The sequence below is a fragment of the Cucurbita pepo genome, chromosome 2, assembly GCF_057944985.1.
Source record: "Cucurbita pepo subsp. pepo isolate OVF chromosome 2, ASM5794498v1, whole genome shotgun sequence".
Taxonomy (NCBI): Eukaryota; Viridiplantae; Streptophyta; class Magnoliopsida; order Cucurbitales; family Cucurbitaceae; genus Cucurbita; species Cucurbita pepo.
The window spans coordinates 12,732,243-12,868,657 of NC_141799.1; the positions used below are offsets into that span (position 1 = coordinate 12,732,243).

General features: G+C 35.2%; 20 protein-coding genes and 4 long non-coding RNA genes across 38 annotated transcripts in view; 13 read left to right on the top strand and 11 right to left on the bottom strand.

The window, feature by feature from the left end:
* The first annotated feature begins 6,095 nt into the window (after window positions 1-6,095).
* On the top strand, window positions 6,096-6,862 carry LOC111789123 (uncharacterized). 2 transcript variants are annotated; one of them, XM_023669770.2, is made up of 2 exons: window positions 6,096-6,196; window positions 6,312-6,862. In XM_023669770.2, exons 1-2 carry the CDS (start codon window positions 6,115-6,117, stop codon window positions 6,695-6,697), a joined length of 468 nt encoding a protein of 155 aa, XP_023525538.2. In that variant the 5' UTR covers window positions 6,096-6,114; the 3' UTR covers window positions 6,698-6,862. The 2 variants fall into 2 exon arrangements, with proteins under 2 accessions (XP_023525538.2, XP_023525539.2); XM_023669771.2 differs by having other exon boundaries at window positions 6,318-6,862.
* A 13,090-nt stretch (window positions 6,863-19,952) lies between these two features.
* On the top strand, window positions 19,953-22,219 carry LOC111787876 (omega-3 fatty acid desaturase, endoplasmic reticulum). Its single transcript, XM_087121140.1, has 8 exons — window positions 19,953-20,312; window positions 20,400-20,489; window positions 20,626-20,692; window positions 20,794-20,886; window positions 20,966-21,151; window positions 21,404-21,484; window positions 21,566-21,703; window positions 21,879-22,219. Exons 1-8 carry the CDS (start codon window positions 20,005-20,007, stop codon window positions 22,050-22,052), a joined length of 1,137 nt encoding a protein of 378 aa, XP_086977266.1. The 5' UTR covers window positions 19,953-20,004; the 3' UTR covers window positions 22,053-22,219.
* Window positions 22,220-25,975: 3,756 nt separating this feature from the next.
* On the bottom strand, window positions 25,976-27,476 carry LOC147793718 (uncharacterized). The gene is made up of 2 exons (XR_015419779.1): window positions 26,531-27,476; window positions 25,976-26,310 (listed from the first exon to the last, which is right to left on the bottom strand). It is a non-coding gene; the product is annotated as an uncharacterized LOC147793718 (long non-coding RNA).
* A 417-nt stretch (window positions 27,477-27,893) lies between these two features.
* LOC111787877 (uncharacterized) lies at window positions 27,894-29,308 on the top strand. Its single transcript, XM_023667967.2, has 2 exons — window positions 27,894-28,747; window positions 28,829-29,308. Exons 1-2 carry the CDS (start codon window positions 27,907-27,909, stop codon window positions 29,143-29,145), a joined length of 1,158 nt encoding a protein of 385 aa, XP_023523735.2. The 5' UTR covers window positions 27,894-27,906; the 3' UTR covers window positions 29,146-29,308.
* On the bottom strand, window positions 29,270-34,456 carry LOC111787875 (protein SMAX1-LIKE 6-like). The gene is made up of 3 exons (XM_023667963.2): window positions 32,972-34,456; window positions 31,270-31,510; window positions 29,270-31,176 (listed from the first exon to the last, which is right to left on the bottom strand). The coding sequence occupies exons 1-3, from the start codon at window positions 34,147-34,149 to the stop codon at window positions 29,401-29,403; spliced, it is 3,195 nt and encodes a 1,064-aa protein (XP_023523731.2). The 5' UTR covers window positions 34,150-34,456; the 3' UTR covers window positions 29,270-29,400.
* Window positions 34,457-38,988: 4,532 nt separating this feature from the next.
* Window positions 38,989-41,571, bottom strand: LOC147793719 (uncharacterized). 2 transcript variants are annotated; one of them, XR_015419782.1, is made up of 3 exons: window positions 41,453-41,571; window positions 41,253-41,352; window positions 38,989-39,312 (listed from the first exon to the last, which is right to left on the bottom strand). It is a non-coding gene; the product is annotated as an uncharacterized LOC147793719 (long non-coding RNA). The 2 variants fall into 2 exon arrangements; XR_015419781.1 differs by lacking the exon at window positions 38,989-39,312 and having other exon boundaries at window positions 40,759-41,352.
* A 2,385-nt stretch (window positions 41,572-43,956) lies between these two features.
* Window positions 43,957-46,584, top strand: LOC111787536 (putative serine/threonine-protein kinase-like protein CCR3). The gene has a single exon (XM_023667529.2). The coding sequence runs from the start codon at window positions 44,243-44,245 to the stop codon at window positions 46,484-46,486; it is 2,244 nt and encodes a 747-aa protein (XP_023523297.2). The 5' UTR covers window positions 43,957-44,242; the 3' UTR covers window positions 46,487-46,584.
* Window positions 46,585-47,030: 446 nt separating this feature from the next.
* On the bottom strand, window positions 47,031-51,131 carry LOC111787515 (phosphoinositide phospholipase C 2-like). Of its 2 annotated transcripts, none has more exons than XM_087121440.1 (9): window positions 50,829-51,131; window positions 49,888-50,084; window positions 49,509-49,644; window positions 48,928-49,092; window positions 48,471-48,691; window positions 48,045-48,162; window positions 47,593-47,745; window positions 47,433-47,519; window positions 47,031-47,328 (listed from the first exon to the last, which is right to left on the bottom strand). In XM_087121440.1, the coding sequence occupies exons 1-9, from the start codon at window positions 51,129-51,131 to the stop codon at window positions 47,035-47,037; spliced, it is 1,674 nt and encodes a 557-aa protein (XP_086977566.1). In that variant the 3' UTR covers window positions 47,031-47,034. The 2 variants fall into 2 exon arrangements, with proteins under 2 accessions (XP_086977566.1, XP_086977565.1); XM_087121439.1 differs by having other exon boundaries at window positions 48,471-48,667; window positions 48,868-49,092.
* On the top strand, window positions 47,049-50,930 carry LOC111787518 (uncharacterized). The gene is made up of 4 exons (XR_002814000.2): window positions 47,049-47,176; window positions 47,259-47,337; window positions 48,662-48,774; window positions 50,792-50,930. It is a non-coding gene; the product is annotated as an uncharacterized LOC111787518 (long non-coding RNA).
* Window positions 51,132-51,546: 415 nt separating the features above from the next.
* Window positions 51,547-54,375, bottom strand: LOC111787514 (phosphoinositide phospholipase C 4). Its single transcript, XM_023667499.2, has 9 exons — window positions 54,055-54,375; window positions 53,737-53,933; window positions 53,502-53,637; window positions 53,210-53,407; window positions 52,892-53,106; window positions 52,667-52,784; window positions 52,434-52,586; window positions 52,269-52,355; window positions 51,547-52,167 (listed from the first exon to the last, which is right to left on the bottom strand). Exons 1-9 carry the CDS (start codon window positions 54,373-54,375, stop codon window positions 51,874-51,876), a joined length of 1,719 nt encoding a protein of 572 aa, XP_023523267.1. The 3' UTR covers window positions 51,547-51,873.
* Window positions 54,376-54,939, top strand: LOC111787520 (uncharacterized). Its single transcript, XR_002814001.2, has 2 exons — window positions 54,376-54,511; window positions 54,621-54,939. It is a non-coding gene; the product is annotated as an uncharacterized LOC111787520 (long non-coding RNA).
* A 2,306-nt stretch (window positions 54,940-57,245) lies between these two features.
* Window positions 57,246-61,525, bottom strand: LOC111787516 (inositol 3-kinase). 2 transcript variants are annotated; one of them, XM_023667500.2, is made up of 2 exons: window positions 59,122-61,517; window positions 57,246-57,628 (listed from the first exon to the last, which is right to left on the bottom strand). In XM_023667500.2, exons 1-2 carry the CDS (start codon window positions 59,983-59,985, stop codon window positions 57,434-57,436), a joined length of 1,059 nt encoding a protein of 352 aa, XP_023523268.2. In that variant the 5' UTR covers window positions 59,986-61,517; the 3' UTR covers window positions 57,246-57,433. The 2 variants fall into 2 exon arrangements, with proteins under 2 accessions (XP_023523268.2, XP_086977234.1); XM_087121108.1 differs by lacking the exon at window positions 57,246-57,628 and adding an exon at window positions 57,638-58,079 and having other exon boundaries at window positions 59,122-61,525.
* Window positions 61,526-62,016: 491 nt separating this feature from the next.
* Window positions 62,017-64,307, bottom strand: LOC111787517 (uncharacterized). Of its 2 annotated transcripts, none has more exons than XM_023667503.2 (5): window positions 64,142-64,307; window positions 63,874-64,022; window positions 63,726-63,774; window positions 63,402-63,544; window positions 62,017-62,375 (listed from the first exon to the last, which is right to left on the bottom strand). In XM_023667503.2, exons 1-5 carry the CDS (start codon window positions 64,188-64,190, stop codon window positions 62,289-62,291), a joined length of 477 nt encoding a protein of 158 aa, XP_023523271.2. In that variant the 5' UTR covers window positions 64,191-64,307; the 3' UTR covers window positions 62,017-62,288. The 2 variants fall into 2 exon arrangements, with proteins under 2 accessions (XP_023523271.2, XP_023523270.2); XM_023667502.2 differs by having other exon boundaries at window positions 62,017-62,386.
* A 989-nt stretch (window positions 64,308-65,296) lies between these two features.
* LOC111789125 (vacuolar cation/proton exchanger 3) lies at window positions 65,297-69,635 on the top strand. Of its 2 annotated transcripts, none has more exons than XM_023669774.2 (10): window positions 65,297-65,541; window positions 65,840-65,907; window positions 66,092-66,120; window positions 67,062-67,258; window positions 67,358-67,573; window positions 67,645-67,761; window positions 67,831-67,947; window positions 68,995-69,048; window positions 69,127-69,243; window positions 69,324-69,635. In XM_023669774.2, exons 1-10 carry the CDS (start codon window positions 65,464-65,466, stop codon window positions 69,408-69,410), a joined length of 1,080 nt encoding a protein of 359 aa, XP_023525542.2. In that variant the 5' UTR covers window positions 65,297-65,463; the 3' UTR covers window positions 69,411-69,635. The 2 variants fall into 2 exon arrangements, with proteins under 2 accessions (XP_023525542.2, XP_086977233.1); XM_087121107.1 differs by having other exon boundaries at window positions 65,298-65,667.
* An 827-nt stretch (window positions 69,636-70,462) lies between these two features.
* On the top strand, window positions 70,463-71,772 carry LOC111789437 ((S)-8-oxocitronellyl enol synthase CYC2-like). Its single transcript, XM_023670212.2, has 2 exons — window positions 70,463-71,265; window positions 71,358-71,772. The coding sequence occupies exons 1-2, from the start codon at window positions 70,479-70,481 to the stop codon at window positions 71,753-71,755; spliced, it is 1,185 nt and encodes a 394-aa protein (XP_023525980.2). The 5' UTR covers window positions 70,463-70,478; the 3' UTR covers window positions 71,756-71,772.
* Window positions 71,773-73,196: 1,424 nt separating this feature from the next.
* LOC111788903 (E3 ubiquitin-protein ligase AIRP2) lies at window positions 73,197-75,520 on the top strand. The gene is made up of 5 exons (XM_087121110.1): window positions 73,197-73,486; window positions 74,076-74,226; window positions 74,422-74,488; window positions 74,625-74,862; window positions 75,089-75,520. Exons 1-5 carry the CDS (start codon window positions 73,419-73,421, stop codon window positions 75,294-75,296), a joined length of 732 nt encoding a protein of 243 aa, XP_086977236.1. The 5' UTR covers window positions 73,197-73,418; the 3' UTR covers window positions 75,297-75,520.
* An 8,439-nt stretch (window positions 75,521-83,959) lies between these two features.
* LOC111789063 (uncharacterized) lies at window positions 83,960-87,030 on the top strand. The gene is made up of 3 exons (XM_023669702.2): window positions 83,960-84,111; window positions 84,403-86,041; window positions 86,518-87,030. The coding sequence occupies exons 2-3, from the start codon at window positions 84,633-84,635 to the stop codon at window positions 86,753-86,755; spliced, it is 1,647 nt and encodes a 548-aa protein (XP_023525470.2). The 5' UTR covers window positions 83,960-84,111; window positions 84,403-84,632; the 3' UTR covers window positions 86,756-87,030.
* Window positions 87,031-91,916: 4,886 nt separating this feature from the next.
* LOC111786182 (sodium-dependent phosphate transport protein 1, chloroplastic) lies at window positions 91,917-97,373 on the top strand. The gene is made up of 10 exons (XM_023666533.2): window positions 91,917-92,392; window positions 93,306-93,413; window positions 93,754-93,909; window positions 94,130-94,345; window positions 94,493-94,702; window positions 95,202-95,339; window positions 95,627-95,728; window positions 95,819-95,884; window positions 95,999-96,083; window positions 96,987-97,373. Exons 1-10 carry the CDS (start codon window positions 91,994-91,996, stop codon window positions 97,082-97,084), a joined length of 1,578 nt encoding a protein of 525 aa, XP_023522301.2. The 5' UTR covers window positions 91,917-91,993; the 3' UTR covers window positions 97,085-97,373.
* A 491-nt stretch (window positions 97,374-97,864) lies between these two features.
* LOC111789077 (cytochrome P450 86A1) lies at window positions 97,865-100,913 on the bottom strand. Its single transcript, XM_023669719.2, has 2 exons — window positions 99,795-100,913; window positions 97,865-99,114 (listed from the first exon to the last, which is right to left on the bottom strand). Exons 1-2 carry the CDS (start codon window positions 100,505-100,507, stop codon window positions 98,265-98,267), a joined length of 1,563 nt encoding a protein of 520 aa, XP_023525487.2. The 5' UTR covers window positions 100,508-100,913; the 3' UTR covers window positions 97,865-98,264.
* An 808-nt stretch (window positions 100,914-101,721) lies between these two features.
* Window positions 101,722-107,115, bottom strand: LOC111788907 (phosphomethylpyrimidine synthase, chloroplastic). Of its 6 annotated transcripts, none has more exons than XR_015419886.1 (7): window positions 106,957-107,115; window positions 105,551-105,865; window positions 105,296-105,423; window positions 103,967-104,793; window positions 102,965-103,641; window positions 102,346-102,448; window positions 101,722-102,141 (listed from the first exon to the last, which is right to left on the bottom strand). XR_015419886.1 is itself a non-coding variant. In XM_087121383.1 (7 exons), exons 3-7 carry the CDS (start codon window positions 105,856-105,858, stop codon window positions 102,421-102,423), a joined length of 1,968 nt encoding a protein of 655 aa, XP_086977509.1. In that variant the 5' UTR covers window positions 105,859-105,865; window positions 106,642-106,712; window positions 106,957-107,003; the 3' UTR covers window positions 102,233-102,420. The 6 variants fall into 6 exon arrangements, 4 of the variants coding, with proteins under 4 accessions (XP_086977509.1, XP_023525249.1, XP_086977510.1 ...); XR_015419887.1 differs by having other exon boundaries at window positions 102,959-103,641; XM_087121383.1 differs by lacking the exon at window positions 101,722-102,141 and adding an exon at window positions 106,642-106,712 and having other exon boundaries at window positions 102,233-102,448; window positions 106,957-107,003.
* A 3,064-nt stretch (window positions 107,116-110,179) lies between these two features.
* Window positions 110,180-116,944, bottom strand: LOC111788908 (ATP-dependent zinc metalloprotease FTSH 9, chloroplastic). Of its 3 annotated transcripts, none has more exons than XR_015419885.1 (14): window positions 115,906-116,944; window positions 115,412-115,477; window positions 115,196-115,330; window positions 114,995-115,060; window positions 113,756-113,941; window positions 113,589-113,675; window positions 113,385-113,498; window positions 113,152-113,276; window positions 112,931-113,039; window positions 112,414-112,539; window positions 111,434-111,757; window positions 111,230-111,353; window positions 110,710-111,011; window positions 110,180-110,431 (listed from the first exon to the last, which is right to left on the bottom strand). XR_015419885.1 is itself a non-coding variant. In XM_087121382.1 (13 exons), exons 1-13 carry the CDS (start codon window positions 116,785-116,787, stop codon window positions 110,872-110,874), a joined length of 2,484 nt encoding a protein of 827 aa, XP_086977508.1. In that variant the 5' UTR covers window positions 116,788-116,944; the 3' UTR covers window positions 110,481-110,871. The 3 variants fall into 3 exon arrangements, 1 of the variants encoding a protein (XP_086977508.1); XR_015419884.1 differs by having other exon boundaries at window positions 110,180-110,436; XM_087121382.1 differs by lacking the exon at window positions 110,180-110,431 and having other exon boundaries at window positions 110,481-111,011.
* A 2,019-nt stretch (window positions 116,945-118,963) lies between these two features.
* LOC111788906 (uncharacterized) lies at window positions 118,964-126,096 on the top strand. Of its 2 annotated transcripts, none has more exons than XM_023669477.2 (5): window positions 118,964-120,350; window positions 121,674-122,488; window positions 123,085-124,332; window positions 124,659-124,865; window positions 125,583-125,738. In XM_023669477.2, the coding sequence occupies exons 1-5, from the start codon at window positions 119,156-119,158 to the stop codon at window positions 125,592-125,594; spliced, it is 3,477 nt and encodes a 1,158-aa protein (XP_023525245.2). In that variant the 5' UTR covers window positions 118,964-119,155; the 3' UTR covers window positions 125,595-125,738. The 2 variants fall into 2 exon arrangements, with proteins under 2 accessions (XP_023525245.2, XP_023525244.2); XM_023669476.2 differs by having other exon boundaries at window positions 118,967-120,350; window positions 125,576-126,096.
* Window positions 126,097-127,251: 1,155 nt separating this feature from the next.
* Window positions 127,252-134,514, top strand: CJD1 (Chloroplast J-like domain 1). Its single transcript, XM_023667548.2, has 10 exons — window positions 127,252-127,424; window positions 129,177-129,273; window positions 129,404-129,508; window positions 130,292-130,369; window positions 130,946-131,001; window positions 131,697-131,754; window positions 132,212-132,337; window positions 132,493-132,588; window positions 133,653-133,724; window positions 134,254-134,514. The coding sequence occupies exons 1-10, from the start codon at window positions 127,318-127,320 to the stop codon at window positions 134,314-134,316; spliced, it is 858 nt and encodes a 285-aa protein (XP_023523316.2). The 5' UTR covers window positions 127,252-127,317; the 3' UTR covers window positions 134,317-134,514.
* Window positions 134,515-135,178: 664 nt separating this feature from the next.
* LOC111788453 (laccase-4-like) overlaps window positions 135,179-136,415 on the bottom strand; it is a 3,847-nt gene continuing 2,610 nt past the window's right edge. The window contains exons 5-6 of the mRNA XM_087121738.1: window positions 135,798-136,415; window positions 135,179-135,671 (exon numbers count right to left, since the gene is read on the bottom strand). The exon at window positions 135,798-136,415 is cut by the window's right edge and continues 303 nt beyond it. Of these exons, the coding sequence (XP_086977864.1) occupies window positions 135,541-135,671; window positions 135,798-136,415 (749 nt within the window). The 3' untranslated portion in view covers window positions 135,179-135,540. The remainder of the gene's footprint in view (window positions 135,672-135,797) is intronic.

Consider the following 136,415-nt stretch of genomic DNA (forward strand, 5'->3'; position numbering starts at 1 on the left):
TCTATACATCATTTTAGCTACAAAATTGAATTACTGCGTTTTATCGAAGAAGCCCGTACTTCTTTATTGAAGTAAGTATAAACATTCCAGTTCAAAATTTCTTAAGACTAATCGTAGTAAAGTCCGATACTTTGTATATCAAAACAAGAAAAGATCTGTCAAAATAGAGTCAGTTGTAGTGATCTTACAATAGTGAAAAAAATTCGTCGATGCACTGCTCTTAATCCAACCACAAAGATAGTTCGACTCGTTATGAAACACGAACGAGCAAAATCTTTTCCCATCAAGAACTTTATTTAAAACAGTAAACAAAAGAAAACCCATTTCTTTCCATACCCAAAACTCATAGTGGAGAGCCATTTTGAGGTCTCTCTCTCTATAAATATGGAGTCTTTTGGGTTTTCTTCTCCATATCATAAGGTGAGAGAACCAGGAAGAGACATAAAGATAAATTAATGGCTTCTCGATCTTCCCTTTACTTCTCTCTCCTCTTTTTCCTTCTCTCTACTGCCGCCATTGTTGCACCTTCTGAAGCTCGCAACATACCTGCAAATCCAATTGCAAGCACAGAAAGTAAGAACAAAACCCTCTTCTTCTTCATAACCATTTTTGTTCGTTATGAATTTTCTAAGTGTTTAAAAAATACTTTTGAATGTGATAGCGAAATTTAGATTTTCGATAGTTTGAATGAGTTTTATGATTGGAAATGTTACAGGACATGATGAGATGATTGGATTACGAGACTATGGTGATGCTCGTGCCAATCATCGACACGAACCCCACCATCCTCTTGGTGTCGAAGGTAAGATTATAGTACTCGTAAATTATTATTTGAGAGTTGGGACGATATTTAACTCGTAATTTACTCTATTGTATATGATAGTTAAAAACAAATAACCACATTAAATAATTTTCGATAATATATTATTAGGTGCTTCGTGTTTTTAGTTGGATTTATGTGTAGCTTAGAACATAAGTATAAGATTTTAGAATTTACTCTGATTATATATTTTATGTCAGTTGAATTATGTTTACGTTGATTTATCAAAGTGACTTATTTATTGATTAATAATGATTTTATTTAGTTTTGATAACTATAAATTTATCTTAATTCATAAATTTTTAATTATTTGAACTAAACTAACTCAGATAAATTTATAATTGAACTCAAATCAGTACAAGTTAGATTGGGTTGATCAAATTTTCGGGCTATTATGTGTGATCCCACATTGATTGGAGAGAGAAAAGAAACATTTCTTATCACGATGTAGAAACTTCTCCCTATTAGACGCATTTTAAAACTATAAGACAAACGACGATAGGTAATGAACCAAAGTGGACAATATCTACTAATGGTGGGTTTGAGCCGTTACAAATGATATCGATATCAGATCCAGACACCAAGTGGTGTGCCATTAATGATGTTGGGTCCCCAATGGGGTGAATTGTGAAATCCCACATAAATATGAAGACAATATCTACCAGCGTAGCGTGGGCTTTGACAATTACATTAGATCTTCCTATTCCAATAGTTTACTCGATTCAATTTGTATGAATGATTATGTTCGTAAGTACTCGTTGTTGTTCTTATTATTGTTTGTTAATTTTGGTAGGATATAAGGAGTTGGAAGATTAATGAGAAGCGAATGGCAAGCAAATCATTGGTAAAATGATTGTGGCAACTACTCGATGAGATTAGTACAACAATAAAAACATTATGATATCTCTTTGCATCCATGCCCTTTATCTATGTATCAAACTTAAAAGGACATTGTTACTATTAAGGTTTCTATTATACTCGTTATGTCCAAAACATATCGAGATCTAATCTAACTAGTTTACATTCAGACATATTTAGCGGCGTTTGAGGTAAGTATGACTATTGTTTGGTCACTTTTAACTTATTTTTTAACCAAAGTTATGTCATGGGTAAGAAGCAAATCGAGGAATAATTAGTAATTCTGGGCAACCAAGTGGCTTTACTATTGACTTGGTTCAATGACTTGTTTGCCGTATGAATGACGTGTGTTCTGTGGTGCCTAGACGAGAGTCTTGTGATTGGTTGACGGGTACTATATTATGTTATGCTACGGTATCTGTTATATACTATGATATGATATGGTATGAAATTATGTTGTGCTATCGATATTGTATGATGTATGAACTTCCATATGCTACGTCATGTAAACTATGTTAATTTATCTGCTCTATGTCTATGAGACATTAGAAAGACAGATATATTAATCGTGAAACATATGATACGTATTACATACGTATGTCTCATAGGAGCGCTATGTTAGGAAAAGAATAAGGTATGATTTGTATTATAATTATATGTCATGTTTTGATGCTCTAAGACCTCATGTATTTTGTATGTCAAGTGTATCGGGATACTTCCGTTATGATTAATACGGAGACGTACACTACAATATTATGTATACCGTGATATTATGCTTGCTTCTTTCCCTCGGTGGCTTCCAATAAGGTGACTATACGCTAGCCCGACAGTTAAACCCAGAGGGTATGGTGTCTGAACCTGCTTGGTGGGTCCATGTGTGCTTGCTGAGCCGTGTATAGAGAAGTACTACACATTCAATTATGTCCGAACTGGAAAGTAAAGACCAATGTCATGATGTTCGTAGGTCACATCATGATTGCATGTGTTTGCCTTTCCTAACCGAATAGGGGAGCTACTTACTAATTATTTTTAAATATTCAAGCAACGTGCTACTTTTTTTTTTCAAGTAAAAATGCAACCATGTTCGAATGAGGTATACATTCTTAATACCGACAATCTTCCGTATTCAATAAACATCGATCTAGCTCAAAATATCCATGTCAGAACATACTTCTACGAAGGACGAATACACACAATAGTTCATCGAAACATTGACGTAGGAGTCTATGTTCATCAAAAAAAATAACGGAAGCAAAAACCAAAAGGATCTATGTCAGCACGATACCTGACGTAGGAGTTTTTACATTCTTCGTGCCACTGCTACCTCCAGTTTAACCTTACTATATTTCATAATTTTGAGAGAATGTTAAGTAGCATAGGGCCGTAAACAAACACCCAATCCCATCGCCTATGATGTGAAGTCTGTCACCTATGATATGAAGACAAACCAGTAAAAGAAAAAGAATCTTTACAGTGTATTCTAAAAAATATGATTAACACGTAAAAACACTAAGGACTGAAAAGGTTTTTGCAGCCCATAATAAATTCAACAAGCAAACTTTATTTGTGGACGGGGTTGGAAGATGAGAATTTAAAAGAGTAATAATAACATAAAGAAAATCAAGCCAACAAAATAAGAAAACATATGATTTTGGTGGTCTTGTGTCATGACGGAATGTTGGAAGGACAATCACTTCAATGAGAGATAATGCACTTACACTTACAGTTGCACTACGGTTATAGGTTGCATCGATAAGCAAGATTCTTACTTCAACAAATAATACGACACAATGCATTCCTTCAAGCTCTTGACCACTTACATCAACTTAAGTAGGCGATGATGCATTTAAAATTTCAAATAATGTTATCACAATATAGGAAAATTTGGAGACATCTTCGTTAGCATATTTATGTAGCACATGCACATATTTAATTCAGAATGATGTAATTGTGCTAGTTTTATATAAAAAGCACGGTGGATTTTTTTAATAATCTCCAAGCGAGAATAGAGCCTTGTTGGTTTGAAGTGAGCTGGATGACTATATTTACGGGAGCAAACTCTAGGCCAATATGAAGCACGTCGATACAAATTATAACTTAGAATGAAAGATAATTATAATTAGCTTTGCCAACTATATGAGAACGGATTAGAAACAATGTGTTGATAAGAAAAGATGATTAGTGAAGCAATCTCGGATTGTGAGGATGACAACTTACTGATTCTTTCATATATACTTTGCTAACTCCCTTGAAATTGCATAAAATTGCCCCGTGGCATGACGAAAGTACTTGTTTCCTTCTCCACCAAATATCCAATGCTACTTTACTCTCGTGGCAAAGAAAAATCAAATATTACAGATTTCGACAATTAGCGGTAACTACAAACATGGAAGTAATTCTCACTTCTGTGAGAGGAAGTGTCCAGACTTCATGCAACCAATATAAACTCGAGGCTTTGTTCGATGTGCAGCTAAAGTTGATCCGAGAGTAGCTGCAATAAATCATAAAGCAACGCATAATCAAAGCTCCTAAAATAACCAGATGAAACCAAAGATTGAATCGATTTCTATAGAGAAAAAATAATTTTAACATATACCTAAGCTGACAATGACATCGCTGTTGACTCTAATATAAAAATCTCTATTGGTAAGCTCCAAAAGAAGTCTAAAATTATAGTGCCTAAAATCATCCGTGCCAGCAAATCGCGCCGCCTGACAACAGGAATTGAAGAAATTAGGGATGTACATTCAACCCGACAACCAGGACCAACTCAACCCGAGCCATAAGGGTTGGGTTGGGTTGGATTAGCATTTCGGGTAAGGTTGGATTCATTTTTCTAAACCTGAAGTGAATTGGTTAGGTTTCGGGTTCATGGGGTAAAACATTCAGATTAACCCGAGCCAGATAAAAATATATAAAATATATTAAGAATCTTTTTATATTAATTGGTTTGCCAGTGCCCTCACAGGCCTGACAAATTCGTGTTTCTTTTTAATTATTTTATTCAAATTATTTTATATTATTTTATTATTTTTAATTTGTGTGTAGACTATTAATACATTTTATTCTATTTTTAAATAAACACATCTTATATCTTTAAATATATTGTTTATGATATAAATAAACTAACAAACAATTATTTAATTTAAGTATATAGTTTAGGATAAGTTTATTAATTATAATTTATTACGTACATTTAAATTATTTTGAAACAAATGTTTATCGTATTCAATAATTCTAAAAATTCAAATGTTAGTGTTACCGATCCACAAAATTAGTTTAAATACATTTTGTTATAAGATAAATAATTCTAAATTCTAATGTATTTATTATATATTTATTGTAACATTTTTTATTACCATTCATATATTTTTTAATTTTATTTTTCTAATAGTTTAAGATTCTTTATCTAAGATCATTATAGGTAAACCTACTCAATTAAAATATTTTTATAGTATTTTTTATTTTTGTTATATACGATATCTTTAAACTAATCATTTTTATTGTTTATTTAATTTTATGATGTATCTTTATATTTTTTTTACTCTAACTAATTCTAAAAAAATATCGATATTTAGCTGTCTTTAATTTCATGACAATGTTTAACTATGTTAATACGTTACTATTTTGGCTGGTTGTTTTTTATTGAATTTTTTTTTTTTTAATTATATCTCTCCTATAGCGAGTTCTTGTAGTGTTTACAGCTCATGTCCAAGATAGGAATCAAGATTCAGAATCTGTATTCGACACTTGATGACCCCGACATTCTCCTACGACATAGTCACACTACCTACTTGTTGCATATTAAAAGTGATGACTATCTCCGCAGACTAACACGAGTCCTTTTAGTGTGTTTTATCCTCACCCACATGCACCAAGTATGAAAAATTCCTAAGAAGGAAGCACGTTTAACTATGAAGTTCTTACAATTGAGCTACCGAAAAAAAAAAAAGTATACCTTGTTGGGACAGGTAGTTTCTATTTTTTTTAAAGCATTTCTTAGTAATCATATCTTAAAGATCGCTCTTATTCAGATGTAGTCTCGGTTCATTCATATACCACTTTTTTACTCGAGTATGATATAAGAATTCTATCGTTAAACTATAGCAAAGGAAACCATCACAAATTTTATCTTTATCAAATAGGAAGCGTCGACAAATTTTATTTATATTCATAATTATCACGTGAAGGGTTAATATGCATTAAAAGTTAAAACATTCAAACAACCTCCTATAATTGCAAAAGGTATTAACTTGGCCAGATTTCAAGATGTTCTTTTTTTGCCTTTTTTGCCTTTAAAATCATCATTCCCTTCCATCTATTTTCGTTCGACCTTTCATTCCATTCACACGTTTAACCGAATAAAATTTCCATTTCTTATAAATAGATCTCGCTTCACATTTCATTATCAATTGTAAGAAACACAAAGAACCAACATGGAGTTCAAAGCTCGTCTCTGCCTCGTTTTCTTACTCTCGTTCGCTCTTGTCAGCTCAGCTCGAATCATGTCTGATTCAGGTACATAACCCGCTATCAACTTATATAGTCTAAATTATGTAGCTCATGCACTTCATCCCTTTTATATAGACACAATTTAATATGTGAATCAAACATTTGATTATAATCATTGAAGTTTCAGGAATACAAGGTAATAGGATTGTGATAAATGACTATCCTGATGCTGGTCCTAATCCTAGTCATAGTCCAATAATACCGTCGGCGCTGCTACCACCACCACAATTTGAACCTGTTGAAGTTTCAGGAATACAAGGTAATAGGATTGTGATAAACGACTATCCCGATGCCGGTCCTAATCCTAGTCATAGTCCAATAATACCGACGGCGTTGCTACCACCACCACAATTTGAACCTGTTGAAGTTTCAGGAATACAAGGTAATAGGATTGTGATAAACGACTATCCTGATGCCGGTCCTAATCCTAGTCATAGTCCAATAATACCGTCGGCGCTGCTACCACCACCACAATTTGAAGATTTTGACGTTGTCACGAAGCCCTAAACAAATCTGTTTGTTGAAATGGAACATGTTGCTAGCAACATCAGCAAGAAAGCTTAAATAAATAACTACTTTATGTGTCGAAGTACTATTGATACTAAAAACGTTATATTTTGTATACACATCACTTCATTTATGATGAAATAAAGATTGAAATTAGTATGGCAATATATGAAAATATCGAACACTGAAATCTCTCTATTTCGTACACTTTTCTTAATCATTTCTTTCTTTTGCCATACTTATATCGTCTGATTTGTAGATATGTTTCGTAACCTCAAATATTTCTTCCCATTAGACCTCGTATTGGTTAATTTTAATAAGGATCTGGACCTCGGAAATAGAAGTATTGTTCATACTCACGTAGTATTTGAAAATTTCTCATCTTAGGCTAATTAAGATGAGAAATTTGCCATTAATTCTTTGTCGTGTGCTTCGGCTGTTACACATTAGATTTGTATGAATGATTTCTGTTTGCATCAAAAGTTCGTAACTCTGAAAAAGAAATTTTCTATGAAAGTTTTTATAAAAATTATGGTTATACAAAAGAAATTGTGTACGAAATTTGAGTATTTTCCATATTCCTGAGAGAGAAGGTACCATAAACTCGAGAGCATTTCAAATCTCCTTTCCGGAAACTCGTAAGTGATCATTGAGTGGTGCATGGGGGTGGAAACAGCCCGTGGTTCCATGTAGACAAGACAAGGTGACGACCCGATAGTAGTACCCAATTGACCACTCGAGGACTAAGATAAGACAAGTACCATGATGCAATTAAGGAGGACGGTACATCATCTAACACACCACAAAGATGTGCATAAAAGCTAAGTCGAGGCAATCATATCGACATGAGTGTCAGAGATAGACTTGTTGAAGGAACGGGTAGAAAAATTAGAGTTTTGAAGGAAAATTGAACATGCAGTTCTCTAGAGTCAAGTTGAACCATAAAAGCTCCACAACATCACATCGTTCTTCAAGCATGATCCGTCCTAGCGATTTTGTCATTTCTTACTTTTTTTTTTACCCTCCTAGAGATTTTGTCATTTCCACAAACTAACACGAATTATTCAAGAATGCTTCGTCCTCACTCACATGCACCTAAGGATGAAAAATTTCTAAGAAGTCACTGAACATAAGATTACTTCAAGTAAAACACGCTTAACCATGAATCTTCAATGATTGAGCCACCGAAAAAGAAAGTATATGATATTGGTATAAATAGTAACTTTCAATTCTTTTAAACAATTTTTAGTAATCCTATCCCTAGCATTGCTCCCATTTGAATGTGGTATCAGTTCATTCATGTATCCCCTTATTCTTATTGCATACGAGGTATGATATCGATATCTTCCAAACGTGGACAGATCTTTTATATTCATAATAATCATTACAAATAAGCAATATATATAAACTAAATTAGGTAATAATTTTTTAATATTGGTTAAATGATTAAAATATAATACATATGCATTAAAAGTTGAACGTTCAAACAACCTCCTATACTTAGCAAAATGGTATATTAACTACGCCAGTTCAAAACGTTCTTTTTTGCCTTTAAATCATAGTTACTTTCCTTTCATTCCATTGGTCAGTTTCAACAGAATAAAATTTTCATTTCTATATATATATATATATAAACACACACTCACACTTCACATTTCATCAAGAAATACAAAGAAACACGATGGAGTTCAAAGGTTGTCTTTGTCTTGTCTTTTTGCTTTCGTTTGCTCTCGTTAGCTCAGCTCGAATTATGTCTGATTCAGGTACATAACACGTTATCTTCAAATAGTCTAAATGTGCATAGTTCATGCATTTCATCCTTTTCGTGGAAACTACATCTAATATTTGCGTTGAAGTTTCAGGAAAACAAGCCACTGAGATTGTGATAAACGAGTATTCTGATCCTGGTAAAAATCCAACTCTTAGTCCAGTGGTGCCGAAGCAATTTCCTCCACCACTACCAGATTTTAAAGCTTCTGTGATGAACGACTATTCTGATCCCGGTAAAAATCCTACTCTTAGTCCAGTGGTGCCGAAGCAATTTCCTCCACCACCACCGGATTTTAAAGCTTCTGTGATGAACGACTATTCTGATCCCGGTAAAAATCCTACTCTTAGTCCAGTGGTGCCAAAGCAATTTCCTCCTCCACCACCAGATTTTAAAGCTTCTGTGATGAACGACTATTCTGATCCCGGTAAAAATCCTACTCTTAGTCCAGTGGTGCCGAAGCAATTTCCTCCACCACCACCAGATTTTAAAGCTTCTGTGATGAACGACTATTCTGATCCCGGTAAAAATCCTACTCTTAGTCCAGTGGTGCCGAAGCAATTTCCTCCACCACCACCGGATTTTAAAGCTTCTGTGATGAACGACTATTCTGATCCCGGTAAAAATCCTACTCTTAGTCCAGTGGTGCCAAAGCAATTTCCTCCTCCACCACCAGATTTTAAAGCTTCTGTGATGAACGACTATTCTGATCCCGGTAAAAATCCTACTCTTAGTCCAGTGGTGCCGAAGCAATTTCCTCCACCACCACCAGATTTTAAAGCTTCTGTGATGAACGACTATTCTGATCCCGGTAAAAATCCTACTCTTAGTCCAGTGGTGCCGAAGCAATTTCCTCCACCACCACCGGATTTTAAAGCTTCTGTGATGAACGACTATTCTGATCCCGGTAAAAATCCTACTCTTAGTCCAGTGGTGCCCAAGCAATTTCCTCCACCACCACCTGATTTTAAAGCTTTCGTTGTTGCCAATAACCACATTAGCACGGAGCCCTAAACAAATCCGTTTGTCGAAGTGGAACATGTCAGCAAGAAAACTCGAATAAAGAACTACTTCTATGTCTGAAGTAATATTAGTACTAAAAACATTATATTGTTGGTATACATATTTCGTTTCAGTTGAGAATGACAATAATATTATCAAATTTATGAAATGAATATTGAAATTCATATGGTAATGTATGAAAATATCGAACACTAAAATCTCTCTTTATTTGGTACACTTTTCTTAATCATTTCTTTTCTTTTGCCGTAATTTCGTCGTTTGATTTGTAGATACGTTTCGGAACCTCAAATATTTCTTTCCATTGGACCTAGTATTGGTTAATTTTAATAAGGATGTTGTAATAGCTATAAAAATAATAATAATAATAATAATAATTATTATTATTATTATTATTATAAAAAAAATATAAGTAAAAATAATAATTCATAAATAAATAACTGAGATTACTTAAAATAAAATAAAATAAAATTTACTCACCCCTCCCCACTAACCTCTCGTTCCAACTCCATCCTCTCTCCTCAACGAGGACACAATATCATAATTAGTCCACAAATAAACAGAAAAATGTCAGATTTGTGAAAAATAAAATGGTTTTCAACTGAAGTAATATGATACCTATTTAAAAGAGATTTTGGTCTGTAAATCCTATCTCAGATTTTTTTTCTTTATATTTATAGTTATCAAAAATTAAGAATAGGTTAACAAAATTGGCCAATAATAAATGCAGAATGAAAATAAATGCAGAGGAAGAGTAATAATTACAGAGATGAGAAAGGAAGATTGAAAATCATTACAGAGATGAGAAAGGAAGATTGAAAATCATTACAGAGATGAGAAAGGAAGATTGAGAAAAGATTTTGTTAACATAATTTAAAAATAAAACTGTAAATATCAGAGGGCAAGAAACTCCATTAAATTATGTCTAGTAACAATATATTCACTAGAATAGAAAACAAGATATTTAGCGAAAATAGCATTATATATATACATACAACATTTCAATACTTTTAACAATTGACCAATATAAATTAAAAATAATAATTTTATAGAGTTCAAACTTGAAACTAATGTCATGGGCTCACACAGGTTGACTTGGATTTTAAATGACAAAATCAAACTTTCATTAAAAATATATTGGCGACACCAGCCTAAGCTAATCAGGTAAGTGGTCTTACTATCGACATGGTTATATTTGATGTTGAGACGTACCTCGTGGTTATGTACGTGTCATATATATTGATATGTGTGAATTGTTTATGAATCGATATGCTTATGATATGTTATGTATATGTTATAATATGTGAATTGTATGATAATAACTATAGTACGATGTGTTCAATGATATGTTTGAGATAGGATACGAGAAGGATGCATAAAATGAAATGTAACGATAGGAGTAAGATACGTTCATGAAAAGTTAAAGTTAGGTTACATACTGAAATACTATGGAGATGAGAGATTGATAAAAGAATACGGTTAGGTTAGGAGTAGAAAGAAATAGATTTGTGATAGATTGATAGAACGATAGCATTAGGATACGTTCCTGTGATGATATGACTAAAGTACGTTCATGCAACGATTTGACTGTGATAGGTATAAGAACGTTAAGGCTATGATAAGTTAGGGAACGACATGGCCACGAAGTGTTTACGACGTGATATGATTATGGTACGACATGTGAATGACGGATATATATATGCTGTCATATGATATGAAATATGTTATGGTACGAGATATGTGATAAGTTGACATGCTTATGATATGATACATTGTGATGTAATATGTTATGGTAGAATATGTATATGATGAAATGTTATGTTAAAAGCATAAAACGTTATGTTATGTCTCTTAAATTTGTGTATACAGCATGATATGAATGGCATGAAATATAACCCCGTTAGAATTATGTATGATATGAGAACTGAAAAATGAGAAACGATATGATAGATGAACGATATTTGAAACGATTTGAAAAACGTTATGATATGTACAGAATACTAACGGGGTTGTATTAAATGATAATGAAAACGAAAAAATGTTGGGACCTCATGCATTATGTATGCTCATGCACGGGGGATAGCCCTATTCCATCACGAGGGTACGGACGCGTACATCCATTAGGCAGGTGAAGTATCGTTATGTTTTACATAATGCTGCCGTGACGGTTACTAATTCTAATGGGTGTCCGGCCAAAGTTGAGCTACTAAAGAAGGCTCGCCCGACAAGAAAATGAGTCCAGCGATGTACGAAATGACTGGTGAGCTCATACTCGCATGTATAGGATGTGTGTAGAGTATATGTTACACATCCAATCTGCACAATTAGAATAGTGTCGTAGGAAAAATAGACGGATATGATAGGTCCGGTCATTGCATTCGCATGTTCTTGCATTTAACCTCCAATGGTGGAGTCACTTATTGAGTATTTCTTAAAATACTCAAGCTACATGCTACCTCTATTTCAGGTTAAGGCAAGACATTCTTGTACGGCTGACGACGATATCGCAACTCGAGACCATGGCACATGCATAGGGTAGTCGTATTATTTTCTTAGACTTAGACTAGAATAAGATGTTTTTTATTTAAACGTTTATTTATTTTATTAAGTCTTTTATTGTGTCATTTTTAAAAGTGTTTTCAAATGGGCAAGTCCATGGCAGTATTTTAAACTGAAGTATTATGTTTTATGAAGTTGTATTATTTGCAGGTTATGTTTTATGAAAGTTTAAATGAATTATTTCCGCATTCGATATTTATGATATGGAGACAGTAGCGACCTTAAATTAAGTAGAAAATTTCGGGTCGTTACGACATGGAAAATATAAGTATTGTTCATACTCCATATTTGAAAGTTTCTCATTTTAGGCTAATTAAGATGAGAACTTTACCTTTAATTTTCGGTGTGGGCTTGAGTGGTTACACATTAGATCTTTTGAACGCCCTTATTTTAATATATTTTTTTTTATAAATTGTGACCTTCACATGTAGATAAGACAAGGTGACAACAAGGTAGTTGCGCCCAACCGACCACGCGAGGACTAAGACAAGACGAGTGTCATGATGCGATTGAGGAGGATTGTACATCATCTAACACACCACAAAGATGTGCATGAAAGCTAAGCCGAGGCAACCATGTAGACATGAGTGTCAGAGATAGACTTGTTGAAGGGATGGGTAGGGCCATGGGCCTTAACCTCAAAAGCCAGAGTTTCAAAGGAAATTTGGGCATGCAGTTCTGGAGTCAAGTCTATCCATATGAAATATAAAAGCTCGCCAAATTTAATGTCAATTGGCAATCACATGAACGCTCCACGATACCCCGTAGGACTGTTTGCCAAAATAATGTCTACATTGTCAGATTGAATTAGAGGGAGACATGATGTCAACTTTCCACCCTTAGGCCTTCATGTCACAATGTGGGCAACGTTAGTGTTGGCCAACACAGGTATACCAACATTGCGCCCACGCCCATGTGTCGAAGGTTGGATCATGCACCCACTATCCCGTACAAAATCCATAAATGATATGACATGGACACAAGAGGGTCCAATTCCTCGATAGAACTTGAATGGATGGATGTTCGAGATATCCTGGTATTATGGTTGGGTCGTAGAAGATTGAACATGCTCATGCAGACAGTGTGTGTAGCCGAACAAGCTGTGCTCGATTGGCAAAGACAAACCTTACACGCGTCGGCTCCTTTTTTGCTCTGATTCAGTTTGGTATCTTCATAATTCATTCCACCTAAGTAATATATTAAAAAAAAAAAAAGTAATAATTTTTTATATTGCTTAAATGATTAAAACATTAAAAGTTAAACGTTGAAACAACCTCCCATAATTAGCAAATAATAATAATAATAATAATAATAAATAATAATAAAAATAAAGAACATTTTGAACTGGCGAAGTTAATGTACCATTTTGCCTTTAAATCATTAACTTCGCCACTTCAAAACGTTCTTTTTTTCCTTTAAATCATCGTTACTTTCCTTTCATTCCATTCGTAAGTTTCAACGTAATAAAATTTTCATTTCTATATATATATATACTCACATTTCATCGAGAAATACAAAGAAACGAGATGGAGTTCAAAGCTCGTCTTTGTCTTGTCTTCTTGCTCTCGTTTGCTTTCGTTAGCTCAGCTCGAATCATGTCCGATTCAGGTACATAACTCGCTATCAATTCAAATAGTTTAAATGTACATCGCTCATGCACTTCATCCCTTTTGTGCAAACTAAATCTAATATGTGCATTGAAGTTTCAGGAAAACAAGTAATTGAGATTGTGATAAACGACTATTCTGATCCCGGTAAAAATCCTACTCTTAGTCCAGTGGTGCCGAAGCAATTTCCTCCACCACCACCGGATTTTAAAGCTTCTGTGATGAACGACTATTCTGATCCCGGTAAAAATCCTACTCTTAGTCCAGTGGTGCCGAAGCAATTTCCTCCACCACCACCGGATTTTAAAGCTTCTGTGATGAACGACTATTCTGATCCCGGTAAAAATCCTACTCTTAGTCCAGTGGTGCCGAAGCAATTTCCTCCACCACCACCGGATTTTAAAGCTTTTGCGATAAACGACTATTCTGATGACGATAAAAATCCTACTCTTAGTCCAGTAGTGTCGAAGCAATTTCCTCCTCCACCAACAGATTTTAAAGCTTTTGCGATGAACGACTATTCTGATCCCGGTAAAAATCCTACTCTTAGTCCAGTGGTGCCAAAGCAATTTCCTCCTCCACCACCGGATTTTAAAGCTTTTGTGATAAACGACTACTCTGATCCCGGTAAAAATCCTACTCTTAGTCCAGTGGTGCCGAAGCAATTTCCTCCACCACCACCGGATTTTAAAGCTTTTGTGATAAACGACTACTCTGATCCCGGTAAAAATCCTACTCTTAGTCCAGTGGTGCCCAAACAATTTCCTCCACCACCACCTGATTTTAAAGCTTTCGTTGTTGCCAATAACCACATTAGCACGGAGCCCTAAACAAATCCGTTTGTCGAAGTGGAACATGTCAGTAAGAAAACTTGAATAAAGAACTACTTCTACGTCGAAGTAATATTAGTACTAAAAACATTATATTGTTGGTATACATATTTCATTTCGGTTGAGAATGGAAATAATATTATCAAATTTATGAAATGAAGATTGAAATTCATACGGTAATGTATGAAAATATTGAACACTGAAATCTTGAGGATTGTTGGGAGGAAGTCCCACGTTCGTTAATTTAGGGAATGTTCATGAGTTTATAAATAAAAAATACATCTCCACTGATACACGAGGCATTTTCGGAAGCCAAGAGAACAAAGTCACGAGAGTTTATACTCAAAGTGGACAAGAAATTGTTCCTCCAAGTTAATAATAAGGCTCGTTTCGTATATTTTAAAATTAACAATAAATTCGAGTTAATTCGGTTCAACTCAATCTAGTTTTAGAAACCCATCAAGTAACTCAATTAGAGATGTCCATTGAACCCGCAAAATCGGGGTCCTGTAAGGACCTACTTCACATCCCTGTCCAACCTCGTGGACATCTTAAAACTTAATTCAAACGTATTATCCGGAATAATTGGATTCTAAACTTAAAAAGCAACCCTATAATTGGACTCGGCTCGGTTAGTAGTGGTCGCCTCGTGTCCCAAATAATTGGATTTTAATTATATTTAATAACATGAGAACAGACAGAAAAATAATAATAATAATAATAAAAGCAGCCATGCTACCAAATAATTTCTCATGTTAAATATTTAATTAAAAAATCACGTGACTATATCTCGAGAAAGGCAGCCCCACGTGAAGAAGCAGTCAAACTTATACAATTAATTAATAATTTGGAGCAATTACCCAATAATATGCTTTCATAAAAGGAATAAAAAATTCAGATTAAAAAAAAAACTTTTATTATTATTAAAAAACTATATATATGAAAATTATAATTATATTTAATTTCAGTTGAATTCACAAAAATTAATAGACACGACACATCAATATTTTGCGTAAAAAATAATATAATTCTTATTTGATTACGTAAAGATAGTAATAAAATAAATTAATGAAAAAAATCTTTAATTATGAAGATAAATTATGACCTCTAATGGGCTCAGCCTCCTCGCTGGTACATCGCCGGTGTTTGGCTCTGATATCATTTGTAACGGTTCAAGCCCACCGCTAATAAATATTGTCTTCTTTAGGCTTTTCTTTTCGAGGAGTAGAAAGAAGTTTCCACAGATTTATAAAAAAATGTTTCGTTTTCCTCTGGAACCGAGGTGGGATCTCATAGTCAAGTAATTAAAGAGTGGTTGGAGACTATTCTATTGTCGAGGGACTCTACCAAGAAATTTTTTCTTTCACGTAACTATGCCTGCTATTAGTCTTATCAAATCGCCTCTTTCTCGGAAGGACCATTTTCATCCATGGTCCTTGCGAATGTGATCATGACTAAACTTTTGGGGTCGGCTATGGTCGGTGGGACCCTTCTAGATATATATATTTTTCTTTAAAAAAGATAGGCACATGATACACATTCGATAAGTCTTTACAATTATTTATAAAATAATGATTTCAAATCTATCATGATCCACTAATCCTGCCATCTAATTTAATTTATTCTTTATTTTAATCAAAGTTTTAGACCAAATTTATATATATTAACGCTCGTGTAGCACGTCAGCTTGTGTACCGTGTTTTTAATTTTAATTTAATGGGCTCACCACAAATAACCGTTCACTTAAAATAACTAATTGATTATGATTAGCTCCACAACGCTGCAACGATTATTACTGGCCTATAAAGTACCTTTATTTCTTCTAAGATCGTCTAGGTTTCTAGAGTGGTTTGACAGTCTTGACAAAGTTCTTCTCCAGTTTACACAATTCTGATATCTCGAGTTTGGATCAGTCAAGAGCATGGAGTCTCACCCTCTGACCGTTTCTTACGATTCCATAGCAGGCGATTTCTAGAGGCGTTTCACTCTAGGTCGTAGAGTAGCCATTCTAACTCACATGCTCTAATTTTAGATCTTTTCTACTGCTAATCCTCTACGGGGAGAATCACACCGTAGCTAATGTAGAATCATTCATGCAAGCCAGCGTATACATGCTCAACGGGGCGATGACTTCTATCAAGCACTCGGAGCGCAAATACATAAAATCTTATCCTCCAATCCTCCATAATAGTGTACAAGTAGTATAAAACGATACAAATAATCATGCAATCATCCAATATTCTTAGGTACAGGTCATAACGATCTGCATGCAAATCCAAGCGATCCCTACGAGCATTATTTCCTAGAAGTCCATGTGGTTGCTTGCTAGTATGTTACGTGTCTTCCTGAGTACGATTTCTAGCCAATGAGGTGTCCAAAAAATATGAATTTTCTCTGAAGAGACCTAATTCGCATTAAAATAAGGTTAGTATAGAAATCATGACGAAAAACTTACAAACGGACGTCGAATGGCCAAAAAATAGGGGCTTCAGACACCTCTAACATGCGCACAACCCCGAGCGGGTAAATAAATTCATAATATAAGGGAAAAAAAAAAACGAAAACTATCTACAAATTCATTTCTTGTTTGGATTACTTTTATTAGAAAACTAAAAATTATAGGAAAAATCAAAGAATGATCATATACTACTGGATATGATACATCTGCATGTTTGTATCTATGCATCGACACGTTACTAAATCGTGTACGCTTATATTTGATACGAAACGATTCATCAATAGACTCACGTCATGACCCATAATTTAGTGCTAAGAGAATAACGAAAACATTGTCTTTATCTCGATTTTTGTTTATCTCGATTTTATTTTAAAGGTGTGAATTGTTATTATTTGACATATCTTCATCAACTCAATTTCTATCCACGTGACAATTTGTAGCGTATCTTTAAAGTAGCTCAAGTTCATATACACCATATCCTTATCAACACGAATTCTTTGTTCATGACATTCTTTTACGTTCTTCATCGCTTCTCTTTGGCCTTTGACGTGATTTGTTAGTTCCATTCACAATATGGGATACACGTGTTTTAAGGATAAATGAGTCACCCGTTGAATGAAAAATTTTAACCGAGTAAAAAAAAAAAAAAATGTAAAATTTAGAGACAATGTTAAAAAATTAATACACCCATCTCAATTTTTTAAACTGAATATTCAAATTTATGATATTTTGATTGATGATATGCATTGAAACAACTCGAACTACCCAATTTAAACGGTAAGAGCCGGTTGCTTTAAAAAATTTTAGTTGAATTGAATTTTTAGAACCTAATATTCCGTTTAGTTAAAACAGGCCGATTGTTAAATTTTTTAATGAGTTTTATTTTTATTTTTTCGAAAAAAAATAATTTTAGTATCCCAAATGTAATGAGTATATTTTTCATTTGGTCCTACGTCTTAAAATGTTATATTTTTATATTAACTAATTTAAATATTACCTAATTTTTTTTAAATAATTGTAATAATGATTCAAAATTAGTGAGGATTAATAAATAGAAATTTAATATGAATGAACAAAAAGACAGGGATATTCATGTAATCTGAGAATCCGACCAATCGGAAACAACCCAACCCAACCCAATCCAACGGTTAGATTTTCTTTTGTTGGGTTGAATTTTTGGAAGATAAAAAATTATGTTCAGTTCATGGGTTGACATATTTTTTGTCAAGTCAACCGAACCAACCCGATCAACAAAAAAAAAATAGAGTTACAACTCAACCCTACCCTACTTTTAAAGCTCTTACGAACATTAAAAATTAAAGATATTATTTTATTTATTTTCAAAAGTCATAGTTGAACGTCAACTACGCCATATTCAGCTAGAAACAAATTTAATAATAATAATAATAATATTATTGGAACCTAAAAAAGGTGTTGAGTCATATCAATAATTTAATCTAACTTCTATAATATTTTCCTTTAATAATTATTTAAATTTGTATTTCAATTTAATAAATTAAATTCATAACGGATAACTTATCATATAACTTTATACTAATTTTTTTAAATAATAATCTCTAAATTTTTAATAGGGTAAATTTATTTTTATTTAAATATGTTTGATTGCGTCATATGTTTGCATGCATATTTTTAAGGTTTAGGGTTCTAATAAATAATAAAATTATTATTGCTTCCAATAATGTCTTTAATGCGTCAATAATAATATTAACGTTTAAAACTCGCTCCATCACATTTCTAACTCTCACGTTTTTATTATTTTAATTTCTTTTTTCTTATACCTTATCTTTTATTATAACAATTTTTAATCCATCGAAAAATATAATATTATTGATCGATTATATGTAAATTCATATTAATTTAAATATAACTCAATTCTAATTCACCATGAAAACGTAAGACTCAGACATTTTATTTAAATTTTTTTTTAATAATACTCTTAAACTTTAAAAAATAATCTAAAAAATTCAACATTTTAAAATTTTTAAAAAAATACCTATAAAATTTTAAAATTAACCATAACATATTTACCATTTTTTAAAAAATTCAAAAAAAAAATATTATCGACATATGTGGATAAAAATTATATACCGATATTTTATTGATTATCTACTAACGTTTTAATGTTACCTTAAAAAGTTCATGAATATTTTTGAAATTCGATACTAATTATGGTAATAAAGAAATTAAGGGTATCTTGAAATATTTTTTAAACATTTTTTAAAAAATAACCAGAAAAGTATTTTTTAATTATTTTTAGATTTTTTTAAAAGTTTAATTTTTTTTTTTTTTTTAAGTTTAATATATTTTTAAGGTAAATTGGAAAGTTCTTCCTTTAACCAACCTAAAATGAATTGATATGGGTCCGCACGTGTGGACCTTCCACAAAAAGAAAATGCCACGTCATTTTGTGTGCATTGAAATTTGTGAATTTAATATATATATATATATATATATTTTGAATAAAATGTGTGTAATTTTTATTGGTGAAAATTGACATGAACGTGTAAGCCTTAATCAAAATCAAAGCGTCAATTTTGATGTGCATTCACATTTTTTTTTTTTTAATTTTATAAAAAAATCTATTAATATGAATGGTCGGTGTTAATTTGAGGAGAACAACCATACAAAAATTTATCAGTTACTAAATTATAAATTCAAATATTCTTAATCTTCATAATAATTTTAAGATGTGACTTTATTATAGTCTGGATTCAGTAATCTAAATGGATCGAATTCTCGAATCATATACACACTGTGACCGTAATCTTTATGATTTAGGTTAAGTAGTGTGAGTTAGTTGAATTCTGGAGTCAAATTTAATTTAAAAATATATAATAAATAAATTAGATTGTGACGTTTAAAATTTAAACACACTAATCTAAACTAAACTAAGCATTTTTGTTGGGGCCCGTTTCCCCGATCTTCCGTGAGAGAGAAGAGACCAATTCCCATTCCTTTTTAATCACTTCCTTCCTTCAATCTTCATTTGCCCTTCTCTCCTTTCCTTTCCCTAACAACCCCTGTTTTTCTCCGGCAACCCCATTATGGCCATTCCCTTGCCGGCCTCCCGCCCCGGCAACGACACCGTTCACGCCAACGGCACGGCGGCGCCACCCCCTTTTGACCCTTCTGCTCCTCCCCCTTTTCGTATTTCCGAGATCCGTGCTGCCATTCCTCCTCATTGCTGGGTTAAGAACCCTTGGCGCTCTCTCCTTTATGTTCTTCGTGATTTCGTCATTATCTCTGCATTGGTTGCCGCTGCCGCCTACTTTGATTCCTGGCTCGTCTGGCCCATTTACTGGATCGCTCAGGGCACCATGTTTTGGGCCATTTTCGTCCTCGGCCATGACTGGTTTCTCTTCGATCTTGTCTTCTTCTACTGTTTTATTTTTGGGTTATTTTCTCTGTTTCTGATGTCTCTGGTTTTGTTGCTCCATAGCGGCCATGGGAGCTTCTCCAACAGTACTGCGCTTAATAGCTTCATGGGTCTTATTCTTCATTCCGCCATTTTGGTTCCTTATCATGGATGGTACTTTTCTTCCTCTCAAAATCCCCAGATCGTTCTTGCTCTGTTTTTCCGACATTCAAACCAGACAGTCTCTGTTTTTTTTTTTTGTGTTTTTTGTGGGTGTTTGAAACTAAATCGATTCGATTTCTTTACACAGGAGAATAAGCCACAGAACCCACCATCAAAACCATGGAAATGTCGAGAAAGACGAATCCTGGGTTCCAGTACGTTCCTCGGATTTGTCGAATCCTCTGTTTTCCCCTGTTCTTTCTTTCTGAAGCTTTCCCACCCATTTCAATGGCGTTTTTTCCTCTGTTTTTCTCAGTTAACGAAGAAGACATACAAGCAGCTGGAGAGAAGAACACGAATCCTCAGATTCAGTTTACCTTTCCCCATTTTCGCATACCCATTTTACCTGGTAATGCTCTCATATCCATTTTTCCATTCGATTCGATCTTCAAAACTGGATCGAAATGTTCATAATTTTTGTTTTTCAGATGTGGAGAAGCCCAGGAAAAGAGGGATCTCATTTCAATCCATACAGCGATATATTCGCTCCAAATGAACGAAAAGACATAGTGATTTCAACCTCATGTTGGACATTAATGGCTGTTCTTCTCGTCTATTTGTCCTTCGTTTTTGGTCCAACCCAAATCTTCAAACTCTATGGCGTCCCTTACTGGGTAATAACCTCTCATTTTCTTTCATCTTTTTTAGCAGAAATTAAGGAACACGCCTCCATTGAAATCGTTGGTCCATTTTCTCTGTTTTTTCACATTAAAAAATTCCATTTCTGTCGTTTCTCTCACATGGAACAACTCATTAAATCCATTAAATAACAAAAAAAGTTCAGAACTTTTTAATTTTTCCTTTATGGGTTTTTGTTTTTGGATCTGAATTTCAATTGGTATCATTATTTTTATTCCTTTTTGAAGATTTTCGTGATATGGCTAGACGTGGTGACGTACCTTCACCACCATGGCTATGAACAGAAGCTGCCATGGTACAGAGGAGAGGCAAGTAAAAAAAGGTGTCTTTTTTATTTCCTTATTTTCCTCGAGAATGGATATTTTATTAATTTAATTATCAACGGACAGGAATGGAGTTATTTACGTGGCGGATTGACAACCGTTGATCGAGATTACGGATTGATCAACAACATCCATCATGATATTGGAACTCATGTTATCCACCATTTGTTCCCTCAGATTCCTCATTATCACCTTGTTGAAGCGGTACGTCTTTATCTATCTTAACCGTTCAGCTATGTTTAACGTTACGTTTATGTCTACATCGGCACGATAAATATTGAACTCGATGCAACTTTAAATTGACGACATTTGCTCGATACTCAAAATGGCATGATTTGTAAATGATGTTGACGTAAAGAAACGTGTCGTGTTGTTGCAGACAAAGGCAGCTAAGGGAGTGCTTGGGAAGTACTATAGAGAGCCAAAGAAATCAGGGCCAATTCCGTTGCATTTGGTGAAGAATTTGGTGAACAGCTTTAGACAAGACCACTACGTGAGTGATGAGGGCAACGTTGTGTTTTACCAGACAGATCCTTATCTTTACAGTTACTAAACAAATTTTTTTTTTTTTTTTTTTTTTTTTTTTTTTTTTTTTTTTTGTCTTTTCAAAGCTTAGAATTGTTCTTCTTGTTGCCTTTAGTTTGCACTTGTATTATCCTTTTTGATTCCTTCAATTGAAAACAAAAAATAAAACAAGTTGAGTTCCGTTCTCTCGATTTATCCTTCTTTCTAGATATTGTGTTATGTGCTCGTTGTAATTGATGGACATTAAGCTCTGTATGCACGATATAGTATGTTAGCTCCATTGATTGTGGGTTCTCCCTATGAAACATGTTTATTTGCACAAATCTACACTAAAGTTAGACTAGAGAGTTTGAGTTAGGTTGGATAAAAACGATGACCTGTGTCAAGACGCTTCCAGTAGACTGCTTGTTGTAGACTGAGCATATTAGGATCATGGTCAGCGATCAGAGGGTCAACTCCACCTAATTGATTGTGGGTTCTCCTTATAGAACAACGATGACCTAGGACAAGATGCTTCTAGTAAACCGAGCATATTAGGATCATGGGCAACGATCAAGGTCAGCTCCACCTAATTGATTGTGGGTTCTCCCTATAGAACAACGATGACCTAGGACAAGATGCTTCCAGTAGACTGAGCATATTAGGATCCTGGGCAGCGATCAGGGTCAACTCCACCTAATTGATCGTGGGTTCTCCCTATAGAACATGTTTATTTGCACAAATCTACACTAGAGTGTTAGAGTTAGGTTGGTTAGAAACGATGACCTAGGACAAGATGCTTCCAGTAGACTGAGCATATTAAGATCATGGGCGATCAAAAGGGTCAACTCCACCTAATTGATTGTGGGTTTTCCCTATAGAACATGTTTATTTGCACAAATCTACACTAGAGTTAGCTCCACCTAATTGATTGTGGGTTCTCTCTATAGAACATGTTCTAGTAGACTGAGCATATTAGGATCATGTGCAGCGATTAAAGGGTCTAGATCTTAGTGCTTCCAGACTAAGAAAGACAGATCTTAGTGCTTCCAGACTAAGAAAGACTCGAGGAGTCAGATTAGAGTACCCTGAAGCCTAAAGTCCGTGTAAGTCACCTAGTTGCCCTTATCTTTTTAGCTTTGAACCATTTATTGGCTTGTAGAAGTGAGAAATAGAAGTATTTGGATTGGGTTGAATAATTATAGTAAGAAAACAAACTAAATATATTTATGAGGTTGATTCCAAAGAAGTAGGAGAGATTTTGTGGATTTCAAATGTTTTTTGGGATTTTGTAATGTAATGTAATGAAATGGTCTGATTTTGATGTGGTTGGGAGGGGACCATACTCCCATGGGAGAAAGGCTCTTTAATCAATCCCTTCTTTTGTAGGTCATGTGTCCCACAAAGATCGGGGAAGAGAATCTCGACCTTACTATTTGCTATCTTTTAAATGTTTTAATTTGTGGCCGTGGCTACATCTATGAGGTTGCATATCGGACGATGGTTCGGTTTCCAACGATGGTCTAGCACACGCTCACACTGCTGCTAAAAAATCAGCAGAATGAAAGGAGCATGTATCATATCATGGTGTACGCGTCCATACAAACACATATTGAGAAAGTATCCAATGCGTGACATTCAACATGCATAAAAACCCGTAATTTCAAATCATTGTACATGGTTTTGATGCACATATTTCCATTCGTTTCACGACATAAAGTTCTTACCAAACATGCATATATGTCCACATGGCAAATCTTTCATTATTATCATACATGACTCATCAATGTCTCATAGACGTAACATGAACATGATATCATAACAGACATTCTAGAAGTACATGCATCATATAATATTTATAAACATAACATAATATATAACATCAGAAAATCAGATATAGATGGATGAACCGAGTCGGAAGGTATTCCAACGGTAAGTCAACTTACTTTCTTGGTCAAAGTCGAGTCCCATAACATCATATCCAGAACATCATTATGAAAATTAATTCACCTAATCCTTTACATTGACCAAACATTAGCTATACTAACCTTAAATGCCCCAAATTACGTCAAAATGGCTCCAGAACAATCAGAATTTGAACCGAATAAGCCGTTCAAGCTAAGGAGGAGCCGTCGAGCCGAGCAGATTCAATGTTGGAGGGATGCACGTGGGTCACATTCTAGGTCGTGTCTCGGGTCTCGGGTCAGTGAGTTGAGAGATTTATGGGAGTGGGAAACAATAATTAAGAAAAAAAAAAACAAAATTTATAGCTTTAACCATTTTATTACAACCATTAAAAATGTATATTTCAATAATAGTAATAATTTGGTTTATTTGAACAGAATTATAAAAATAGTATATTGTGTAAAATAAGGAACAAGACATGATTAAAAAAAATTCATGAAAAACATTTGTTTTATTAAAATATAAAAGAAAATGGAATTTTTTTTAGAAAATAATTTAATTTATTCATTAATATTTAAAAATAATGTGATATTTATATAATTAAATTAAACATTAATAATAATAATAAAAAAAAATAGTACCACATAGTGTACTTAAAAGAGTTCATTTTATTAAAGGCAGCTGAGAGAGTAGTTGGAAGGTAGCATCCGACAAAAATATTAAATTATATAATTTTAAATATAGAAAAAAAATAATTTAAAATTTAAAATATATAATAAATATTTTAAAATAATCGATAAATGATTGGACGGTCAAGATGGATGGAGAACAAAATGAGTGGTTGATTAGTGGAGATGGGGACACATTGTGGGGTCCACTACTCACTAGTCCTTTCACTTTCTTGTTTTTTTTTTTTTTTTTTTTTTTTTTTTTTGAAAAACATAAAAATAAAAAACTCTTTTCATATATTATTATTGATCGAGTCATAGGTAAGTAACATATTCATACTACACGATTGGTATAAGTTGCACAAATCTTTTCATTTTTCAATCCGATCTGATCCATTTGTTTGTCAAGTTGTTTACCCAATCAAACATTTCTAGAACACTTGTAATAGAGGCAGATATAAATCGATAATTAGAGGTGTTAAGCTTTTTATCATCCTAGTGTTGAGATATTTTTTGACAGGACCTCCCCTATAGTATCATCACTGCAGTAGAGTTTAACCACCAAGTTCGGGATGGATTGGTGAGGTTCCTCTACGCCTAGGACACTAGAAGATCGAACCATGAACGAAGAAAGGCATGAGAGAAAAGCATATTGGCTATGATTGTGAGGGTCGTGGACCGACCATAAAACCCTGGAACGCATTAGCTGTACGCTATCCGGTTGGGCAATAAGGATCGGAGAAGGGCAATCACTCATTCTTAAGACCAAAGAGGTGGGCGGGAAAGGGGGGAAAGCTCTCCGTTCCTGGTTCTCCTGTAGCTGGATTCTCCGGAACCACAAGAATCCTTAGTTAGAATGGGATTCCAACCCAGTACTCGGAGAACATAAGTGGGTTTCATGGAATATTTTCAATTTGTGACGATTATATCCTTCACTTTCTTCCTCGTACTTTTAGTTAAGTTTTATTTAAATAAACTATAGATTTGAAATTTAGATCTCAAATTAAAACATATATTTTTTATTTGTGCGATTTTTATTACAATGAATCTGCAGACTAAAAGTTTACATTTTTAGTACAACCTAAATATTTAGGTAGCTTAGTCTATCGACGAAGTGAAGATGTCGATTTCAAGAACATTGCATACCGTACCATCATTATACAGAACTCGAATTGAATTTATAAACTTAATTTTTGCAAAAAAAACAACATTTGAGATACTTTTGCTTTGATCGAATCTAACAAAAGTACATAACACTAAAACCTAATCTTCTTTCCTCTTTATTTCTTTATCTTCAATGCCAAATGAGAGCCATCGAGTTCTATACAAAAAAGCCCAAAACACCAAATCTCGAGTCTAGCCCACCTACCACAATCAGCTCAGACAACACAACCGGACATTAAACTTTCAATTTTATGTCTAATAAATTCGTAAATTTAAAACATTATCGAATAAAACAAAAAATTTAAGAACTAATTGAACTCATTCTAAGCTAAGATTTTACGGATCGAAAAGACTACAACAGTCCTTTATATACATCAAAGTCCATACCCTTTACCCTAAAATTCAAATTTCTAAACAGAACATACAAACATGGAGAGAGCAGAACAGAGCAGAGCTGAACAGAACAAAAATCTTGTTCTTACCAGAACTGGTCGGTTTGGATTAACTGTATAATCTTCTGGTCCAACCTTGCCTGTGGAGTGGTTGCTGTTTGTTTGTCACCATTTTCAGCTGCCAAACACAAGAGAAACAGGAGAGAGAAAGAAAGAGAGAGAACTTTGAGTCAGAACACACACAGCCACATAACAAGTCAAGCTTTGCCTGTTCATATTCATTACTCCATTCCCAATCCCCAAAAAAAGAACTCAGATTTCAGCAATATAGAATGATGATATGTGTTAATGAGAACCCTTTGTTTACTTTAGGCTCTTATGGATGAATGATTACAAACCGAGTTGGAGGCCCTTTTGAGCTCTTCGAGATGGAAGGAGAGTTAAGAATATAGACGTTGTTGAGCTCTTCGAGATGTCTATATTCTTCTTCACTTCCATGGAAACATACAAACTTAAATGGGTCCTATCTGTTTAGGAAAAGCTAGCTATCATTGATTACACAATGAGTTTGATGCTCTTCTTACTCTAATGGGTCCCCTTAATCCCTTTTACATGCTTATGGTAGTTCAGTTCTTCGAGATGTCTGGACTCTTTTGTGAGATCCCACGTTGATTGGAGAGATGAACGAGTGTCACAGTGAGGACGCTGAAGCCCAAAGAGGGATGGACTGTAAGATCCTACATTGGCTGAGGAGGAGGAGAACGAAACATTCTTTATAAGTGTGTGGAAACCTCTCTCTAGCAAACATGTTTTGAAAACCTTGAGCGAAAGTCCGAAAGTGAAAACCCAAAGAAGATAATATCTGCTAGTGATATGCTTGGGCAGAGTCAGACACTGAGCGGTGTACCAGGGAGGACACTGGTCCTCAAAGGAAGGTGGATTGTGAGATCCCATATCAGTTGGAGAGAGGAACGAGTGCCAGCGAGGACGCTGGAGTCCAAAGAGGGGTGGATTGTGAGATCCCACATTGGTTGAGGAGGAGAACAAAGCATGCTTTATAAGGGTGTGGAAACTTCTCCATAGCAGATGCGTTTTAAAAACCTTGAGGGGAAGCACAAAGAGAACAATATCTGTTAGCGGTGGGCTTGGACTGTTACAAATGGTATCAAAGTCAGACACTAGACAGTATGCCAAGGAAGACGCTGGGTCTCGAAGGGGGGTGGATTATGAGATCCCACATCGATTCGAGAGAGGAACAGGTGTCAACGAGGACACTAGACCTCAAAAGGGAGGTGGGTTATAAGATCCTACATCAGTTGAGGAGGAGAACAAAACCTTAAGGAAAAGCCCGAAAAGAAAAGCTTAAAAGCTTAAAGAAAATAATATCTACTAGCAGTGGCTCATATTCAAAATCAACAGTGGTTGTAAGGCTAAATGCAATGAGGTATGGTTGTTTAAAGGTTTTGAAGTGAAGTGGGGAAGCAAGAAAACTGAAGGAATTGACCCCTCAAAAGTGGAAGCAGACATAATCCTGGCCCAGCCACCATAAATAAACTAGAACAGCCAACTTATTCAAACACAAACCCCGCCACTTTATCATTCTCTTTCTCACTTTCCATCATATGCATTCAAATTTTCTTCTTTGCTTTGTTTTCTGTGATAGCTTGCTTTACCACCAAAAAAAAAAAAAAGAAGAACACATACACATAACCCTTCTTACTTTTGAGTGTTTTTTTTAACTCAATTTCATATCATACTAACCTCAAAACTCAGCATGAAGTTGTTGTTGCCTTCTCCTTCTTGCTCTTCCACTTCTTCCTTCTCCACTTCCAACTTTGATCCTCATGTCTGCAACCCCAGAGCTGCAGCAGCTACCCCCAGCTGCCTTTCGGGAATTCTCCGCCGAATTCTCTGCTCCGGTAGCCTCCCGACGCACCCGTCCGATCAGACTACAGAAGAAACCAGCTCATTAAAGTCTGAGGACAATGTTAAGAACGTGGGTGTCATCAAAGACACAAATGGTGGGCTTGAGGCCAAGCCCACCGCTGGAATTGTGGCCAGGCTGATGGGTTTGGATACCATGCCAGATATGAAGCAGAATTGTAATTCAATAGCAAGAACTCAATCCATGAACTCTGTGGAGCATTTCTACAAACACCTTGAAGGCAAACATAAAGGGGTTAGATCAACACAGTCGTTTCGAGAGATACCCACCTTTCTCGAGCTTGAAAGTGAAGATTACTTCATCCTAAGCTTCGAAGGAGACAGCAAAAATGAAGAACTCAAAGCGAAAGCAAGAAGGCATGGAGAAGAAAAATGTAAAAACAGGGGAAGCAACAAAACAGAGCATTCTTACGTGCGAAAGACGAAGAAGAAGATATTCAATCCAGAAGAAGCCAATGAGTTCGTCCTAATCGATTTGAAACAAAAGAAGAAATCAAGAAAAAGAGTCTCAAGAAATAAACCAACCTCCAGAATTTCAACCAAGGATCGCCATGGCAGAAGATCAACAAGGAAGGTAGAATCAGAGCAGAGCTCCGACGAATTAAGCCCAGTATCAGTTCTTGATAGCAGTGAATTCCTCCAAGATTCTGAAGAAGCAGCCCCATTATCAGGTTTTATTTCGCTTTCTTCAACAAACCCTAATTCAGATTCTTCAATTTGTGTCCAAAATTCCTTAAATCGCACTCTTTCAGGAGACGCCGCTTCGAAATCCCCCGTAAACAGTCGAAGGAAATTATCACCGGAGCTCGAAATCTCTCAGCGACCGTCTCGCAACGACGATGATTTGATAATCAAAGAAGGAAACCCCGCGAAGACGAAGGCGATTGAAGAAGAGATTTGTAAAATAACAGAGATGGAATTGGGGAAATCGAATTGGAATTACAGGAAATTTTGTGAAGAACATGAAGAACTTGGAGTTGAGAGTATAATTGAAGGCTTTGATTCGTTCATTCTTGAAGGATTGATAGAGGAATTTGCAGAACAAATGTATGATTCGATCTTCATCTGAAGATCAACTACTAACATGTAAATTTTCGAATTATAGTTTACTAAGTTCACCAAAAATTGAACCGGAAAAACAAAATCCTGTTCTACATTCTGATTTCAAATTGTATTTACAATTTGAATTTGAATTCGCCGTACGAACAAAGAATCTTTCCTTTGAATTTTTAGTTCAAAAGTACACAAATTTCTGAAAGATTAAATGCTAAAACTCGGATTATACAAATATAATAATTTACATTACAAAAAAAAAAAATGTAGTTCAATTCAAATTGATCGTAGCAGGTAGAACAACACCAGCTGCTTGTTCTTCAACTACACCATCTTGTTTACAAACAAGTTTGATTACAGAACCAGACCCCATTTGGTACTTCTGTTCTGCTTCCACAAAGCTTCTATGAAGAACAAGCTCCACCCATTCTTCCATGGCTCCTTTCTTCTCTGATACCCACTTCGCTGCAAGAATTTGGACGACTATTTCGTACTCGATCTCCAATACGACCTTGTTTCCAAACACCCTTTCGAACTGCAACCGTATTTCCTTCACTAGCTTCTCCGCTGCTTCGTCGAAATCATATGGTTTGAACACGACCTTCTCGTCTACTTGTTCGAGGAATTCGTCTAGCCATGTCTCCGAGCCTTCTGATATCGAGTCGCTATCGCAATCACTGTAGTTGGGTTCTTCTTCTTCTTCCTCTTCCTCGACCTCTTCCACTGGGAGATTCAAGTCTAGGAAGGATTTCGACGAGGATGCCTTCTTCTGCATCTTTGAGTTCGTTTCCCGATTTGTGGGTTCATGTAATTTTCTCTTTTTCGAGAGGTTCGAGCCTCCATGGGCGGATGTAATTCTAACGTTTGTGTCGTTGTGTTCATTGACATCACTCGAAAAACCTCCTACTAGTAATTGCATTTGACAGTTCTTGGCTGTAAGTATTCTCTCCTCGGAAAATTCAGTCTGTACATCGAACGTTTTGTCGACGTTTTTGTTCCTCGATGTTGTCACGAAAATTGTGTTATTTATGGTAATTTGTCTCCCGTGTGAATCTGGAAACTTACCGGTCGTGATTGCCTGGGACAAGCAACTCTTGGCCCGAACGTCGGCCTTTTCGACATTCTCAAGGAGGACGACCGAAGAGGGTTTCTTCCTCAACTCCCCAGCAACATAATCAACAACGGTTTGTCCACGAAACCGCTCGTCGTAACCATCTAATCCTCCACAGTCAAAGAGTGAGTTCAGTCGGCGATCATGGTCCTGTGAACCGAAATCGACTGTGATAAGGTTTTCTCTTCTTCCGAACATCAACTCAGCAAGAGCTATCGAAATTTTGCGCTTTCCTATCATGTCGGGACCAAGGAATGTTAGCCAAATATCTTGCCTTGAACTCGAGCAACGCCGCCTTCCGCTACCACTCCGACAACGAAGAATGGTTTCGATAATAGAACTTATGGCCTTTCCTTGCCAGCTAACTTTTTCAATCAGCGCATTCCAGAGTGGCTTGAACTCTCTCATATCAACTGGTCGTCGTCCAGCATTCAGATCAGAGCAACCGGGCGATTGGCCCGGGTTATCGTTGCTTAGCCTACACTCTGTCCGACTCCCTAATTCTGAAACTTTTCCCTTGTTCTCACCAGCTGATGCATATAACGACCCGAGACCCAGATCAGTGGTAACCGAGAAGACGGGTGAGGGTAATAGTTTATCAGAGTGAAGACACCGTTCTGAAACAACAGTTCTCGGTTGGAAACTATCGGTGCGAGTGTCGGAGATCTCCGATATCTGCCTGCCTTGCTTGTTATGCAAGTCTCTAGATAACCTTGGATTTGTACTTACAGATCTTCCTCCGGTTACAGATGACGGTTCTTCACCACTTCTATCGTGATCTAAAGCAACTCGAGTCGACTCAAGAACCATCCCATGCCTAGTATGTGAAATGTCGAGTTTCGGGAACCGTTGCGTTTGATGAAGACGGCAGATATCGTTCCACTTCTTTTGCAGTCCAATTAGCTTATCACTCAATGTACTTGTGTCGTCACTGGTCTGCGCTGGATCAAGTTCATAAGAACGTAATTACTCGGGAGTGAATCGACGACACGAAAAGTTGAAGAAATTTACTACGAAAGAGTAACACACCTTACACACATCAAATTCCTTAGTTTTTGCATCCGGTTCAGTCGTTGGTATATGTAAGGAACTTTCAGTGTGTCGACCGGGGAGAGTAGTCGATCCTGGCTTCCATATAGCAGCAACTTCCTGCTCGTATTTTTCGGTGCATTGATGACAGCGAGTGAACTGATTCAAACTGCTTGACCGACTTGGGAAACTCGATTGCGAAGGGAAAAATCCACCGAATGGGACGAACGATCCCATTAAACTGCAAATTACAAGCATGAACGGTGAGATCTATCATATACATGATTCGACTCGAATATCAACTTGTAAAATGTTTGTCCCTAACATATAACTTAGTACACATCTCGAAGTTGTCATTAATGACTAAACTTATTGTTTTTCAAATCCTCAAGCACTAAAATGAACGTTTTAAAAGTTAAAAGACAAAAATGTTGTATGAGATCCCACGTCGGTTTGAGAGGGGAACAAAACATTCCTTATAAGGGTGTGGAAACCTCTCCCTAGTAGACACGTTTCAAAATCGTGAGGATGACGGCGATACGCAATATCTACTAGCAGTGGGCTTGAGCTGTTACAAATGGTATCAGAGTCAGGTTCCGGACGGTGTGTCAGTGAGGATGTTGAGACTTCAAGGGGAGTGGACTGTGAGATCCCACATCGGTTGGAAAGGGGAACGAAACATTCCTTATAAGGGTATGGAAACCTCTCCCTAGTAGACACATTTTAAAACCATAAGGTTGACGACGAGGAACAAAACATTCCTTATAAGGGTGTGGAAACCTCTCTCTAGTAGACACATTTTAAAACCATGAGGTTGACGGGAAACATTCCTTACAAGGGTGTGGAAACCTCTCCCTAGTAGATACATTTTAAAACAATGAGGTTGATGACGAGGAACAAAACATACCTTAAAAGAGTGTGGAAACCTCTCCCCAATAGACACATTTTAAAACCATGAGGTTAACGACGGGGAACGAAACATTCCTTACAAGGGTGTGGAAACCTCTCCCCAGTAGACACATTTTAAAACCATGAGGTTGACAGCGGGGAACGAAACATTCCTTATAAGGGTGTGGAAACCTCTCCCTAAAAGACACATTTTAAAACCATGAGATTGACAGCGGGGAACGAAACATTCCTTCTAAGGGTGTAGAAATCCCTCCCTAGTAGACACGTTTTAAAACCGTGAGGTTGACAGCAAACAATATTTGATAGCGGCAACAAGCCTATACCCGAAAGTTCAAGGACGAAATGGATATTTTGAAAGGTTAGGGAGAAAAATAGAACAAAAGGGTGAAAAAGTTGAGGAACCCAATAGAAAACTACACGTAATATAAAGTACAACTTTATTTTATAAACTTTAAAACATCCCTTCTTCAATAAAATAATACCTGCATGTTCTTCAAAAGAACAAGAAACAAAAAACAAAACATGAAGAAACCAGATCTAACAACATTATAATAACCCCTTCTAAGACTCAACATGTTCTTAATCATTGCAGTAATCAGCACAAAAACCTTATTTTCAGCTAAGAATGTTTCAGACCAAAAGATGAACAAACAACCAGGCTATCATCATCTTCTTCATTGATAGCAGATTATAAAAAGCTCAGATTTCAATGATATCCAAGCAGCTAAAGTAATATTAAAAAACAGCCCATTTGAGCTAAGAGTAGCAGCTATAAAAAGCTCAAGAAACTCACCTGGATTTACCTCCAAACACATCCACCATGGACTTAGAAGTTATGGGAAGAACATGAACATCCCAATCCTTTTCAATGGCTGGAAACCGAACCCGAAACTTCTCGTGCAGCTCGTAAGTTCCCACAGCTCCAATCAACCAAACTCTCCCATTGTGAAGTTTCAACAAAGATGTAAGTTGAGATACCACAAAACTCATGCCATTGCTATCATCATCTTCTTCTAAGCTACTCAATTCCCCATAATTCACTACCAAACCAGGCCCTGAACATTGCTGAACCATCTCAGAAACTTCCTCAAATTTCAATTTTACACTCTCTTTGCTTCCATTTCCACTCACAAATTCAGAAATCTCCTTCTCAATGCAAACTACCCTTAATCCAGAAAGTTCCCCTGGAAGAACATCAGATTTACAGCTATGAACACAATCAGTGAAGCTCCGGAGAGCTTCAACGGCGTAGACACCAATCAATAATGGATTCCTCTGTTTTTTCCTCACCAAAACCTCACCGATTCTTCTGGAATTGGCATCGTTATCACTATTTCCATGGCTGCTAGAGAAAGGGAAGGGGAAATTCCGGTGACCCACATCGGAATCCGGGAGATTACAGAGGAAAATCGGAGGGAAACGACCGGAACGGGAGAATCGGGAAGGATGATGGGAGAGAGGTGGATGCATTATCGCTAATTTAATGTCGCAGCTTCGAAACCCAGCTTCACCAAAAACCCTACTCACAATCGGATCATCAAGAATCGACAAAATAAAATACTTAAGTTCTACCTTTAAAATCGAAGGGGTTTGTTGCTGATTATGAATCTGATAGAGATGGAAGCTATCTGGGTGTCGCCGTTGATTAGCTTGGGATCGTTTGATGGCGGCCATGAGGGAATTCGAAATCGGTGGCTCATCGGAGGGTTTAGAGGAAGGAAGCCGATCGAGAGACACGCCGACGGACAAATCGAGTGCTCGGAACTGGAGGCGTGGAGGGTACGCGCAGCTATGGGAGCGAGAGCAGGCATCGCGAAGAGCAGAGGAAGGTAAAGACAACAAAGCGGAGACAGCATGAAGAGAGGTAGTTTGAGCGTGGCAGCGGCGGCGAGCAACGGAAACAGCATCATCTAAAGCCCTAGCCGCCTCCTCCGTCAAGCATTGCCTTGCAGCGCTCACCGGCGTCGGCATCGCCGGGCAGCATACGAAAAACCCCTTTAAAATAAACAGAGTAGAATTGAAAGTCCTGTACGGCGGCGGAAGAAAGAAACAGAGAGAGGAAAAACAGAGGTGGGAATCTGGTTATTGGGTGATTCAGGTCGATGGAGAAGCGCCGGACGGCAGCGGCGGCGGATGCGACGGTGAATGGGTGGACGGCGGAGAGAAGTGAGCATAGATTGTTGGGGTTGTAAGCAAGAAAAGATGGGATTTAGACACAAAATTTGAGAGATTTTTTGGTTTTTGTTTGTTGATAATAATAATTTAGAGATCTTTGGATTAGATGCCGTATCCACTTAACCAAATGGACCAACTATTCAACTGTGGTGCTTGGAAATTGAGGGCTCCCTTTTTTTTCTTTTTTTTCTTTTTTTTTTTTATTTATTATTTATTCAATTATGAAGTGAGAGAAAATTGCCTCTATTTCTTTTTTTTTTTTTTATAAAATATTTATTCAAATTTGTTAATAATAAATGGGTAGATGAATTATTATAGTTCGAATCAGTATATTTGTTATAATAGATTTCTTACGATTGAACCAGACGCTCTTTTTCTTAGCTTTTTTGTATTTGGTGATTACTGAATTTTGATTTTGGAGTTTCGTGGACTTTAGAAGCGACGTACAGGTTAGATGATTTGAGTTTGATTATCGAAAATTGCTCGGTTTATATTATATTTGAACTAACTCGATCAGGGTGAATGCTAAACAAGCCATAAACATATCGATTAAATTGTGTGGTGTACTATATCTAAAAAAGTCAACCTTTTGACTAGAGTACGATGTCAAAGAAGATGGGTCGTAGTCACATATAAAGTAAAATATTAAGTCGAACTAAGAGAATTTTGTATTAGTTGAAACAAAGTAAAATATTTTTTTGGTGAAAAATAACACTTATAAATGGTTGGGTTTTTTTAACGAAAAATTTATGAAACTATATAATTTAATTTTAATATTTAAACGGGTTCGGGATTAAATTTTTTATTTTTTTAAATAATATGAATAAATTTTATAGTTTACTATAAAATTATATATTAAAATAGTCGGATAGTCACCCGCAGACGATTAATTTTAATCAAATTGATAAAATTTAACTTCAAACGTTTAATTTTAAGGTTGGTTTAAAATTCAATTAGAGTTTTTTTTTTTTTTTTTTTTTTTTTTTTTTTTTTACAAACGTGCAAATATGCTTATTTGACCTGCAGAAATTCGTATTGAACACAACGTAAAATCTTCATTTAAACAAAAAATAAGGAAATGAGTAGAGAGAGATTTCTTTTTCTTATGAGCTAAACCGGGTCGGGGATAGGATTACATTTCCTGTCCTCGACTCCAACCTTGTTCCCGACATACCTTTCTATATATATATATAATATATTTATTTATTTATTTATTTATTTATTTGAAAGTTAAAATTTGAGGTAAGCAAAAAGATAAAAAAAAGAGAGTTAAAAATTTAAAAGTAAAATAAAAAAATAATAACAAAGCAAAGAGATACGCAATCTAGAAGTCACAATCAATCAAAGAAGCCCCCACGGAGATGCTGTGGCAGTGGCAGCCTCCAATTGGACAATCACATCACTCAGATATTTGATCACACGGTTCACATGCTGCCACGTAGCACGTAATACTACTAACAAATGTACCTGATTATACCCTTACAAAGTCGACAGAGACAAAAGCTAACCAAGCAAGTGGCAGCAGGCATCCCTAGCTCTAAATAAATCAATAATTAATTAATTAATTAAATTTTTTTTTATTTTAATTTTTTTTGGGTTTGGAAAATTAATAAGTAATGAGAGAGAAAAAGTGTTTGATTTGACATTGCTTTGGTGTATTTTGCAGCCTCCATTTATGAATTATATATTCTTTTTTAAATATTAAAAATAAAAAAAAAAAGCGCGTGTACGACACGATCCAACCAAGGCGCGTGGGAATACAGTGCTTTTAACTAACTATTTATAGAGAGAGAAAGAGAAAAAAATGGAAAGACCGTAAGACTTCACTTTCTAGAAAAAGGAAAACCCCAAAGTCTTTTTTTTTATTTTTAATTTTAATTTATTAAATAGAAAAAGTTAGGAATTGTTTGTTTACATTAAAATAATAATAATAATAAATAATTATTCAAACCCATCTAAAAATTCAATTATTGAAAAACAATAAATAAATATTACCTCAATTTTTTACCTTAGCTGTAACTGTCTGTCTTTTTTAACGGTTTTTTTTAAACTTATTTATTTCACTTCAACCCGGTACTCTCGAGCACTCTAGTATATTCTACTTGTTCATTTTGTGTTGATTTGGAGTTTGATCGGGTTAACGGAAGAATCGACCTCTTAAGTTAAAGTTTTTTCTTGAACGTTTCCATCATGATAACTATAATAACAGTTGCAACTATAAACATACTAGCAGTTATGACGAAGGGGACATGTACTCATTTGAGACGTTACACTAAACAAAAGACGGAGGCCCCTACTAGAAACTAATCATTAAAATGAAGAAAAACAGGTAGACTCGTGAGACTAAACGACGCATTCAAAACCTAGAGTTCATACTTAGAAAGTGGTTGGAAAAGTGCGAGTAGGTTCGTGGAGTTAGAACCCACCATGTGTTTTTTCCCTATTTAACAAACAAAAGTATTTATTTCTTACGCCACTAAATTACGACAACAGTTTCTCCTCTGGGTACCACAGATGATTTAAAAAACTTTAAAATATAAAAATTAAAAATTTAAATCGAAATATTTATTAAGATAAACCTTTCGAGAATTTAAAAACAAATAAATCAATAAATATAAAATTTAATTTTTCAAAATAAAACTTACGAAAAAAAAAGTTATTCCTCACTTTCGTTGAAAATTAAAAAGCGAGCGATTTAATTAATCAACGATACGACAGTAAACGACACTTTATATGTTATTTAATAATAATAAGAATAGACAAAATGTTATCAACAAAATATCGATAAGCATAATAAATAGAAGATTGAAAGTTGACGTCGCAACGTCGTGTGAATTCCTATTTCAAACATAGAAAATATTATTATTATTATTATTATTTTTTATTATTATTTTTTTTTTTTGTCTCTAAAAAGGGAATCTTTTAAGATATAAAAAAGATTTACCTTCTTTGTATATATAAAAAATAAAAATAAAAATAAAGAATATATTTCTTTTAAAAGGAATCCCTTCACACCTACACAAACTCCCATCAATGGCTAACCATTTTATTCTAAGGTGATATGCATATTTACTCATAATTTTGTCATTCCTACCGACCCCTAACCCTAAATCGGGAATTTTAGAGCCCGTTTTGAAAATTATGTCTATTTTCTCCTTATTTTTAATTTTCATCGTTCAAAAGAAAAGGTGATATCAAAAGAAGTAAGCTTATAAGTACAAAAACTAAATAGATACCGACCATAACGATTCTAAACATATAAACAAACGCATTAACATATATACTCTTAATCAAAAATATAAAAGTCTAAATTTGTTCGTTGAACTAAAAATTTTGATCGAAAAAATCATAATTAAAGAAGAAATTCAATCGTAAATAGTAAGAACATTATTATTATTATTATTTTTAAAAAATCCCACTTTTTATTTGAAAGCTTAGAACTTTATGGAGATAAGATTAGGGCTTTTGAATTGATGTGACACCATTTCAATGTGACACAAAATTAAATTAAATTAAAAAGACAAATTCATTTCATTGAAATTCCTTTGAAAAAAAGATGCTTAATGTACATATCCCTTTTTCTTTTTTTTATATTTTCTAAATTATAAAACCAAAAAAAAAAAAAAAAAAAAATTTGCTAAACGACAAACTACAAATAATGATTTATTTCCACCATTTTTCTCTAAAATATTTTATTCTATTAATTATATTAGTAAATAATAATAATAATCTTGATATATTATGATGAAGACTTAGTTACATTGATTATTTATTTAATATTTGTCTAATATATTTAATCGTGATAATAACTTCCAACCAATAATTTTAAAATGGTTCCTAATTAATATTTGATTTATTAAACTATATTTAAGTGGCCTTTGTATTTATTCAAAAGTCAAAACAAATTTTCACATATTTTATCTATTTATTAGATTTGACTTGGTCTTTTCTGGATTTTAATTTTTTTAATTTTAGTTTTAAAAAACTAAATTTATAAATACTACCTCTACTTTTTTATTATTTAACTAAAAAAATGTAATTTTTGTTTTTTTTTCTTTAAATATTGGGCTAATAATTTTTTTTAAAAAAAATAAGTAAATGAAACTATTTTTTTTAATAGATTGGGCTATTGGGCTTAGCCAGATTTAAAAGCCCAAATTAATAACTCTAATTGGGCTTAAAATGACAAAATGTGATAAGGATTTATAACCGATTTAAATTATCGACTAAAAGGTTCCAGGTTCGAATCTCCACCCACGTTAAACATTAATCTTGTATTTCAAAACAACCAAGACATCATCGGTTAAAACTGCAGAAATTTAGTGCAATGGATTCAAAAGGTCAAATTAGTCAAACCTCTCTTTACATCCTCTTCGTCATTTTTCTTCTTACTCGCTCGGAAACCTGTGTTCGAGAGGTTGATGTGTCGGTCCCTTGTGTTTCCCTGTATCACATTGCTCCTATATGAGAATAGTATTATTTAACAATCACAAGACTCACCTACCAGGTTTTGCACACAGAGAGGAAAGAGTCGAGTCGACCTCGAATAATGATTGCATCACGACTCTTGCCATAAAAATGGCTGCATGTGCGGCATTACCAACTATGAGAAATTCACCAATCGGGAAAGTCATGTGATCAAGTAGTTGTGAGACGTGTGTATAGAATTTGTGTATATAATAATGTATGTATGACAAGAAATGAGGAGAGCAAGAGGTTGATAGCTATTTGTCGTCAAGGCATCACATTCACATGGAGTGTTGCATCAAAGAAAGAGGTGAAATAGATTCTTTAAAACACTCTTCAATTTCATATAACTTCTTTAAGTTGTTAACTCTTGTCTCTTTTCTCCATCGGCCCTACAAATGTGAAGGAAAAAACAAACACAACAGAACAATTGGTATTCTTTTGCCTACCCGAAATCGAAACCAAGAGCTTCGTCACATGTTCGAACATTAGCTGAGTAAAAAATAGAACACAAGGGATTTTACTTAATCATCTCCAAATTATTATCTTGTTGATATGAACCGAGACATTAATCATACGATATAAACTTCAAAGAAGATGTGAAGAAAATATTGTTCATTATCACAATGTTAAAACTCATGCCACAATAAAGAAGAATCAAGCTACATTTATTATGGATGGTTACAAATTTTTGGTGGACGCATCTAGAGTTATGGTGTTTCTTTCATGTATTTTAAGACTTTTATTTACTTCAAAATTATATTTACAGGGTGGCTAATTATGATCATAAAATATGAAGGTTACAATTCTTGAAATGTCTCGTGGATGGTCGACTATTTTAATTTTGAGGCTATATAAAGTCATATATATTGTCTTTATAAATAGATTTGAAAAAGGCAGTAAAAAGAACATTTGTATCTTCTTTCAGCTTAGGCCTAAGTTTCTAACATTTGTATCTCTTTCAGCTTAGGCCTAAGTTTCTTTGCAATTCTACGCACTTTAGAATCATTCAAATTTGACATGATCAATTTTTTTTTTGTAGGGTGATTCGAATCTCAAACAAGTTTTTTTGTATTGGGATATTTGATTAATAAGGTAACCTGAATTTAACTTTTCTTTGGAGTGATTCATCTATCATTAGGGCTAAGTTTCTCTGTAATTCTGTGTAGTTTAGGTTGCATGTTCAGAACCATTTAAGAACCATTTAAGATCGATTTTGCTTGTGGAGTGATTCAAATCTCAAACAAGAGTTCTTGCCTTGAGATATTCGATCAACAAGGTAATCCAAATTTTACTGATTTCTTATCATTAGGGCTAAGTTTATTTGGAATTCTATACGTTTTTTTTATTAGTTTTTCCCATGCTCGGTCGAGCTGTCTAAGGTTGATGATGCATCCGGTAAAGCTCTTTCAGTATTCATCTCCAGAGCCTGGTCAGATGCTTCAATCCTTCGCAGTGGAAGAATCAGGGGAGACAGGGTCATGTAACGACGGTGAAATGAGGATCACTTCGAAACTTGTTGAGAATTGACGTTTTAAGGTCTAAAAGCTCTCCAACGTGTTGCGGGTACTTCGATCGTGAGAGGGTCATCTTTTGGCCACCGTGTGAAGCTTAGCTTACTTTAGCAGCCACGGGATCGATTGTTCTCACACTCCTCAAAAGAAAGTTTCGCCCCCTACGACGACATTCTTTTCTTTCATTATTTAGCTGCCCCATTTCGGCATCAATTGCAGAAAGCTTGTTTGTAGCATCTATAGCCATATTTAGAATCATTCAAACTTGACATAATCGATCTTTCTTGTCTAGTGATTCAAATCTCAAACGAGTGTCCTTACCTTAGGATATTCGATCAACGAGGTAATCCAAATCTTATAACAAAAATTCCTTTGTCACTTATAATAATGGAGAGTTGGGAACTTGAGATCAATTCTAGACATCTTAACAAAGGTATACACTATATGAACTATGAACAAGGTCCAACAGCTCCCCATTAAAACATATTTAAAGCATCTCAAACATAAGCTAACACTATTACAACCAAGAACAAACAGAAGAATTTATTTCATAAAACCTATTCAAGTTTCCCATATGCTTCATCTCTAAATATGCTCTATCATATCATCCAAACTCATACTATGTTAATCATAGTAACATAAACAAGCAGCAGCAGCAGCTCCAATAACAAAGAAAAATTCATATAACTAAAGATGATCACCAAAAAACCTCACAACCCTATCTTCAGGACTGGTTACATTCAAAATTCTCAGCCAAACAAATCCTTCCAATTTCAAGAACAAGGCAACAGAGATTTCCCTAACTTAATCTAACCAATAATGCTATATATTCAAAGCTACTTCAGAGATATATGAATACGTGTGCGTGTGAACAGAAACCAAATCGATTATTGGGGGATATAGCAATCGACAGCATACCAATAAGGAGAACGAAAACAGAGTCCCTTAGAAACCTCCACAGCAAGAGAGATTTCCCTAACTCGCTTCATCTTTCCTACCTCGATCAATGCCGCCATTTCTGCAAAATCAATCCATCAAATTACTCACGAAACAAACCCTAAACCATTTCGACCAGAAAATAAGATCGATTGAATTGAAGGAAACGGAGACTCACTCACTTGTACGAACCTCGCTTCATTGCCAGTCGCCATTCCAGCGAGAAAAACCAGAAAAGTGAGAGAGAAGCCGGCGCCATTTCTAGATATGATTCAACTAGAAAGAAAATGGGGAGGAGGTTATTATTATTATTATTATTATTATTATTATTATTATTATTATTATTATTATTTTGGTTAAATTATAAATTTAATTCTTGTAATTTTTAAAAAATTTAAAACTTAATTATTCAGGTTGGATGAAAATCACGACTAACTTAGGGAATGATCATTGGTTTATAATAAAAAAAATATTATCTCTATTGGTACGAGGCCTCTTGAGAAGCCCAAAACAAAGCCACGAGAGCTTATGCTCAAAGTGGACAATATCATACCATTGGAGAGAATTGTGTTCATCTAATAGACTCATGCCCTAAACTTAGTCACGTCAATAGAATCTTCAAATGTCGAACAAAGGACTCCAAAAGAAAAATGAGTCGAGACTTCTCGAAGGCATAGTAATGACTAAGACTCCAAAAGAAAAAGAAGTCGAACCTCGATTAAGGGGAGGCGTACTTTGTTCGAGGGGAAGTATTGGATGAAAATCTCACATCGACTAATTTAGAAAATGATCATGAGTTTATAATCAGCATTCTGAAAAATCCAAAGGAGTCGTGTTCATCTAACAATTATTATTATTATTTTATTATAATAGTTAAATTATAAATATAATTCTTATAATTTTTGAAAAAAAAAATAAAACTTAGTTATTAAAATTTTAAATATCATTGGAAAATAGAAAAAAAATTTGCATTTAAAATTGTTTAATATGGTGAAATTAGATAAGTATATTTTAAATAAATACTAATAATGATTAGTAAATAAATAACAATAATTTGGTTGCATTAATCCCAATAAAAATGGCTTATTAAAGAAGTAAACCTCTATTAGTACTAATAAAGCCAAAAACCCATCCCAAGCTGAGCTGGATCTAATGTGCCATTATATCCTTTTTCTACTTTAATTTCAACCACTAATACTTTTAAACATTTAATTAATAAAAATATATTTAATACTACACTTTCTCTAAAAAAAAATTAAAATAATCATAATATTTGGACTTCTCCAAAAGACCTCATTCCAATGGAAAGAGTATTCATTTATTATAGACTCATGATCATTTTCAAAATTAGCCGATGTGGGACTTTCATCCAACACCTCCCCTTGAACAAAGTACGCCTTCCCTTAATCGTGGCTCGACTCATTTTCTTTTGGAGTCTTCGTCGTTTCTGATTATGCCTTCGAGGAGCCTTGACTCTGTTTTCTTATAGAGTCTTTTGTTCGACATTTGAGGTTTCTATTGGCATGGCTAAACCATTCTTTTTAGACTTCAAACATATTTTAAACTTTTTTTAAAAGTTAAAAAAAATACTTTCACCTTGTAGCCAACTTTAACTTTCTGTAATTTTTTTTTTTTTTTGTAAAGATAAAGAGCGTTAATACTATTTTTAAAAATTGAATATTATTAATATTTTTTATATATTATGGATTATTTTGGGGATTTATTTTTAAAATAAAATTTAATTTTTATGTTGTGAGATAAAATTCATCCCTTATTAAATATATTAATTGCAAAAATAATTTAAGAAAAATTTAAAATTATACCGTTACTTGGAGTGGAAGGTTAAAATGGGTGAAATTGAAACCTAAAATTGGTCCACCCATTAAATATCCCCAAAATTTATATACATTTATTTTTCATTCATGACACTTTACTTATTTTTGACGAATTATTACATGTGAATTTCAAAATTAGACTTCAAATTTAAATATTGTGTTTACTAACTAAATATTAACTATTAATTTATTTATCCACACGTTTTGTATCATAAATTTTATTTATATTTTCAAATTACTCGTATCGTCATCATCCTCATGTTTTTATATTTTATTTCATTCTCCTCTCCAATTGACGTTGAATCTTATGGTGTTTGGCTCTCTGACTGATGAGGGATTTCATAATCCGCCCTTTTTAGGACCTAGCATCCTCGCGGTGTTTGACCCTAATACCATTTGTAATGGCCCAAGTCCACTGCTAACAGATATTGTCTACTTTGACCGGTTACATATTGTCAGGGAGAAGTCTGCCCCTTTTTAGGACCCAGCATCTTGGCGGTATTTGACCGTCTACTTTGACTCGTTACGTATCGTCAGGGAGAAGTCCGTCCCTTTTTAGGACCCAGCATCCTCGCGGTGTTTTGACCCTAATACCATTTGTAACAGCTCAAGTCCACCGCTAACAAATATTGTCTACTTTGACCCGTCCACTGCTAACAGATATTGTGTACTTTAACTTGTTAGATGTTCAAAATATAAAAAATATTGGTTTTAAATTTTTTAAAAATTACTACATGTAAAATGTTTTTTTTTTATATGGATTTAAAGACCAAATCAACATATATTTTTTTAAAAAATACAATGATAGGAAAACGGAAAAAGAAAAGAATATTAGGATATTTTATAATATTATTAACAAATTGAAAAATATAAAAATATAAAAATATAAAAAAATTCAACTCTGAAGCTGTGAGACATTTGCTCACCCTGTTTTTTTTATATAGACAATGCCCGTGATTTAACACGGCCTCCCACCCTGAAGAATCTTGGTTTTGTTCTCCTCTTCTTCTTCTTCTTCTTCCTGGTTCTTGAATTGTTCGTTCAAATTTCAATATAATTCATCTTCCATTGTTCTTCAATGAAGGGGAAGGAGGAGCGTGATAATTCTATCAATCTGCAGAGGCAGCAGCTTCCCAAATGACACCTGAATTCGCTTTTCTCGCCGCCGTCTTGATATCTTTGCAGCTGCAGCTGCATTTCGCCGACGCTTTTGGCTCTGCCTCCACCGTCGCTGTCGCCTATGGCACCGCTACTGTCTGCGGCATTACCGCCGGTAAGCAAGGCCAGAGAATTCAATGCTATAGAGGACATCAAGTGATCTCCGTTCTACCCCATGTCTCCTTTGAAGCAATCTCTGGCGGGCAGAGATTCTTCTGTGGTCTTCGTACTGGTGGGTTCAGCCTCCATTGCTGGGAGACCGATGCTGGTTTCCAACCTAAACGTGTTTACCACAGCACCGTCTTCCCCTTGACTGATCTGGCCGTTGGCGATGCTCACGTTTGTGCAAGAGAAGTCATCTCCGGCATAGCAAGATGCTGGAGGGGAACAGAGAGAGATGGGTCTTTGTTTCCTTCGCCTGATGCAGCATTGCAGTTTCATACAGTCACCTCTGGAAGTGGGTTTTCATGTGGGATTTTGAAGAAAAACAGAACCATTTTGTGTTGGGGGAGCAATGGAATTGGATCAAAGATTCAATCTCAGTTTGGGAATCTGTCTATGGTGAGCTTAGTCGCCGGAGAGTCTCATGTTTGTGGGTTGACTGCATCCAGCGGAGTCCTAATCTGCAAGGGAAACAACAACGCCGGCCAATTAGAGGTTCCTATCAAATCAGCTCATGAATATACAGATCTTGCATTGGGGGCTAGCTTCACTTGTGCTGTAAGGCAAAAAAATGGGGCGGTTTCTTGCTGGGGTGGAGGAGCAGAGGAGCTCAACATTCAAAACAATATCAATTTCAACGATTCATTTGAGCTAATCACAGCAGGATCAGACATGTTATGTGGGTTGAAGACAAGCAATTTGATAATAATGTGCTGGTCCAAGGCAAACAAGAACTCACCAGTTGTTCTTCCATTGGGGATGATAATCCCTGGCCCGTGTGTTCAAGATCCTTGCAGCTCCTGTGGCATCTATCCAAATTCAGCATTTCTCTGTGATGGGTCTGGAAATATTTGCAAATCATGCCAGAGAGAGCTCCCAATTGCTGTACCGTTGCCAAAGAAGCCAGAATCTCAATCAATCCCAGGTTCTTCTTCACCTACAAGAGCCAGAAACAGGCTCACCCTGGCGTTTCTCATAGTTGGCGCAGTTGGGGTTTTGGCTGGAGCATGCACCATTTTGTTCTGCATATCAAATTGCTTAGCTCTTTGTTCTTCTAGCAACACAGCAGATAATCTAGAGCTGAAAACAATCCCACAAGCGCTAATGGAAAATTACTCCGGTCGGTCATTCTCTTTGATGGAACTAGCTGCTGCAACAAGCAACTTCTCATCTGAAAACAAGATAGGTGGAGGGAGTTTTGGAGTTGTTTACAAAGGGGAACTCTCAGATGGAACTGAAGTAGCCATCAAAAGAGGAGAAAACAACGAGAAAACAGAAGACCCACAAGAGAAACAAGACGCATTTACTTCAGAATTAGCAACGCTATTGCGGCTTAATCACAAACACCTTGTGGGCATGGTGGGTTACTGCCAAGAAAACGATGAGAGGATTCTAGTTTATGAATTCATGCCAAATGGTTCACTCCATGATCATTTACACAACAGAGATCATACAAATGAAGACGGATTGTTACTAAATACATGGAAAATGAGGATCAAAATCGCATTAGACGCAGCCAGAGGAATCGAGTACCTTCACAATTACGCAGTCCCACCAATAATCCACCGAGACATCAAATCCTCAAACATACTATTAGACGGAAACTTCACAGCAAGAGTCTCGGATTTCGGATTCTCTTTGATGCCACAGCCGGATATTTCAACGGAAACCACCGTCGGGGGTACAATCGGGTACATCGATCCAGAGTACTACGTGTCAAGGATTTCGACGTCGAAAAGCGACGTGTACGGGCTAGGAATTGTACTGCTGGAGCTTTTGACGGGAAGGAAGGCGGTATTCAGAGACAGCGGAAGCAGAAGTCCAGTGACATTGGTGGAATTTGCAGTGGCGCGAATTGGGGGCGGCGAGCTGTGGGATGTGGTGGACAAGACGGTTAGGACACCGGAGATGAAGGAAGTGGAAGCGGTAGAGATAGTGGCGTATACGGCCATGCATTGTGTGAGCTTGGAGGGTGAAGAGAGACCGAATATTACCGACATTGTTGGGAATTTGGAGAAAGCTTTTGCTCTCTGTAATGGCGATCTCTGTGAAAATCTCTAACACCCTTCTTCATTTTTTTTTTTTTTAAAGATTTTTTTACCTAAATATTTTTAATTTAATATATTAATTAATTATAACGTGCTTAAATTTATGTTGGAGGATGAGAGTCCCACATCCACTAATTTAGAGAATGATCATGTGTTTATAATCAACCTCATGCAGAAATTTAAAGCAAAGTCACGAGAGTTTATGTTCAAAGTGGACAATATCATACCATCGTAAAGAGTCGTGTTCGTCTAACATGTTATACTATATTTATTATTAATAGTCGCTATCAATAAAAGCGGTTTCAACCCGTTAGTTAACATAGCGTTTTCAAAAACATTAAAATAAATAATATATATTATAGACCGTAATGCAATGCATTATCGAGGACTAAAAGCTTTGGCTGGCAATTGCTATTTGCCAGAAATTATTTTTAATTATTTTTTATTTTCCTTGTTGAAATATATATATATATATATATAATTAATTAATTAAAAAAAAATAATAGTTTTATTCCATTTTCCTTTAATTTTTATTTATTATTTATATATTTTTTATTCGTGTTATTCAAATTTGAATCCCATGAGGAGCTTCACGTGTTTGTATCTCTCTCCCCTCTTACTGTATAATGGAACTGCGCGGATTCCTGATCGGAGCTCTTTCACCGGCAGACATGTCTGGCCGGCGAAGTCGTCTTTTCCAGAGGTATCGCGATCACGAACTATAACGCTTAGCAAAGCCAGTTCAGGAGTGCTTATTGAGAAACTGAACTTCGCGTTCCAAACAGGTACCCACTGGTCTTCGATCGTGGTTGTTCTTTCCGATGTTGTATCATCTCGGACTCCGACGATTCCAATCTAAAATCAGTAAGAAAATTCCTGTTATAGATGTATTGCTACTACAATCGCTTATCTGCCATTTCTTGAATGTTGATTTTTTTTAATCGATATCTGTTTCTTACCTGTACGTATAAGTCTGGAGGCGAATAGAAATCGAAATGTGAGAGGCCGAATTCCGTATTCCATCCTTCTCCCATGTATACCTTTATCTGTAACCATTGCAATGGAATCATGAATTTGTTAAACATTAGACAATGTGTTTCTTTGTGCAAGAAAACTGACCTTTAAACGTTTGATCATAGTCGAAGATGATGATCTGGAATTAGAAGGCTTATGATCTAGGTTATTCAACAAGAAATCGGGTTTTTTAATATAGCCACAACCGCCATTGCCTCTGAACATTCCTTGCATGATCCAGAAGTATTTCCCGTATCCCTTCAACGCATACAAATCATTAGTGGATACTAAAATTCTTTTTTCTATGAACAACTTTCTTTCCTTTATCTTTCTTTCTCATTTTTGTTTGTTATTTTCTTCTCTTGGTTAAAATGTTGCTTTATTTGTTGCGGGATTTCGCAGCCAGAATATGGATATCTGGACCGCATTATATATATACACACATATATATTCTCCAATCCCAAGTTTTATGGAATCTGGCATGGGTCAGCAGTCTAAATTTTGTTCATATGTATAGCATAGCGACGAAAATATAGAAGAGGAGTGTGAACGCTAACCTGCATATTAAAGGCAACCATTTGAGCCCCGTGAGTCCAGCCAAGCATAGGATTGTAATTAGATGAGTCTAATCTTAAGCCTTTTGGGTACACTCTCAGCAAATTCCTTTGTGTAAACCTAAGACAAAATTTTATTGAATATCTCTTAAAAACATAGAAATACTAGTTATCCGTTTGTGATGTTGGATATGGTTATTCAGAGAAAAAAGAATTTGTCTTAGTATTTCATTCTCAACAAGGTGAAATTAGAGTCAAACATACTTGTTATCTAAAATTAAAAGCTACTGTATGATTAAAAAGTGCTATCAAATGGATATAATGTATATGCATTCATTTCCTCTGTGAATAAGTTTGCAGAGTTTGATCCATAGACTCCAAATTCACTCTACTAAATGTTGGGAAAATGAAAGAGTACAATAGTTATACCTGATAATATCACGCCCATAGTCTTTTGTAGCCTTTTCAAGTGCTTGTTCACTCAGACTAAGTCTTGAAACACTTTCTGTATCATTAAGGAAAGCCTGGAGATTTAATCCAGGTTTCATCTTCTTTGCATGAATGGCAATCACTTTCCTATATTCTGGAACAGCAACGTCCTCATCTTTATCCTCCTCCAGGTCATCCTGCAAGTCAGAATGTGAATTGGAAATGAAAACTAGCTCACTTTCTGTGTCAAGAATTCTACACCAGTTCAGAAGAGGAGGTCATTATCGAAGTGTGAATCTTTCAGGTATGTCTAAATGTTCTGGATTTTATTACATCATTACAAGTTTGTTGTTTTCATGAAAAATAATGAAAAGAAAAGATAAAATATAATGCGCACCTCATCCACATCTTCTTGTGGCCTTACACTGTCCCAAATGTCATCATCGGCAGTGTCTCTTTGCTTATCCGTTGATGGCTTTTCCTTTGTGCTCTCACCCTTTTTGTGCTCTGGTGGTTTGGTAGAAATCAGAACCCCTTTCTTTAGTGACTCTGGGGATGGGAGTTCATTCAAGTCTTCAAATTCAGGAACGTAAAGCATATCCTCAAATGTTTCATTAACCATCTACACATAATTACATAGGTAAAGAAGAATTAATGGCAAGTAAAAAAACGGAAGTGTAATATCTTATGATAAGTGTTTTAGTTTTATAGAAAGTTGTTTTAAAAACTATGGTTTTAGTTTTCATAATTTGATTAGGATATTAAGAGCTTCTTAAAATTACAATAGAATGCACTATGATTTCTAAAATTGCGTGGAAAATATAAAAATGCTAACAAACGAGTCTAAAAAAACTAAAAAAATCTATAAATGTTGAAATTTGAATAAAATTTAAAAGTATTACTCTTGGAATATGTAAAATGAAACAAGGAAATTATTAGTATCTGAAAATTTTCCAAAAGAATTAAACTATGAAACAGAGATGTTATCATAGAGAGGATCTAACTTAACAAGACTGTAAGTTGAGTTCTATTGCTCACCTTGGCCACTTCTTTTCGAAGTTCTGGGGTGAGATGGTCTTCAAAAGTTATCACTACAGGATACTCAGAAGCAGTAAAGGCATGATCTTTAATTGCCCGCAGGCATTTGATGAGTAACACAGGAGCTGTTGGTGTCCTACAGCTCCATGGATGTTCAATTAGTTAATGCAGAAGCTTCTTAAAACACACACAAAAGTATATCTAGAGTGTATCGGGAGCTCTCATATAGTGTAAGCACTTTTGGAAAAATCATTAGTGTATATATATTTTTTTAATTAAAACCAAAAAGATACTGAAACGTGAATGTATGAAATGACTCGTCGTAGGATGATCACAAAAATGAACTTTTTTTTTATAGTGTGCAATCTTTAGGTCATACCCTCCATGACGAACCTCAATGCCATTATTCTTAAATCTAGGCCACAAGTCCAACTCAATTGCTCTTACTCCTCTTTTTAGAGCCCTTATGATAGGAGTCACACTGCTTTTACTACACAGTTGATTCCCTGTTAAGTAGGAATTGTGGCCTGTAAATATGTAGTAGTGAGACAATGGGGCTCCCATATCCTGATAAACCTGCACCCAGTTCCCAACTATTAATCACTAATATCATGGCTTATTTTGCAAATTTATTTTAGAACTTTCAGTGAAAATTGAAGGAAAGTATTATTGGTAGAAGTGGAAGTTATACTTCTTTTGTTAACTTACATCTTTGTCCTTAAACATTCAGACTTGTTTTAGCTCTCCTGCTAAAAAAAATATTTTATTTCGATCCTTAAACTTCCGTGATTATTAAATTGTTTATATTGGATTTAAGAAAAAACTTTGATACATCTTTTTCAAAATATTAGTTTAGGTGATGCCAGATAAGATTTCTAATAAACACATTATAGATAGACTTAATGACAAGAACTTAAATTAACTTTTAGTACTATGCCATAATATAGTCGATATGCAAGTAGGAAATCAGATTTGGATCTTTTTTTGAAAAAGAAAATTATAGTGATCTGTACTCCAAAATTGTGAAGAATATGATACAATAGTAAGAACCAGAGTTTAAATACTTTAGTGTATTATAAAACTTGTAAAGTTTAATATTATTATTAATATTAAACTCACTGTTCATAAACATATAATTTTGGAATGAAGAAGAAAATCTTTGTTCTAGAAAAATAGATTGTAATGTCTATGACAAAACAGAATATCAAAATACATTTTAATGAATTTTTATCTCTGAATGATGCTCTGGTTTTATGGATGGTGTGACATTGCATATATTGTAGATTGGCTTGAAAAGTAAAGAGAAGAAAGAGAGATAACCCCTTGGCAGGGCGAGAAAGCAAGATTAAGGTCTCCAAGAAGATATCGGAAGAAATCTTCGAGATAAAGGCCTCTTCTCTGAAAGATGTTGAGGTGCTTGAGAGTGTTGAAGATGTCCTCAGCTTTTGTCTCAGATTTTTCTCCTTGAACCTCTTCCAAAAACGTCCGCAATTGATCAATGTTCATTGTGCCATGTTTTGAGTATTTATTGAACATCATCTTCACATCTTCTGGTGCTTCTGCTGCATTTGTCCTGAATCTTCTACTGAAAAAGAAACAGACCCTGAAACTGTGCTTACTCATTCTTTACAATGATACAGAGCAGACACACCAAACCTGCACTTTCTATGTGGTGTTTTCTTTTGTTTATCCTTTGTCCTACTTGGATCTGTGGAAGAATGAATGAAAAAGAGGGGGAGGGGGAGGGGGAGTTTCCATTTCAATCCCTAAAGAATGACGTCCAGCCGAAGTTGGAATCTGTGTCCATGGCAAGATGTTCTTTTCTTGGAGAGCAAATGTGGTGGAACTGGCAAGAAGTTGCTTGTGATTCCAAATTTGACCAGCCTAGTTTGCATTGCAGGAATAGGCTGTTGCTAGAATTTAGGATGTCTGATAGAGCCATCTAAATCCTAAAGAGTCTGCTTCTTTACAGCAAACTGTTACCTCAGCTATTCAGTATAGTGATTCAATCAACTGCATCCATTAGGAAGACAAGGTATCAATAAAATACACGGTTTTGTTCATGGATCCATTTATTCTCCTGTCTCTGTTTTTCTTTACAGGATTAATCACTCTCCTTGAACAGAGAGAATCTGCTTTATAATAGTACGGTGGCATCAAAGAAGGAAAAGAGAAAAAGGAAAAGAGAAAAAGGAAAGAGAGAAAAGTGGCGACCCCATATTCGATGCCTTTTCTCTACCCTATGAAAAATGTAAGAATCCAACTCTTTCTAGTCAAAGAACAACAATAATCTCCACTATAGACAACAGTTGACAGGAAAAATTCACTCCACTGAGATGTTGCCCCAAAGGATTAGAAATTATATTCAGGAAAACTCAAAACGCAATAGAAGCTTTACAGAACTGTACTTTGATCCTTTACGGTCAAAAAGAGGAACAGCATGGATGCCTGCCTTCACTTCAGGAACAGGCAGACAGTTTTGTCCTCCAAAAACATCCTTATCTGAAATGTTATAACTATACACTTCGATTCGAAGTAAAGCCAGTTCAGGAATGGTCAAAGGATATGTAAACTCTTCGTTCCAAACTGGGCTCCAAGTCTCCTCTTTGATCTCTGTTCTCTTTATTATCGCATCATCTGGAGCTCCTGCGATTCCAATCTGCATAAGGCTAACATGGTCAATATGCAGTCGGTGCAGGTAACAATATTGCTTGAACTATGGACTTGGGTTAACTAGATTTCCATTCATTTGAAACTTACCCGTGCATAGAAGTCAGGAGGGGAGTACAGATGAAAGTGGGTGCTTTCAAAATCCAAATTCCAGCCAACACCCATGTAGACTTTCACCTGTCATTGGCAATATAATGTTTTAGAGAGCAAGTCCAGCCGGACTTGATACATGATCTAGTTTGGCAAAATGCCTACCTTCAAAGTTTTTTTAACTGGCAATTTTGCATTAGGATCAAACACCTTGCCATGGGGATCAACTGTCAGTAGAAAATCAGGTTTTTTCACATAGCCACAACCTCCGTTCGATCGAAACATCCCGTACATTAAACTGAGAGACTTTCCGTATCCCTGTGATGGTCAAATTAAATTTATTTTTTTAGAAGAACAAGGACAGTGATATTATTTGATCCTAGAGAAAATGAAAATACCTGCATATTGAAAGCAACCATCTGAGCCCCGTGTAACCAAGCACTCATTGGGTTGTAGTTGGAAGAGTTTACTCGAGTTCCCTTTGGATATATCCTTAACATGTTCTTCTGGGTGAATCTGAAAGCAAGAACAGAGCATGATTGGTGTCAGTTTGGGAAATGAATTCTTTAAACTTCTCTTAATTTCTTTCTGGAGTAAACTGACGACATGTATGTTACTATTACCTAATGACATCCATTCCATGAGATTTAGTTGCCTTTTTTAGTGCCTTTTCACTCAAGCTAAGGCGTCTAGCTTTATCAGCTCCAACTTTTAGAGCTTCCTTCAATCCCCCCTTTGGTTTGCCAGCATGAATGGCAATTAGGCGTTTGTATTCGGATACACCTGTAGCGTAAGATTCGTAATCACTGTCGTCACTCTCGCTGGATTCACTCTCACTCTGCAACCCAATAGAGAGTTGTATACTTCATCAAGATACTGGAAACCAGAAAATGACTAGAAAAACACAGCTAAAATGTGGTAAATTTCAACGGAAAGCAGACCGTATCGACCCCATCTTCATCATCCGTTTCATCTTCACTGGAAGAATTCTCCCCTTTCACATTTTTGGATCTGAGATATTCTTTAGGGGGTTTTGTTGAAATGATGATCCGATACTTCAGTTCTTCTGGAGAAGGAAATTCTTGTAGATATTCTGCTTCAGGAAAGAACAGCATGTCTCCAAATGTTTCCTTGATGTTCTGCAAACAAAAACAAGCATCTCCCTCCCATAAATCTTTAAAGTATGAACAAAACTAATCTTTCTGTAAACAATTTGAGAAGGGAAAAAGATACCTCGGCTGCTTTAGCTTGAAGATCAGGAGTTAGGTGGTCTTCTAGAGTAATTATGACAGGATATGGAGATGCTATGAAAGCATTCTCTTTAATAGATTTCAGACATCTAACGAATTCCACAGGTGTTGTCAAGGTCCTAAAGAAAAGATTACACATTCAACTTCAGACAAACTACATTCTTCCTATATTTCAGTCAAAACCAACAATTCCATTTCTTAGTTCTTAGTTCTCTCACCTTCCATGAAGAACATCTATGTCATCTTCTTCAGAGTTTGGCCACAAATCAAGCTCCACGACTCTGACACCACTTTTCAGTGCATTTATAATCGGAACATCACTGGAATCACTGCTCAATTGATTCCCAGTTAAGTAAGTATTGTGACTAGTATAAATGTAATAATGGGACAGTGGAGCTCTCATATCCTGATGAACCTGTAAATGATGAAACACTTGTATATCTAAGAATCTGGGGTTAGGTTGAGGTACAAGACCCAGAAACCAAAATTTCCAAATTTCAAGGAAACAGGAGAAATAAGAGAAATTGACATCTCACCTGATCTGAAACTGGGGGATTGAGATCCATAGAGAAGAGATAGTAATAGAAATCATCAAGATTGAGACTGTGTTTTGTGAGCTTGGAGATCACATGATGCCGCCGCTGCAGCACTTGCTCAACAATCCGTTGAGCATCGGCCATTGACGCTGTCTGATCTCCTTGAAACTCCACAAGAAACGAGTGGAACTGCTCGACGGTCATGTTGGCAGCGGCGGCGTTGGCGTATTTGAGAAACGCCTCCTTGACGTCCGACGGTGGCTCGTCTGTGGACATCTTAAACCTTCTGATGAAACAGAGACAAACCCTGTAATTTCCCATAGAGAGAGAGAGAGAGAGAGAGAGAGAGAAACAAAAAAAGGGCAATGGGTTGATTTCAATTGCTTTGAATTATGGTTATATACAGGCAGAAGGGAAGGATTTTGGTCTTCATTTTTCAAAACAACACAGCCACCAGGTAAGGCAAGGCAGCCATTGGGTTTGAAATGAAAAGAGTCCGAGTTTAGACTCTTTCTTTTATGTCATTGACGCTCTGTTTCTTTTCCTTTTCCTTCCAATATATGCAGGCTTCTTCTAAAAGCAACGATTGGGGTGCTTTCTCTTGCCATGCTGAGATCAGGTTATACTGTTCCCCACTCATACTCAAAAGTATATGCATGCCTTCTTGGTAGTTTCATTGTTTGGATGGTTTAAACTTCAATTATTAAAGGTTATTTGGGAATGATGTGAGATACCTTTTAAACTTGCTAAAGTGATGGGCTTACTACTCACAAGTTGAAATGACTTGAAATGACTTGAAATGACTTGAAAGTGAAAGCTTAGAGATCATAAAAGTTCTTCCTTTTACTTTTTATTTTATTTTATTCCCAGAATTTTTCAAAATTTATTGTTTTCGCTGAATTTTATATTCGTTTAATTTTGGTTATCAAAATTTTAAAATTTATATTTTAGTCTTCGAACTTTTGAATTACAATTACATCAGTTTCCTTCTCTATCGTTTTGTGAATTGACTTCAAATTTATGTAGTTAGTATTAGTGTGTCTATTCGAGTCGTAATGTTCATTGTGGTGGGCAATTTGGTGGGTGTATTTGTCGGTGTAACTAGAATAGTTAATTTTAATTGAATTACAAGTTTTTATTTGTCGGTGTAACTAGAATAGTTAATTTTAGTTGAATTTCAAGTTTTGCCCAAAAACTTTCTTTTAAGCTAAGTCTATCTAGTTCTTAACATTAAAAAGTGTTAAAATAAGTTCAAAATTTTTAATTTTGTGTCGAGTGAGTTATTGAATTTTTAGTTTTGTATCTAACACATAGTTCATCTCCTCAACATTTTTTTAAATCATAAATCTATTCAACACAAAATTGAAAATTTGATGCAACATAAAATTTAATTATATATCTAATAATTTAATTTAATTTTTTTTTTTTTTTTTTTGTAAAAAAGAAATTGAAAATTGAAAGAATAAACATTTTTAAAGATTAGAAAGAACTTGAATATTTTAATTCTTCAAAAGCAAAACTATTTTTTATTAAAAAAATGTTTTATTGCTAAAATAAAATTTATAGCCAACAAAGTTTCCATTGCAAAATTTAATAATTAAAAAAAGTATGGAAATATTTTTGTATTTGATGGTAATAAAATTTAATAAGTGATACAAATGACGATAATAATACAAAAGAAGCCTCCCAAGAAGGGTCCAATGGTCAAAATATTATAGCACAGTAGGAACCTTCTGGGTCCATTTGAACCTTAATGGTTAAGCTATTTATTTTCAAAAAATAAATAAATAATAAATAAATAAATAAATAAAATAAATCCACGCTCTTCACATTCTTAACCTAAAAAAGGCAGCATTTTATTTGAAAATGATAATATGGTTTTTTTAGTATTTTTCTATGAGAATTTAAACATTTTATTGTAAAAAAAAATATTAATATTTAACTTAACAATTTTTAGAATATCAATAATCTATTAATATAAAATTTAAAAATGATGCAAATCTAAAAGTTTAAACTACGAAACTAGTAAAATTTCATGATTTTTAACGATATGTTTCAATATTTATTATCGTTGAACAAAAAAAAAACATACTAAAACTCCTTCGTTCTAATACTCTTAATAGAACTCTTAATAATCAAAACGTGTGATTATAATATTGAAGAAATTAATGTGAGGAATTCATTCCCCAAAAGAATAAATCAATTTGAGCTTCCAACCAAGCTAAAAAGGGAAAGGAAAAGTGGGAAACCAAATTAAAATATTATAAATACTTTGGAAAAATGGAAAGAATAAAAATAATTATAAAACTAAAAGTGACCTCAAAACCAGATGCCTTCTCTTCTTTATTATAAAGAATACTATATATTTTTATTTTTATTTTAATCTTTTCATCTTTCATGCGTTTTAATCAAAATTCTTATTGTCTTTCTTACTGATGTTTAAAATTTATTAATGAAATTTGATCAATAATACCTGTTGATTGTTGACCTTGTTGACCAAACGATTCGACTATGCATCTGTTGGATTCGACTATGCATCTGTTGGATTCGACTATGCATTTATTGAACGACGCTTACGTTGTATCCAATCACTAGACCACTTCTTACTTTGTGAAAATGGAGCTCCCCAAGGCTTCAACCAGCATTCCTCCTCTGTCGATTCGCGATGTCTCGTGGCTGTGGTGCACAAAGAACGTAACAATGTTGCAAAGACGAACTTTAACACACCAACTAATTTGATGGTGGCACCAATGATCAAAGAATCTGAGTAAGAACAACAAACACAAGAAATTAGAGATTAAAAAAAAATAGAGAGTAAATCTTTCAATATTAGATATAATTTAAAGATTTATGATTTATTGAACACATAATTAAAAGAATCTTAGAAATTTATTTAAAACTTTCCTAAATTTAATAATAGAATTAAATTTATAATTTAATATTTTATTTTAATCTACCTACTTCAGCACAAATGTACAAATTATTTTAGCATATAAGATATCTAAAAGTAATTATTTTGGTATTTTTTTAAGATGTATTTTCTTTTTTTTTTATAAAAAATAAAAATAATGAACATAGAATATTTCTTTTTTAAAAAATAATTATAAATATAGCCATTAACATCTTATCACATTACCCATATCTTAAATGGTAGCAATATTACTGTTTATTTTAATTATTTTTTTTAATCCTTTTCATTAATCATCATATTTATTATTTATTTATATTCCTTTTGATTAGTCATCAAATTTATGATTTGGGTTTAGCTACAACTTTCAACAAAGCTCCAAGATTAAGGGAACTACAAAGTTGTTTGGTTTGTGAGATTGAGATTAGGAAAATTTCAGCAGCTTCCTACTTTCTCCTCGTTATTATAGTTTTAAGTTAGCCCATTCACTTGCTCCACTGCTCTGTGAGAAGCTGGCAGATTCAATTGGCATTCTGATCTGACCGTTCCGAGAGATTTGTGGAACTGTTCGTGTCCTTCTGGCATCCGATGGATCAACTCGTTCTCTCCCGGAGACAACGAGTCGATGAACTGCAGCTTTCTTCTGTCTACCTCGTCCTTAATTCTCTGCAACACAAAGGGGAAGTAATGAGTTCATTAAAACAGAAACTCGGTATTATACGTCGATCCCACTTTCAACTACTGAAAAAAAGAGCGAAAGAAGCAGGAGAAAACTACAAACGAGATCGATCTCATGCACGGATCATTTTTCAAGATTTCGAAGAGACCTGTGAACGTTGAGGAAGCAGTACTTGTATCCATATAAGAGATCGAAACATGATGTATACTGGAACAACAATGACTTCAAACAAACTAGAAAAATGTTACAGCTAGATTGGGATTATGGTCTCTGTTTCGTATGGACACGCCACGAACATAAGTACTCTAATCATCCTCTCGCACAAGATAATCTATAGCCGTTTACACACAAAGCAACCTCAGATGAAGTAAATGAGTGTTCCCACAGCATGGAACTTCGACACGCCATTTCGACTCTGATTGAGAAACTTGGCTCACACTAAAGTTAATGATATGGGCAACAGGTAAAAAATCAAAGCTATTTGCACTTGAAATCACTGTTCATGAAGTTAAGAAGAAAACTATCACTGCCTCTAAAAAATCAATCTAAGGAAAGAGAGAGAACACGCAACAAGCAAGTTCCAAGACTTGGGAGATATGTTATGCTTATATAGATATAGATATAGATATAGATATGATTATCTTGCTAGTTTTCACCCATCTTCACTATTCTCACGAGATCTTACTATGTTTGATTAAACTTGTCTTGGTTAGATGGCCATCATGGTTTGAACTCGTTCACTAAGCCCTTTAATAGTTTTATGGCCTTTATTGATGTAACAACCTAAACCAGCTAATAGATATTATCCACTTTGGCCCGTTACGTATTGTTGTTGGCCTCACGGTTACAATATCTACTAACGGTGGGTTTGGGTTGTTACAAATGGTATTAAAGCCATACACCGAGCAGTGTGTTAGCGAGAACGCTGGCCCCCAAGGGGAGGTGTGGATTGTAAGATCCCCACTCAGTTGGAGAGGAAAATAAAACATTTATTTATAAGGGTGTGGAAACCTCTCCCTAACCGACGCGTTTTAAAATCGTGAGGTTGAGGGCAATGTGTAACGGGTCAAAGCAGACAATATCTACTATCGGTGGGCTTGGACTGTCACAATTGACGACTAGGCCAATACTAATTTTGTGGCGACTACTCATCAAGCCAGTATGGTTGCTTATGAACCTATAATTTACAACCCGACAACCCTATGATTACAAGAGCATTCTCTACTGAGATAAACCAGAATAGAGCAAAGTTAAGATATGTTTTGGCTGAAACTTATTTCTATATCTTTAGATCTCTCATCTTATTCAGCCGGATATGCATATGATTACAAATTCAGTAATATGATCTACTAATCATTTATATTGTCCTAGAATTGCTCATAGATAAGAACTACATATAAACTATCAAACAAAACACCAACATTTCAATTTTTTTTAAACTGTATAGTGTTCATCCAGCGTTCGAAATTAGAAAACATACCTGCAAGATTCTGGACTCAAAATGGGGCAGGCCAATTTGGGCGACAGTAAGAGATCCAAACAAATTCCCAAGCAATGCAGCATCCGGCACAGCCAATCCAGCCGTGAAACCCGCGGCAAAGCCACCCAAGAAGCTGTCACCAGCACCGGTGGGATCGAGCTGAGTTGCTGTAAACGGAGCAATCTGCAACACGCCGCCGTTCGAATATAACTTACACCCTTCTTTCCCTTTCGTCACAACAACAGGGCAAAGCTTCTTGACCTCTTCAACATCCATAAACGGAGCCTCTTCAGCAGAAGCTTTTAACAATCCAATTCGAGGCAACAAATGGAAGAACCCACTCTCTTTCAGATTCACATGCTGCACAGTCCCATCAATTTCATCAAAAACCCGAATCAAAGACTGAATATCAACAAACACAACATCACAAATCTCAATCATCCGTTCAAGCGTCTCAGGGAGAACCTCCCCACCAACCCCAACCGCCATTCCAAATTCAAATCTAAAATCAGGAAGATCTGAAGGCAAAATCGGAGCACAGGCGGAAACCCTTTTCAGAATCCGATCTCCATGGCCATCGCCGGCGATTGAAGAGTCGAAAAACGCACGAAACGTCGTCGTCTTCGAATTCCCGACAACAATCGGACTCTGGTTAGTCGAATAGGCGAAATCTTCCCCCACCTTGGAAACAGTGAGATAGGTAACCGATAGGCCTTCAAAGACCGTGGAAATGAACGAGGCGGCGCCGCCGAGAGACTCGGTGACGACATGGGCATCGCGAATAAGGACATCATGGCAGAAATTGCCGACAATCAGAGCACGAGGAGGAAAATTGGGAGGTGGGTCTTTGGTATCGCTCACCATTTGAGGGTTGTGAAGGGAAATAATAGAAAGATTGAAGAGAAAAGGAGAAAGTTTCGGTGGGTATAGGGATCATGGGTGGAAAAGGGAAGGAAAAGGGGCTAAGCCGCCATGGGAGGAGGATTTCGAAACGGAAATGAAGGACAAGAAGGGATTTGTAATGGAAGTGAAGGTATGCATTTGAGGACAGAAAAAAAGAGAGTCGTGTAAAACGGAGAGAGTGGTGGCGGCAGAGAGAGGCAACGTGCGCCGGAGAGAGATTTGGATTCAAAAGGGTTTATGTAAAGCTCTGGTTTGCATGGAATTCTTCTGTTTAATTCATTTCTGTCAGAAGAACAAAGTTTTGAGGATTGCATTTATTTCTTTTTTTTCCTTTTTCTTTCAAATAAAGTGGGTCAACAAAGGGAGCTGAGGGGCCAAAAAATAATAATACCATAATATTACAATAATAAGAGAAAAATAACTTTCTGTTCTTTAAAAGTGTTTAGTAGTATTTTAAATTTTAGATTTAATATATTTTCACATTTCACTAATTTTTTTTAATGTTTGATTAACCTTTAAGACATTTTAAATGTATCTAATCAGAGTATATTATATTTTTTAACCAAAAAAGTCGAGATTTAAATTACCATCTCGACCTTCTTTCATATATTAATCTAAAACTTCCAATCTATTATTTAAATATCTAAATGATATTGTGTCTAATAAATATCTAAACTTGTGTATTTATGGCACCTCGTCTCCCTATTTTTCACCAACTTCCAAAATTGTTGGCAGAGGCGAAGTGATATGGACAAATTCCAAATCCAAAGGTGGAATTCAATCTTAATAACAACAAAAGATATGGGCGTGGCAGTAACCCTTCAGGGCAGCTAAAATGACCAAAACAGTCGATAAAAGGTAAGAAGAGGAAGAGAAAAGAAAAGGATCCAGTAAGATGATTCAATAATAGCAAAAAGTAATGTACTGCTTTAAAAGATCATGAAGGAAGCCACCTTAGAACACTAACCACCCCGGCAACAAACCCGAGGTGACAATGGATTCCAAAAAACTTCTCTCGCGAGGATTTGAATTTCTAACTTCTAAGTGGAACACGGAGAATATATGTTTTGACCAATTGGATTTAACAAAGAAAATCAGACTTAGAGTTGGATGATTTGAATATCTAATCTACTGTGTAACAGCCTAAGTTCATCGCTAGTAAATATTGTCCTTTTGTGTTTTTCCTTTCGGGCTTCCCCTTAAGGTTTTTAAAACGCGTCTACTAGAGAGAAGATTCCACACCATTATAAAGAATGTTTTGTTCTCCTCCCCAACTGATATGGGATCTCACAATCCATCCCCTTTGGGGCTCAGCATCCTCAATGGCACTCGTTCCCTTCTCCAATTGATATGGACTTAGGACTTAGGCCTTAACCATCTAATTTCAACTAATAAATTCAGGACTCTTAAAAGTAACAATATACAATCAAAGCCACACAAGAACTCTTCAACTCATAAATAAAGGGATTTTCTTCTGCTTTGGACCTTTTAAGCGAAAAGAAGATAAAAAATTACATACCTGGAGTAGTCATCCGTCCTTTGAGAGGTGGGAATCTGAAAGCAAAGGCAAAAAATGCAGAATATTAATGAATGGCCATGACATAATGGTTAGGAATCTGATACCACCTCAATTCAGCACTTTTGAATAGGGTTCCAACTGCTGCAATCACAACCGTCGCTGCAGCAATTCCCTTCTCTAATTCCCATTTCTTTTACGTCTTATTGCTCAAAGGATTAAAGAAAATACCAAACAAAGCCAAGAAGATAAGATCCCACCAGAAAAATGCTTTCATCCACCACTTTGGACATTAAACATGAGCTGTTACGCATGAACTAGTCCTCTAGACAGGATCTCATCACATTTGGAACATAATTTGTGGGAGCATTTAAACTAAAGAGGAACCTTTTTTCAACATAATTTATTGGGATCTGGGCAAACTAATATATAGATAATGACGATATCAGTTGCTACGTTTACCATGTACTTCCATCTGCTATAGAACTCTAGGACATAGTTTTGTTTATATCAAACCAAATAGAAGGTTAAAAGCTTATAATACAAAGTATTTGGTAGATAAATATATATCAACTAAATCTTTTTAATTCATTGCAGCTATAGCGCAAAGACTCGGTAAATTTCCCTTCCACAATAGCAGCTATTACAGGGATTGCATAAATCAAGACCAGGAGAAAACCTACATTATTTACTGAGGATTAATAGAGTGTCACGCCATGCAAGTTATAAATGCCACAAACTATAGTTGTTAATCTGAGTGAATTCCACCCATGAAGGTCCTTGGATCGGGACAGTTGCCCGAAAACTGAGCTTGTGAGAAGTCAAATCCAGGGTTCTGCAAAGGAACTATGAGAGCATATTAAATTTCAAGATTTCATTACATGACTGACACGACTCTGGACATATGAAATTATGTAGGAAAGGAAACAAGTTCATGAATTTCAAAGGTATCAAAACTTTTCAAAAGCATTCCACCCAATAAAATTTTAGTAAACTGACGAGAATCCTACAACTCCTCCATCCATATGTGTGTCTGTATGACATGCAGAGTGGATAACATTCGTATGCAATGATTGAATGCAACCCCAATTATATCTATACCATCCAAAAAAAAAAAAAAAATCAAAAGCTTAAAAATACAAAAATATGGAATTCAAAATACAACAAAACAAGTAATGCAGGGCATCCCATGAACTTGAGAATGGACTTATGAGATATTTTCCTTCAACTCGATTGGGTTCTAAAGGTTGCCACCAAGGATAGGCTCCAAATGGAGTAGCCTTGCAGATGAATTCTTGAGCTTGGTCATGGATGAAGTGTAGGAATATTTGGGTTATATCACAAGTCCTATCATCTGCAGCTTTGCAAAATTGGTTCATCTATCCAACATCAGCTAGTACAAGAGCTCATCATATGTTCAAGTCATCTTGGAAGTGCCTTGAAGGAAAATGAGTGAAGCTTTTGGGTTAGGAGTTTCTTCACCCTCTTGTTATTGCACCTAATTGACTACTTAAGGGATATCTTCAAAGAGAAGAAATCAAACAAAATAGACTATCATTGTATTTTCTCTTGCTTGGTCCTCGGTGATGTATGAGAAAAACCAGGCCGTCTCTTATGAATTGAAAATTTGGAAGAAATGGTTCATGTACTCTACATTAGTTGAAGATTTCATGTATGCATCTAGAGATTTTTTTTTTTTTTTTTTTTTCTCTCTTTTTTCTATCTTGACAGCTTGAAGCAATTGATCACTGACTAAAAATGAACAAATGCTCAAGAAAAGAAACAAAAGGAACATAAAACAAACATGGAAAGCACAAAACATGTTCATATCATCTAAAAACATGGAAAAAAAAAAACGGACCTCCTCTTGAAACCTTTGGAGCATAAGACGCTTCTGCTCAAGATCAGTGGAGTAAGGATCAAGTTGACCCTGACCCTGTATGGGAGAAGCCCATGTCTGACCCTTGTCCCTCTTCTGCAGTGTAATGTGCATTATGCCATCCTCTGCCACACCGAATAAACAAAACAATTACACCACAAAATAGACAAAAGCGGAGCAATAGAAGAGAAACACAAAAAGAGACATCAATAATCTGCTTAGAAATTCCTTATATTTGGTCTAAAATCATAACATTCAACCGCCTCAAAATTATAGTTAATCATTAAAGCGAGAATTCGCAATCACCTAGCGTCCAGAAAGACGAATCCGTCTTCACAGGGCAAGTAAGTTCGTGCTGCAAATCAACGATTCAAAGCAATCAATACAACATACGAATTAATACATCAAACTTAAATCAAGCAAGAAAGAGAAATGAAAATGCAATGATACTGACATTGAGATAAGGAGGATTCCCCTTAATCCCAAGCTCGACATGTCTAGACTGAATCTTGCAGTAGAATTGCTTTGAATGAACATTCGGAGGCAAATTAATATAAATATTAACCTCCTCCAGAGTCTGATCCCATTCAAACACTTCCTGACCTGAAAAGAAAAAAAAAAAAAAAAAAAAAAAAAAAAAAAAAAAAAAACTAGTAATACAGTGAATTAATTCGGCAAATTGAACATTCTGAAGATGAAATTGATGAAGAGATAGAAAATACCGTTGTGGAGAAAGCTATGGCGCTTTTCTGGAGCCAATTTCTCCGCCATTTCTTAGGGTTTGCTTCTTCCTTCTTCCTTCTTCCCCTTTCCCGCGAGTTTCACAGAAGCTTTCCCCTTGCTTTGTTTCTCTCTAACGAGAAGTTCCGGTCTAGCGAAGCTTAAATATTATTCCTGAACCGGCCCCATACTTTTACATATTTGCGTTTTGAACCCGTGTTGAAAATTTGAAACTATTTCCAAAATGGGTCTTTTAGCAAAGAGAAAAAAATATATTTGCAAAACTATTTTTAAATATTAAAATATAAAGTTTTTAGTTGTTTCTTCCATAATCACATTTTTGTAATTTATTTAGTTAAATAACAATTTTATTTTTTCAAGTTTATCTCAATTAATAAATTTAATTTTATGTTTATTTCATAGATAATAAATCTCTAAATTTTAAAAATTATTAAATGGGTTCGAAGTCAATTAGATAAACAAATAAAAATTTAACGACTTATTAAATTAAAATTTATAAATTTATAAATTTATTTAAAATCAAATTAAACACCTAAATTAAATTAGGAAAAAAAATAAAAACAAAAAACAGGTGCACATTAAAATGGAAATATATATAATATTATTATTACCATTAAAATTAATAATTATACTTTATATTTAAAAATAAATTAAATTTATTCAGACATATATTGTCACGTGTCAAGAATTTAATAAGATTGAAATTCGTCCAATCAACACATGTTGTTTCACCGTGTTTTATCTTCATTCACGTGTTTATGTCTACATATCAACTTTTAGTGACTGACTTTGATGGTCACGTAACGTGTAACTACCATAAAGTTCATTTAGTGTACTTTAATTAAACAAATTAAACCGCTCTTACACGTAATCAGTCATTAATTTGTTTTATCTGAGTCAAATTTATTCCGTTCCACCATATTCTAATCAATCATATATTCAACAATAAAATCCAAATAAGTCAGTATTTGAAAGTACATAAATTAAAATAAAATGATACATAACGGACGAAAATAATTATAAAGTTACCAAACATATATTATACAAAAATGGGAGTAATTAAGTGTCACCATAATTTTGGTAACTGAAATTTCAGAAAATTCCAGGAAATTTCGTGTTCTTTCACTAATCGTGTGTTTTTTTTTTAACCTTAAAATCCACAATTTCAGACCCATTATGTCTCTGTTCTTGTTTCTCCGCCTTAATTTTCACCTGAAAACGCACAGACACTGCAGCATCGGCGGCGATATTTCATTCTAGGCTAATTCCTCTGCCGGACTCCGCCGTGGTGGTTAGCCTACTCATGGGTTCAGACGAGCCGCTGGTTTTCCGTGATTTGGAGATCAACGGAGGTGGCGCGACGGCGACGGCGACGGCGACGGTGAGGTTTGGGTTGGTTAGGGATTTGTGGGGGAATTTAGTGAAAGTGGTGTTTGGAACGAAGCTGGCGGTGCTTTTTCCGGCGATCCCTTTGGCGGTGGCGGCGGATTTTTACAACTTTGGAAGCGTAAGCCTTCAGTCGTACTTCGTTCATAATATTAAATTTATTTTAAATTTATGTTTTTGAAAAATAAAAAATGGGAACAGAATTTATTTATTTATATTTTTCTGATTTTTTTTTCATTTATTTTTATTTAGTTAATAGAATCTGACCTGTCATGTAATTGTGTGCCACGTAGGCATGGACACTTGGTTTGAGCTTACTTGGATTGGCTCACCTTGCAGAACGTGTCAGTTTTTTGACCGAGTAAGAACGCTTTTCATTTTCCTTCCTATAATTTATTTATTTATTTATTTGAATTTTTTATTTATGTTTTTAAAAATTTAACAAAATTTATAATTCTTAACCTATGATTTTACGAAAATAAATTCATAAATATTTTTCTTCTAATTTCGTGCGTTGTTGTTTCTTCGTTGAAAAAAAACATCAGGCAGATTGCATTCTTCACGGGGCCCACAGGTACTTCAAATCTCCACCGTCCATTTCTGAGTGGTTGTGAATCAGATTTTATGAGTCCAAAATTACCAAAATACCCCTACATTTTTAGGGTTTTCTTAGAGAGCAACGAGTGTCAGCCAGTATGGTCGATTGTGAGATTCCACCTCTATTGGAGAGATGAATGAAACATTTTTATAATGGTGTAAAAATTTGTCTGTGGTTTAAAACATTAGGAAAAGTCAAAATATGACAATATCTACTAGAGGGTGTGTGCCATTACACAACCCATCAACCCAATTTTTATAGTTTGGGTTCGGTTGTGATGTCCCACATTGGTTGGGGAGGAGAACAAAACACCATTTATAAGAGTGTGGAAACCTTTTTCTCGTAGCAGACGCGTTTTAAAGCCTTGAGGGGAAGCCCGAAAGAGAAAGCCGAAAGAAGACAATATCTGCTAGCGGTATATCTGTGTCGTTACAAATGATATCAGAGCCAGACACCGGATGATGTGTCAACTTTCTTACTGTTCCCCAAAAGGGGTAGACACGAGGCGGTGTGCCAGTAAGGACGCTGGCCCCGAAGGAGGGTGGATTTAGGGGCGGTCCCACATCGATTGGAGGAAGGAAAGAGCGCCAGCGAGGACGCTGGGTCTCGAAGGGGGTGGATTGTGATGTCCCATGTTGGTTGGGGAGGAGAACAAAACACCATGGAAACCTTCCCCTAGTAGACTCATTTTAAAGCCTTGAGGGGAAACCCGAAAAGAAAAGTTAAAAAAAGACAATATCTACTAGCGGTGGATCTAGGTCGTTACCCATCAACCCAATTTTTATAGATTGGGTTCGGTAGTCTAGGTTGGTCGAGTTCTCAGGTCATTTGAGTACCTGAACTCCTCGCAAGTCGAAAAACACAATTGCAATTTGTAATTTAACCCGGGTCGTATTTGTGTTCGTTAATTATGGCAGTTGGAGGGCTAGTGAATGCAACATGTGGGAATGCAACAGAGTTGATATTAGCAATGTTAGCTTTACACCAAAACAAAATCCACATCTTGAAATTCTCCCTTTTGGGTTCCATTCTTTCCAATTTACTTCTAGTTCTTGGCACATCTCTTCTCTTTGGAGGCTTATCCAATCTCAACAAGCAACAAACATTCAACCCAGTAAGCCAAAAACAAAAATACTTTCAAACTTTCGAATCGAACACATTCGAGAAACAAGAAACAAGAACATTAACGTTATCGATCATGTTTTCTCAACAGAAAGTCGCGAACGTAAGCTCTTTAGTGTTGCTACTCGGATTGCTATGCCAAATGCTGCCATTGATATCAAGATTTGCATCACCATCAGCTAAATTATGGACAGATTTGTCTGTTCTAGAGCTATCAAGAACTTGCAGCATCATAATGCTCATAGCTTATCTTGTTTATGTGTTCTTCCAATTGAAAACCCATAACCAATTTTTTGGTCTACCAGAGGTGATTATTCAAACTCTCTTGAACTCTAAGTATAATTTGTTGTCTAAACATGTGATGAATGGGTTGAATAGGAGGAAGAGGATGATGAAGAAATGGCAATAATTGGGGTTTGGAGCTCGTTTGGTTGGCTGGTGGGTATGACCATTGTCATAGCTGTTCTATCACAGTATGTTGTGGCTACAATTGAGGTATATTTCATTGAAAGCCATTCTTTTTGTGTTTGTTTCCAAGAAATTATGGGTTTTTGTTGAGCGTAGGAGGCATCACAATCATGGGGAGTTTCGGTGAGCTTTATGAGTATAATTGTGCTGCCGATTATGGGTAATGCAGCTGAGCATGCTGGGTCGGTTATATTTGCTGTGAAGAACAAATTGGTATGTTTATATGTAACCGTTCAAGTCCATCGCTATCGGATATGATCTTCTTTGAGCTTTTCCTTTTGGGTTTTTCTTCGGTGTTTTTAAAACGGTATGTTAGGAAGAGGTTTCCACACCCTTATAATGCTTCGTTCTCCTCACTAACCGATGTGAGAACTCATAATTTACCTCCTTTGTGGCCTAGTGTCCTCACTGTCGATGTGGGACCTCCCAATTCATCCCCTTATGGGCTCTATTTTCTTCCTGGTAAACCACCTCGTGTCACCCTCTTTGGGGCTCAGCCTCCTTGCTGGCATATCGTCTAGTGTTTGGCTCTTATACCATTTGTAACGGTCCAAGCCCACCCCTAGCATGACTTTTCTTTTTGGGTTTCTCTTCAAGATTTTTAAAATGTGTCTGTTCGGAAGAGGTTTCTACACTCTTATAAAGAATGTTTCGTTCTCCTCCCCAACCCATGTGAGATCTCACAATCCATATCCAGCAGTCTCGTGTCCACTACCTTTCAGCTCTCAGCCTCCTCGCTAACACATTGTCTAGTGTCGGGCTCTTTATACCATTTGTAACAGCCCAAGCCCACCCCTAGCATGACTTTTCCTTTCGAGTTTCTCTTTAAGATTTTTAAAACGCATTTGTTGGGAAGATGTATCCACACCCTTATAAAGAATGTTTCGTTTTCTTCGATCGATGTGGGATCTCACAATCCACCCTTTTTGGGACCTAGTGTCCTTATTGACACACCGTCTCGTGTCCACTCCCCTTTGGGGCTCAGCCTCCTCGCTCGCACATTGCCCGATGTCTGGCTCTAATATCATTTGTAACAGTCCAAGTCCACCGCTAGCAGATATTGTCCTCTTTGAGATTTTTCTTTCCGGCTTCCCCTCAAAGTTCTTAAAACATGTCTACTAGGAAGAGGTTTTCACACCAAAGAACATTTCGTTCTCCTCCCCAACCGACGTGGAATCTCACACAAACCCTAAAGCATTAAGAACATACCACACCCGACCGAGAAAACATCGCTTACTTATTTTGGTTGTTGTTGTGTAGGATATAACACTTGGGATAGCATTGGGATCAGCAGCTCAAATTTCACTGTTTGTGGTAATAAATTAGTAGTAAAAAAAAGAGGGTTAATGAAGATGAATAAGTTTATGATGATATGAATGTTTCAATTATTAGGTGCCTTTGAGTGTAGCTGTTGGATGGTGTTCGGGCATCAAAATGGATCTCGATTTTGGTCTCATCGAAACCGCTTCTCTCGCCTTCGCTATCGTCCTCACTCTATTCACTCTACAGGTAACGTCCATTTAATCCGTCTCCAAAATTTAAATTCAGCTCGTTTCTCAATTATAAATCAAATTTTAATTTTTTATCAGGACGGAAATTCACATTACATCAAAGGAATGGTACTTCTCCTCAGCTACGTAGCAATTTCTTTCTGCTTTTTTTGTTCAAACTACTGAACTCATATGCACAGACGTAACACAACGCGGTTAGAATCGTTAAATAATTGTAATCTGTTTAAAAATAGAGTAAGACTGAGTTGTAATCCTATTTTCGGGTTGGTCAGATACTAACGTAAGCGTTCTCGTGCCTTCAAATGGTCGAGTTAGTTGAGTAGCTTACAAATGCTTTGCTTGGTTTACTTGTAAAGTATTTTGACTTTCATTCATAATAATAGAACATGCCTTCAAATTCATTTTATTTATTCATAATAATTTATTTATTTTTCTTTTTTTTAAACACAAGTTGATTTTTGGTTTGCACGTCTATGAAGGGCCTATTGCAACTAATTAAACATTTCATTTTTTTAAAATTTTAATTAGGTAAAATGGAAATTACAAAAATAAAAAATAAAAAATAATATATATATATATATATATATATATATATATATATAAATAAAAATATATAGAGAGATTTTTATTTTTATTTTCTAAATTAAAACTTAATTTTAAAAAAAATAGATGATTATCGAACGGGTAATAAAAATGTATTAAACGCTCGTACTTATTAAACTGTGCTATACACATCCTTGTCGATTTCTATATATATACATATATATATATAGAGTAAGGGTATTTAAATAATTAAAAAATAAATAACATATATAAGTTAATATATTATATTTAAAATTTTTTATTTTTTATAGTTTAGTGACAATTTTTCCATTCATCTAATACAAAATTATTCAACCTCACTATTAAAGTAATTAATTGGGGGATTTATTAGAGTTTTAATTTTATTAATCTAGTTAATTAATTGATAATTTATTTATATTAAAGTTAAATTAATTGAGAATAAAACGGTAGTCAGAGTTCTTTTATTTATTTATTTTATTCGGATATTACAACTCTTTTTTTTTTTTCTTTAAGCTAAATTATAAATGCTTCTTCTTTTTCATAATAAGTTTTGTTTAATAAATTATTTTAGTATTTAATAAAAATTTAAAATTTAAAATTAACAAAAATAGATATATATATATATATATATCGATCATGGTCTTACAGAGAGCTTGAAATTTGCTAGCAATGGCGGCCGAAACAATCAATGCAAAATTAGACGGCAATGGCGAACTCGTCGCCGTCATTTTCGGAGTCACCGGTTTGGTCGGAAAAGAGTTAGCAAAAACCCTTCTCTCAACCGGCGGCTGGAAAGTTTACGGCGTCGCACGGCGGCCGGATAATGTCAGCCCCATCACCGATACTAATTTCCAATTCATTTCCTGCGATTTGCTCGACCGTTCTTCCGCTCACCGAAACCTCTCGCCGGTTCGCCACGTCACACATCTTTTCTGGGTCACTTGGGCTGCCCAGTTACGGTTCGATACCTCAGATTGCTCGGACCAGAACCGGACCATGTTGGCTAACGTCCTCGACGTCATTCTCCCGGCGGCGTCGGCTCTCCGCCACGTCTCTCTACAGACGGGGATTAAGCACTACGTTTCGTTGACGGGAGCGGCCGTCGGAGGCGGCGGCGGCGGTCGGATGGCGGTTTATTGTGAGGATAGTCCAAGGGCGGAATCTGGGAACAATTTTTATTATGCGTTGGAGGATCTCCTCCGTGAGCGGCTGTCCGGAGGCGGGCGGAGGGCGGCGTGGAGTGTTCTTCGACCGGGTTTGATTTTGGGCTGTTCGAACCGGACTTTTTTTAATTTTATGGGGAGTTTGTGTGTTTATGGAGCTATTTGTAAGAAGCTGAAGAAGCCGTTTGTGTTCGGCGGCTCGGCGGCGTGCTGGGAAGGGTTTTGTATCAATGGCTCCGACGCTCGGCTTGTGGCGGAGCAGCACGTTTGGGCCGCCACCAATGAAATAAACAGTACGCCACTCTTTCACTATTAATTTATTTTTAATAATTAATTTCAATTTTCCATAAAAATATAATATTTTATGTGTAAATTCCAACGACAGCCACCGCAGACGGGGAAGCATTCAACGTGTGCAACGGGTGGAGCTTCACGTGGAAGGAGATATGGGGAGCGGTGGCGGAGAAGTTTGGAGTGGCGGCGGCGGCGACGGCGGAGGACGAGGAGGGGATGTTTTCTCCGGAGTTCCATTACACGGCAGCGATGGCGGAGAAAGGGAAGGTGTGGGCGGAGATAGTGGAGGAGGAAGGGCTAATTCCGACGGAAATGGAGGAGCTGGCCAATTGGGGGTTCTTAGACAGCTTGTTTAGGCTGCCGGGAAAAATGGTGGCTACTCGGAACAAATCCGACCGGCTTGGGTTCAGTGTCAAGTACAAGATGTTGGACTCCATCCTGTATTGGATCGATGTCATGAGACACGACAAATTAATTCCTTTTCCTTAATTATTTAAATTTTAAAATGATGCATTGTATTCTTCTAATAATATTTATTTTACTTTTTTTCAATAATAATATTGGACTATCATTATATTAAAAAAAACAATAATAAATAAAAATATTTAATTCTCTTTTCGGCAAAAATATCTATAAATGTAAACCAAATATTTATATTACTATACGAAAAAACGAGGTAATATCGAGATGTTCGTCCCGCGAGAATCTTGAATTTATCGTAAAATAAAAATAATTTAATCATTTTTTTAATAGGAATTTGATATTGTATGCATATTTTTTTTCGTAAGAATTAAATGTTCGAATCTTCGTATACTTGCATTGTTATTATAATATTTAATATTATATAATAATAATTTATAAGTCACCATTTTAAATGTGTCGTAAGCAATGAGCTATGCTTTGATTTTTTACCCTATATTTATAAATTATATCCCTTCATACATAGTTTGTGTCACTTTTTGTGTTAAATTTTATCTTAAAATAAAATTATATATATATATATATATATATGGGTTGAAATTTTTAATCCAACGAGAGTTTACAACCAACTCAACACTCTGTCTTCAAGTTGGATGGGTAGGGTTGTCCAGTTGTTTTATAAATTATTAAAAAAAATTATTTATTCACAATATATATAGCATTTAATCTATCGAGTTGGGCCCATGAGGACCGACCGTGAATAGAGAGGGAGCGGGGAAAAATCTCTTCCGACGTTCCTTTCTTAGTTCTACCGATTTAAAGAGAGATTTTTTAAGTTGCATTTACAAGTTCTTATGCGTTTTATTTATTGATAATTTTTAAAAATTAATAATAAATGGAAAATTTTATCGCCACAATTTTACTATTTATACTTTAATTTATAAAAAAATTCAAAAATATGTATCGTTAATATTAGAGATGTCTATTTAATCAGTAAGAACTAACGGTGACAGAGAATCTCCGTTTAAATCGAAGATATGAAAGGTAGAAAAGAGAGACTTTTACTCGAGAGAAGCTTATATTATTTGTTTTCGTTCCTGTCGTGTTGTATATATATATAAAGAAAAAATTAGCCATAAAAATGTTTTCTTAATTTGTCAATTATCCTAATTTTTAATTTAATTTTTAATTTAATTTTAATGAGTGGGACTTTGGATTTAGGACGTCATTTAATCTTAGCCGCCATAATTTAAAAGATTGGGCGCCACCAGTTGATTTGGGATATTACTACTAGCCAATAAGAACCCGCCATGTCATTTCAAAATAATATTTTTTTAATTCTTGTGCACTCAAGCGACGAGTCATTGGTGAAATTCATTATTTAGAATGTACTCGACTGTAGTTGATTATTACCCCTGATAAACACACAAATTGTTGGAAGCGTAATTATATTGCTGAAGGAGGGTAATATGGTAAATTAGGTTGCTATTTATAAAATAGAACGGTTCGAGTTCGAAGCTGAGAAAAACCGGCGTTTGCTTGTGCTTTTGCTTGATCAGTTCGAAAGAATTTCGGATTATTGATTACGAGATTTTGTTTTTTGGTTGATTTTTTTTTTATGTTAGATTATGAGGATAATCTGTAGGGTTTCGGTTCGAGATTTTGATTCTACTTGATCGATCATTCGTTTTCGTTGGATTGGATTTTTCTTTCCCGGGAAAATTCGACCGCCATGGGAAAGCTTTCGTTCAAGGATTCGCTCAAAGCGCTTGAAGCCGATGTACAGCATGCCAATACTCTGTAACTTTCTTCCTCATTCTCTTTGAGAAACGAAATTTTCGATTTGTATGGAGAATCTTTGTTTCTGCAACTTTTGGCCATAAATTCCACTCTGAAAACGCCGATGAGTTAATAAACTGACTCTGGCATGTTTATGGCTTGATTTTTCTTGTTAATTGTTTCTTTCTCTGGTTTTGTCTAGAAGATACATATTCTACTGGCGACAGTACAAGGGACTGTTTACTTTTTGAAACTATCTACATTGTTGAGTGTTGGATGAGCAATATAAATATCTTTCAGTGAATTGTCCAGTCAAATTAAGAATGATTTAGCTTCTGTACTGCTATTGAATTTCATTACTGTTTTGTGTTTTTTTGTTTTTCAATTGTTTTTTGTATCAGTGAATAGGGAAGAAATTGCATCGTTGATTGATCTTTCTGTCTCTGTGTAAAAGTTGAGCAGTACGGGACTGAAGAAATATCTGAGATGAGAAAGAGGGGGGATATCAGATTGATAGCAAATTCATATGAATTAGCATTAACAAATTGGTGTGGTCACATTTTCTCTGAGCCCTGTTTTTCTTGTTTAACCATTCCTCTTTTGTTTGCAGTGCTTTAGACTGTCCAAGAGAGAGTGATGGAGCTTGTGTTCAAATGAGAATATCTTACAGTCCTGCCGCTCCCTTTTTCCTTTTTCTTGTTCAATGGACTGACTGCCGCCTTGCTGGTTCCTTGGGGCTGCTAAGAATCCATATCTATGTGGTATGCCTTCTACATTTTGGTACTATTTGGCAATAGTTACCAGTTAGCAGCTTTTTTTGTTTGTTTATCTGCTTGATATTTTCTCCATGGAAGGCATTATCTGTTCTAACTTTATAAGAGGTCTGATGTTCTATTTCTTGACAATGAAGGTCAATATAGTTTAATTACTTCTTGTCGTGTAATGTTATGATGCAGACCTATCCAGATGGAAAGACCACCATGTCCATTTATGAGCGAAAATCTAGCATTAGAGAATTTTATGGTGAGTGAAATTCTCAGATGGCTGCCATTATGCCATTATGACTTAAGTGTTGGAACTTAGCTTTCTGGTCTTGTTCTTGTTCTCGTTCTTGTTCTTTTCTGGTGGGGTGTTAATGGATTGTTCTTCTCATCAACAGTGGTAATCTTCCCTTCTCTTCTGCAACTTCAAAAGGGCATCACAGAATTGGAAGATAGGAAACAGAAAGAGGTTTGCAATGCCAGATACAAAAGAAGGGATGAATTTGTAAGGGGAAAACTGTCAGAAATCGACAAAGAAAGAGAAAAGGAGTGTGGAATTTGCATGGAGGTTAACAGCATTGTTGTTTTGCCTCATTGCAACCATTCTTTATGCTTGAAATGTTATCGAGATTGGTAAGTTTTAGACTATGATTTTACTTTTCAATTGATCATAATCTATCCCCAGACCCCTTATTCTGAAAATAAGATAGAATCAGAAGTCATTTCAAGAAAGTATACTAAGTTTGAAATCAAATTATCCGTTGGATCTAAAAATCTTCATAACTATCCTGATATGTTTAGTTTGCATTCACTGCTAGCACTATTCTTAGACTCATATTCAACCTTATCTTGTCTGTCTGTTTCATCGTCCAGACGCAGTCGTTCTCAGTCGTGGCCTCAAGCGAGTTAACTCCGGCGACCTATGGATCTACACAGACAGGAATGAAACAATTGATCTTACTTCTTCAATTTTGAAGGAGAACCGGAAGAGACTATTTATGTACATTAATAAGTTGCCATTGGTTGATCCAGATCCAGTGTTTCTTCCTCTTGATTCTCATATTAGATGAAGAATGGGGGACGCACCTCTTCAATCTGTGAGTAGTATTTTCAACTTTCTGTGTAGATAATCGATTGTAGGTTGATAAGATAGGGATTGTAGAAGGGATGTTTGCCAAATTTCATTTTCTTAGTTTATCAAAGTAAATGCTTTTGGTTCACCCAATGCAAAAGTTTGTTGAAATATCAGCAAATGAAATTAGTGATAGGGACAGAGATGGGCTTTGAAATCTTATGTGGGTGCTGCTTGCTAGGATATTTAGGGTTGTAACGACCCAGATCCACTGTTAGTCGATATTGTCCTCTCTGGGCTTTCCCTTTCGGGCTTTGCCTCAAGGCTTTAAAACACGTCTGCTAGGGGAAGGTTTCCACACCCTTATAAATGGTGGTTTGTTCTCCTCCCCAATCAAGGTGGGACATCACAATCCACCCCCTCTTCGGGGCCCAACATCCTCGCTGCACTCTTTCATTCCTCCAATCGATGTGGGATCACTCCCAAATCCACCCCCTTTGGGGCCCAGCGTCCTTACTGGCACACCGCCTGGTGTCTACCCCCTTCGGGGAACAGCAAGAAGGCTAGCACATTGTTCGGTGTCTGGCTCTGATATCATTTATAACAACCTAGATCCACCGCTAGCAGATATTATCCTCTTTGAATTTTTCCTTTCGGGCTTTCCCTCAAGACTTTAAAACGCGTCTACTCGAGGAAGGTTTTCACACCCTTATAAATGATGGTTTGTTCTCCTCTCCAATCAATATGGGACATCACAATTGTATAGATATATGGGTACTCTAGAAGCCCAGCCAAAGGAAAAACAAAACAAAGCATATTCATTATCTTCTTTTTATTTATTCATATTTTTCCGTTATAATTTGATTATGCTTCTCATTTGCGTCTTTAATTTGTAAAAAATTCTCTAGAGTTCTTGGATGGAGATTAAAAGTGTTGATGAAAGTTCGACTAATTTAGGGAATGATCATGAGTTTATAAACAAGGAATACTATCTCTATTGTTATAAGACATTCTAGAGAAGCTCAAAGCAAAGCCACGCGAGCTTATATTCAAAATGGACAATATCATACCATTGTGAAGAGTCGTCGTTCATCAACTTAGACAAGTCAATAGAATCCTCAAATTCTAGGACCAGAACCTTAATTCTCACCGGGATTAGAATAAAATTTATTGAATTATTTTTAATTTTTTTAAAAAAATTATTAAAGTTTTTAAAAGAGTAATGAATTATTAGGATTTTTATTATTATTTGACCCCACCACTTGTCTTTCCACAGGGATATTTTTAATTTTTGGGGCTAAGTTCCCTTAGATTTTTCTTGCTGTCACATCTCTGTTTAAAAATTATTAATTTCTTTTAATAAATATAATTTTAGAAATTTTTTAATTAATTATATTGGGTTTGAAATTATTTGATTTACCCAACCCCACATGTTAGTTGAGGAATAAATAAATCAACTTTCTTAAACTTTATTCAATCATATATAATTTTTCATATATACAAACTATATAAAATATTTCAAACCTTAAAAAATAATAATAATAATAATAATTGTTTCTATCTATTTGTTTTTTTTAAAAAATCTAGACAATATTTTAAAATTTTAAAATACGATAGCGATCAAAATTAAATAAAAAAAATTGCAGCGAAATGAAAAGAAAGTCAAAAAAACGAGCATAAATTTAAAAAACATGCGATAGATAATCCCGTAGCTACCAACTCTGGTATATACATATAGTCCGATTAGCTGACGACTATAGTAGTCCTCATATAGTGTAATAGTCATATCCATGAGAGAAGCGAGCTCGTGCTTGCCAAGTCAGTAGATCCTTACCCTTATTCAAATAAGTTCTGTGCAAGGGAATAGTTAGCGATCCTTTAACCGTCTCCGCACATAACATCCCAACAGCACAAACAAATTCATTACGTTCTTAAGCCTTGTACTAAAAATTTCATCTAACAGTTTCTCGATCATTCATACATATTAGGCTTCAATAATATTATAATTCACGTGTCATGATATTCTTCGTTCCATACTTTGGTTCATTGCAATTCGTTATAAAGTTTAGGGTCGTTGACATGTTAGGTCATAAATAACAATATTTCTATTTCATGCTCAGTCATGTAAATAGGGCTCGTAAACTTATCCAATTAGCTACTTATCTCGAGTAAACCTAAAATGTTGCGAGAATAACTGTTTTCTTTTTTTAAATTTCTCATTAAGACCTAAATTTATCATAAAGATCAGCACGACGAAATCCATTTGAATATTAGAGAAAAATGAAATGAATCGGTCCAATAAACTAGACTAACTAGCCGAATCGAACCGAACCGATTCGAATCAACCCACTTCTAGTGAGTTTGTGGCATTAGCTCAAAGATATAAACAGTTGAATTTAATTTTTAGCAATAACGACTCCCTTTGCCAAAAAAGATAAATAATAATCATAATAAAAATAAAGGTAAAAAACACAATAGAAATCAAATCAAATCAAAATTCTCTCGTTCCACATCATCTTCCGTTGCCACCCGTGTTCGTATTGAACGGTCAATTTAGGGGTTTCATGGGTCGGTTCGGATTGGATTGAGACATTTTCAGACTAAGTTTTATTATTCGGGTGATAAATTTTTTCAACACAAACAATCCTTATTAAACAGTGAATCAAATCCAATTTACTCGTGAAATTGTTGAGTTAAGTTGCTCGAGTCCATTATTCAAATTCTTTTCTTATAAAAGTAAAATGTCGGTTCGTAAAATATTTAATTAAAATTTATTATTACCTTACCAATGTATATTTTAAAATTAACAATAAATTCTAGAAGAATCCATAAACCAAATTTTCAATTATTTGAATACAAACCCGATTTGGGTTAGGTTTATGGGTTTTTCACGTCCTCGAATCTTTTTAACACCGTAATAAAATTAAATTAATTATTTTCAAAACGTCCAAACAATATTATGTATAAGTTTATTACTTTTAAAATTACATGAACTTAATTACGACTCTCTTAATAACCATAAGAAATAAATTTATAATTGAACCGATATTTCATCGTACAGTCGTAACGTGCATACTTATTTACGATAAAAAATGTATTTGGAAAAAAAAAATGCAGTCTCTCCTTGATTGTTGGCCACATGTAAACATTTTTCCAATAATTTTGGGACGGAAAAGTTTGGCCTTTAGCCACCTAAAACGTCACATTTATTATTGTACTTTCGTGTAGTTATCGAAAAGAACGGGAGCATTGAATCATCTAGATATGTTAAATCAAGACCATATTTATCGTCTTTATTTTTCTTCTCACCAAATATTCTTACCATTTTTATGTAATTTTTATATCACGAGATATTACAGGGAAGGTTCAATTAGTTCACGAACGGGAACGATTTAGATTTCTTTTTCATCAACTGGGTCTAAGAACGAACGTCGGTTCAAATCTCGACCATATATACAGATGTTTAAATATTACGAGCCATGTGGTTAGGGTATTTAAAGGACAAATTTAGGTAGGGGTACCAAAAAAATGTCACATTCTTCTTCCAATTTTGTGTGATAAAAAGAGAAAATTTATTTTCCTTCTCATTATTTTCCATTATAACCATATTCTTTTGGTTCTTTCTTTACCATTTTTTTTTAACAAAATTAATTTCTAATTTTTAAATTAAAAAAAATACCAAAAATATCTATAAACTTTAAAAAAAAAAAATCTAAAAAATATTCCCTAGTTTTGGACGAAACCGGTTAGTATTTTACTTCAAAAAATACCCTTTAAACTTTTAATATTATTTAAAAAATATACTTTACCGTCAGAACTATGCTTAAAAACAATCATAAAATTTTAAAAGTAACTTTTAACGTGATTTACCTTTATAAAAAAAAATTAAAAGAATTCTTACTGTCAATCGATCGTAACGTGTAAATTATCTAGAGAAATTCATGCGTATTTTTGAAACGTGGTAAATATATTTTTAAATTAAAAAAATTTAAAGTAGTTTTTTAAATTTTTTTAAAAAATTAAACGCCTTTTTAATTTTTTTTTAAATTTGGAGAGTATTAATGAAACTTCTCATAACTCAAAAATATTTTTAAAACAATTTTAAAAGTTTGTATTTTGAAACCATTTTGAAATTTTAAATATATTTTTAAAATAATGTATTATCTATTTATATGATATTTTTTAGATTTAAAAAAACTATAAAGTATTATTAAATTTTTGAAAAATTAACATAAATATAAATGGAAAAATATATACCAATTAATTTTTAGAGTATTGTTTATAGCAGATATTTACTAATAGTCTTTTATTTTTAAAAAAATTGTTAGGGAATATAAAATACTATATTATTAAAAGTAAAATAAAGTGCATTGATGAATATAAATATAAAATATCAAAACTTTTCCTTTGTAAAAAAGAAAGTGATTTGGACAATTATTTTTTATTAAAAAAATTAAAAATTTGGTAATAATTTTAGAAATTATAATTTAATTTATAAATTTGGTTGTGCCATCACTCAAATTCTTTTAATCACATCAAAATTTTACCTTTTTTTAATAAAAAAAATATTTTTAAACAGTCCGTATGTAAATAGAGGAGGTGTATATTCAACCCGAACCAATCCAACCCGTTTGAATTAAATTGGGTTGGATTGGTATTTTAGATAGAGTTGGGTTCATTTTTCTGAACTCAAACTGAATCGATTCGGTTTCGAGTTTCTGAGTTTATAATTATTGTATATTCAAATTTCCTGTAAACTCGAATATATAATAATTATAATCCGAAATGATATTTGCTCGACTCTAAAAACATAAAATGAGTTGAGGCCAGGCTGTCCGGCGATGGCCCCACCACCACCACTCTCACGGCGGAGATTCACCTGTCCGACAAACCAGCCCACCTCGGGCCCCACATTTGTTCTCTTCTCCCATCTTTTTACTTCCTTTCAACTTTAATCTCTATTTTCATTCTTATAATTCTTTTAAATATTTTATTTCAGTTTAAACTCATAAATTATCAATAACCCAAATCTTAATATGAAATATATATATATATATATATATATATATATATATATATATATATATATATATGATATGTTGACCAAGAACGCTATAAAAATTTAAATCTCGAGATTAAACATATTAAGTTTGAAAAATTAATTACGAAATAGAAATTAAATTCAAATTTAATTTACGTTAAATAAATATTTATGTCAAAATTATCGAGCAAACACAAATAAAGTTAAAAATTAAAATAAAACAAAAAAATCTTAAAATGTTCCAATTTTGTTACACATAAGTGATGTTTTTTTTTTTTTAATAAAAAAAATACAAATATATCTCTTTCACTAATTTCCCACAAATATAATAATGGACGATATTTTTTGGCCATAAAAAAAGTAACAAAAAAATCGAATATTTATTTACTTCCGATATATGCTATCTCTTGCGATAAAAACACTGTCCCTGTCAAGCGAATTTGGACCGTCCAAACGAAATCAAGTGAAAGAATGTGAGCCGTTGATTTTTTTTATTTTTATATATTTAAAAATCTGACAGGGACCGCCTTTGCCAACTTGCCTCTTCTTGACTTGTTCCCAGCTTTTAATTTTGCACGGTTGGCTTTTTTTTCCACGTAGCTTTTGATTTTTTTTAATTATTTATTTAATTAATAAATATGTCTTTTTTTTTTTTTAAATACAAAATCTAACAAAGAAACCAAATTTAATTTGTCGAATTTGATATTGGTCGGTTGATATTTAGAACATTGTGAATAAATTATTATTGTATCAATTTTTTAATATATAATAATCGAGAGACAACTTTATGTCTGAACTAACTAAAATACATATGTGAGTCAACTATAAATAACTTATCACTTCTCACGTGCATAAACCTGACACAGTAAATAAAAAACAAGAAGTTAGTGTAATAAACAGTTAACCCGACATACAAATTCTTGTGTCATTTATAGCACTCATGCACAGTTAACGTACACGTTAGGACTTCATGAAAATACTAGGTCCGACATAGATTCCTATGTTGTTCCCTTTAGGCAAAATGTTGGTTTCTACGACAAGTGCTCAAACGACTGTGTGAGAAGTTTGGCAATCGTAACCTCATAGATTATCAATTCGGTGTAGTAATCCCCAAGGTTTACTCGACATTTTGAATGTGAGTAGTTGAAATTGAGCAAGTAAGCACTCAAAAGACAGGAAAAGAAAACAACTTATCAGTTCGGTGTGGATATCTCGTGTTCGATGGTTGGAGAAGGACGAAGGCAAATCGAGCGGTGGAGAGATGTGAGAACGTTTCCAAAATCGAGGCTTCACGAACGAGATGGACGATAAACATCAAACAGACAAACGAATCAAAGAATCGAACAACAACAGTTATTTACTTTTAGTTGCAAATCGATTCAATGAACATCAAATATATAATTATATTACACGATCAAACTTAACCTAATCTTTCTATTTTGATTATTTAAAAAAAAAGGTATATATATATATATGATCGTGTAATATAATTATATATTTGATGTTCAAAATCGATTTGTTAATATTATATATATATATATATATATATATATATATATATATATATATATATAATATTAACAAATACTAAATTAGATTCGAGTATGTGGGTTGGTTAAACCCCACTAGTAATAGCTCCTTTTTATAAATAAATAAAAAAAAAAAAAAAAAAAAAAATCCCCACTACTTTATTTTATAATTATTATCTAATTTTTTTTATAAAAAATAATAAAAAAATATTATTGGACACATGTCCAACATGTCAAGACAAACATATCTTGTGGGGTCGACAACCAGCAACCAAGCTATTTATTTATTTATTTATTTGCTTTAAAAAATACTTTTTCTTTTTAAATAATTTTAATTTTTTAAAAATGGGTTGCACATGTTGTATTTGGTGGTTTATTTATTGCAAAGTGTCCCACTTTTTTGGAATTTCTTCTTTGAGAAAATTTTTAAATATTTTTGATTCTTAACTTCCTTCTCTACTGTAGACAAAGAATGATTAACGAAATAAAAATTATAAATAAAATAATAAATGTATTTTTTGTGAAATAAAGCTAGGATTCGAAAATTGTTAAATTACAAATTTAACCCTAGAACGTTTATATTTTTGTTTATAATAACTTTTTAAATTTTAAAATGATACTGTAAGATTACTGAACTTTCAATTTTGTATCTAATAAATTTATTATTATTTTTTAAAATAAGCCAAATATATTTGAGCTGAAGAGAGAATTTATTTATTAAGCATTTACTTCCACAAAATTGATTATATTTTGTCAAACAAAAATGAAAAGAAAATTAAACTGGATTTTCTTGTTTAAAATGTCATTAATGAATATTTACCAATTAATTATAAATTAAGTAAAGAAAAAAATTAAAATTATATACCTGTCATGATATTAATATATACACGAGTCTAAATTACGTGATTTTTAAGTCATTTGTTTTTTTTTAATGTTAATTATTTAGATAAATGAACATAAATCCAATAAATAAATAAATAATATCCTTGGAGAAAATTTATATAATAATATTTTTAAATATTTATTATAAAGTCAAACAAAAATTAGGGAGGGTTGGTTTTTTTTTTCTGAATTTTTATTTCTATTTTTAAAATTTTAATTTCAATTATTAATTTATTATATTCCATGAAAGATTATAGTATACATGGAATGAGAATCGTTGTTAATGGTTATAATTCATAATTAATGTAAAAATAATAATAATAATAATAATAATTTAAATATTAGTTATTGAAATTATTAATTAATTATATTTTGCCTAACTTATGACTTTTCAAGTAATATCTGATCCTATGATTTGCCCACTTGCCTTAGTTGCCCTTGACAGCTATTTATTATATTTTTTAAAAGTCCGTTCGACCGAGATTATATCATTAACTCTTAAAATGGTATGTTCCTTAAGTAATCAGGTTTAGCTGTTTATTTAAGAGTTCGAGAAGGAATAACGGACCAGAAGAGAGTTTTAAGTTGGATATGTACGGGAAATGACGTGTTTTCTCTTTCATCCAGCTAGGTTACTCGAGCAAATTATTAAAGATTGATACGAAAACCTGTCAAGAGCTAACAAACCTAATTAATATCGTAAAAATTACCTATAAACATCCAAAGTAAACTTTGCTAGCAAAATTACCGTGGTAAATTTTTTGACGTAAAACTCTATTTCCTTATTGACAGTTTTCAATTGAGTCCACGTACAAAATAATATGGTGTATATAATTTAAAATTGTATCAATTTAATGACGTGGAAATTCATTAAATTAAATTTGACTGCAAACGGTCGCCGTTAATTAAGCCGCGTTAGTTAGCGTCCGAAAGCGGAAAAAAGGGCTCCATTTTTTTCTCCTAAGGTTAACGGTTAACGACGTCACCTCTGACCCGGACCATTTTAATTAATTAACCCAACTCGTTTTGGTACTCCTTGTAAAGCGACCGTTTACCGCCTATTCCAGTTCCCTCTCGCTGTACGGGCTTTGATATTTTTTGGTCATGCCCTACCATTTGACCGTGTTCCGTGATTATAATTAATTGTTTAATTATGGATTTTTTTTATTAAAAAAAAAATAAAATCGAACAGTTCAGAAATTGTTGCCGTATATAAAGTCGACCCCAAGCGTCCTCTCTTTGCTGATAAAGTGAAGCACGGACCTACGGTTCTGATTTTGCTTCCATATTGTTTTTTCTTCTTTTTATTTTTTTTCCTCGTTGTTCAATCGGAGGGTTTTCCGATGAGCCGACAAATTCGAGTAAGTTTTGTTTGTGCGAAGAATTTGAATGAGAATGAATGAAGTTTCGAGTTCTTGCGTTGGATCCGATTTTCTTTTCCATCGAGTTTTGTGTGCGTTTAGTGATCCGATTTTCCTGGAAAAAGTTGAAATGATTGTGGTTTTTTCCACTGGAGTTTCCGTTTTGTATTTGTTATTGGAAAATTTTGGTGGAAATGTTTGGATTCATTGCGACTTACTGGTGTTTACTGCTTTTGTTCGTTTGATTTTGATGATTTTTCTTTTTTTTTTTTTCCTTTTTTCTTTTTGCAGGTTTGAGTAAGTCGAAAGGAAGGAGGCTTTCGGATTTTCTTTTTTTATCTGGATCTGAGTGAAAATTTTGCCGAATCGTGGAGGTGAAATTCTCAGATATTCCAAGCTTTTGCCCTAGTCTTTGATTCTGCTTCGATTTAGCCTTTGTTGTTAAGCTTCGAATTTCGTCTTCTATCTATTCCTTAATCCTCTGTTTGGCTTGTTAATCTCGCTGGTTTTTCTGGAAGATTATGGAAGTAAAGGTAGCTACGACTTGTTTCCATTGGTCACAGCCATTTATTCCTCATTGTCCTTCATCTCCGCAAACCCTAGCCTCTACTGTATTGTCTCCGTCGTCCTCCAAGCGACGGAACTATGTCGATGGAGGATCTCTCGTGTGGCGGTGCGCTCAAAGGTTGGAGCAATCGACTCTGTTTGGCTCGAAATCGACCTCGCTCCATCGGTCGCGATCTTGCGAGATTCCGAAGCGGACGAATCGTAGAATCAGTAGAACTTGCAGCGCGAGCTTGGATGCCTTCTCGGACGAGGAATTTTCCAAGAAGATTCAGGAACTCGCGCTCAGATTTCAACATTCTGCTGATGAGGATGAAACTGCCGGTAGCAATAGCGCTTCCTGTGCAGATTCAGATTTTGATTCAGTATCCGGATATGTAGAGCCATCGTGGCCTGAAACCGGTCACGAACCTCCAGATTGGCCGGGGCCTGACGAGCTTGTTCCGGCGATGATTGAGCGGAGGGCGAACAGCTTCGATCTTCCGGTTTCGCTTAGAATGATAAAGAAGAAGTTACAATGGCAAGAGGATATCAGAGAATCGGGGCAATCTTCTCATTGCTCCGTCAAAAAGGCCTTCTCATCTGTTGTGTTTATGATTCGCGAACTTCATAGCTACGCTCTGCGGCTGCGGGAGATTCTTTATTTCGAAGATCTACAGAGCATTCTCGTTCGTGTCCAGAAAGAAACTCACGCTTCGTTCGTTTGGCTATTTCAGCATGTTTTCTCTCACACTCCAACGTTAATGGTTTCCGTTATGATCCTGTTGGCCAATTTCACAGTCTACTCCATGGGGAACAACGCCGCTTTTGCTTCCACTTCGCCGCCGCCAGCCGCGGTGGTTTCAGTCGTCGAATCACACAACCAACACCACTCAAAGTTCGATTCATCCACCATCAAAACATTTTCCGTGTCTTCATCAAGCGGAAAAACGACATCGATAGGTGGAAACAATGGCGGTGGAGGAAAAGTACGGCCAATCGCCGGCGGAATCGACGATGATGGACAGTTCAACCAGTCCGATCAATACGGAACGATCCTTCCGGACAACGCCTCTCAGGTTTCTTCCTTTGGAACGACGAAGGAGCCAGAGTCGGTTTCAAACAGAGAAGAGGAGGAAGCCGAGTTGTGGAATTCGATAGTGGAAGAAGCTTCAAAGATGCGGCAATGGCGTGACGGAGTTCTGGATCACGACGCGTTGCAGAATCTGATCTCGCCAGTAACGGCGAACATGGAATCAGACGATTACGCAGATTATTTAAGAACAGAGCTTCTTTATCAAACCAGCCTTGTTCAAGAACCTAACAATCCGCTCCTCCTCACGAACTACGCCCAGTTTCTTTACCTCGTCGGCCATGATTATGACAGGTACATTTCTCTCACGCATAGCATTTTAATTTCAATCTTCACTTTCTTTTTCTGATCTGCAATCCATTTCTCCCTATAAGAAATTTACTACATGAAAAGAAATTTTACATTTACACAAAATCCCGATAGTTCAATCCGAAAAACGAAATTTCCGAATCATCGTTTTTCTTGAAAAACTTTCCGATCGCTACTCATGTGGCGCTGGTTCAAGTTCTAGAAAACAAAAATCGATTGCACTTGTCATGATCTTTTGCTCGTGAGTGCACACGCGCTTCCCTTCACAAAAAAAGAAAACAAAATTCGGCCTCTCTCGTCGTTTACGATAACCTGTGGTCCACTAGATCTTGCAAGTTGAGTTGATTTTTGTTCATTTTTAGAGAGATATTTAGGAAACAATGTTGTTGGAATTGAAATTACATGAAACAAGAAAGATTCAAGATAAGTCATATATTGAATTACGTTTTTCTGATTTGCAGAGCCGAGGAGTACTTCAAGCGGGCGGTGGCGTTAGAGCCGCCGGAGGCCGAGGCGTTCGACAAATACGCCTCCTTCTTGTGGCGAGTAAGGAACGATTTATGGGCGGCGGAGGAGACTTACTTAGAGGCCATCTCTGCCGATCCTGGCAACTCGTACTACGCCGCTAACTACGCCCATTTTCTGTGGCACACCGGGGGTGAGGACACGTGTTTCCCCCTCGACTCACACGAAGCCTGATGAAAACCCTTCTCGATTATTAAACTAATTCCGAGAACCAACACTCCGGCGGCGGTGGCGGCGGTGGAGTGGGCGGTCGGCATTGAAAGATTAGAAATACTGAGTTGTTTATTGGTGTGCAGCAAGCATCTTCACGTGGCTACGCTAATGCTCAATGAATGTATATTTAAAATTTCTTTTTCTGGTTTTTGTTCTTTGTTGATACATAACATTTTATTTCTTTGCTAATAAAACTGAAATAAAATTGTAGAGGAGACACTCTAAATATTTGCTTCCCTCTTTGATTTTTACATGAACATTATTATTATTTTACAGGACTTTGGTAAATTAACAGTAAAAATTAATGACTAAAACAATAATATACATTAAATATAAATATTCTCCAACTTGAAGAATAAAATGGAAGATGCGTTGGCATCTTTGAATGGCCAAGAATCTCAAACCATAGGAATCTAATTTTGGTGTTTATTCTCTTCCATAAAGCTTTCTTTAGCACGCATTCTTTTAAAAGTTATGTATATATGCTGAGAGACCTTAGTTATAATAAACTCTATGAAATGATAGTTATTTTAATGACGTGATGTCTATCATATACATGATGTAACTTTTTTTATTTTCAAAATTGTAAACCCACAAAATTTATTCTTGGAAGTGAAAATATAGGGGTTCGAGAATTACACTTGACCCTTACCTAACCTAAGTTCATAATACTTGAAGAAAAAGCATATATATGGAAGCTAATTCATGGTCTTGCAATAAATATTGTTATTTAATAAGTGACCTAACTATTGATTAAAAAACTCTAATTTTTTTCTGTTTATGTTTTAATCCCAAATTCATCACCTAGACAAAGAACGAAGGTGAGATAATTTGTAAATCTTGGGGAAATTGGTAAATCTTGGGGAAATTGACGAATACCCACAAATTATACCATCTCCACAATGATATGATATTGTCCACTTTGAGCATAAGCTCTCATGTAGCTTTGCTTTGGGCTTTTTAGTCGATATGGGACATTCCCTAAATTAGTCGATGTGGGACTCTCTCCTTAATCGAGGCTCGACTCCTTTTTCTTTTGGAGTCCTTTGTTCGACATTTAAGAATTTACTAATTTATTGACACGACTAAGTTTAGGGCATGACTCTGATACCATGTTAAATGAACACGACTCTTTACAATGGTATGATATTGTCCATTTTATTCTCTAAATTAGTCTAGGAATTTTCATCATTCATGAAGAGTAGCCACAAATTAAAAGATGCCTTCAGCATCTTTGGATGCCCAAGAATCTTAAAATGTGCATGAAAGAGAAATGGAATCTACACTTTTTTTAAGGTCGACATTCAAAGATTCCAACCACAAATCAAATCAGTACTCCATAAATAGAATCCTACACTTTTTACAGGGAAAAAGGTCCCATAAATTAAACCCTATATTTGTTTATTATTTATTTTTTTTATTATTATTATTATTTCCATTTTCTATACCTTAATAAAAACAAGAGTTAGGTACTAACATACTTTCAATCGAGTCTCTAAAATTTTACAAATTTTAATTTAATTTTTATAATTTAGTCACACTCACAAATTATTCCTTTTATTACAAGTAATGGTTCATTTTCTATTAACGTGGCAACGAGCTAAAGTTTTTATTTGACTAACTCTATTAAAGTTGAGTAAAGAATAAGAGAATATTATTGAGCTTTCATGTAAATTAATTAAAAAAAAATTGAGACCAAAAACATTGTTCAATCGAAGCTTTGTGAGCCTTAAAGAGACTAAAAATTGTGTTCATATATCTCGTACTCACATCAAAACAATTATTTGTGAGCTTTAACAACAGTCGGAGAGAAAAATTGACAATTGACCTTAAAATGGTAATTAGTGTGAAAATGACCTATAAAGAGGAGAAATAAAAACTCTACACTGTTATTCCATCATAGTTGCCATGTGGTTGGTAATCAAAATGACAATACAGGTAGGTTGGTGGGCGCAATTTGATGTAAGAACCACGTGGAGGTGAATTTGATAGCAGGTCTAAGTAATTCACTAACTTGCTACTATTAGAATATGGTATGATATTATCCACTTTGAATACATGCTCTATAGAGAATGATCATGTGGAGAGTCGTGTTCATCTAATATGGTCTTAGAGCCCTGCCCTAAATTTAGTCGTGCCAATAGATTGGTAAATCCTCAAATGAATATCGTACCATTGTGGAGAGTCGTGTTTGTCTAACATGGTATCAGAGTCATGCCCTAAACTTAGTCGTGTCAATAGATTGGTAAATCCTCAAATGTCGAATAAAGGACTCCAAAAGAAAAGGAGTCGAGCCTTCTCATGACTAAGACTCCAAAAGAAAAAGGAATCGAGCCTCGATTAAGGGGAGGCGTGTACTTCGTTCAAGGGGAGGTGTTGGGATGATGAAAGTCCCACATTGGCTAATTTAGGGAATGATCCTCGATTTATAATAAGGGAATACTCTCTCTATTGTTACGAGACTTTTTGGGGAAGCCCAAAGCAAAATCATGAGAGCTTATGTTCAAAGTGGACAATATCATACCATTGTGGAGAGTCGTGTTCATCTAACACTCGTGACTTTCGACAACCCAAAACATTGGCAATTTTATGACCTCACTACAAGTTGGAATTGGGGATGGTGGGAGAAAAACTGTTTAGCTGATGAAACTTGGAGAATATGCAAAGAAAAAGGAACAAGAATCTACTAACGCATTCACTACATAAGCCCATTCACCAAATTAGAAAATCAATACTCCATCAAACGGCAGAGATAATAAATTATTTAGCAACACCACATGGAAGCAGTCATTATGTTCGTCACATTTTTCAAAATTCCATTGCAATATTTATATATTTCAAACTGAACCAAGAACCCCAAACTTCAGTCGTGAGTACCAAAAAGCAAAACAAAAGAGTTACTGTTACTGAGAATCTTTGACACTGAACGCACCTGTACATGGTAGACACCAGCATACTGATGAAGATTAAGTTGACTGCAATCCACAGCCTAATCAGCTTCCAATTAAGCTTTTCACCGCTAACAATGACTACAGAACTAATCAAATTCTGCAGAAAATTACCCGAAGAAATCAAATTCAGATACGATAGTAAACATGACCAAGAACAATTTCGCAACAGATACGAACTAAAAAGTAAAAACTGTCAATCTTAAGAAAAAATACTTTCATTGTGTTGAAGTGATTCTGTTTGTACTCACAATTTGACAAAACACCTTTACTCGAAGAAAAGAATATGCATCTCCTACATAATCTCTGAGGAGCAAATTTTGAACACTTGAGAACCGTTAGAAATCGCGTAACAAATTCGTCACCAATTCAAAAACTCAAAACAACTCCAAATTTACTTGAACAGGAAGCTTGCGAGAATCTAAACTACCGCTGTCACTCACGAAGAGAGAATTCAAGAAAAAACCATAAATAACCACAAAAAATAAAAGAAACAGTTATACTTCAGAGTCCAACCAAGTCAAGAAAGTAGCAGAATCTTCAAAGAGACATAACAATCTTCTACTGTCCTCAAATTTGAAACCAGAACTACATACAAAATTTCTAGCTATCGCAGAAGAAACAATGCTGAATTTAAAAGCAGAGAAGAAATCAAACGCGTGAATAGAGAAAATACGATACACGTCCGGTATACCAACAGAAAGTGACGTGAAAGCAAAATCCGCGAGAAAATGGTGGATCAGAAGGAAAAGACAGTAGAGAGATTGTAGGAAAGAAAAGGGAAAAAAACCGTTCGTGTCAAGAGAGGCGAATGTTTTGGGATTAGGGAAGAAGGTTCATCTTCTTTCTTCCTTCCGTCTTTGAAAGTCGAATGGTTCCATTGTCATCCATGAGAGAGATCAGTGTTAAATTCGAGGGAGAGAGACGAAGAAAGTAAGCAAATAGAGAGAGCCGCCATTGATGAGAGGATTCTAGCAACTCGCCGCAAAGTGGTGGCTTCTTCGTGGCGCTAATATTTTTGAATTCCGTCGCTCTAGCGCCGAATTATGGAAATGGGCCAAGATATTGGGTCTCCTTTGGGCCGTATAGCCCGGTTTGAATGCATTTCTTCTTGGGCTAGAAATACGTGTTTCAGCCCACGATCCGGCCCTCTCTCTCTCTATATATATATATTTATCTATCTAAAAGTGTATTGAGATCCCACACGGAATAGAGAGAGAAACAAGTGCTAACTAAGACTTTGGATCTTGAAAGTGGGTGCATTGTGAGATCCTGCATCAATTGGAGAGGAAACGAGTGTCAGCAAGAACGCTGAGCCTTAAAAGGAGTGGATTATGGAATCCCACATCGATGAGAGAGGGAAACGAGTGCCAGCGAGAACGCTGGCCCCAAAAGGAGTGGATTATGAAGTCCCACATCGATGGGAGAGGAAAACGAATGCCAGCGAGGACGCTGAGCCCTGAAAGGAGTGGATTATGAAGTCTCACATGGACGGGAGGGGGAAATGAGTGCCAGCGAAGACGTTGGGCCCCAAAATGAGTGGATTATGAGATCACACATAGACAGGAGAGGGAAATGAGTGCCAGTGAGGACGCTGGCCCCAAAAGGAGTGGATTATGAGATCCCACGTAGACGAGAGAGGGAAATGAGTGCCAGCGAGGATGCTAGACCCAAAAAAGAGTGGATTATAAAGTCCCACATCGACCAAAGAGAGAAACGAGTGCCAGCGAAGACGCTGAGTCTCGAAAGGAGTGGATTATGAATTCCCACATCGACCGGAGAGGTAAACGAGTCCCAACTAGGACGCAAAGCCCAAAGGGGCGAAGGATTGTGAGATCGCACGTGGGAGAGAGAGGAGAACCAAACATTATTTGTAAGGGTGTGGAAATTTCTCCTAGGATATTTAATATATTTTTTAAAATTAACAAATTAGATTGTTTTTTTTTTAATAAATTTTTTGGTTTTAGGTTAGTTAAGACAATTTATATTAATTTCGATATGAAATAAAAATAATAATTATGTTTAAAAGAGTGGAAAAGAAAAAGGAGAAAATAAACAATAAACTTCTTCCGTTAATTCTATGATTTTTTAAAGCACAACCCAATCTGTTCTCCGCAAAATGCCACGCGTCAAGCCCTAAACCAATGATCATTAATATCTCCCAATCTCTCTCTCTCTCTCTCAAACAGTTTCTTTAAGTCCGTTCTGTTACTGCCCGCGAAGTTGTGAGCAGTCGAAAATCCGGTCCGCCATGAGCGCCGGAGCTCTTCTTTACTCCTTCTCCCCAACGCCTCCAAATCCTTCCGATTTCTCCAAGAATATCATCCTCTCAGAACGGAGGCCTAAATTTCCCTCACGATTCCACCTCCCAGTTCTTCCGGAGGATCGATGCTTCGTCTTCCAGATTTCCGCCCGACGACATTCTGGCGGGAGAGGGAACTGGAGGCTGTGGACCGATATCAAATCGAAGCCCTACGATGTGTCGAACAAAGCTCCGAAATCGGTGAAGTTTAAGGGCTCAGTCGACAAGGCGGTGCTCGAGGAAGAAGATGTTCTCGGCGACGAACTTCCATGGTGGAAGCAGTTCCCTAAACGATGGCTCATCGTTTCCTTGTGCTTCTCCGCCTTTCTTCTCTGCAATATGGATAGAGTGAGTGACCTCTGAACTAGTCGATATATATATATATATATTTTTGGTGTTAATGGCGCGAACATAATAATATTGATCGTTTTTGTATTATGTTAGCTTAGATTTCAATTCTAATGAGTTATGTGTACTGTTCATTAGGTTTAAGTCAAATGGTCGATAGACTTGTATACTTTTTTTTTTTTTTCTTGTCTCATTTATTATATTTAGATTTGCTGATTTGGTAGTTGCCTACTTGATTTGGAATTTCACATATCATCATGTTGGCTTGTATTTATGAACTGATTAAGAAAGACCAAATAGATATTGATGAAAGTTTGGGAGCTGGAATAGAATATTCACAATGACATTTTTGGTTGGTCCATGTGTTTTTCTTGTCGTTGAAACTTAATCTTAGTTTCTATTTGATCTTTAAAAACATGTATATATTTTTCATTCTTGAGATCTGAATACAATTTCATTTCTTATTGGTCCATGAAGTTTGTAATTGATTTCTAATCAATCCTTGAAGTTTGAAATTGGTTTCTATTGTCATGGAGTATAAAACATAAAAAATAAATTAAAAAAATTTCAACTCATGCAAAGTCTAGAGATGGGTTAGAATTTCAAATATTAAGTACTAATTAGAAACCAAATTCAAACTTCGAAATCTACTTCCTAAGAGCGATAACAGCCCGAATTTAGTACGGAAAATGCCATTTTTAATCATTATGTTCTTTAAAAAGAAACTTTTTATTGACTATTATTATTTCTTTGGTTTGTAATCTACACTGTTTTTTTTGTTTTAGAAATTTGACTTGTAATTCAAAATTGTTTTTAAAGTGGTAACGGTGAAGGAAAAAAAGTTGTGAGTAGAACAAGTTCATTTAAGAGCGTACTGCTTATAAAAATGAATCTGTCTGTTTGATCTATGCAGGTAAACATGAGCATCGCTATACTTCCAATGTCAGCAGAGTATAACTGGAATCCTCAAACTGTTGGTTTAATACAATCCTCATTTTTCTGGGGATATCTCCTCACTCAGGTAAACTTGAAAGCTTTATATTGTTCCAATGCTTTGAATCACTGGCCAAGAGTTTCTTCTTGTGTATTGTAAAAATTAAGCTAAACAATGATATAGATGAAACAAGACCTTTCGCCTTGATTATTTGATAATAAAATCAAGTAATCCAAACGCAACATAAGAACTTATGAGGAAATAAATTGGTTTTAAGAAGTGCGAAAGAAACCAAATAGTCAAATCTCTATTCATAGATTCGTGTCCCTACATCTTGTCATTAAAATCATTCCTCTTCTTCCCCAAAAAGAGGAACCACTGTTTTATTCTTCCTCTATTTCTAACTTTTAGCCATGGCTGATGACAGATTGCTGGTGGGATATGGGCAGATACAGTTGGGGGAAAGCTGGTTTTGGGATTTGGTGTGATATGGTGGTCAGTTGCCACAGCTCTCACACCTGTAGCAGCTAAACTTGGGCTGCCCTTCTTGCTTGTTGTTCGTGCCTTCATGGGGATCGGTGAGGTTTGTCTCGTTATATCATCAATAGACCTAAGAATTTAAACCAATAACATAGGCTATGTTTAGTATTGAGTTTTGTGTGGCAAATCCATCCCTTTTCTCCATGCTGTTACATATAAAGAAAGAAATATGGTAGGAAGATGGTGGTAAGAAATTTGATTCCCTTCTCTTATGTCTTTTCATCATCCATAGACATTAGATCAGGTTGTTCAATTGGTTTCAGGGTGTTGCAATGCCTGCCATGAACAATATTCTCTCCAAATGGGTTCCTGTAGCAGAAAGAAGCAGATCATTAGCATTTGTTTATAGTGGGATGTATCTTGGTTCAGTAACAGGCCTTGCCTTCTCACCATTTTTAATACATCAGTTTGGATGGCCATCTGTTTTCTTTTCCTTCGGCTCTCTTGGTGCGGTTTGGTTTACTGTCTGGCTCAATAAGGTAACCAAGTCTGCTACTACCAAAATATTTCTCGGTCGAAGTCACTTTGTTTATTGTTGTATAAGCTATTAAAGGCCTGTCTTGAGTCATAAAGCTCTCTGGGAAACTTGTCAACGACACTTGATTGATTTCGTATTGTGGCTATAGGCACACAGTTCACCACTTGATGATCCTCAACTGAGACCACAAGAAAAGAAGCTGATTTTTGCAAATAGTGTTAACAAGGAGCCTGTTAAAAGCATACCTTGGGGACTAATCTTGTCCAAAGCACCTGTATGGGCTCTTATAGTTTCTCATTTTTGTCACAATTGGGGGACATTTATTCTACTGACATGGATGCCAACATACTATCACCAGGTAAGTCTTTTTTATTACTTCATGGTAAAATTTTATTGGGACAGCTCTTTTAACCGCCTGTCATATTTACTGCCTCTTTCTAATGTAACCTTTAGCTAATTGAACAAGTATTCAAGTTTCTGATGATTACAGAATACAAAAAGACAATTCTAAAATTTCAACTTTTTCAGTTTTCCACAGGACAGAAAGATTGATAGATTGTAGAACATAACACATGTAAATCTTGAAAAAGGGATTGGGAGATTTGAGAAGAATTTTTTGGTTGTTGTGTTGTAGACTGAAATGCACAATTCTTTTCTTGAATGAAAAATAACTTGTTTTCATTAAGATGAATAAAAGTATAAAGGCTCAACAGACGTGAAGATTGCAAAAGAAACAAATTGTTGGAATGAACGGCATAAGCTTATAAGTGAATGTGTACTTTGGATGTTGTCAGTATTTGCTTCCATGATACGGAAGTTATGTAAATCTTGATTTGGAATGTTTAAATATCACTTAGGTCCTGAAGTTCAATCTCACAGAATCTGGACTTCTTTGTGTTCTTCCCTGGCTAACAATGGCGTTTTCTGCAAACCTTGGAGGCTGGATTGCCGACACACTTGTGAGCAGAGGCCTCTCGGTGACTACAGTTCGAAAGGTAAAAGAAATACTTCTAATATCAAACTTTTCTCATATTCTAAGTCAAAAAACTTAAGCGGATAGGTTATGATATACTTAACTTTCTATACACATTTAATGCTTGAATTAAATACTCTAAATTGAGCATTGAACGAGTCAGTTCTATTTCTTAACAACTTTCTGGCTTCCCCCTTCACTTGCTGTTTGGCATTCAACTCTTATAGGCCATTGTGCATAACTGTCATTGGTAGAATCTCTTAATTGTGCTCTGCTTGAAGAACAGTTTCTTAAATTTTTACTTTTCAGATTATGCAAAGTGTTGGATTCCTTGGCCCCGCATTCTTCTTGACCCAGTTGAGCCATGTCGATTCGCCGGCGATGGCGGTTTTGTGCATGGCCTGCAGCCAGGTTGCTTTGCATTTTGATCTGTCCTTTCCAAATCTTCCTGTTCTTATGAAAAAACATACAACATTTACTTTGATATGCTGCCTTGAATAGGGAACCGATGCATTCTCTCAATCCGGTCTATATTCAAACCATCAAGATATCGCCCCACGATATTCTGTGAGTGTTTTCTACTCCGAGTCATTTGGAGATATAAAGTTCCTTTAGTTTGATTACTTGCCATATTAGTCTCCTTTTGGAAAGAACTTGAAATTTATGCAATGATCTGTTTAGGGAGTGTTACTAGGTCTATCAAACACAGCTGGAGTGCTAGCAGGTGTCTTTGGGACAGCGGCTACAGGTTATATCTTGCAACACGGTTAGTACCACTTCTTCCAATACTATATCCCAAGAACTTTTAAGAAGGGAAAAAATAATTTCTTACTCATGTTCTTAACCTTGGTGGGTCTATTATAACTTCCAAAATTTCGATTTCATCAAAATTTTACTTTAATATCTCGTTGAAAAGAGTTATGAAACTACTAATAAAACATGCAAAGTTTAACAAACAAAATGCTGAAAAGAAACATACAAAAATGTTTAGCCCCAATCATAAAAGTATTCTAACTTGCTATAAATTCTGTTGAGGATTGTTGAGTGGTTGTTGAGAGAGAGTTCACCTTCGCGAATTTAGGCAATGATCATGGGTTTAAGTATGGAATATATCTTCATTGATATGATGAGGCCTTTTGAGAAAGCCCAAAGTAAAGTCATGAGAGTTTATGCTCAAAGTGGACAATATCGTACCTTTGTGGAGGCCCATGATTCCTAACATGGTATCATAGCCATGACCTTAACTTAGCCATCTCAATAGAATCCTCAAATGTTGAACAAAGAAGTTGTGAGTCTCGAAGGTATAGTCAAAAGTGACTCAAGTGTCGAACAAAAGGTGTACTTTGTTCGAGGACTCTAGAGAAGTCGAGCCTCGATTAAGGGAAGGCTCTATAGCGTAGTTTGTTCGAGGGAAAAATTGTTGAGAATTGTTGGGAGAGAGTCCCACGTTGGTTAATCTAGGGAATGATCATGGGTTCATACCATTGAGAGTCGTGAATTATGAGGTGGAGACCTTTTTTCTTAGTTCAACAATTACGAGGTAGAGAATTGAACTATTAACCTTTACAATCGTAGTTAGTGTCTTATCAACCAACCGAGCAATGCTCGGACTGAAATATAGCTTTTCTAACAACCAATTTTAAAACATGTTTGAATTTTTTTTTTTCAGGTTCGTGGGATGATGTGTTCAAGGTATCAGTTGGGCTGTACTTGGTTGGAACAGTGGTTTGGAATCTCTTCTCAACGGGTGAGAAAATATTGGAGTAAGGTTGAAGATGCAACTTCGACAGTCCTCCTTCACAAGTAAGCCCCCCTCATTTCCAAACTAATTCTTGGAAAACTGCTTCTGTAAGCCATTGGAAAGATGCTGCTAGAAACAAAAAGCCCAGTGTGTATAGTAGATAGATTATCTTGGGTGTTTTTAGGGAAAAGAAAAAGAAAAAGAAAAAGAAAAGAGAACAGAAGAAATCCCTAATTTTGAAATTTGTAAATATACATGTAAAATTGCTATTGAGGCTCATGTATAGGAGAAGGTAAGCTTAAGTTGATTGAATAATTGGACTAAAAATGTTGTTAAATAACAATTAATTTTAAAACATCAATTATTTTAAAGATTTTCTTTTTTTGAAATATTATGAGGTTTTTTTTTTTTTATAACTTTTTATGTTTTGACCTTTGATTTGACTTTAATTAGAATCTTATTGTTTTATATTTTTTAAGTTATTATAATATTACATAAAATGTTATTTTAGCTTATCAGCTAAATATGTTAGATTTAAATGTGATGAATGAAACGTTTTACGTTGTAGAATGACTTTTTTTACAAATTGAACTTTGATGGTCGAGAATTTTCATTGACAATTTTTTTTTTTTTTTTTAAAATCTAGGATTGACATATTCATCCCCTAATTTATAATTTAATCTTTGATAAATTAAGTCAAAGAAATATTTTCATAAATAAAATTAGTCCTTCTCCGTGGAAAATAATACTAGAGACATATTATATTACTCGCAACAATTCACACATTTGAATAATATTTAATTCGAAGTATGCATTCCAATAATATTTAATTGGAAGTATGCATGAGAATATATAAGTAATTAATTTAGAATATTAAAAATATGCACAAAATAATAATAATAAAAAAAATAAATTAAAAATAAAAAAGATCCACCAATTCGTCCAAATACAACAATTACAAACACTTTAACTCCCCAATTAAACCACAAACAATTTACGTATAAAAAGAAAAAGAAAGATAAAAAAAAAAGGACACATTGACAATTATGCCCTCGTGAAGACCAACGAAATGACAAATTTACCCTGTGCAGTATAAAAGAAGAAGAGAACCAATTTTCCTACCATACAAAACCCAAAATAAACAAATAATTGGTTCGACAAAAACAGACAAATTCAAGTGACAATGAAATGACGAAAACACCCCTCCTAGCCGAGCCGGCGAGGATGCAAATAAACCCGAAGCCCATTCTTCATAAAAAGAGTAAGAGACATTTTTTGTTCCACCCGGTGACCGGGAACCGGCGCCAGCTGGTACCGGAGGAGCACGGCGGAGGCGACGGACTTCATTTGCAAATAAGCCAAATCCTTCCCCAAACAAGTTCTCGGTCCAGCATTAAACGCCACGAATTTATACCCATCTTTCGGCCCCTCGAACCGGTCCCCGTCCGGCGACAGCCACCGGTCCGGTTTAAATTCCCCACAATCCTCCCCCCAAATGCTCTTCATCCTCCCGGCCGAATAAATCGAATACGTCACGGTCGAACCGGCCGGCACAAAACTGCCATCTGGCAACACGTCATCAGCCACGACGTATTTGAAATCCTGCGGTACGGACGGGTATAAACGCAGCGTTTCGGCCAGCGCGGCTTTTAAATACACCAATTTATCGGCCTCGTCGAACATCAACGGCTCTTCGATCCACCGTCGTGGATCCTCGCCGCGTGTCTGGCGGAGAACCGTTGAGATTTCGGCGAGGATTTTAGCCTCCACGTGCGGGTGATTCATTACGAGCCAAAAGAACCACGTGAGTGCCACGGAGGATGTGTCCCGGCCGGCGAGGACGAAGTTTAAGGCGATGCGGTGGAGCACTGCGGCGGAGAAGCGGTTGCCGTCGCCGTCGCCGTCGCCGTCGTGCTTCTTCTTCATGAAGCGGGATAATAAGTCGTCTGAGGGGGATTCTTTACGGGATGCAACGGCGTCGTTTATGTATTCCTCTATTACTTTTAAACTCTCCTTTAACCTTCTTTCCATTCCGATGCCCAGAAGCTTCTTTAACCTTAATATAAACAAATCAGAGTCAGAAATTTATTATTAATTGATTTTTACATGCATTATTATCATATTTACTTTCTAGTTTTGAATGCTATTTTCAAATTTATTCTACATTAAACTTTTTAAATAGTTTATTTTAGGTTCATTTGATTTTTTGAAAATTTTGTCACATTTTATTGCTTAATTAAAAAATAATATGGCAACTTTTTTTATTAAAAAAAAAAAAAGAAAAAAGAGCTTTTTTTAATAAGATTATTTCTAAATTTTGTATTTTTTCTATAAAAAATACCTCTAAAATTTTAAAAATTTCAATAATTTTCTTAAAATTGAAAAAAAAAATTAAAATTACTCTCAGCATTAGTTTGAATAAATAATATTAGTATTTTGTTTATAAAATATTTTTATTAAGAAAAAATTTAAAAGTATTAATATTAATTTTAAAAGTTTAAAGCCTTTTATAATAATGTGCAACAATGTTTTTTATAATATTATTTAGCTTATAAAGTTAGTTCAAGAAAGCTAAAACTAAAATAAACTAATTAAAAACCAAAACAATATACTTATTTTTTTATTAAAAAAAAAAAATCTACGTATCACCCAAATAATTTGTTTTAAGAAAATTAATTTTAAGAGCTAAATAAAATTAAAAGAGTAATTAATAATTAAAAGTAAAATAAAAAAAACCTCCATAAAATGCTAGGGTAAAGAAGGCGGTGAAGAGTGGCTTCAGTGGCGGAATCAAACGCCAAAGCGAAGGGACTTGCAGGCAATTCCGGCGACAAAGTTTGAGGATCTTTCCCAAAAGTGAGCCCACAAATGTTATCGAAAGTCAACCGGAGCAACAAATCCTGCAAATCAACCGCCGTTTTATACTCCGCCGCCTTATCCAATATGCACCAAAGTCGCGTCCTTATCGTGCGATTCACCCACCGGTCCATCGCCTGCCGTAGCGTCCTCGTCGTGAACTCCAGCGCCGCCGTCTTCCGCTGGACCAGCCAAATCTCGCCGTCGCTGTTGAAAATCCCTTGACCTAAAAGATCGTGAAAAGCCGCTTGCCAGTCCGGTCCTTTCGGGTAATTTTCGAACCGGGTTCGGAGCACGTGTTCGATGTTTCTCGGGTGGGACGTGACCGTGTAGAAGCCTTGTTTTCTAGCGAAGAATGGAAGTGCCACCGTACAAGTTTGGTATGTGGCGGCGCCGCCTGTGGAGCGGAGGTTCCCAGCCATCCAGTCATGGAGGCTCCGCCGATTCGAGATGAGAGCCGGTAGGCTGCCTATGACCGGCCAGACTCTTGGACCGGTTAGCGTACGGGCGAGGAAATGAAACCAAATCAAATAGGCGAAAATGAGGAGAAGAAAAGAGGGGAAGGGGAAGGGCAAAACGACGTCGTTAGCCATTGGGGGGAGAAGGTTGAAGGAATTAGTGAAGAAAGAAGGAAAAAAAAAAATGTGGATTTATAAAGTTAAGAAATGGGGCAAATTTTAGGAAGGGTGGTTGAGAAAATTGGACAATATAAAGTTTTGGAAATTAATTAAAAATAATACTCACACGCACACGAAACCTACAAATCAAACGTCTTTAAATAATACGTTATTTTAGATATTAAAAATTAAAATAGCGGATGATATGGTTGCAATAAGCGTAATCGTTATTATTTTTTAAATTCAAGATTTAAAGAACAAATTTTGTGGTTGATTTGAAGAACTCATAATAGATCGTCCCTCGATTTCAAATTGGATATTTGAGATCAAATAGATGCTAATTATGACATTCGTGAACGAGAAATATGTTTTTCACTCGAATGTTTAGTATTAATAAAATAAAATTATTTTATATTGTTCTAGGAATTACTTTGTAGGAACTATGTAAAGAGGTTCAAGGTTGATCGAGAAATTCATTATTCGACTCACTTGTAGTCATAAACAAAATATTATGGACACGTGAATTACCACATATCTTTATAATGGTATGATATTGCTTATTTTGAAGCATAAACGTGACCTTGTAATGTTGTTTCAAAAACCCTAAGGACCTCGTGTTTATTGAGATAATATCCCTAATTCTTTCACTTACATTGTTTAGAGGATTCATCGAACTTGCATCACCTTCTATTGGCAAGTGTCGGCAAAAATGAAAGGTTATGACAAATCTTCTTTTTCATTATTAGATACTTTCAAAAATTCGGGACAAAACTAACCTTTTAAAAACCTTGATTATGTCTTTGTATAATATAATTGAATTTATTTCGATGATGATTGAACGCCTTTCTCTTGTGTGAATTATGATCATCCACTTTTCTTATGATATGGTTCGATAAGCATGTTAGAGTCATTCATGCCATATAATTTATCAAATTACTGGTAGTCATTCACGTCATATTGTTTAAATTCATCAATGTAAAATAAAATATTTATCTTAGATTTTATCCAACCATAATAACCAAATTCTAACTTTATGAAATTTAATTCTCTAACTAGCAAATATAATAATAATAATTTAACCAAATTTAAAAATATTTTTCTTAGGTCATTTATGTTAATATCTAAAGATTAATTTAATTCTTTTAAACAATTTATAATTAAATTAATTAATCTAAACTTCAAAAATTAAATAGCCCATTTAAAATAGTAATTAGTATTAGATAGTAATTAATATTTTATCTCGACAAAAAGAATTTTCTATTTTTGAGTTGCTCTTTACTCCCCTACGGGTCCACTTGGCTTGCCAAGGGTAAAAAAGTAATATGGCTATTTTCATTTTCCAGTTATGAGGAGCTTGAAAATATTTTGGTAAATAGGAAGATGGAGAATTTACTGTCTTCAGTTGCCTCATTGTTTTGGTCAGGTTCGAATGATGCATGCTCAAATAGATCGTCGACCATAACGACAGCCACGAGCAGTGTAGCGACGTTTTTCCTGTATACAAACACAAACAAAAAACAGAAAAGCACGCTCCCTACGCAGGCATTATCCTGTTCAGGTTCAAAGGGACTATCTCAGCCTGACCAAGTTAAGCCCGCAGCCGAGCAAAGCTAAGAACTTGGTCGAGGCACCCCCGGTGCGTTTCTACATTAATAATAGAATCAAAACAAAGATGATGAAAGAGGCACAACAGCCAAGACATCAAGAACAGCAGCAATAACTTTTTTCTTAGTTCCAACAGATAGAGAGACACAAAGCAGACACAAACTAAATACAGCCAATAAAAGGGAATAGATACAAGCTAAACTTCGTACTCTTCCATGGCCAGAATTAGGAAACTCAAGCAGCAGGCATAAATTATCTGTCCGCTCAAACAAGTCTCCTGCACTTCAAACCCTTTCTCCTTCCCTAGCGGTCCTGCAAATTCATACATTTGTAAGAATCAACCACAGGAATTAACGGAGTAATCGCTAAAAACTGAGAGCAATGGTTCTCGTTGCCCCTTATCGAAAAAGGGGAACGATACCGATTATTACAAAACCTTACTCCTTACCTTACTGAGTAGGGTTCTTCCTCATCTAAAGATGTGACTGACTAACTATTACCATTGGACTGTATGCTAAGACCCAAGAAATAAAAAGCATTACCCGTCTCTTGCAGGCTGCAGCATTAACTAATTATATATCCATGAAGCCTACAAGGATATTTAATCTAGACAAGATAATCAAAGTCAGATAATAATCGAGCAGGTTCTCGAGGTGATTCGGTAATATATGTGTAGAGATCCAATATGAGAACGCTTTGTACCAAATTCGTTCAAGTGAGGAATATGAAGACATTGATATATGGTTATTCAAGTTCTTGTTCTATGCTAAGAAAACCAAGCAATAAAATCAAAAAGACCAAAAAGAAATTGTGATTCTTAACCTTCACCTTTTCATGGAGTCCACGTAGCTTGCAGGCAAGTAGATTTCCCCACCAGTTTCACCATGTTGTTCACCACTAATGGTTTTCTTTGCAGACAAAAATTCAGCACTCATAGCATCCATCCCTTGCTGCAGAGCTTCTTCTACGTTCCCGTACCCGTGTTCCTCGGCATACTTCCGCACATCTTCAGTTATCTTCATGGAGCAGAACTTGGGTCCACACATGGAGCAGAAATGGGCTACCTTGGCACCTTCTGATGGCAAGGTTTCATCATGAAAGGACATGGCAGTCATAGGGTCCATTGACAAAGCAAATTGATCCATCCACCGAAATTCGAATCTTGCCTTACTCAGTGCATCATCCCATGATTGTGCATGTGGGTGACCTTTGGCTAGATCAGCTGCATGAGCAGCTATCTTATATGATATTACTCCAGTCTTCACGTCATCTCGATTCGGCAATCCTAAGTGCTCTTTCGGTGTCACGTAACAGAGAAGAGCCGTGCCAAGGGCCCCAATATTGGCTGCACCAATGGCAGAGGTAATGTGGTCATATCCAGGAGCAACATCCGTAGTCAAGGGGCCGAGAGTGTAAAAAGGTGCTTCATTACACCACTCAAGCTGTTTTTGCATATTTTCAGGGATCTTATGCATTGGAACATGTCCTGGTCCTTCATTCATTACCTGAAATTCAAATATTTGGCCACTAGTTAGAATCAAGTAAAAAATAACATTCCTAATCTCTAAAATGAAAATAGCAGAAAATAATTGCCTGTATTAGCTATTGAAAATAATGGAACCTTTAGATCCATATTTTTAGTGTACATTCTCAACCAAACAAGCTGTAATAGGTACGGCTTGAGTGGTTCTTACGAAAGTTACAACAATAAGATGTTCTTTCACTGCATATAACTGCGAGTAATAGGTTTCCTCACAAATGCATATAACTAACATAAGTTTGATTTTTAGCACGTGGATGCATGTATGCAAGAGAGACTTTTATTCATACCTGCACATCTTTTTCCCATGCTCTACGAGTCAGTTCACCCTGAGTTAAGAGCTCCGCAAATTGAGCAGTGTCATTAGCATCATAAATTGAACCAGGTCTCAGCCCATCACCAATCGATAGGGATATATCATACTGATTACAGATGTCAAGTATGTCATCCCAGTGTTCATAAGCAAAGTTTTCCTTATGATGAGCCAAACACCACTTTGCATGAATAGATCCTCCACGTGATACGATTCCCGTCATTCTTTTGGCTGTTAGAGGGATGTATCGCAGTAAGACCCCAGCATGAATAGTGAAATAGTCTACACCCTGCTCAGCTTGTTCAATCAGTGTTTCTCTGAAAATATCCCAGGTGAGATTTTCAGCTATTCCATTCACTTTCTCAAGTGCCTGATATATGGGTACAGTTCCTAATGGTACTGGTGAGTTACGCAAAATCCACTCACGAGTCTCATGTATGTGACGACCAGTAGAGAGGTCCATGACAGTATCAGCTCCCCACATGGTCGCCCATTGGACTTTATAAACTTCTTCTTCAATTGAACTCGCAACAGCAGAGTTTCCAATATTTGCATTTACTTTGACCAAGAAATTTCTACCCACAATCATGGGCTCCAATTCCAAATGCTTCTTGTTGGAAGGGATGATTGCCCGCCCACGAGCAACCTCTGACCTCACAAACTCTGGGTCAAGCTTCTCACGAGTGGCACAAAACAACATTTCCTCAGTTATGATTCCTTGCTTGGCATAATACATCTGTGTGCATCTTGGTGCTCCTAATTTTTCTCTCCTATCAACCCAGTCCTTCCGAAGTTTAGGCAATCCTATATAACATTGTTGATTGTCAAAAATTGAAAGAGATAGGTAAACATACACCCACACAGGACACCAAAGAAAAAAAATTACCATAACTGTTTGTATTGATTCATCATGGAAATCAAGTAAGCAAGCATTATTTATAGAAACTGGATTACAAGACAATTAACAAAAGCTCAAAGGGATTTCCCATTATAGAAAGCAATCATACTTCCCGCTATTTATGTTATCTTATAGAGTCAGATAGGCCCACTGCTAAAGGATGTCAGTTTCACAGCAGTTGGTTTTAATGTTTAGGCAAGAAATAGCCTGCTTATGCAGCAGACTTAAAATAACAGACGTATATCTGAGCATCAGAGTCCAAACAATTTTCACAAAAAATTATATTTTCAGTAAAAGTATACATTCACGAACAATTAAAAATAATAAACAAAACCAATAAATGCTACAAAAAAAATATATAGCAAAAATGAGTCTCTTTAAGGAACAGTTAAAAGTTGATCATCTTACCAACACGGGGGCTAATGTTTTGAGGACCACTAGTGTCATAATTGTCAAAGTGTGGTTCATCACCAGATAAATGAACCCGTCGAAAGGGTACTTTGAGCACGTGCCCAGTTTCTTCGTGAACAATTTCCCTGCATAGCAAAACATGCATCAATAATTGCAGATGTATATGATATCAGTTTACGATAATCATCTATCTAGCCTTGCAACAGTTACAAGAACTATGAAATAAGACGATACTCCAATGAATTCACTCACTTGTGTTCTTTTGTGCTTTTTGGAAAACACAGCTCAAATGAAGGAAGCGGCAAAAAATCAGGAGAAGAAGGATCAACTGTATGTTTCTTGTTTTTGGCCTTCTCCGTGCTGGTTTCTGGGGGGTCAAAGGTTAAAGTGGCTCTAGGTGCTAAGGTAATAGATGAAGGGTGTAATTCCTTGCATGCACCGGAAACACGACCAACCACATCAAACCCAGGAAAGAAGGCAGACTTAAGCAATTTCGTAGAGTAGGAACGGTTCCCACTCTTTCCAACAGCAGGTGTTATGGTAGCTTGAATAGACGACATCTTTGATCTAGAAAATAAAAAATTAATGGTCAAAATCCTACCATTGAAGAAAAAGAAAAGAGTTTCTTGAACTTGATAAATGATTGTCAGAATCAGGCACGACGAGCTTCATAAGTATAATAATATGAATTTCAAAATCAGACCCAAAAAAACAGAGAGAACAAAAAGCCTTTTCTTAGTAGAACTCAATCTGACACTCGAGCGGTGTTGTGAGTAACCAATTGTTGTAAGCTACTTCACATTTTAATTAGCTCAGTTAGCCTTCTAAATTTTTATTGTTAACTACAGTGTTATGTAAGTTGGTTGAGTAGCTCCTGGCTAAATTCAAGTTCATTTCGATGATAAGTGAGCGGCCATAGCCTTGTATGATAATCAAGTCAATGATACTCTGCTATTACTCGTTATAATTAGCAGGTGAAAGAAAATGCAAAATTAAGAGAGTAAATTTTCAATGAGTTTCATGAATATATATACATGCCGTTCAAAAATCAGACTCCGAGATGAGGCACGAGCTGAAAACACAAAAAGCATTATCTTAATACAGCTCAATCAACGGCTCATCTAACATTCAAGTAATCGGTGAAAGAAAATGCACAGATTTGAGTAAGAACAAAGCATATTCTCTACAACATGCTTTCAAAGTGACAATATCTTTGCATCATTAAAAAAAAAAAAAAAAAAAAATCAGCATCGCTACTATAATACATCTCAATGAACGCCTCAATCCAACATTCAAGTAGCAGGTTAAAGAAATGCTGGTAATAAGAAGAACAAAGCAGATACCAGATGATATAGTCACAAAATAACGAAATCTTTAAACCATGCAAGTTCAGTTCACTGGCCGATCAACAAATCTAGTCAAAAGAAAACACAAGCGATAACAAGATCGTCAATAGAACTCAGCAACTCATGCAACAAAGATAATAACAAAGCAATCAAATCGAAATCTATACGGAAAACAAAAACTCAAGAATGATCACAGAAAATTGATTCGAAACACAAGGCAGTACATGAAATGCGTTCGAAGAAAGAATCAAGCCACAGGTACTATGAAATTAAAACGACGAAATGGAAAAGATGTAGGGTTTGTCGAAGAACCTGGGGAGTTGAATCTTATCTGTTAAGCCCGCTGTTCGAGCAGAGAATGGGAGAGGCTTGGCTCTTATTGAAAGGCAGAGAGGGATAAATGTCGTCTTCGTACTTTCAAAAATGGTAATGAAAAGGATGCCGACGTGGCTGAATCTCCGGGCTAGATATTTCTGACTCTGACAATTAAAATATCTCCTTTTTTATTTTTTTTAAATTTATTTTTATTTATTTTTTTTAAATTGAAATTTTGAGACTACAAAAATATTCGAGCTTTAAAAAAGTATTTATCAACCTAAAAAAAAAAATTAAAAATACTTTACCATTATTTAGTTAATTAACTAATAATATATTAGATTTTTAAAAACTAATTAATACCCTTAAATTTTAAATAATTTATTATTATTATAATATATGAAATTAAGTTGAAGGCAGATGAATGAACTGATATCATATTAAGAGTAGAATGATTAAAAAATTTAAAAGAATTAAAGATCGCTACCTATACCAGTAAGATGTACCTTCTTTTTCAATGACTCACGCTTATGAACTCTAAAGTTACGTATGTTTTGCTTGGAGCAATCTTATATTGGATGAATTTTTGAAATTTTTTTCCGACAAACAAGTGATAAGAACAAAACATGTTGAAATGACTCGTATTAATTTGTGGAAGAGTTTTCACTCCTAGAAACGAGAAAATGTGACTATGTTGCTAAGGAGGTAGGAAAATGTCAAGGTCGTTGGCGGCGGAATAAATAAATAAATAAACGTTCTTGTATTATAAACTATTGTTTTAATGTTTTAATTTAATTTAAATTGTTTTATTAACCGTCGTAAGAATCGTTTCCAAAATTAAATAAAAATTGGAGAAACGTTTCCGTTTTATAGGGGCTTTGCATGCACAGGTTCGGGTGGGACCCACAACCGTCCATGCAAACGCCACGCACCTGGGTCCCACTTATTTATTTAATTTTTTTTTCTTTTGCCCTCATCAGTTTTTTTTTTTTTAATTGCATTACATTCGAATTATAAATTTATATAAATTATAAGATTACTAATATTATGATTTTTCTTAGGTATATATACCTTTAAGACTAAATTAATATAAAAATTATGTATAGAAGCTAATCAAAATTCGTACAACATTTAAAAGATAAATATAAGTTTATTTTATTTTAATTATTTGTAATTTATTGCAAGATCCTGTATTCTAGTCTAGTCCAGACTTTTCCTCAAAGTTTTTAAGAGTTAGAGGTTTTCACACCCGTTCTCATTTTTCAATCAATGCGGGATCTTACAATCCACTCTCTTGGGAGCTTAATGTCCTAATTGACACTGGTTCCTCACTAGAATCGATGTGGGATTTTACAATCCACCCTCCCTTGACACACTGCCCTCCTCACTAGAACCGACGTGGGATTTTACAATTCACCCCCCCCCCCCTCGAAGCCCAACGTTTTTGTTGGCACACTGCCCGGTGTCTAACTCTGATACCATTTGTTCAAGCCTACCGCAAATAGATATTGTATTTTTTGGGATTTTCCTTCTGAACTTTCTCTCAAAGTTTTTAAAACTCGTCACTAGGAAGAACAAAAGAGGGAAGGAAGAATGCTTCGTTTTCCTCTCCGATATGGAATCTCATGTGAAGGGTATGATATGAATTTATTCTTCGATTGAATAAATTCAATTATTTTTGACATTTTGCACTTGATATTTTAATTTAAAATATAGTTATATTCATCCATTTATCAGAATTCTAGGGCATCACTTCTTTTCAAGCACAAAAGACAGAAAGATGAGATACAATGGGAATTCTGGCGCCCACCGTTCCAATGCGACACACAGAAATGGCAATCAATTGATGGCAAGAAAGAAGCATTATGATCACTCAAAACCTGCCAATTTTTTGTTTACTTCTTTTTCAGATAGCAACATTGATATTTAGCTATATGCTTCCAAAATATCATCACCACACCCACAAAGCTTTCACTTTCTTACCACCCTCATATTTATGTGGATGAAGTTCAAACAGCCAAACCCCACTTCCTATTATGAAATAATATCTGAATGATGCAGGAAATGCTCAGATAGATAGAGAGAGAGACAAACAGAGATGGAGAAGAGAGGTTAGGATCATGAATGACCAACGAAAAAGTTCCGATGCAATTAATTTTGTAAGGATAGAATTTGGAGAGAGTAACCCAATAATTTTTAGTACTTACATTTCATGCCACGTGTATATTCTCGATCAAAAAGTTGAATATTTGAATGTACATTCTCTTTTATTCAACTAAGTTTAAGTACATGTCAACGACTAAGAGATTAAAAATTTGAATTCCGATAAGCGAGAGACAAAGGAATAAATATAAAATAAATAATAATAATAATAACAGAAATTATGGAAGATAAAAAGTGCATAAATTCCTACACAGGATGATGAAGGCTTGGTAACTTTTGGGAGGACAAGTAAAATGACGGAACTTCACGTGAACATCGTTCAACTAGAGAGAAATTAGGGTGAATAATAGTCGATATAAACAATGTGAGATCCTGTAATGGTTGAAGATAGAAACAAAACATTTCTTGTATGGGTGTAGAAACCTCTCATTAATAGACGCATTTTAAAAACTTTGAGGGAAAATTCGAAGGAAAAGTTCAAAGAAGACAATATTTGCTAGCGGTGAGCTTGGACTGTTACAAATGGTATCAGAGCCCGATATTGGGCAATGTGCCAGCGAGGACATTGGGTCCCTAAGGGAAGTGGATTGTGAGATCCGAAAACAAAGCATTACTTATTAGGGGGTGGAAACATCTCCCTAACAGATGCATAATGGGAAAATCATTGAGGAGATGTCTCAAAGGGAGAGCTCAAAGGGTTGTAATAGTCCAAGTTCATCTTTAGACTATCTGCTAGTGATGGGCTTGAGCCGTTACAAACAAATGGGATGATTAAGAGTAAAACTTAAGAAATCACGCAAAGGCAACCAACGACATATTATGATCAACAAAAGTGAATATTAAAAAAACACAGAATCCCTGTTAAATAGTGAATGACCTGTAATTTGGAAGATTAGTAAAAGGACCAATGTCCTGCATTTGTAGCTTTGCTCGACAAGGGAGGGAGAAAAATTATGTTCAATAATAGATGTAAAAAACGCACAAATTCCTGTTGAACGATGATTTGATGTAACTTATGGAAGTAACTAGCCAGAGAGAGCGGACAACCAAAGACAAGTTATGATCAACATAAGGAATGGCTAAATTATAAAGTCGGTCTTTATCCTATGGATTCTATGGAGAAACTTAGAATTTAGTACCTATGATTTTGAAAGTTAGTGTTTTATCAAACAGTAAAGACTATTTATAAAGTTTTATCGAATTATAAGTACTAAAAGAGATTCTCACATTTGGATTTCGGTTGACTGACGGCTTGCAACTTTTGGGAGTACACGAAAAATGACCAAGACTTCATGCAGTTCTAACATTGCTAAGCTAGACAGACACATAGAAAAAAGGAGAGGTTATGATCAACAAGATTCTAAAGAAAATGCACAAATTCTTGTTGAATGAAGAATGACTGATAACATTTGAGAGAGTACAATGACCCAGACTTCATTCATTTGTAACTTATGGAAACGCTATATATTTACAGTACAGCAGTTTATAAAGCTGGGTAATAAATTACAGATATGAAGTTGGATACTGCTAAAATTGCGACCAATGCATAGCTGATTGAGAACATTAAAGTTTGATATGGCAACATACCTGAACATGGCTCCAACACGAGGTGCTTAGGCAGCTGCTGGTGGTTGTTTTGCTGGTATTTTTTCTTGCATGTTGTGGATGACACATCCAACCAGCAGGCATCTTATAAAAAAATGGGCCGAAATTTAGTTCACTCTAGTATACAAGAATTGTACACGATGGCTACGAAGCTGGGGCCGAGTTCACGGACTGTACGTGGAGAAGAGATTCCTGTTTGCCTCTTACGAAGATTGTCAGTTCTTTTGGTGCAACAACCATTCTCAACCACTGTTGCAGCTCTTCACCTTCTACTTTTTCTTTGCCTAAGACAATTGAAATGAAAAATAAATCTTCAATGCTAGTTTTGTTAAAGATCAGGATTTCTTTGTGTTTGACCAAATCGTTTTCTGTCAAGGTTTTCATCTAGTTCAAGTCACTGCCTATCTTTTTCTAGCAAACGAGAGACAAATGATTATCTATAACTCTACATCTATCAGAATTCACACAAAAAAAGAAAAACAAAGATAAAATGGAATATCACCTTCTAAATGGGCACCAAGCCCTTCCAAGACAGCTGAGTTTGCATGCACGACTAAAAGCGCAATCTCGAGAGCAGATTGTAGCAATGCTTTAACCTCCCTTTGAACAAGATCAACAAGATGTCCCTGTTGCGTATATTATAATTAAGATGGACAGCATAGAACATATAAATAAAAAAAAGTAGAAATTGTACGATATTCGGAACCTGGTCCCTTCCCCAAGAGACAGCTCCCCCAGACTCATCGATTCCGCCACCAGCAAGCGTTGCTATGGACACAGGGCCTATTGTTTGGTTCAGACCATATTCAGCCACTGCTTTGTATGCCATGTCGGTTGCTCGTCTGATATCATCAAGTGCTCCAGTTGAAATACGACCTGAAAAGGCTATTTCTTCTGCTGCACGTCCTCCCAGAAGCGTAACCAAACGGCCACGCAACTCATCAATGAAGAGCAAATATCTATCTTCATTTGTTGGAGGAATATAGGTAAACCCAAGTGCCCCTCCTGACCTTGGTAGTATACTCAATTTCTGATAAATACATTCATGAAATGATTTTATTTTTTGTGCTCGGACAATATTTACTATATATTCAACCTCATAAACTAAAGTGAGAATAGAACTTTAGTGCCCAACAATCAATCAATAGTTCCACATATCGAACAAGTCAGATCGGTTTGTCAAAACAGCAAGAATTGGTTGGTCTAGAGCTAAGGAGAAACAGCATCCCTAAATACATTTTTAGCAAGGTAGACAAATTCAAGGTTAATGTGCAGTAGCAGCCAGAAACGAACATGATATAGACCAACAGCTTAAATCCAATGCTAAGAACAGCATACTCAGTAGGATATATGAAAAACATTATTGACCTCACAAAAGTAGACCAATAAAATACGATATATAATCACTATTATAATTTTAATTAAGAAGGATTTTATTATTGAATGAAAAATTTACTTGCCTCAAATAATTAGACAAAAACATTCACTTGGTTATACGAAAAAATAAAAGTGTTCGTTGAAATCTACTAAACTCATCCTGATTCATAAGTTAGGCAAGCTAAACTACTCAAATGATCCTAACGCCCCAATAACAAAACTAGAACTATATCTGTCTGTTGCCAACAAAAATAAACACATAACAATAAATCATTAAATCGTCTTTCATAAGCATATTTCTATTGCTACCTCTACACGCGGCTGTCCAGGTAGAAGATTTGCAACAGCTGTGCCTACAACTGCATGACCAACCTCATGTCGTGCAACTACAGTCTTCTCACTTCCTTGCAATTTGGCAGTTTTCTTCTCTATGCCCTGCAACAAATAATTTACATCATTTAAAAAAAAAAAAAAAAAAAAAAAAAAAAAAAATCAATCCAAATGCAAACAAGGCACAGAGCGTCCTTCACTCCAGAGGATCTCTCCCCTAATCCTCTTTTAGCCAATAGATTTCATATCAACCCATCAGATAGACATTATTACATATTGTCGTAATCTTAGTGAGCGGCTTAGTCCCTTGAAAAATGATGCCGTGTAGAATTGCAAATAAACCAGCCAATTAGTTCCACAATTATTGTCTTAAAATATTTAATGAGTTTCAAGGTAGCTAGTAGTGCCCTTCTTTGCGAGCTTCCTTTCTTTTTCATTTAAGGGAGGTGTGCGTGTGAATGTGTATGGCGTGTGTGTGAGAGGAAGAAATATTTACAGCTATAGATCTCTCCACTGCTTGAATAAAATCATCTTTTTCCACCACAATTTTGTTCTGTCTTCCAGCCAAAAGAGCAGCTTCATTAACCAGGTTTGCAAGATCTGCCCTGTAATATGTATAAGTTTCAATCCAATTTAAATCAACCCATCACAAAGGACTAAGATTCATGAACTAGAAACGCGTCTCAGAAGAAATGATAGAAAGGGAATACAAAATACCCTGTAAAGCCTGTGGTCATAGAAGCAATATCACTGAGGTTGACATCATCCGCAAGGGGGAGCTCTTTCTTGGTAACATGTACTCTCAAAATTGCATCCCTTCCAGTCCTGTCGGGTGTTTCCACCTAGAATTTTTAAGAAATAGTGTGGGAGACCAGGAAAAAAAAAGTTGAGATTAACTTTATTATCACTCAACTTGGACAAGTAGCAGAATCATAATACAGGTCACAAACCTGAACCACGCGATCAAATCTTCCAGGTCGGCGAAGAGCAGGATCTAGAACATCTGATCGATTGGTAGCACCTAGAACAATGACAGCCGAGTTGCTGTCAAACCCATCCATCTCCTGTAAAGCAATTTAAAACCCATTGAACTTATTGCTAATTGGCTAACATAATATAATTTGGAAGCTGAAGACTCACGCATGGAAACCTACAGTAAGCAACTGATTCAAGGTTTGCTCCCTTTCATCATTGCTGACAATACGGAATTTACCATCACGACTTTTTGCTACAGCATCAATCTACAAGAAGGCGGGGATTTGACTGTAAGAATTTTAAAGATTATACTAGCTATTCAATAGTCACTATCACTTGTTCTAACCTCGTCAATAAAGATGATTGATGGTGCCTCTTTCTTTGCCCTTGCAAAGAGATCTCTCACGCGAGAGGCACCCATGCCAACATACAGTTCCACAAATTCACTAGCAGAACAACTTATGAAGGGTACTTCAGCTTCCCCAGCGACAGCCTTGGCTAAAAGAGTCTTACCTGTCCCTGGTAGACCCACCTGTACAATTGAAAAAGATAATCAAACTTTATATACCAGAATCCGATTTTAGTTGCATAAAAATGAAAGGAACAATTAACCAGACAGGATCGTGCTTGCTGTCTGCATCATCTAGCCCATATAATCACTTCCAAAATATACCAATGAACATGAATATAAGCTGAAATATACTAATGTACAAACGAATAGACACGTAGCCCATCTAGCATATCATTCTATTCTAAAAGGGGTGTCATATTGATAGGAGAAGAAGGCCTAGTAGAGAAATGAAAATTGAGCAGCACTCAATGGGTGTGCAGAAGAGCTCGACAGGGATTTTGATTAGTCAAATACATCATAAAAGTTGAAAGAAATTGCAAATTGCAGATGCACCACCAAAGTTCACCTCATTGGGTTTAAAAGCTAAGTGGTATTTTGACTGCCACAGATGCATCTTAAATAAGTATATTCAAGTGCCTGTAGATAGTATTACAAATACACAGACTTAAGTCCAACCATGACATGGATATTTAGATAAAACATAAATCAAACTAAAAAGCGTCAATCTTTTTCAAATAGAAGCAGAATTTTGGTTTGATTTTGTGTAAAAAAAAAAGTGTACTCTTGAGACAAAATTATTCGTTCAATCAATGAGTACTCAGGTATCTTTTTATGTGTACTGTTGGAAATTTGAAAAAACGAAATGAGTGTGTAGATTATAAATAGTTTTTCCCTAAAAGATCTATTTTTGAACCATCAACAACGCATAGAGTTAGAAAAGTGTACACAGTCTTTTAACTGTAAGTTTGATTTCTTGGTCTGATATGCAAATGAAAAAAAAAAAAAAAAAGAGAGAGATTAAATGTATCAATTAACTGTTAAAGCAAAGTTTAAAAGTGCAATAGATGGACCATTGGTCCAACCAACAATGGTAAATAACTTATAATATAATAACTTTCATTTAGAAAAGAAAGGATAAACTCTGAAAGTTTATTTTTTAAATGGATTCTGCATGCACGCAGTTCTTCCAAATGGACCCTTGACAATCATCATTATTCTTTCATTAAAACTCACCAGAAGAACACCACGAGGAGGCCGAGCACCAAGTCGAATATATCTATCTGGATTCCTTAAAAATTCCTGTGAAGCATATTTTTTTTACATTGTTACTATACAAAAACAATTTCCCAAATAAGTGAGAAGTTCCCAAAAGATTGTTGATGATATTAATGACTTAATTGGGCAAGAAAAGAACTAAACCCATGTCTAACATACCACAATTTCTTCTAGCTCCTCCTTAGCCTCATCAACACCAGCCACATCAGCAAAAGTAATTGATTCACCTTGTTCAGAGACTTTTGCCCCACCAGAACCCCCAGACTTGCGGTTCCTAATTTGACCAGCTGTATGCTAAATACAAGCAGGCACCCGATCAGAATAAGGAGAGTACATTTCAGAAGGTAAAACAAAAAGAAGCTTGCCATCTCGTACCTGTGAAAAGGTTACAGGAAACCGGTGGAGAAGGCCAGCAAGCACAGCAACATAGAACAGAGCTATCTAGAAATCACAAAACAAGTATATGTTTTGCCACTTTAAAATTCTGTAATAAATGATATAGTTGAAGCACATAAGAGACGTAAAAGAATAAAGTTACAGTTGAATTCATGCTTTTCATTGTTCCCATGCCTTTCTTCAAAATATGACACATAGTAAGAACATGTTTTAGTTGCACTTGAAGATATATAGATCGTTTATAAAAGCTATCGCCGACATGTAAGTTTTGGAGCTCCAACAGACATTTAAAAGCCATCGAACCCGCTTGTTCTTCGTGCCAGCAAAATAATAATCACTCTGCTATAATCAAGCTAGAACTAGCAATATTTGGACATGGTTTTGAAAGATATCACATACACAGAAAATAAGATAAATGTCCACTTAACTTCAGAAAGATCTTTAGTAGCATAACACAACATTTAAAAGCTCACCATTACAGAGTTCCAGAATCCATTCGACCGCTTGTCTGGTGACCCAAATTCCACTGCGTTTTCAAGCATCTTATCATATGGAGTTTTAATATCACTGGGCCTGGTAGTCGTATAAACTACTCTTTTAGTCGGACTAACACCTCTTATCAATGAATCCGATTCCTGCAGCTTGCTTCCACCGATTATTTCACTTTCCTGAGCACCTGGTTCAGATTTCAACTTAAACATGATATGCACTCCATCAACCTCTACCTTCTGCACGTTATTACTGTTGATTTTGCTTAAGAAGTCACTGTAAGGTACGGTTACGAATGTCGTGGGAGTCCTCGGCTCGGACCCCGGTAATGGAATCCCAGGACGAAGCAATCGCATAACAAAAATTACAATTCCGAGCTGCAGAAGCAAAATTCCAATCTCTTGGGCCTGAACTATAGGTTGCCACCGCCATTTTCCGCCTTTAGACCACCACCAACCCCCTCCTTTTCCGTGCTTCTCCCTCCTTGGATTGGACGAAGAACCAGAATTCGTTGTGTTCTTATTAACCCCCTGAGTTTCGCTAGGTTTAGCTTCACTCTTCTCCCCTGAACCACCTGTGGAATCACTATCTCTACTATTTGCACATACCCTGATACTCCTCGACCCGAAATTCCCCGCGAAACCTCCCCAAAGATTGAATCTATCCGAGTTTTTCGAAGGCGCTAATCTATACAACTTTACAGAGGGAAAGGGCACCAAATTCAGAAGAAAACGATTTGAATCCTGGTGATATACCCTGGATTTACAACGGAAAACCCCCAATCCATTCCAACAACGTAGATTACAATTCGAATCGAGATGAAACTTGGTTCGAATTACCGGACTTAAAGACTCTACCGATAACATTTCGGAACTCCAGAATCCGAAAACAAAATCAAAATCTCCGAATTGAACTACGTATTTTTCCTAATTTTTTAATCTATACTAAAAAAAAAAACAAAAACAAAAAACCCTATGGACGTGAGCAGTGCACCTGGAGAAAATTTTTGGAGTGTGAAAATTGCGGCAGAAGTGAGAGGCAAAAAAAAAAAAAAAAAAAAAAAAAAAAAAAAAAAAAAAAAAAAAAATGAAAAACCAAGATATAGAAAGGGCGGGGAAATTGATTGGAAAATTCAACTTGCAATATAGACCGTTAGATGAAGGTGAGGAAAGGAATTTGGGTCGTTGGTTTGGTTTTTACACCTTCTGCTTCGTAGCCTTATCCGTGGGCCCGGCCTTACATTGGGTTTTTATCCAGTGCGATGCGTTCCCAGGTCTGGTTCTGACCGATGAGAATGCGACACGTATTTTCTTATATTTTATTGCAAATGATAGATTAAGTTACAAATTTAATTCCACACTTTATAAAAGTTTAAATTTAGTCTTTAATAAAAATTAATAAATACACTTTATAATTTGTTTTAAAAATTTTATAAATTTTTTTTAAAAAATTACTTTTTTCAAACTAAAAACCTACGCGGGAATATAACCGAAATTTTACTGCCGGTAACTCCAAAGGATTATGCGGTCGTTTTTCTTGGTATTGAATGATTTGTTAAGGTGCTGCCACGTGTACGAATTTTTTATGGTCTGAATTAAAAATTGAACCTGTCTACCAAAATTACGAGGATTTCATGACAATTTTAAGGATATATATATATATATATATATATCATTATCAACAATATTTTATAGGCTAAATTAAAAAAATACCCGTCTCTAAAAATATATTTAAACTTTAAATATTTTTAATTTTTTACCTTTAAAAAATATCCTTAAAATTTCGTATTAAAAATAACTTCAAAAATACTCTTAAAACATTCTTAAAAGTTTTAAATGTCTTAGAAAAATATGGATGAACGTTTAAAAATGATATTAATACCTTTAAAATATATATATAATAGTTAGTATGTTTACTACATTGTTTATTTATACTTTATAAGTCATCTTCATCTTCGGGTTTCTCTCCTCTTTATTTTAATATATGCTCAACAATTTTTCATTTTTCGTCTTTTTTGTTCTGGTTTCTTGAATACCCTCTTAATTTCTTTCTTCCATTTTCATTATCTAACCCAAATTCTTTAGCTTATAAGCATTTTTTAACATAAATATAATAAATTTTAACAAAATTGACAATTTTATTTTATATCGGTTATTTTTCAACTCAATATTACTTCAAATAAATTAGTTGATATTTAAGAATAGGTAAATATATATATATATATTATTAATAATAATAATAAAAATGAACTAAGTGCATATTCAACTAGAAAATATATGATAAACTAGAAATTGTTGAGTCATAAATTAGAGTAAAAGGTAAAAATTAAAATTAAATAACGAGGTATTTTATGTTGAAGATTATTGGGGCGAGTTATAGTTAATTTAGTGGAATCGTGGATTTATAAGTATTGGTATGAGGCTTTTTGGGAAGCCCAAAATAAAATCATGAGAGCTTATGCTCAAAGTCGACAATATCATGTGGAGAATCATGATTCTTAACCTTTTATACCATGGTAAATAAATGTTTTATGTCCAAGGACGATAACATATGTAAAAAAAATTCTCCACAAATTTATTTAAAATTTACAAAATAGTCCCTCCCCTTTTACCTATTCAAACGTTACTCAATCACCGTAAAATCAACCGTCAAATATAAAATTCATCGGGTAAGTAATTAGAATGATAATAAAAATGATATGTGAATTAAAAAATAATTTATGAGACTTAATTAAACGATAAATTTAAATTTTAAGATAATTTATAAAATTGAAAACGAAAAAGAAGTTTCCCATATTTTATGAATGGAAGAAAAGCGGATAAAGAGAAAAAACAGGATATCAAAATGCGCGCCTTCCTTCGGCTAACCTGTTTGCTATTTTGTCTCTCAACGTTCAAAAGAAAAGGGCCCTGATATTGAGGATCTCTCTTCTCTGCTAATCGCCAATCCAAAGATTTTCTAAAAATGGAGAACGTTCATGCTGCGATTGTGAAGTGTTTCTATCAATCTTCCAGCTCGTGATTTTATGGCAAGTTTTCTTTTACAAACAAGATTGTTTCAATTATCAGTTTTAACGTCCATTTTTCTGCGTCGTCTTTGACCTCCGTTGTCAAAGGGAATCCTGATTTTTTTTTTTTTTTTTTTTTTCTGATCGATTAATCTGATTCTTGATTCTGATTGTTATTTTGTACTTTTTTGGATTAGCTAGGTCAAATCTAGTTGTATTGAAGAGAGATGGGAATCGATATGGAAGATATCAAATTATGCGTTTGTAGAATTGTTCATTTGTCCGTTAGGGTTAGTCATAGATTTGTACAGCAGCATCCTTACATGTCTGGTACATTGTTGTTTCTCTTCGTTTTGTACATTTTTCTGCCTTCTGTTCTTAGTATTCTGTTTTACAGTTTGCCATTTCTTGGCTTAACTGGAGTTATCCTTGCCTTTCGGACTTCTAAAAGGTCCACAATTCGAGGTGAGAAAGTAGAAGATAAAAAACCAGAGGTCCCTAAAAAGTCGACGGCTACAATTAATAGAAATCGTAGCGCATACTTACGCAATGCAACTAGTCGGCGACAACGATTCAAAGAAAAGAGTGAAACGTGCAGAACAGATACTCCAACTAAATCTCCGGTAGTCGGAACGGATCAGTCGGTTGAATTCGATTACTTAAAATCATTAATTGAGGTGAAAGAAACACAATCTCTTGATTCTGGAAATAATGCATCTGCTCTTAGTACATCAGTTGATAAGGGTATTGAAGTTTCCAGTACATCAGTTGATAAGAGTATTGAAGTTTCCAGCACAAAGGAACCAATTTTGGGCTTGGAGTTACCAGTAAAGCCTGATCTCGTAGCTTGTGATCGCTCGAGCTCTCAGACTAATAAATCTGATAGCGGTGGCGATGAGACGAAAAACGAAAGCTCAGAAGATCCAGAGGATGAGGATGAAGAAGAAGCGCAAGAGGATAGGAATAAAGCTGTGGAGTGGACAGAAGATGATCAGAAGAATCTGATGGATCTTGGGCTTTCAGAGATTGAAAGGAACAGAAGATTGGAGAGTCTTATTGCTAAGAGAAGAGCCAGAAAGTTGTACAAACGAAAAAATGAAGAAATTGTTCTAACAGTCGACATTTTTCCTCCTTGTCATATTCCCAAAATTGTCACTACAAGGAATGATCCTATTGACTCGACGGATGGTGGTAGAGAGATAGAAGGCATACCATTGCCTGGTTCTGCTCCTTCCGTTTTGTTGCCAATGAGAAATCCATTTGATCTTCCATATGATCCACATGAAGAGAAACCAAATCTTATGGCCGATAGCTTTCAACAGGAATTTACATTCTGCAGGCACGAGAGCTTTTGTCTTGGACCCGCTTACTCAGAAGAAAGTGGGGGACTGGGATACCACCACAGATATAGAAGACCTTCAAGTAAGATAATTCTTTCACTTTTTGTTTTTTCTTCATCTTCTGATTTCACGACTAATTGACTAGGAACTATTCTTCTTTTCTTTAGATAAAATATTAACAAATGATTTTTACGATCATTTATAGCATTGAATGGAATAGAAGTATAAGTTCAATTATAATTTCGTTCATGTGGCTTGTTGTGCATCATTTCAATTTGGTTTTAAGGTTTTTTAAGGTTAAATCTCGTTCTTCAAACTGTTAGATGAACACGACTCTCCAAAATGGTATGATATTGTCCACTTTGAGCCTAAGCTCTCGTGGCTTTGCTTTGGGCTTCCCCAAAAGGCCTCATACCAAAGAAGACTATATTCTTTGATTATAACCCATGACCATTCCCTAAATTAACTGATGTGGGACACTTTCATCCAACACCTCCCCTCGAACAATGTATGTCTCCCCTTAATCGAGGCTCGACTCCTTTGGAGTCTTCTCTAGTCACTTTTTGACTATGCCTTCGAGGCTTACAATACTTTGTTCGACATTTGAGGATTTGTCAATCTATTGACATGGTTAAGTTTAGGGCATGACTCTGATACCATGTTAGACGAACACGACTCTCCACAATGGTATGATATTGTCCACTTTGAGCATAAGCTCTCATGGTTTTGCTTTGGATGTCCCCAAAAGGCCTCCCATGTTAGACGAACACGACTCTCCACAATGGTATGATATTGTCCACTTTGAGCATAGGCTCTCATGGTTTTGCTTTGGATGTCCCCAAAAGGCCTCAAACCAATGGAGAGAGCATAAGCTCCCATGATCATTCCCTAAATTAGCCGATGTGGGACTTTCATTATCCAACACAAATTTTGTCTATTTGGATAAAATTTCAAAATATCTATTCTAATTCTTGAATCATCTTGCCTTGCCTTTATTTTTCTTTATGTAGCTAAGTGTGTTAGTGCAACTTATATTCAAACCACATATGTTGAAGAGATATAAGATGCAAAATAATTTAGTGAATACAAAAATATTTATTTTTGAAAGTTCAGATTTATTTTCTTTAGTTCAACCAACATGTGGAGTTGGAGATTGAATTGATAATCTTTTTGATACATTTCTTAACTAATTGAAATATGCTAAATGAAAAGTTCTAATATAGCATGTTGGGAAATTTTAAATTCAATTGTATGAAACTATATGATTATTTTAAAATATTTTTCAATATAGTTTCTTTCTATTATGAAATAAGTTTTGAAATCCCCCTCCCTTTCAAATTCAATCTGACAAGAAAAGGATGAAGGTACCACTGAACTGACTTCAAAACTATGGTCTTTGTTTTAGTTTCGATTGCAGATAAAGGTGAACATGACTGGCTAATCGAACAGCTATTATTTAAAAGCGACCCTCAAACTGAAAAGAAGAAACCTATTGCTGTAGAAACAAGAGGCATTCAAACTGAAGATTTACCACAGGCCAGGGATGTTAATGAATTGGAGCTCGAAAGCGATCAGGAGAAGGAGATTCCGCCAGATTCCCAGAGTGAATTTGAAATGGAGCTGGAGCTGGAGCTGGAGCTGGAGATGACGCAAGACGTTAGTAGCCAATCAAGCCATTCATCTTCATCGGATAATCCCGGAGCGGTGATCTGTGATGACGTGAGAGTAGTTTCAAAAAACTTCGAGTCAAAATTGAGCAACGCACTGCACAAATCATTGAGCTGTAGAGTACCAAAGAAAAAATTAATAAAGGAGACTCTCCGTGATTTTAGCCCCACGACATTTAATAAGAACAAAATGGAGGAGCGTTTACCCTATCCAGATAAGGTGCCATGTCAAACTCCAACTTACTCCATTGCTTCTGACCTGCAAGTGGAAGTTTCTGAAATTGGCTCCCCTCCGACTGTTGATGGGAACAATACTGATGGAGAATCGTTGAACCCTGACTGGGAGGTTGAAAAGGAGGCAAGTTTTGGAGGTAAACAAGATGACACGAGTCCGTTGTTAGAGTTGCGGTCTAACAAGATTGTATTGGATTCACAGGAGGAAGAAGTAAAGGCAATGAATGTCACAGAAGCATTGCCCCCTAAAACTATTCTAAGTCCAATGGCCGAGGAGATGGTGGATCAACCTTCTCAAGTTGTCTCCCAAATGCCCGAGGTCAGTACTCTAGCTTTTTTATTGATTTGAGGTGCGCTAAACATGAATTTGACATACCCAACAAAGTAACCAAAATGAACAAGGTATTTCAGCATTTGAGGGTGCTTTCATCAAAATTGTTTGAATTATAACTGATACGTACTTGTATTAAGGGTTCTCTTAAATAAAACCCTTCTGTTTTTTATTTTAACAGGAGAACAATGTTATTTTGTTCTTGGAAGTTTAAGAAAAAAAAAAAAAAAAAAAGAACTCAGAAGTAGTTTTCTTTCAAGTAACATTATAAATATTACTAAAATGAAAAAGAAAATAACCGAAATATAAAAAATGAAAGTAGAAAAAAATTGTATTCTATTTCTGATCATCAATATATTTTGTGACTCTATACTCATGCAAATGCATTGTAAACATATCTGGATGTTTTAGTTAGTCATATAAGTTAGAAATGAGAAATGTTAGTAGAAAATCACGTTGAAGATTGTTTAATAACATTTTTAAATTTTATAAAATCATAAAATAAAAGAAATTGAACGTAAAATTTACTTTACATATGGTCTCCTTCCATGATTAAAACATACAGCTGATTCACTCTGTTTCAGGAGTTGTCTATTCCCACAGATGATGAAAATGCCACAAATCACGTTATTGATCAAAAAGATCCAGAAGCTCTAGCGAACATGGAAAACACAGTGAAAACCAGAGAAAATGTTGATGGTGGGTTGGAGATATTGATGAAACAAGAGGATGATGGAAAGATAACAAGTTCATTGGAAGAGACTGATCTAAAATTGGGTGAATACTCTCATGGTGGTCCTGAAGATTCTTCTGGACGTCGATCCGACTTGGACCATGAACAATCTGAAGAAGGAAATAAAAATGTGGATCAAATTACTGGCAATGGAGATCTTGGCAGGGCTCATGAACATTCAGAAGAAGGAAGTAAAAACGTGGATCAAATTACTGGCAATGGAGATCTTAGCAGGAACCATGAACGTTCAGAAGAAGGAAGTAAAAACATGGATCAAATTACTGGCAATGGAGATCTTAGAAGGGACCATGAACGTTCAGAAGAAGGAAGTAAAAACATGGATCAAAGTACTGGCAATGGAGATCCTGGCAGAACTCATGAACATTCAGAAGAAGGTAGTAAACACATGGATCAAATTACCAGCACTAGAGATCTTGGCAAGGCTCATGAACATTTAGAAGAAGAGAGTAAAAGCACAGATCAAATTACAGACAATGGAGATCTTGTAGAGCCAGGAAATATTGAAGAACAATTGGAGTTGATACAAGACAATAAGAACCAATCAAATGTCGTGGGAACTGAATTCCAGAGTTCCAAAGATGCCCTGAAATTGCCTGCGGTGGACGACCCAGCCACAAATGGAGGGGTGCCTCTTGTTGCCAATGACATAATATGTTCTGATACTTCAGATAATCAAGTAAATGCTGTACAAAGTGAATCTCATAGGAATCATGGAGATCTTGTAGAGCCAAAAAAAATTGAAGAACCATTGGAGTTGAAACAGGACAACAAGAATCAACCAGATGTTGTGGAAATTGAATTCCAGAGTTCTAACGATGCCTCGAAATCGACCGTAGAGAACAACTTGGTCTACGATGGAGGAGTACCTCCTGATTCCATTGACATAATACGTTCTGATGCCTTACAGAATCAAGTAAACGTTGTGCAGAGTGAATTTCAGAAGTCTAATGATGCCATGAAATCAACTGTGGAGCAAGATTCGGTAATTGAAAGAGAGCTTCTGGATACCAGAGCAGGATTATCTTCAAAGTCTTCAATAGAAGAACAAGCCCATATGAACAAAGTCTCCTTATCCCAGGTTTGGTTTAGAAAATAATAACTTTTTGTTGCTTTAACTTTCTAGTTTTTAGTTTTATGCTTACTAAAATCACTTTCACTTTGTAAAAATACTCTTGAAAAATTGCCCAAAATTTTAAAAGTATATATAGAAATCGATTAGAGAACGAAGAAAAAACGAGTTAAATAAGCATGATTCTAGAAATAGAAGATGTGGGTGTTATTTGGACCTTGAAGCTAAATGAAAAGCTGCTATTGTCTATCAGTTTAGCTGTGATTATTAAAGGTACAATGAGAATGTGGTCACTAATTTGACTCCCTTATCTTTATTTTCAATGTATTTTGCAGGATTCCATCATTTCCCCTGATAATAATAAACCTGCTGATTCCATTGAAGTCGAAAGTGAGCTCATCAAAGGCCTTTCAGAACAAAATGGTGGAAACTCCATATTGGAGGCCAAGGATGACCGTGAAAAAACAGATCAGAGTTTAAGCTCACTAAGCTCAGCGCCCAATGATGATTTGAAAACCTCAGAAATTACTACACAAGAAGAGGTAATTCTTTCTTTTGTCTCCACGTATTGTCTTTTATGTCCCTAAGAAAGAATCTCAGAGTTTAAATATCAATGCAGACTCTACAACCAATGCCTCAATTCTATGAATAAGTTTTGATAAACTCGACACATAAATGTCTCTTCATGACATTTATGTAATGAGCATATAGATGTTTTGTAAGAGCTGAAACACACCGCTAGCAGATATTGTCCGTTTTAGCCTATTACGTATCGTCGTCAGCCTCACGGTTTAAGACGTGTCTGCTAGGGAGAGGTTTCCATACCCTTATAAGAAATGCTTCTTTCCTCTCTCTAACTGATGTGGGATTTCACAATCCACCTCCTTTGGGAGTCAGCGTCCTCGTTGGCACACCGTTCGGTGTCTTGACTCTTATACCATTTGTAAAAGTCCAAGTGCTAGCAAATATTGTCTGATTTAGTCTGTTACATATCACCATCAGTCTCACGATTTTAAAACGCGTCTACTAGAGAGAGGTTTCCACACCCTTATAAGAAATGCTTCGTTCCACTCTCCAACCGACGTGGGATCTTACATGTTTAAACCGAACAATAATTTAATTGATTAAAAAGCATTTCACATTTCTTAAACAAACTATTGATAAATTCTTCTTGTTATCGATTTTTTCTTTTGACCATCTTTCGATGAATCACTTGTGTAATTGACGAAGCTAATGTATGTTATGTTGATAGGTAACAGTTAACCCTCTAACAGAAATCACCGCCAAAGAAGTTCAAGTTGAAACTGAACTAACACCCACTGCTTCGACCAACAACAACATGGAAGCTGCTGGAGACGATGAACTCGAATGTGAATCTCATAGATTCAACAAACCAGAAACTTATTCTGTAAAGGAGAAGGACTCGGAAAACCCATTAGATTTGAATGGAGTGGGCCTGCAAAGCCCCACAGGTTTGGCTCATGAAAACCCATTAGAATCTTCATTATCTGCAGGTCAAGGATCCCAGTAATGGTGGGCATGCAGAGTGGGGGGGCTTGTTACTTCGTAGTCACTTTAGCAAAAGCTCATAAGGGAAGTAAGTATTCATTCATTTATTCTTTTTGTTCAGTTGTTTTATAACTGTGAAGCTACTGGTTAGTTGTGTATAAGTATAACCAAAACCAAATGTAATTATAGTCCAAGGTTTTTGTTCACACAATCAGTAGTGTATTCTATAATATGTTGGAGACATTATTATATTATTATATATAGCACATCATTTTTTTTTTCTAACTCGAGTGGTTAAGATATTTTTTTACTTAAAAGATTAGAGTTTACAGTCCTTACCTTCTTGTGTTGTTGAATTAAGAAAATTTATGATTAGAAGAAAATATTATTAAAAATTTAAATTATGAAAAAAAAATAATAATATGCTCGTGTATTATTTTAAAAGATTTTACCTTTTGTGATATTATATATTAAAGAATCTCACAACCTTAACTCAACCTAAGATAATAGATTGATAATAGATTGAAAATTGAATGAATCTCTCGATGAAAAACAATATGGTGTCCGACTACTTACAATCTAATCCTCTAAGAGTTTGTGAATATCTAGGTGTTAAATCTTTTTAGCCCACTCTTGGTCTTTTAGGTCTAAGTGGGTTTTTGACTTCATCTATAATTTTCACCTTTTGACATAAATATCTTTAATTTTTTTAAAAAAAGTTAAAAAATACTTTTATTGTTATTGTCCACTTTGACCTTGAAGAGCGGAAACTAATAGTGGGGATTGATGCATTTCAGTTAAAAAACTTCGGGTAAAAATAGTACTTGGTGCAGTTATTGCACTTACACTTAAATGGTTTTTATATTTTTTAAAATACGTAAATAGATGAATAATGGAGAAACCCATGAAAGAACGAGTAACTAATAATCCTATTATATAGAAGAAAGTAGCTATTACTTTACTCTGTGCTTCCCAAAATGCCTTATTGCAATGAGAGAGTATTTCTTAATTATAATAATTCTCTAAATTAGTTTTGGAAAACGCCTCATTTAAATGGAGAAAATATTCATGGATTATAAACGGATGATCATTCTATAAATTAACTGAGGTGAGACTTTCCTCCAACAATATTTATATTCTTAAACTTTTAGAAAAAAAAAATTAAAATATAGTTATCATTAACATCCTTGAAATGAAGATGATTTATGGGGCGAAAATAGATGTTTTTGTTTATGTACGACAATAGGAATTTTAATTAAATTATTTATTTATTTATATAAGGTAAAAGTATTTTTGAAATATTTTTAAAGTATTTTAGAAACCGTTTATATTTAAATATAATTGGAAGAATATTTTTTAATTTAAAGAAGTAAAAAGCGTAGGGTATTTTTGTTAATTTAAGATAAAGATAAAAAAATATAATAAAACGATACACTGTTTGGAACCTCTTCGTCTCTTTCGCTCCGCCTTTGACACAGCTCAGCGATGGCGTTAGCAGCCTCCTACATCTTCCACTGCCCTAAGCTTCGGCTTTCTCAGCAGAAGTTTCATTCCAAATGCCCCGTTTCGCAGTTACATTCGTCGTCAATCAGGTAATCGACATGATGATAACGACTCGTGACATCAATTACTATGGACTTCGATGTTTTTACTTTTTCCATCGTGTTTGGCTGCTTAGAAAGTCCGAGCGAATGAGCACACAAAAATCTTGAAATGTAAAAGCAACGACAATATAGAGTTTGTCATGGAATTCAGCTGCTATCCTATTTCATTTCTCCGACTTATCTTATCTATGAAAATGCTTTTGGATTTCGTAATCTGAAAAAAAAATGCAGTATCTCGTAAGCTGAAGTTTCTTATGAATTGCGAAATTGTTTTCATCTGCTTAGGAATTGGGAAACCCATTAGCTTTTTGTTTTAGGTGAGAAACATGACTGAAAGAATAAGTTTCGGAGTTGAGCAAGTGGAGGATTCAAACTTCTTACCTCTTATTCAAAAATATATGCCTTAATTAATCGAGTCAGACTCAAGTTGGCATAAATTTAATAATAATTGACGACCTGTTCTTGGTAAATTATCTGTATGCCGAGGGCTTAGATCATGTGTTAGTCTCACATGAAAGCCAGGGGGTGTTGTTTTTTCATGTTTTAAATTTTTACTCTTTGAGATTAATCAGCTCATGAAAGGTCAAACAAGTAGATGGATGAAGTGCTTACGTAGTATGAGGTTTCATGTGAACATAATTGCATTTGCTTATTCGTTATTTTTGAGAGTTGAACTCTCCACAATGGTATGATATTGTCCACTTTGAGCATAAGCTCTCATGGCTTTGCTTTGGGCTTCCCCAAAAGGCCTCAAACCAATAGAGAGAGTATTCTTTGATTATAAACCCATGATCATTCCCCAAATTAGTTGATTCATCATCCAATACCTCCCTCGAACAAAGTACGCCTCCCCTCAATCGAGGCTCGACTCCTTTTCTTTTAGAGTCCTTTGTTCGACATTTGAGAATTTACCAATCTATTGGCACGACTAAGTTTGGGGCATGGCTCTGATACCATGTTAGATGCACACAACTCTCCACAAGGGTATGATATTGTCCACTTTGAGCATAAGCTTTCATGGCTTTGCTTTGGGCTTCCCCAAAAGGCCTCAAACCAATGGAGAGAGTATTCTTTGATTATAAACCCATGATCATTCCCTAAATTAGTCGATTCATCATCCAATACCTCCCCTCGAACAAAGTACGCCTCCCCTTAATCGAGGCTCGACTCCTTTTCTTTTGGAGTCATTTGTTCGACATTTGAGAATTTACCAATCTATTGGCACGACTAAGTTTGGGGCATGGCTCTGATACCATGTTAGATGCACACAACTCTCCACAAGGGTATGATATTGTCCACTTTGAGCATAAGCTTTCATGGCTTTGCTTTGGGCTTCCCCAAAAGGCCTCAAACCAATGGAGAGAGTATTCTTTGATTATAAACCCATGATCATTCCCTAAATTAGTCGATTCATCATCCAATACCTCCCCTCGAACAAAGTACGCCTCCCCTTAATCGAGGCTCGACTCCTTTTCTTTTGGAGTCATTTGTTCGACATTTGAGGATTTACCAATCTATTGGCACGACTAAGTTTGGGGCATGGCTTTGATACCATGTTAGATGCACACAACTCTCCACAAGGGTATGATATTGTCCACGGCTTTGCTTTGGGCTTCCCCAAAAGGCCTCAAACCAATGGAGAGAGTATTCTTTGGTTATAAACCCATGATCATTCACTAAATTACTCGATTCATCATCCAACATCAAAAATTAATCATAACACGGCGTTAAATATTACAGATTTAGAGAAATAACACGAGAGAGAAGGATGGTTATTTGCTCAGCAGCTTCTGCAGCAGGAAGTTCAAGTCCAGACAGTGACTTCAATCCGTATGAGGTAGTTGAACTTGTATCCAGTTTGCAGCTCTCAAAGGGTGTTCTTGAAAGTGGGAAAACTAAGGATTATTTATTATTGTTTTGAATGACTTTTTTTTTTTTTTTTTTTTTTAATGTTCCCATCACATTAGGTTCTGGGCGTAAACCCAATTGAGGGATTTGATATGGTCAAAGCAGCATATACTAAAAAACGCAAGGAAGCTGAGAGGAACGGTGATGAAGCAGCTGCAGCCAGAGTATGTCATCTGCACCCCTCTCCGTCTCTCTCGGTGTCCAACGTCTTTTCATAGGCACGACTTTAGTTTTAATATTTGATGCTTTCGCATCAGGCTATGATTAGAAGTAAGTAAAAGTTGATACGGAATGACTGCATTAAGGAGACGGAACACTGAGTTTATGCTTGACAGCAGGCTATAATAAAAAATTTGTAAATGTAATCCTCAAAACTTGAGAATTTTATGTTTTCTCAGGTCCTTGGATTTAACCAACGAAGGATTTTTAAAATGTCTATTTGTTTTTTGACTACCAGTTACCAAATATTGTGGAGACACTTGGTAGTCCTTAGTTCAGAACTTACGGAAATGTGAATTTTGGAAGTCACCAATTTCAATTTCATTAACTTTTAGATGGCTTTTTTGATAATCTAACAATTAGTGTATAAAGAGTTAGTACCACTATGAGTTGACCTAGTGGTCAAGACGAGCTTGGTAAATAATAAATGGTTTAGAGGAAATAAGTTTAAGCCTTGGTGGTCACCGACCTAAGATTTAATATTCTGCAAGTTACCTTGATAACTAAATATGGGAAGATTTAGGCAGTTGTACCGTGCACGCAAGCTCACCTGGACTATCATGGATATAAAAAAAAGTATTAGGAGTTAGTTCCTGGTTGTATGGTGCTGCATCCATCTGTATACTGGTCTGATGTATTAGCTGAAGTAGCTCTATTTTACAGTAAATTTATGGCATCTGAGCACTTTGAGATCTAGGTTCTTATAGTAGTTAACATGATATTTCCAGCTGGAGAAAGCTTATGACAAAGTGATGATGGCACAATTCACCAACCGGAAGAAGGGTCTTACTTTTGGCTCAGTGAAGGTACGTACAACGTATAGAACAGAATCACTGTTATTATGCTGTTTCTTACTTGGGTTTCAGGAAAATTACCTTTAAAAGCTGCATAATTGTTATCTCATTATTAACAAATGAATGGAAATGTTTGATTTACTTTAACTTTAGGCAACAAGAAGTTGTATCTACTTGTAAATTACATATAATTCAATTCTACATACATGCCGATTGTGAAGTTGAGCAGTCCCCATTCGGCCCTTATTTTCTCTCTCTTCTCTCCCGTGTCTCTCACTACTAAATTATTAGTCGTACACATCTCCATAGCACAGTTTTCAATTTTTCTTCCCAAGTTTCTAAGACCATTTCTGCCGAAGGAGGTAACATCTTTCGAACCATTGTTTCCCTGATGCAAATAGAGTTATGTTAACTTGAAAACTTCACATAAACATAAAGTTTGGTGCTTATTTTCATCCTCATGCATAGTCTAAGCAATGTTTAAACATTACTCTAAAATGTCTATGGTGTGTGCAGTCTTCCCTTTTTTTTTCTTTTTTTTGAGATTAATGTTATTTTCTGATTATTGTAAATCTTCGATAAATGCAGGTTTCTAAGGACATCAAGTATGCTGACAACCAGCCAATTGTCCCATGGGGGCCAAGGTCTGGTTTTGTGTTATTTGGATATAAATATTGTGAAAGTTTTGAAGTCTTATTATTCTTTATTTATGTTAGATGTACTTGTGACCGTATATTCTTTAAAATATGTTGATTTCTCATTGTCAAACCTTGTCCACTTTATAAATTTAGATTTATATAGAAAAGTTGTTTCTTGCTAAAAAAAGTATAGATTTAGATTTATACATCTTTAGGAGTTAATGATTTCCCCCTTTTCGCAAATTTGTATACAGCCACATTGGCTTTTGTCTGTGGAGTGATAGTCTTTAATTTATTATTAAAAGCCAGAAGGTCGGTGGTCTCTTGAATCTTCTATTATTTGAGTTGAACTCTAGCCAATGTTCTGTTACATTTTTCCAGGTTTCCATTGCCAGATAATTGAAGTATCTGTGTACCTTAATCTTAGACCATGGATAGAAGTTTTCTGTGGTTAATTGAATCTCATTATTATTTTTTATTGCTAAGCATGAACACGTTTTCTGATAATATATATATGTGTTCGCATATTATATGCCAAAGATAAAGCAATTGCTTAATTATTCAGTTGATGACATTATCTGTAGATATGTATAATCTGTTTACCTAATTCATATTTTCTCTAATATCTAGTGTAGTGTTTCGAATGCTCTTCTTGTTCCTCTTAGATAACTCCTTATTTCTGAAATCAAATGATTTTTCAGGTTTTCGAAATCTAGCCCCAGAGATATGCAAATTAATATGGCAATATCTGCTGTATTTGTAAGTATTGAAAGATGGTCGATCATCTGAGCCTTCATTATTTTGTCTTTGTTTCTCCTTCAATTTGACACGGAATGCTAACAAGTGTTTGTATTCTTTTTTTTTTTTTTTTCCTCTCTCTACGTTGAACAAAATAATAGTAATTGTTCCCACGTGCTTGTCGATTCATAGAAGTAAAGATATCTTTTCATTTTGTTCTGGCTTCAAGGTTATAACACAACAGACAACTTTGCTTAGTGTAATTGTGAAACTAAGAAAAATTTTAAATTCATTTTTGCCATCTTTATCATCGTTGTTGAGGGTATGTCTCACGGGATTTTTTTTTCTTCCTTGTGAATCTGAGTGACATGATTGGTTTTTTTCTTGAATTTTTAGGGCATCCAATAAAGTTTATGGAGACTGAAGATGGTAAATTTGTGTTTGATGAAACTTCATTTTTTTTTATTGCTTTGTGCAGACTGCTTGGGCCCTTTTCAGTGGCGGTGCTGAATATAAACCTCTGCAGTTCTTGGCATTTGCTTTTGTTTATCGGATTTTTGAAAAGCTGAAAGCTTTTGAACCAGCTGTATCACCCTCATTTACGGTATGTTGAGAAGCTAGAAAGAACACTTTTTTTTTTTTTGTCAATTTTCTGTTTCCAATATCATATACAGAGAATATGGAGTATGCAACATTTTGCTGTAATAGTTGTTCCAATTTTTGTGTGTACTCATATATGATACTTCATACTGACTGCAGGAAGATGGTGAAGATTCAGGACGAGGTATACGGATGGGAAAGCGGATACTACGATCTCTTGCTCTAGTGTTTGGATGTATTGCTGTTTCCTCTTTGGTATTTCATCTTTCCTCTGCTCATTTCTGCTCATCGTTCATGAAGTAAAATGATCACTTCTATGACCTACCTTAGCTTCTGGCTATGAATGTGCAATCACTAGTTTTAACTAGCCAAAATTTTGTTACTCTCTTTCTTAAATAAATAAGAGTCTGTAGTAAAAAAAAATGGATGTATCATGCACAACTTTCTTACCTGACTAGCAAAATTCTAGAAATTTCTTGTATTTGCCAATTATTACATAACGTCATCTATGTTTATGCTTTTACTATTTAACTAATTTTATTTTAACAATCAAGTAAAGTTTTCACGGTGTCATTCGGTTGTAGAAAATGGGATCCCACGCATATTTTATAGATCGAAATGTGATGTCTGGATATTTGATATCTATGAGTCTTGAAATGACCATATTTATTCTGCATATAATTGTTATGAGTGAACTGGCATAATTGTATATGTTCGGTCAGATTTGTTTGTGAGAAATTATGTATGATTCATCCATTGATGTAGTCAGTTTAGGAGTCATTCCGTCTTTTCCATTTATTTGACTGTTGATGCTTTTCATTAATTGCTGTTATAACTAGTTGAACCAATTATCAGAATTGCATCAAGATATAACCCGAATTAGTTCAGTTAATGATACTTCCAATCTTAGTTAACTTAATATAGTACTTAAGTGCTTTAATGAAAAATTTTAACAATTAGATTTGGGATTAAGAATTCTATCGAAGTAATTGAATTTATCAGTTAAATCTAAAATCTCTTGATTTTGAATTGAAAATCAATTTAAAACTTCAATTCAAATTGATTTAACCTATCGATTATATCGAAACGGATTAGCATATCTGTGTATTATCTTGTAGCAAACATTGTGATCTGAATGTCATTCTTGTAGACATCTTGTATGAAGAAAATTGGAATTTAGGGTTTTATTTTGACTTGTTTGGCTCTTTTTATTATATGCTAGATCTTCAAATCTAATTTTTCTTCAATTCTTTTTGTTATTATTCTTTTTTTTTTCTCCCTCTCCTTGTAGCTTTATTATTTTGGTTTATTTGTTGCAGGCATATACTGGTATCTTGAATTTCATCGAGTTCGTGGGCAGCTATATCCCAGTTGTTCTCTACAATAGTCAGGTACTGCCATTTTGGTTATACTAATATCCATGCATATGCTGTTGTGCGTATTGTAAATCTTTTTCTAGCCGAAGGAGGTCATGTTTTTAAATTCAAGTCTGGAATGTGCCATAGTTGTTTAAAGAAAATAAGAAAATAATGCAAGGCCAACTGGAAAACGATCAAAAACTACAAAGCTAATTAGCTGCTGCAACTGACTAAAACGAACAAAATCGATCGACAAGGATAGTTAAACCGATCATATGGATTGTGGTTTTCTTGTCATCGTCTCTTTTCTTTTAATTCTTTCTTCTTTTTCGCTACTATCTGCATTATCAGAAATGGACCGACCTACTTCATATGCTTCATGCAGTGTCAAATAGTTGGCCAGTACCTCTAATCACTATTTAAAATTTTTTCAATCATAACAATTTTTTTTCTCTCTTGCACCATACATGTGATAATGACTCGAAAGTTCAAATTATCACAGAATGCTGAGATAAATGCATGATACATTATGCACAAGATTTACCATTTTTTGTATTCACAGGAACTATTGATCACCAGTTCATCAGCTATCATGCTTTACTTCATGGCATCTTACTACAGATGATGTTATTCAGCATGAACCATTCAATCTTGCAGCCAGCTCGCAGTGAAATCGGTTTTGATATATTGTTGATTTGGTAATCTTGTTTTGTAAAATTAGGCACAGTACTGAGGTCGTTATCATCAAAATGTAACGCTATGTGCGATGCGATAATATATACGTTAGCTATCGTATATAAAGAGGTCGCTTAACTTTTTTGTACTGATATAAACATTCTCATGGGGATGGAGTATATGGTTCTTGTGGGTCTGCAGGAGTTGAAAAGATTGGATATCTAAAAAAAGCTTGTGCTTCAAGTGGACTCCTGCAATTTTTCTGCATTTGATTTGAAAATTTAAGTAAAATTGGCATAAATTTATAGCTAAGGTGTCTAGACGAGTTGTTTGGGTGTTCGACAGAGAGATTATTCACACTGGTGTAGTGTTATGTATAACATATTTCGATACTTAAGTCAATGCTGAAATCAAATTGGTGTTTAGGCGAGCTAGCTAGGACAATATTGTATATCTTCATAAGAGGAGTTTCGATACTTGTAGAGTTTGAAAGACACCTCGACTCGATTAAGAGTAAGCTCAATAAACTTATGTATCTCTTAGGCTTCTCACAACTCGACTTAGTAAACCTTCTCGTGAGTATAACAATACTAGATGTAGCTTAAAATAATCGCTAGAAACTTTGCTTTTACACAAATAAATGGTCGAATAAATTAAATAATGTTCGGTAAATATTAACTTTAAAATATAAAAAATAGATTAATTAGATAAAATATTGGTGTTCAACATCTAATAAATTAATTGTTAAAAAAATTTACACCAAACAACTTCTCTTTCCTTTTATTTGAGAAACATAAATTTGGTTCATTCCATCAACCAAATTGATCTAAGTTAGCCATTTTCTTACAACTCAGATACAAAGTAATCTCTGAAAAAGTTAATTGTTATTGGATTTTATACAACAATCAATGCAGTTTATACAGTTTAAACCACCCCAGAAAAGAAAACAAGAAAACATTCACAAAATTACATAATAACCCGCAAGGCAATATAAACAAATGACAGCCCAACCAACAAGATTTGAAAGAATCTCCATGCTGTTCTATACAGGAATAAGCAGCTGCTTTCTTTTTGCTCAAGAACTCTTGCCTTTTTTAGGGCAGTTCTGATAGAACTTCAGTTCCTTTTCCATGCTTTTTTGCCCTTAAATTTTATGAATTCAATGGGGGCTTACCTAACATTTGGGAAGGTCATTTGGAGGAGGAAGAAGAGACTCTTCTGGCCCTTCCCCATTGTCCACTAGAAATGCCATCTTAAGTCCCCATGTTGTGTGCACTTCTAAATGGCAATGCATAAACCAAACCCCTGCCAAGATGAACCACAAAAAGCCCACAAATTGCATGAACACACATATATGTATGATAAAATTGAAACTTCTTCAAGATTTGAAATGAAATTTAATATTAGAGACTAAGTTATATAGGTTGTTACCTGGATTATCAGCCCTGAATCTTAAAGCAACCCATCCACCAGAAGGAACAGCAATTGTATTCCTCTCCACAGGGTCAACAAGATTGAATTTCTTAGGATCTTTCTTGTGATTGAAGTTTCCCAAGCCACTTCCAACAACAAAGAAGTTGAATCCATGAAGATGAATTGGATGGTTCTCTGGAGCTATCATTGCAGTGTCTTGTAAGACTAATTGGACTGTAGAGTTGTAGGCCAGTCTATAAAGCCTAGTTCCACTCATTGTCTGCAAGTTGCTTGGCTGATTCCCTGTATAGTTGTATCTTATTGGAGGATTTGCAGGAAAATCATCAGTAAAAACACCATTGATATTGAAGTAATGAGCTTGAAGGAGTGAAATGGTTGGCATAACAAATGTAACATTGTTTATATCAGCCACCACTTGGTTGCCACTCGAGCAAGTTTTGCAAGGGTTAATGCCAAGGCCAATGGTGAAAAGCAAGGAATGATCAACTTCTAATGGAACTTTTGCAGGGTATTGTTTTGAGTTCAAGCTCCTAAGGGAGTTTGTGAACTTTGTTGCAACTGGGGTGGCATTTTGGGGAGGCAGGCCAGTGAAGCTGGTAGGGCTAGTAGAAGGTG

Excerpts from the sequence above, each read along its gene's own strand:
- LOC111787876 (XM_087121140.1), top strand. The coding sequence starts at position 20,005 with ATGGCCATTCCCTTGCCGGCCTCCCGCCCCGGCAACGACACCGTTCAC. Across the intron at positions 20,887-20,965 it reads TCGCATACCCATTTTACCTG|ATGTGGAGAAGCCCAGGAAA; the intron begins GTAATGCTCTCA and ends TTTGTTTTTCAG. Across the intron at positions 21,485-21,565 it reads TGCCATGGTACAGAGGAGAG|GAATGGAGTTATTTACGTGG; the intron begins GCAAGTAAAAAA and ends ATCAACGGACAG.
- LOC111789125 (XM_087121107.1), top strand. The coding sequence starts at position 65,464 with ATGGGTTCAGACGAGCCGCTGGTTTTCCGTGATTTGGAGATCAACGGA. Across the intron at positions 67,259-67,357 it reads AGCAACAAACATTCAACCCA|AAAGTCGCGAACGTAAGCTC; the intron begins GTAAGCCAAAAA and ends TTTTCTCAACAG. Across the intron at positions 67,574-67,644 it reads AATTTTTTGGTCTACCAGAG|GAGGAAGAGGATGATGAAGA; the intron begins GTGATTATTCAA and ends TGGGTTGAATAG.
- LOC111788907 (XM_023669481.2), bottom strand. The coding sequence starts at position 105,858 with ATGTCGTCTATTCAAGCTACCATAACACCTGCTGTTGGAAAGAGTGGG. Across the intron at positions 105,424-105,550 it reads AAAAGCACAAAAGAACACAA|GGAAATTGTTCACGAAGAAA; the intron begins GTGAGTGAATTC and ends TTTGCTATGCAG. Across the intron at positions 104,794-105,295 it reads AAACATTAGCCCCCGTGTTG|GATTGCCTAAACTTCGGAAG; the intron begins GTAAGATGATCA and ends AATGTTATATAG.
- LOC111788903 (XM_087121110.1), top strand. The coding sequence starts at position 73,419 with ATGGGAAAGCTTTCGTTCAAGGATTCGCTCAAAGCGCTTGAAGCCGAT. Across the intron at positions 73,487-74,075 it reads GTACAGCATGCCAATACTCT|TGCTTTAGACTGTCCAAGAG; the intron begins GTAACTTTCTTC and ends TTTTGTTTGCAG. Across the intron at positions 74,227-74,421 it reads TAAGAATCCATATCTATGTG|ACCTATCCAGATGGAAAGAC; the intron begins GTATGCCTTCTA and ends GTTATGATGCAG.
- LOC111787515 (XM_087121439.1), bottom strand. The coding sequence starts at position 51,131 with ATGAGTAAGCACAGTTTCAGGGTCTGTTTCTTTTTCAGTAGAAGATTC. Across the intron at positions 50,085-50,828 it reads CTTTCTCGCCCTGCCAAGGG|GTTTATCAGGATATGGGAGC; the intron begins GTTATCTCTCTT and ends AACTGGGTGCAG. Across the intron at positions 47,329-47,432 it reads CTCCAGACTTATACGTACAG|ATTGGAATCGTCGGAGTCCG; the intron begins GTAAGAAACAGA and ends TACTGATTTTAG.
- LOC111786182 (XM_023666533.2), top strand. The coding sequence starts at position 91,994 with ATGAGCGCCGGAGCTCTTCTTTACTCCTTCTCCCCAACGCCTCCAAAT. Across the intron at positions 92,393-93,305 it reads TTCTCTGCAATATGGATAGA|GTAAACATGAGCATCGCTAT; the intron begins GTGAGTGACCTC and ends TGATCTATGCAG. Across the intron at positions 94,346-94,492 it reads TTACTGTCTGGCTCAATAAG|GCACACAGTTCACCACTTGA; the intron begins GTAACCAAGTCT and ends TTGTGGCTATAG.
- CJD1 (XM_023667548.2), top strand. The coding sequence starts at position 127,318 with ATGGCGTTAGCAGCCTCCTACATCTTCCACTGCCCTAAGCTTCGGCTT. Across the intron at positions 129,509-130,291 it reads ATGAAGCAGCTGCAGCCAGA|CTGGAGAAAGCTTATGACAA; the intron begins GTATGTCATCTG and ends TGATATTTCCAG. Across the intron at positions 132,338-132,492 it reads CTGTATCACCCTCATTTACG|GAAGATGGTGAAGATTCAGG; the intron begins GTATGTTGAGAA and ends TACTGACTGCAG.
- LOC111787517 (XM_023667502.2), bottom strand. The coding sequence starts at position 64,190 with ATGGCGGAGAAATTGGCTCCAGAAAAGCGCCATAGCTTTCTCCACAAC. Across the intron at positions 64,023-64,141 it reads CCATAGCTTTCTCCACAACG|GTCAGGAAGTGTTTGAATGG; the intron begins GTATTTTCTATC and ends TTTTCTTTTCAG. Across the intron at positions 62,387-63,401 it reads TCCAAAGGTTTCAAGAGGAG|TTCCTTTGCAGAACCCTGGA; the intron begins GTCCGTTTTTTT and ends ATGCTCTCATAG.
- LOC111788906 (XM_023669476.2), top strand. The coding sequence starts at position 119,156 with ATGGGAATCGATATGGAAGATATCAAATTATGCGTTTGTAGAATTGTT. Across the intron at positions 120,351-121,673 it reads CAGATATAGAAGACCTTCAA|TTTCGATTGCAGATAAAGGT; the intron begins GTAAGATAATTC and ends TCTTTGTTTTAG. Across the intron at positions 124,866-125,575 it reads AAATTACTACACAAGAAGAG|GTAACAGTTAACCCTCTAAC; the intron begins GTAATTCTTTCT and ends TTATGTTGATAG.
- LOC111789063 (XM_023669702.2), top strand. The coding sequence starts at position 84,633 with ATGGAAGTAAAGGTAGCTACGACTTGTTTCCATTGGTCACAGCCATTT. Across the intron at positions 86,042-86,517 it reads GTCGGCCATGATTATGACAG|AGCCGAGGAGTACTTCAAGC; the intron begins GTACATTTCTCT and ends TCTGATTTGCAG.
- LOC111789077 (XM_023669719.2), bottom strand. The coding sequence starts at position 100,507 with ATGGCTAACGACGTCGTTTTGCCCTTCCCCTTCCCCTCTTTTCTTCTC. Across the intron at positions 99,115-99,794 it reads TACCCTAGCATTTTATGGAG|GTTAAAGAAGCTTCTGGGCA; the intron begins GTTTTTTTTATT and ends GTTTATATTAAG.
- LOC111788908 (XM_087121382.1), bottom strand. The coding sequence starts at position 116,787 with ATGTTATCGGTAGAGTCTTTAAGTCCGGTAATTCGAACCAAGTTTCAT. Across the intron at positions 115,061-115,195 it reads AGGAGCTAGAAGAAATTGTG|GAATTTTTAAGGAATCCAGA; the intron begins GTATGTTAGACA and ends TATGCTTCACAG. Across the intron at positions 113,676-113,755 it reads CAATCATCTTTATTGACGAG|ATTGATGCTGTAGCAAAAAG; the intron begins GTTAGAACAAGT and ends GCCTTCTTGTAG.
- LOC111787536 (XM_023667529.2), top strand. The coding sequence starts at position 44,243 with ATGACACCTGAATTCGCTTTTCTCGCCGCCGTCTTGATATCTTTGCAG.
- LOC111789123 (XM_023669770.2), top strand. The coding sequence starts at position 6,115 with ATGGAGTTCAAAGCTCGTCTCTGCCTCGTTTTCTTACTCTCGTTCGCT. Across the intron at positions 6,197-6,311 it reads TCGAATCATGTCTGATTCAG|TTTCAGGAATACAAGGTAAT; the intron begins GTACATAACCCG and ends TAATCATTGAAG.
- LOC111787875 (XM_023667963.2), bottom strand. The coding sequence starts at position 34,149 with ATGCCGACGCCGGTGAGCGCTGCAAGGCAATGCTTGACGGAGGAGGCG. Across the intron at positions 31,511-32,971 it reads GTGTTTGGAGGTAAATCCAG|TTTAATGGGATCGTTCGTCC; the intron begins GTGAGTTTCTTG and ends TGTAATTTGCAG. Across the intron at positions 31,177-31,269 it reads AGGAATTTGATGTGTGTAAG|ACCAGTGACGACACAAGTAC; the intron begins GTGTGTTACTCT and ends GATCCAGCGCAG.
- LOC111787877 (XM_023667967.2), top strand. The coding sequence starts at position 27,907 with ATGAAGTTGTTGTTGCCTTCTCCTTCTTGCTCTTCCACTTCTTCCTTC. Across the intron at positions 28,748-28,828 it reads AGAAGCAGCCCCATTATCAG|GAGACGCCGCTTCGAAATCC; the intron begins GTTTTATTTCGC and ends GCACTCTTTCAG.
- LOC111787514 (XM_023667499.2), bottom strand. The coding sequence starts at position 54,375 with ATGGGAAATTACAGGGTTTGTCTCTGTTTCATCAGAAGGTTTAAGATG. Across the intron at positions 53,638-53,736 it reads ATAGATGTTCTTCATGGAAG|GACCTTGACAACACCTGTGG; the intron begins GTGAGAGAACTA and ends TCTTTTCTTTAG. Across the intron at positions 53,408-53,501 it reads TTCAAGCTAAAGCAGCCGAG|AACATCAAGGAAACATTTGG; the intron begins GTATCTTTTTCC and ends TTTTGTTTGCAG.
- LOC111787516 (XM_023667500.2), bottom strand. The coding sequence starts at position 59,985 with ATGGTGAGCGATACCAAAGACCCACCTCCCAATTTTCCTCCTCGTGCT. Across the intron at positions 57,629-59,121 it reads TTGAGTCCAGAATCTTGCAG|AGAATTAAGGACGAGGTAGA; the intron begins GTATGTTTTCTA and ends TTTGTGTTGCAG.
- LOC111789437 (XM_023670212.2), top strand. The coding sequence starts at position 70,479 with ATGGCGGCCGAAACAATCAATGCAAAATTAGACGGCAATGGCGAACTC. Across the intron at positions 71,266-71,357 it reads CGCCACCAATGAAATAAACA|CCACCGCAGACGGGGAAGCA; the intron begins GTACGCCACTCT and ends TTCCAACGACAG.